The 144,179-nt window shown below is 45.3% G+C and overlaps 3 protein-coding genes across 10 annotated transcripts; 2 read left to right on the top strand and 1 right to left on the bottom strand.

Annotated features, from left to right (window-relative positions):
* Positions 1-34,842: 34,842 nt before the first annotated feature.
* SLC9A8 (solute carrier family 9 member A8) lies at positions 34,843-107,722 on the top strand. Of its 5 annotated transcripts, XR_009497743.1 has the most exons (18): positions 34,843-34,928; positions 35,369-35,523; positions 36,830-37,008; positions 42,679-42,759; positions 57,952-58,010; positions 63,296-63,379; positions 68,510-68,611; positions 69,726-69,760; positions 75,407-75,550; positions 80,900-81,038; positions 82,547-82,652; positions 89,981-90,097; positions 92,328-92,410; positions 95,184-95,295; positions 98,677-98,897; positions 101,001-101,147; positions 101,748-101,868; positions 102,457-102,546. XR_009497743.1 is itself a non-coding variant. In XM_059898517.1 (17 exons), the coding sequence occupies exons 2-17, from the start codon at positions 35,489-35,491 to the stop codon at positions 102,562-102,564; spliced, it is 1,752 nt and encodes a 583-aa protein (XP_059754500.1). In that variant the 5' UTR covers positions 34,843-34,928; positions 35,369-35,488; the 3' UTR covers positions 102,565-107,722. The 5 variants fall into 5 exon arrangements, 4 of the variants coding, with proteins under 4 accessions (XP_059754500.1, XP_059754501.1, XP_059754503.1 ...); XM_059898517.1 differs by lacking the exon at positions 101,748-101,868 and having other exon boundaries at positions 102,457-107,722; XM_059898518.1 differs by lacking the exons at positions 35,369-35,523; positions 101,748-101,868 and having other exon boundaries at positions 34,849-34,928; positions 102,457-107,722.
* Positions 107,723-121,098: 13,376 nt separating this feature from the next.
* On the top strand, positions 121,099-121,673 carry LOC132349092 (interferon lambda-1-like). Its single transcript, XM_059897224.1, is given in 2 exon segments — positions 121,099-121,522; positions 121,525-121,673. Coding segments are annotated over 2 exon segments (573 nt in total).
* Positions 121,674-124,773: 3,100 nt separating this feature from the next.
* Positions 124,774-135,657, bottom strand: SPATA2 (spermatogenesis associated 2). Of its 4 annotated transcripts, none has more exons than XM_059897703.1 (3): positions 135,492-135,657; positions 129,112-129,623; positions 124,774-128,145 (listed from the first exon to the last, which is right to left on the bottom strand). In XM_059897703.1, exons 2-3 carry the CDS (start codon positions 129,445-129,447, stop codon positions 126,919-126,921), a joined length of 1,563 nt encoding a protein of 520 aa, XP_059753686.1. In that variant the 5' UTR covers positions 129,448-129,623; positions 135,492-135,657; the 3' UTR covers positions 124,774-126,918. The 4 variants fall into 4 exon arrangements, with proteins under 4 accessions (XP_059753686.1, XP_059753687.1, XP_059753685.1 ...); XM_059897704.1 differs by having other exon boundaries at positions 129,112-129,620; XM_059897702.1 differs by having other exon boundaries at positions 129,112-129,559.
* Positions 135,658-144,179: the final 8,522 nt, after the last annotated feature.

The raw sequence follows: 144,179 nt of genomic DNA, 5'->3' as shown, positions 1-144,179 counted from the left end.
AATTAATTAATTAATTAATTTTAAAAAAAAGAAAGAAAGAAAATCAAGGGAGCATTGATACATACACAGTCCAGTGGCATAGCACACAGATGTGCCGGCGAGTTTTGCTCAACTGGAAAGAGGGAATCACATTGTAACTAGGGGTACAGCCACCTTTTATTGATTGTGTCCTGTTCTCTAGCAGCTGTCTCCTTTCCTCCTCAGAAAAACCCTATGAAGGAAATGCTTTTGCTATCCCCATTTCACAGATGAGAACTGAGGCCCAGAACTTAAGAGATTTGCCCTAAATCTCGTATGCATGATCTCTTTTTAATCCTCACAATGGTGTGTCCCCATTTCAAATATGGAAAACTGAGGCCCAGAGAATTGAAACAACTTGCCAGAGTTACACAGCAAAAGTAAGGTGGGGGAGGGGGGCTCATACATTGCTGGTGGGAATGTTAAATGGTACAGCCACTTTCAAAAAACAGTTTGGCAGTTCCTCAAAATGTTAAACATATAAAAAGAAGGAAGTAATGCCATTTGCAGCGACACGGATGGACCTAGAGATTGTCATACAGAGTGAAGTAAGTCAGAAAGAGAAAGACAAATATTGTATAATATCGCTTATATGTGGAATCTAGAAAAATGGCACAGATGAACTTATTTGCAAAGCAGAAATAGAGTCACAAATGTAGAAAACAAATTTATGGTTACCAAGGAGGGGAAGGGGGATGGGATGAGTTGGGAGATTGGGATTGACATATATACACTACCTTATGTAAAATGGATAACTAATGAGAACCTACTGTATAGCACAGGGAACTCTACTCAGTGCTCTGTGGTGACCTAAATGGGAAGGGAATCTAAAAAAGAGTGGCTATATGTACATGTATAACTGATTCTTTTTGCTGTACAGCAGAAACTAACACAACATTGTAAAGCAACTATACTCCAATAAAAACTAATAATAATAAAGGTTAAACATAGCATTACCATATCACCCAGCCATTCCACTCCCAGGAATATGCCCAAGAACGGAAAACATACACCCACACAAAAACGTGTACACATAGGTTCATAGCAGCATTATTATTATAGCCAAGAGTAGAAGCAACCCAAATGCTCAACAACTGATAAATGGATAAATAAAATGTGATATACCTTTTTCACAGAACTAGAACAAAAAATTTCACAATTTGTATGGAAACACAAAAGACCCTGAACAGCCAAAGCAATCTTGAGAAAGAAAAACGGAGCTGGAGGAATTAGGCTCCCTGGCTTCAGACTATACTACAAAGCTACAGTAATCAAGACAGTATGGTACTGGCACAAAAACAGAAATATAGATCAATGGAACAGGATAGAAAGCCCAGAGATAAACCCACGCACGTATGGTCACCTTATTTTTAGTAAAGGAGGCAAGAATATACAATGGAGAAAAGACAGCCTCTTCAATAAGTGGTGCTGGGAAAACTGGACAGCTACATGTAAAAGAATGAAATTAGAACACTCCCTAACACCATACACAAAAATAAACTCAAAATGGATTAAAGATCTAAATGTAAGGCCAGACACTATAAAACTCTTAGAGGAAAACATAGGCAGAACACTCTATGACATAAATCACAGCAAGGTCCTTTTTGACCCAGCTCCCAGAGAAATGGAAATAAGAACACAAATAAACAAATGGGACCTAATGAAACTTAAAAGCTTTTGCACAGCAAAGGAAACCATAAACAAGACGAAATGACAACCCTCAGAATGGGAGAAAATATTTGCAAATGAAGAAACTGACAAAGGATTAATCTCCAAAATTTACAAGTAGCTCATGCAACTCAATATCAAAAAAACAAACAACCCAATCCAAAAATGGGCAGAAGACCTAAATAGACATTTCTCCAAAGAAGATATACAGATTGCCAACAAACACATGAAAGAATGCTCAACATCATTAATCATTAGAGAAATGCAAATCAAAACTACAATGAGATATCACCTCACACCAGTCAGAATGGCCATCATCAAAAAAATCTACAAACAGCAAAGGCTGGAGAGGGTGTGGAGAAAAGAGAACCCTCTTGCACTGTTGGTGGGAATGTAAATTGATACAGCCACTATGGAGAACAGTATGGAGGTTCCTTAAAAAACTAAAAATAGAACTACCATACAACCCAGCAATCCCACTACTGGGCATATACCCTGAGAAAACCATAATTCAAAAAGAGTCATGTACCACAATGTTCATTGCAGCTCTATTTACAATAGCCAGGACATGGAAGCAACCTAAATGCCCATCAACAGACGAATGGATATAGAAGATGTGGCACATATATACAATGGAATATTACTCAGCCATAAAAAGAAACGAAATTGAGTTATTTGTAGTGAGGTGGATGGACCTAGAGTCTGTCATACAGAGTGAAGTAAGTCAGAAAGAGAAAAACAAATACCATATGCTAACACCTATATATGGAATCTAAAAAAAAAAAAATGGTCATGAAGAACCTAGGGGCAGGACGGGAATAAAGACACAGACCTATTAGAGAATGGACTTGAGGACACAGGGAGGGGGAAGGGTAAGCTGGGACGAAGTGAGAGAGTGGCATGGACATACCTACACTACCAAATGTAAAATAGATAGCTAGTGGGAAGTAGCCACGTAGAACAGGGAGATCAGCTCAGTGCTTTGTGACCACCTAGAGGGGTGGGATTGGGAGGATGGGAGGGAGGGAGACACAAGAGAGAAGAGATATGGGGATATATGTATATGTATAGCTGATTCACTTTGTTATACAGCAGAAACTAACACACCATTATAAAGCAATTATACTCCAATAAAGATGTTAAAAAAAAATGTGATATACCCTTACAAGGGAATCTTACTCAGCAATAAAAAGAAATGAACTAATGGCACATGCTACAGCATGGATGAACCCTGAAAATGTGCTAAGGGAAAGACCCAAAGGAGCACATAGTATATGATTTCGTTTATATGAAATGTCCAGAATAGGAAAATGTATAGAAACAGAAGTTAGATTAGTGGTTGCCTAGGTCTGGGGTGGTGTGGGGGGATTGGAGGGAAATGGGTAGTGACTAATAATGGATATGAGATTTCTTTTTAGGGTGATAAAAATATTCTAAAATTATGGAGATGGCAGCATGGCTCTGAATATATTAAAAACCATTGAATTGGACACCATAAATGGGTGAATTATGTGGTATGTGAATTATATCTCAATAAAGCTGTTAAAGAAAGTTTTAAACAAGAAGTAAGGGGATGGACCTGTGACTATGACAGCAACCACAACTGCTGTTTGAACATCTGCTCCTACTATGTGCTTAACTGAGCCAACAAAATGGGGGAGGGGGACAGAATATATTAGCTCACTTAATGGAAAAGCCCACAGGCATTTCAGGTATGGCTGGATCCAGGACTCAAGCAATGTCAGTGGGGCTTTGTCATGCTCAGATTTGCCTGTATTGCCTTCCTTCTCAAGCAGATGACAAAGAAGGTCTCAGTAGCTCTAGGCTGCTTCTCTCTTACCATCCCTGCCACCCTGGGGAGTACTTTTTTTCACCTAGTTTTTTAATTTTATTTATTTATTTATGTATTTTTGGCTGTGTTGGGTCTTCGTTTCTGTGTGAGGGCTCTCTGTAGTTGCGGCGAGTGGGGGCCATTCTTCATCGCGGTGCGCGGGCCTTTCACTATCGCGGCCTCTCTTGTTGCGGAGCACAGGCTCCAGACGTGCAGGCTCAGTAGTTGTGGCTCACGGGCCCAGCTGCTCCACGGCATGTGGGATCTTCCCAGACCAGGGCTCGAACCCGTGTCCCCTGCATTGGCAGGCAGATTCTCAACCACTGCGCCACCAGGGAAGCCCTCACCTAGTTTTAATAAAGGTTTTGAGGGAGGCTTCCCATTGACCTGGCTGGGGTCGCCTTTGAATTAATCTCCATGGCTAGCTTTGATGGGCCAGGACTGATGACATGACCTACCCCAGAGCCAAGGGGCATGGTCAGCTTCACCCAAACCACATGGTCCAAAGTGGAAGTGGGTGAATCCCCAAAGGAAAGTTGGGATTCTGGGCGGGTATGAGCCGCAGATGCCCACAGTATTGGGCAACACTACACTGCCCAAGTTTGATTCCTGTTTCCTCCACATGCCACTGTGACCTGGGCAAAGTACTTAACCTTTCCATGCCTCAATGTCTTCGTCTGTAAAATGGAGATAATAATAGTGTGTACCTCATAGGACTATTCTGAGGCTTAAATGAGATGAATTCAGTAAATTCAGACTGGGGGGTGCCTAGCAGACAAGTATTCAGTATATTATCTGATACTATCACACACGTGCTACAGAGCCATCACCAGTTACCCGTGTCACTTTTGGGACAGCAAGAAAGTAGATGATAAAAATATCAATTGCTGGTCAAACAGGAGTTTGGGGGCAACTGTGAGGAAATGGGAAGGACAGCCTGGGTACTTCTGAGTGACTGGATCAGGGCTACTTATGGTACCTCTACTTCCCCCAGCAGTGTACCTGCCACTGTGTTGTAACTGCTCAACCCCCCGAGACTGTGAGATTGCTCTTCGATTCTTAGTGGTTATGGGTTTTGAAGTTCATGCAATTTTAGAAAAAGAACACAAACTATAAATATGAAATAGGTAAGAAAGTATTTATTGACAAGGAAAAAATATAACTCACCTCAAATTATTGGATACTTGGAGAGTCAAGACCCCTTCCTCTGGAATCTCTTCAGGCAGTTTACACAGAAATACTTCCCGATTGTACCCTGGCTGCCCCTCACTCACCCCAGAACACTCTAGAACTCCTAATACCGCCCAGTACTCGTAAATCATAGTCAATCTGCCTTTGAGCCCAATAAAGATTTTTCAATAAATGTTTGTTGAATGACTAATTGGTCAAATGGCTACACCCCTTATTAATCTTCACAATGGACAATCCACACCCACACAGTAAGAGCCAGATGCTTTTTTTTTCTTCCTTTAAACAATGAAGATCCTGCCCAACTGACGCCTCTGAGATGAGACTGACCTGGGTTAACTCCTGGTTCTGAGTTCTGCCTTGGGTGAATCACCTCCCTTCTTGGAGACTAAGTTTTCTCCTCTGTGCAATGGGCATAGTTGAGAGGAATAAATGAGAATGGTCTGGAGCATGTAAGTAGTAACACAGTGCCTAGAACATGTGTCTAATAAATGAACTTTAGTTACTTTTCACTTTTTAGTTATTTATTTAACCAGGTAATACTTCCAAAAACTACGCAAGGGTGAAAAAGTGGGGCTCCTTCCTCCATGTTCCTTTTTCCACCCCAGACGCAACCACAATTACAGGTTGCAAGACAGTTTCAAATTTATAGAAATGCTGTAAGAATAATTCAGAGAATTCCAGTACGCCCTTTACCCAGATTCACCAATTTTTAATATTTTGCCACATTTGTTTTATCATCTTCTCTTTCTTCATGTGAATATATTTATGGATTACTAATATTTATTTTTTGAAACCATTTGAGAATAGAATACAAACATCATGCTCCATGTACCCCTTAATATTTCAACATATCTTTCCTAAGAACAGGATATTATTTTGTGTAACTAAGCACAGTTACCAAATTCACGAAATTTACCTTAATATAATACTTTAATCTACCATCCATATTCCAATTTTGTCAGTTGTTACAATAACATCCTTTACAGCACTTTTTTTTCCCCTCAAGTACAGGATCCAGTTCAAGACCATGTTTTGCATTTAGTTATTATGTCTCTTTAGTTTTCTTTCATTTGGAATGATTCCTTAGCTTTTCTTTGTCTTTTATGACATTAACACTTTTGAAGAAAGCAGGCCAGTTTTTGCATAGAATGTTCCTCACTTGAGATTTGTTCTCTTAACATTGTTGTGTAACAGATTACCCCAAATTCTGAAAGGACGGAAATTCAGAAAGGGGGTAGTAAAGAAGACTTACATCCGGGCCCTCAGCTGGAACACTCAAAGGTTAGGGGCTGGAATTATCTGAAGACTCATTCATTCCTATATCTGGCAGTTGATGCTGGCTGCTGGCTGGGGTTTAGCTGGGGCTGTTGGTTAGAACACCTATACCAGGCCTCTCCATGTGCCCTGAGCTTCCTCACAATATGCTGGCTGGGACAGAAGGGCAAGCATCCAAGTGAGAGACAGAGAGAATGGAGGAAGCCATATTGCCTTTTATGACCTAGGCTTGGAGGTCATGTAATGGCACCTTCACTGAATTCTATTAGTTGAAGAAGTTACAATGTTCTGCCCAGGATCAAGGCCAAGGAACCTGGACTTCACCTCTAGACAAGACATGTTGATGTCACTTCATTAGAAAAGTATTTGAGATGGGACACATATTGGTGTGACCATCTTTGGAAAATACAGTCTGGCCCAGTGTGATTTAAGTTATGCATCCCTGGCTGAAATATGGCTTAAGTGATGTTGTATCTTTCTCAGGGGATCACATTTGGAGAAACATGATATCCATCTGCCCCTCCTTGCTGATGTCGATTTTGATTTCCTGGTGAAGGTATACTAGTTCTCCTTGAAACTAATAAGGAATCTACTGGGGGGACAAGTGAAGACCAACGAAATATTTTGTTCCTCATAAATTTCTCCAAGCCCTCAGATTAGCATTCATTGATGATTTTTGCCTAAACCAATCTATGATGGTTTTAAAATACTATATATATTTTTACTCACGTAAGTATATACATTTCTGCACTTTGGATTTGTTTATTTTTTTGTAAAAATTTATCTTGGAGTGCATTCCACCTTGATACAATCTTTTCCAAGGGTAGTTATTATTTTAATAATGGTGAATCAATTTTATTTTAATGATGGTTGCTCCTGCTCAATTCCTTTGCTGGTTTTCTCCCTGTCTCTCTGACCTTGATCGTGTTGAATGTGCCCCACAGCTTAGTCCTCGGATACCTTCTCCAATCTAATCTCCTGCCTTGAAATACTATCTAAACACTGACTTCCCTGAATGGATGGCTTCAGCCCAGACCTCCGTCCTGAACATCAGGGCCAGATCTCTACCTGCCCCTTCCACATATCCACTTAGAGATCTGACAGCCATCTCAAAATGGATATGCCCCAAATCCAGCTCCTGACTTTCTCCCCACCCAAACTGCCCCATCATGTTTCTAACCATCTTAGTTAATGTCTCCTTCATCTCTCTATTTGCTCAGGCCAAAAATGTGAGCTCCATCTTGGATTCCTTTCTGCCTCTCACCGCCCCCTTCATTCAATCATCAGCAATTTTTTTGGCACTACTTTCAAAATACATCCAGCATCCATACTCCTCTGTTGATACCATCTCGGGCCAAGCTACTATCATCTCTCACCCAGATTACTGCAGCAGCCTCCTCACTGGTCTCCTTGCTTTCACCTTTTTTCTCAATAACTTACTCTCAAAACAGCAGCCAGCATTAAGGTAGAATCAGATCATGTCCCTTCTCTGCTCAAATCCCCCCATAGCTTCCTTCTCACTTAGAGTAAAAGTCAAAATCCTTACCCTGACCCCCAAGGCAGGGGATCTGGTTCCCTGCAATTTCTCTGACCTCAGCGCCCTACTCTCCTTTCTGGCTGGAACGTTCTTTCCTTACATCCTCACCTGGCCCACTCCCTCTTCTTCAAGTCTTTGCTTAAACGTCACCTTCTCAGGGAGGCATTCCCTGAACACTGTTAAAAATTGCAAACCCCGCCCCCAAACTTGTCTTACACTCTGTGTCTCCATCTCTGCTTAATTTTTCTCCATAGTGTCCATCACCATCTAACATACCATATATTTATTTGTTTATTTATTGTCTATCTCCCTCCACTAATAAGTCAGCTCCAGGAAAGCAGGGACCATGTCTGCTTTCTACGCAGAGGCATCCCCAGTACCCAGCACAGTGCCTCATAGGTGCTTAATTAATATTTATTGTATGAATGAATGAAACATCTTTGTACCAACCACAAACCTTGTCGAGAGCTGCATACACAATGTCTGGATTAATGAAATGAAGACTGAACAGCACTAATCCCAGCTGTAAGATCAATGAAATGAGGCTGCTGTTCCGGTGACTTATGGAAGTTCCCCTGTCTAAACAAGTCTCTCCCACGGTCCAGGAGCTGATAACATGGGCAGTCAGGCTGGCTGGCACCAGACTGGACCCGGATGTGGTAATCAGGCCACATCACAGGGTAAGGGGAACTTTGTGGCCAGAGGCTCCAGTGGTAGACGCCAAGCTTAGCATTTGGAGGGGAAGCTGATGCCTGTACCTCGAGCTGAAACAGAAACTGTGGTGGCTGACGAGGAAGCATGCCCCGACCTGTGCCCCTCGGCCCTCAGCCACTGCCGGCTTTCTAATAGACTACAATTATTTTTTGGAGGGAAATTTTTATTGAAGTGTAACATACATACAGAAAAGTGCACATACACAAGTGACAGCTCAATACATTTTCACAGAGGCAACACACCAGGGTAACTAGCCCCCAGACCAAGGAACAGAACTTTTCCAGTCCCCTAGAAGCCTCCTTCCAGCCTCTATTGACACCCTGAATGGTAACCATTACCCTGATTTCCAACACCAATGGTTATTTTTACCTGTTTTGAACTTCGTGTGTTGGCACAATACAGCATTAATTCTTTCATGTATGACTTCTTTGCACAACATTAAGCTTGCAGCATCAGCTTTTTGACCCTGCCTCTTCCTCCACAAGCTCAAACTGGGAAAGGGGACCTAATAATAACTCACCTTGCTGCTGGTTTCAATGTGCCAGCAATTCCTTGGAGCCTGAAACACATCTAGTGGGCTGGAGCTGTTACTGCTCCCATTTCACAGATGAGGGCACTGAGGCACAGCCAGGTTAAATAGTTTGCCCAGCTAGGAAGTAGAAGAGTCTACATTTGAACCCAGGTCTGCTTGATCTCTGAGCTCATGTTCTTACCTATCATACACATTTCTTATCAATAAAATGACCCTTTACTGAGCACCCCCTTTGGGCTGGACATTGTGCATGACCTTTACGTCCATTGATTTTCCCAGCCCCTGCATGAATAATATGCCTTTATCCCTGCTTGACTGATGAAAACAGGATTCGGAGAGATCACATAGCCTAGGAAGGCATGAAAGTAGAGACTTAAACCCTACTGTACTGATTCCAAAATCCAATGCAGGGTGGTATCAGTATCCAGTATTTATGTATATCTTTCAAATACACCTACAGAGTTTTTCAAAGAAGAGACAACAACAATAGCAGTTATCTTTTGTAGGGCCTCTCTGAGCCAGATGCTTTGGGCAAAGATTATGAATGATTCCCCCCAATATCTGTTCCTGCCCCTCTTTCCTAGTAAGAGAACACCTGATTCTTAGCTGGACACACAGCTTCCCACAGCTTTACCACATATCCCAGGCTTCTTCGCAGCAAGGTGGAGTCATGCGACTAAGTTGTAGCTAATGGAAAGCTCCTCCCCTACATATCCCCTGGACCCACTTCTGGGTCCTGGCCTTCACAAGGAATGGGCAATGTTCTTCCCCTCACTGTTCCCTTCCAGCTGGCTGAAATGACAGACATGGTGTTGGGGAGCCTTCTTGGACCATGTGGACAAGGATGCCCCTCTAGGGATGGAGGAGCAACAAGGTAGGAGCCTAGGCCCCCACTCCATGGCGCCATCCTGGCCCTGGAGCACTCATACCCCCTCAGATCCAAGGTAGATTTAAAAAAGAAATTAAAAACTGCTCTCTTCACTGAAGTATACATTTTTGAGTGGTTAAAACGTTGAATTTTGCGTTATGTGTATTTTATCTCAATTACAAAAACAACTTTTCCCTTGTTAAGCCATGGTTATTTGGGGTCTCTAGTTTGTACTTTAATATATAGTACCTTATGTTCATAATCTTTATTTCTTAGATCAGCATCAAGAGAGAGGAAGTATGGTCTCTCCTTCATGGCTGAGGGGCTGAGGCTCAGAGCCGAAGGGATTTGCTCTAAATCAGCACCAGAGTCCACCCTCTGGGACACCAAGTCTTATGTTCTTTCATTATACTGGGAATTGACAAACTGTGGCCTGTTGGCCCTTGCAGCTGAAAATGGTTTTAACATTTTTAAAGGGCTGAAGAAATGAGAAGGAATAGGTAGAGAAGAAAAAAGAGGGGGAGGAAAGGAATATGCAACAGAGGACTTAAGTGGCCTACAAAGTCTAAAAGATTTACTATTTGACCCTTTACAGAAAAAGCTTGCTAACCGCTGAATTAACACTATTTTTTAGAAATGCTCAGTTTCTCTGCCTGGGAAATGGGGGATTAAATATTTATTTAATAAAAGCAGGAAGATATGTGTTAGAGTCACACACGGCTCTCATGGATCGAGAGAAGAAGCTAGGATGGGAGGATATAAAGGGTTTGCACTGGATAAACCAACCCGATTTACTGAGAGGCCACCGGCACCTGGTGGAAAGATGCTGGGTTAAGACAGGAAGCTAGGTTGCTGTTGTCTAACTGAATTACCTTGGGCAAGTCCCTTCCCCTATCTGGGGTGCTGGTTCTCATCTACACATGGAGAGCTTGGACTACATCTGTCCTCTTGGTTTTATCTACTCGGTATCCAATTCCCCATCCTCTGGTAACAGCACCCCGATTTCCCGGGGAGCCCCCTTCCTTACTCCCTGTCCATATGAAACATATGGGGCTAATTCCATCCTTGGCTCCAAGGGAGTACAAATGCCCTGAAGCAGGCAATCAATACCTCATCCCTCTGCCCACAGGGACTGGTTCAGGGATAGGCATGGGCCCCAAGTGGACCAATGAGTCAACCCTCAGGTGTTTTCTGGAGTCATTGGGAAAGCATTGTTTACTTTCTGCTGAGCTAGACCAGTATGAAGAGAGCCTGAAGCTCAAAGGTGGCCACTATTGAGAGAGTAAGAGAGAGACTGAGTCCTGATAACTTATGAGCCCCTGAATTTAGCTGTATGTGAAGCCAGCATATCCCGGGACATGTTATTCTCCATGAGCCAAATGTTCTTTTTTTTTTTTTTTTTGGCTTAAGTCACTGTAGCAGATGATGTTGATCCTCTGCCCATACCCCCTTGGCAATCATTATTTTGATGCTCAACGACCTTATGGCTGCCAATTCCCAGCCCCTGTGCTCTCTGTCTGAGGGCTTTGTCCCCCATGAGCATTTAGTACAAACAGACTGAGAATTCCGGGGCGGGGGGGTTCACCCTCCCCAATGACTGACAGGAGTCGGTGGATAAATACCCCGACTCCCTTGCCCACTGAGTGGGCAGTTCTGAATTGTGTTCTGCTCTGTGTCCCAGAGCCCCATGATGGGGCTGAGCCTCAGTCGCCCAAAGTGACTACCTGCTCAGTGACCCCCCCTTATATTGGCTTCTTTCCCTTCCCCATCTCACTTACCACTTCCTCCACCAGCGCTTCCCAGAATCATCTCCCAAATGAACTACTTGCTCACAAATCCTTGTCTCAGATCTGCTTCTGCAGGAACCCAACCTAAGCATTTCCTAAGATCGGTTTTTCTGTCACTCACAGCCAAAAGTGCTCTGGCTGACATGCAGTTTAAGCTTCCTTAGAAAATCTTTGGCTCATAACTATATTTTTCTAACATGCTTTTCAGCTGAAAAGCAGTACATGCACTGACATATGGTGGGCCCCAATAAGAGAATCCCTGCCCCGATGGCCCCGGGACAGCTCGGTGACCCACCCTGCCCGCTCCCTCTCCCTCACACAACATCCTTTCTCCAAGCCCAGTCATTCCGAGGCCCCAGCCAGCTCCCCCGGCAGCCCTAGGAGACAGCCCCAGTTCCTCCCTAGGACTCTCTTTCATCTACAAGGCCTGCCAGTGATAAGACATTCCACGTCATCTTCCCGTCCCTGACCTTTGAAAGAAAGGTAACCGTCTAGGGCTTGTGATGTTACCACTTGGGGATAAAAGCAGTGGGAACAGGGAGGTTCCTAAGAGGTCATCATTCATTCAACCGAAATTTATTGAGTGCGTGCACAAGGCATTTTAAATTGCAAACAACAGAATCAACTAGAGCCAGCTTAAGGAACAAAGGATTTATTAAAGGTATTAGGCGGTACCACAGATGCTAAATAACCCCACTGTAGCCAGGAGCATCAAAGCCAGGAGAAATAAAAAACTTCACTGCTGAACTATTCCAACAGAAACATCTCTGCTGCCTCTGCCACCTGCTCAGGACTTAGGGAACTAGGGGCTGGCAGCTACAACACCACTACTATTCCCTAGAAGGACCAGATATCTCCACCGTTGTGCTTGCCAGAAGATTCTACCACTTGGCATCCCCACAGCTTGTTTTTGCCTCTAAGGCTTACCAGGGGAAACTGGACCACATGAATCACTCCTGCTTCAAGGAAGTCTGGGAAATCTAGTTTTTCACTTTCTAGCTGTTACAGTACAAGAAGCCACATTACAAGGGGATTGGGACAAGTGTTGAGTGAGCCAGTCTGTAATGCCTGCCACAGGCCACAAACAGTGACAAAGTCAGAGAAGTTCCCTGCTTTCCAAGAGCTCACTGTTGAGAGGGGGAGACCAACACTAAAGAGTTAATTCCAGGAGGGATAAGCATTACTTAAGGGACATTTTTTTAAAGTTATGAGAACACAGACTAGGAGGACCTGATTCCTACAGGGTCTCCTGAAAGAGGTGTCACTGTATATGACTGTGAAGGTGTTTAGAGGCTAACCAGGTAAAATAAGAGCAGGAGGAAACAGCATTTCAGGCAAGGGAAAAGATGTGCAAAGGCCCAGTGGCAGGGAAGGTGAGGGGTATGGGTGGAATTGAGAGAAGGAAAGTTGACTGGAGAATTGAGAACAGGGGGAAACAGGGGAATGAGATAGAGAGGTGGGAAGGGAAAAGGCCATGACCTTGTAGCCCATGTTGAGGAGTTCAAACTGTCTCCTAAGGGCAATGGTGAACCACTGAAGACTTTTGAGCAGGGCAGTGACATAAAAATAACTGTTAATATTTACTGAGCACTTATTCAGTGCTAAACCTTTTCCTAAGCTCTTAACATGTATTATTTACTATATATTTGCAATAATCCTATAGGTTAAGTTCTATGGACCATGACCATAAGTTTCTCTGCCTCTCTATGCCTCAGTTTCCATTTATACACAATGGGAGTAATAATAGAATTTACCACAAACAGTTACTGTGAGGATTGTAATGAGGGTTTGGCACATGGGGAACTGTGTATGTATTAGCTTTTGCAACTATTGTTCCCATGTTACAGATGAAAAAGCTGATGCCCAGAGAGATTAATCAACTTGCCTGACATCACAGAGCTAATAAGCAATAGAATGGACGGAACAGGGGTGGGGAGGCTGGGAGGTGCTAGTGAGCATGGAGAAGCCACTTCTGGACCACCCGCTGGGGTCCACATGGTCAGCCTCTGCTCTGATCGGTTGGTGCCCAGGTCATATTTCAATATCACCCCTGGTATTACTATACATATAATGTTGTTTTGTGACTTTAATATTTACATAAATGCTATCATACTAAGAGTTTACTTCTGAAAGTTTCTTTTTTCATTCGACATTATATTTTTAAGACCTCTTTAGATCTAGTTTATTCATTTTTGCTGCTCAATGATATTCCTTTATGGGGATATGTCACAGTTTATAATATCCACTCACCCGCTGACACCTATACTGTCGATACCACTTTTGGCCTATTATGGGTGAAGCTATCCATCCTTACAGGTGTGAGAGCTTCTCTACAGTGAATACCTGGAAGTGGGATTGCTGGTCACAGGGTGCATGCCTTTCAAATGCCAAACTGCTGTGTATGAAAGTTTCTGTTTCCCACTTCCTCACCAATAATAATACCACCATCACATATGGCGCTAAGTCTGTGCCAAGCACCTTTCTCAACATTTAACATGAAATAGCTCATGTAATCCTCCTAAGAAACTTTGAGTTAAAGACAATTCTCATCCCCATTCGACAGATAGAGAAATGGAGGCACAGAGAGGTGAAGTAACTAGTTCCAAATCACCCAGCTAGGAATGGCAGAGCATGGTACCAACCCGAGGAAGCTGGTTCCAGAGCCTGAGCTGTTAACCACTCCTCTACAGTTTGCTGGGTTTTGATTTTCAAATTGTTGCCAGTCCACAGCTGTGAAATGTCTCTAAATGTTTTAACCTGCATTGCCTGCTTTGGAGGGATCTTGAGGCTCTTGCCATCCATTTGTTGGCCAGTCAGTTGTCCTCTTTGGAAAAATGACTCTTTATAGACTTGGCTGCCCCTGAATTTCTGATCTTCAAAGCAAATGTTCCTGGAAGCCAGAACTCCAGGCAGGGCCTGGCACAGAGTAGACACTTGGTAAAAATGTACCGACTAACTGGTAGTGTCTCTCACCTGCCCTTCCTCTCAGAAGCCTGATGCTAATTAATAAAACTTCTGCTTGGATTACTGGCTGATCATCTGTGCTTTGGGCACATGAGCAGCTCCCTGTCCCCAAAACCATTTCCCCCTCTTGTGATCTGACTCTAGTCTACCTCCCTGACCTCATCTCCTTCGACTCCCCCTTCCCTTGTTTCTCATGAACCCCACTGGCCATCGTCCCATCCCTTCAGTCAGCCAACTTCACTCCCACCTCAGGGCCTTTGCATATGCCATTCCCTCTGCCAGGAACACTCTTCCAGTGGTGGCTCCATCTCATCCTTCCTGCCTTGGCTCAAATGCTACAACCTCAGAAAGGCTTTCCTGACTCCCCATGTAGAGGAAATAGAGGCATGAAGGGATTAAGCATAATTCTCAACAACTATACAGCTGGAGTATTGGTAAGATTTTAAAATTATGTTATCTTACTATGTGCCTATATTTCCAATTTTTTTCTAAAATGGTGATGCATTCCCTACATGAATTTTTTTAACCCAAATTTAAAATTAATTAAGAGCCAATCCTGAAAGGACAAATGAGTTTCTGGGGTTCTATTTCCCAAACCTCCTGCCTCAATACCTCAGCAGGGTTGAAATAAGACCCTAGCATTTTGCAACCTTCAGGATTTCCTTACTCCCCAATCCCACTCCTGTCCCCTTCCACTTGACTATTATCTGCCCTTGGCTCTGAATCATAAACCCGAAAGCAAAGCCTCAGATCCAAAAGCCTCTCTGCTAAACAACCTCCCCTCCCTTGTGAATGTTTCTGATCTGCAAAATGGGGATAATAGGGGCTTCCCCGGTGGTGCAGTGGTTGAGAATCTGCCTGCCAATGCAGGGGACACGGGTTCGAGCCCTGGTCTGGGAAGATCCCACATGCCGCGGAGCGACTAGGCCCGTGAGCCACAACTACTGAGCCTGCGTGTCTGGAGCCTGTGCTCCGCAACAAGAGAGGCCGCGATAGTGAGAGGCCCGCGCATCGCGATGAAGAGTGGCCCCCACTTGCCGCAACTAGAGAAAGCCCTCGCACAGAAACGAAGACCCAACACAGCCATAAATAAATAAATAAATAAATAAATAAATTAAATTAAAAAATAAAGCAAATAATTTTAAAAAAGGGGGGGGATAATAAAAGCACTTATTTCACAGGGTAGTTAGGAGGATTCAGCGTCATGGTGCTCAAAAAATATCTAGCAGAAGGACGGCTACTACTGTGGGGAAACCACACTGTGAGATGAGTCTGGAATCAGACAAACCCTGGATTAAAGCCTGGCTTGCTGTGTGACCTTGAGCAACTCACTTGATCTCTCTGAGCTTCAGTTTCCCCATCCGTGAAATAAAGATTTAAAAATCCATACTAAGTCCATTAGCATGTCTTTTGCTAGAAAAAAGGAGCCAATAAAACACAAACTGGCTTAACTAGAACAGGCTATCCTGCTTCCCTCACAGGACGTCCAGGTCAGGCCACCTGTAGGACAGAGGTAGTTCTAGCAACCTAATGATATCATCAAGGATTCAGGTTCTTTCCGTCTCTCTGTTCTTCCATCCACAGTGTCGGTTTCCGCCTAAGGCTGGTTCTCCTCGTCATCGTAGGATGACTGTCAAGAGCTATCAGGGCTACAGGCATTCTCTTTCATGTCCAACAGGAAAAGAGGGTCACTTCCAGACCCTCTCCTGAAAGTGAGGAAGAACTTTCCAAGAAGCCTCTGGCAAACGTCTCCTCACTTCTCATTGGCCAGACTTGGGTCACATGCCCATTCCCAAACCAATCTCTGGCAAGGGGATGCAATTCCCATGATTGGCTTACGTTAAATGGGTCCCAGGCCTGTGGCTGAGCTGGAATGGATATCAAGGAGTCAACTACAACTGTCCACTACACCTGCCTCAAAGGGTTGCAGGGGGAATGAAATGAGATCGTGCTTGCAAAACCTAGCACTCCGTAGGTGCTCAACTAATAGTAGTTCTTATTACAATAATTATCAACATCATGATCCTCATTTGGGGGCTTTGGTATCAGACAGACTTCGTAAACACCAGTTCCTCCACTTCTTAGCTGTGTGGTCTTATGAAAGCTGCTAAGCTTCAAATCTACTCTGTAAAATGGAAATGGTAAGTGTTCCTATCCCGCGTCATTACTGTGTGGCAAAAAGTTAATCATGCATTTTTTTTTTTTTTTTTTTTTGGCCTTCCCAGTAGCAACTTGGGTGGTCTTTTCCCCTCCTCAGTAGATGTGGTCCAGGTGAGGGAGACTCCCTTTTGGCTCCGGGAGTGGATGCATTATCCTCACCTGTATTCCTGCATCCCTCAAGCCAATGTGACTGGCTCAGGGAAAGCATGTGATCCAAAGTGAACCAATGACAGGCAGCTCTGGAACTCTGCTGGTGTTGCCAGGGGAAGGGGTGCTCTTTTCTCCCTAGGATCGCTGAGCTGGGAGGACAGAAGCTGAAGATGTCTTGGTCACCTCATGGGAAGGGCCTGCCTGAGAGTGAAGCCAACAGAAGGGAAAGCAGAGATGGGAGCTGAAGAGAGACACAGGCCTGTTGACACTGTTGAGCTCCTGAATACAGCCATGCCTGAACCAATTATATCGCTGGACTTTTCCTTATGTGAGCCAATAAATTCTCCTTTAAACTAGTTTGAGGTTCTGTTACTTGCAATGATGAGTTTGGAGTCCAGCCCAGTTCGGCTGATGTGGGGAATCAGAAAAGGAGATAGTCCTCTGAGGGCAGGACCATACCTGCCTGAATCAGCTTAGTGTCTTGAGAATTTTTCCCAGGCCAATGCATAGAACAGAACTCCAGAAATATCTGGAGTTAAAAGCAGAAATATTCTGATGAGTATCTCTCTGGACTTTTCCTCTATGCTTATAGTAAACAGGCATATACACACACATAGAGGAATATGTTTTACAAAAGTGGAATCACACTGTATGTTTTCAACTCAAACACCACCTCCTTAGAGAGGCCCTCCATGACCACCCTATCTAAGTAGCTCTGCCTACCTCCCACTCTCTTGCATTAAAACCATGGACCTCAGATTGGGACTTGAACCCACACGCTGGGACTCGAAGCCAGCCAAAACCCACGGTCTTTTAATTGAGATCACACACCTCTTTTCAGGACTTAATGAAGTTCAGGTTCTTGATGTCTCATCACAGAAAAAATTCAGTGAGAGACAAAGTGATAGATAAGAAGTGGATTTATTTAGAGAGAAACACACTCCACAGACAGAGTGTGGCCCATCTCAGAAGGCAAGAGTGGCACCAGAGTATGGGGTTGTCAGTTTTTATAGGGGTGGGTAATTTCATAGGCTAATGAGTGGGAGGATTATTCCAGCTATTTTGGGGAAGGGAGTGGAGATTCCCAGGAATTGGGTCACTGCCCACTTTTTGACCTTTATGGTCAACCTTGGAACTGTCATGGCGCCTGTGGGTGTATCATTTCGCTTGCTGATGTGTTGCAATGAGCATATACTGAGGCTCAAGGTCTAGTGGAAGTTGATTCATCTGCCATCTTGGACCTGTTTGGTTCTAATCAGTTTCTGTCCTGTCCTCAGGCTATGTTATTCTTTAAAATGTTGTGCCCTTCCCCCTTCCCTCCTGTTTCAGCATCACAGCAATTTTCATTACCTAAATTAACTTTGTTTTCTTGTGCTCTCTTTCTCTTCTTCCAGAATTTCTGCTCTACCAGGGCAGGGGTTTTTCTCCGCTCACCACTGCTGTGTCCCTAGTGCCTTGAACAGAGTGGCTAAGAATTCAATACCTACTTGTTGAATAAATATCATTCTGTAGTTGGTTTGTTTATTTTCACTGAGTGGTGTGATCACAAACATCTTTCCAGGGTAATAGATATGAATCTGTCTCGATCTTTGAGACGAACCATGGAATTCTGTTGATTGGATGGGCCATGTTTGTTTCCCAACCCTGTTGAATGACTGTGAGTGAAGTAAACGGCCAGATGAACCAGGGGTTTCGTGAGTCAGTACCTCCTCCCCTGCAACAAAGTCAGGCAGGGGGAAGGAGAGCCCCCCCAGCCTTTAACAGGCTGATTCACAGAGAGAGAAGTTAAGCAAACAAGGGTAACTTCGTGTTCTAGCAAGAATTTCCCAGGCAAAAACAGTCCTCAAACACAAAAGGCAAGGACGGGCAAATAACTCATTGATTGCCTCTGCAGTGGAGGGTGGAGTTGTTTATTAATTCCCCCACCCCCAAATGGAATTAACTTAAAATTTTTTTTTCTGGTTACAAAAGTAGTATTGGCTTATTATTATGAAAAATTGTTTTCAGACAATACAGAAAAGCATGAAGAAGAGAGTGAAAAACAGTTATAATTTTAGAGCAGTTTATAAATTATCTCAGATTTTTTTCAATGCATAGAAGTATGTTTAAATCCTAAAGTCCATTTGTGCTTTTTTTTTTTTTTAATTAAACAGTAACAGCTAAGGCTTAATGAATACTTACAATGCTTGTGCTAGTTGCTCTCGATGTATTACTTCATTTTGTCCTAACAATAGTTCTGTATGATAAGCACTATTATTAACCCTACCTTACAGATGGGGAAACTGAGACCCAGAGAGGTTAAGTATTTTAGCCAGCGTCATACAGCCATAGGTAGTCAAGCTGGGATTCAGACATAGGTGGTCTGCCTTCAAGGTCCATGACCTTAACCGCTATACTACATTGCCAAGGCAGAGCACAGGTCCTTTCCTAAGTTAATATCCATACATGTGAGTCATTTTCAGTGTCTGCATTTACTCTTCCATTAACTAATAATTGGAATGTTTCCACTTTTCTCCTCTTAGGAAACAGAGAGGAATTACCCTTTTGGTCTTTAAATGAGGTTAAAAACAAACAAACAAACAAAAAAAACAAAAAACAAAACTGTGGTTAGATGTCACAACAACCAGTATTTCCAACCCAGGAGAAGCAAAAAAAGTAGTGCAGCATCACTTGGAAGCAGTCTCCCCATTAGGCATACATATATTATCTGGGGAGGGGTTACTTTAATTTGAGAAACATCTAAATATGTACCTGGCGTCATTCTAAGACTTCATGAATATTAGTTCATTTAATCTAAAAATAATACTCTGAAATGCATACTGGGGAAACTGAGGCACGGGGAGGGTAACTTGCCCAAGGTGACAGAGGTAGTAAGTGGCGGTGCTGGGGTTTGGACTCTGGAAATTTGACTCCAGCATCTGGTTTCTTAACTCCTATTCTAATGGGCCTCTAGGTCTACCAGCTGGCCCAAGTGATCCAACCAGCCCTGGGGTCCTCAGAGCAAGCCTGCATTTAGTGGCGGACTGCAGGCAGCAAGGTGAATATCTTTTTTTTTTTTTTTTTCTTTTAAACTACATCCAGCTCAGAGTTCTTAGGTCCTAAGTCCATGCAGGCTCTGCTGTGTTCCATGCTCAGGGTCTCACAGGCTGAAGTCTAGACAGCAGTCTGTCTAAATCCTTATCTGGAGGCTCTGGGAAGAATCCACTTCCAGGCTCATTTAGGTTGTTGGCAGAATTCAGTTCCTTGTGGTTGTAGGACTGAAGTCCTGATTTCCTTGCTTGTTGGTCGTGGAGGCTATTCTCTGTGCAATTAGATGCTTCCCATATTCCTTGTCCCATGGTCCCTTCCACTTTTTATTTAAGGTGAATATCTTAACTGTCACTCAGATTTGTCTTGAATAAGAACCAAAGGGACAGGGAAACCCCTTAGTAACTGGTGCTCAGTTGGGACTTATCTTTTGTTTCAGTCTTGGTTGGGGCCTCTGTGCTGGTGTGAGGTGTCCCTTTCTGGAGAGAGCTGGATCATGTCTGCTGGGCCAAGAAGGGGGAGACTTCCCCAAACCAGCCCACTAAGCCTTGGCCCATCACCCTCCTTGGGGATGCATGAGGGGAGACTTGAAGACTACTTAGGAAAAAATAAAGATTAGAGAGAGTTTCCTTGGAGAGGATTTTTTGTGCTACTGTGTGCATAACACATGATAGGTGCTTAATCCAAATTTAATGACTTATACTGGCACTATTCTAGGTATTAGAGCTTCTGAGAGTCTAAAGGGGATGATAGATAATAAGGAAGCAAATTTTTATAAGAAACAGAATATTATGCCAAGTGAAAGAAGCTAGACACAAAAAGGCCACGTATATGATTCTATTTATATGAAATGTTCAGAATAGTTAATCCATAGAGACAGAAAGTAGGTTGGTTTCTACTGCCAGGGATGAGGGGAGGGGAGAATGACTGCTAACAGGTACAGGGTTTCTTGTTGGGGTGATGGAAACGTTTGGGAATCAGACAGTGGTGATGGTTGTACAACATAATAAATAGATTAAAAGCCACTGAATTGTATGCTTTTGAATGCTGAGTTTTATGTTAAATGAATTATATCTCAACAATAATTTTAAAACATTTTAAAAAGAGAAAACCAGGATAATTTCACATGGTGATATGTGCATTGAAGACAAGAAAGTAAAATGTTGCAAGAGATAGTAGCTGGCTGGGGTAAGTGGGCAGAGTGGTTCCTGAAGGCCCCTCTGAGGAAGTGACATTTGTGATGGAACCTGAATTATAACTAGGAGGTACTATATAAATATCTAGAGGAAGGGAGATGAAGGATCAGCATGTGCAAAGGTGCTGAGCTGGGGATGAGCTTGCCACATTCAATGAGTTGAAGCCCACTGAGTTGGGGTGCAGAGGAAAAGGTACAAGAGAAGGTCAGAGACCACTGCAGGGGCAAGAAGCAGACCAAACTGGGCACTGTAGATAACTAAGAGGACTTTGGGTTTTGTTCACAGTAAAATGAGGGGCCATGGGATGGTTTTGAGCAAAAGAGTAACGTGATCCGATGAATGCTTAAAAAGGATCACTTGGACTGCCATGTAAAGTAAACAGCAGGTGAGTAAAAGTAGAAGCATAAAATGTATTGATAAGTAACACCCTTTGACACTGTGCTGTGACTAGGAACATTCAGTCATCTTTCACAACCTAGAAATATGCCAGCTTGTCATATTTATTTAAAAACAGGAAGTCAAGGCCATGGTTATTTTGATATCTCTCTCTGTGACACTGTCTCACCTCCCTATTCTGTGAGTCACCAAGCTCTGTCAATTCTTCCTTCCCCGCCCACCCTGCTTCACCTTTGTATCCTTTTCACTGTCCCCACTTTGAGACCTGGTGACAGATGGAAACACTGGTTTCCAGGCTGCCCCTGGGCAGACCTTTTTTTCTTTCTCCCTTTAAAAAATATTCTTTTTCTCACTTTATGCCATATGTTATTTGCAGACAAAAATTACTAAAATAATGACAAGTAAGAAAAAGGGGGAAAATTATCCATGGTCCACAATGCAGAGATAGCTATTATCAAAACAACATTTTAATATATGGTATGCCTGTCCTTTTTTATTTTTTGGTTTTAGATTTTATTTTATCAAGGTTATACATGCACATGAATTGAAAAGTCAAATTTTCTAAAAGCAGAAGTCCCCACTTCACTTCTTCCTCCCATTTCCCCCTCCCCAAAGGCAACGACTTCGACTACTTTAAGCTAAATTTTTTATATTTAATTCCATGTCTCTAAATAACATGCTTCTATTGATTGCCACTTCTAAATTTTTCAGTTTTCAGAATAATCTGCTTTCCCACTCTAGGATATGAGGGTTCTGCTCTCTTTCCTTACCTACACTTGGCCCCAGCACATATGTGTATACCCTTCCCACTCGCCCATCCTCTCATGATAGGTATATGGTAATTTTGGTGAGATCAATATTTACTAATTACATAATTGTGACATTCACCACTGAGCACCATGGTAAACTATGATGTCCTTTTGCTTTTCCCCACAGCGTTTTTTTGTGTTGTTGTTTGTTTTGTTTTGCTTTTTTAGTTTATTTATTTATTTTGTTTTTGGCTGCGTTGGGTCTTTGCTGCTGCACGCAGGCTTCCTCCAGTTGCGAGCGGGGGCTACTCTTCGTTGCGGTGCGCGGGCTTCTCACTGCGGTTGCTTCTCTTGTTGAGGAGCGCAGGCTCAGTAGTTGTGGCACCCGGACTCAGTTGCTCCACGACATGTGGGATCTTCCTGGACCATGGCTCGAACCCGTGTCCCCTGCACTGGCAGGCAGATTCTTTTTTTTTTTTTTAAGGAATTCCTTTATTTTTATTATTTATTTATTTTTAGCTGTGTTGGGTCTTCGTTTCTGTGCAAGGGCTTTCTCTAGTTGCGGCAAGCGGGGGCCACTCTTCATCGCGGTGCGTGGGCCTCTCACTATCGCGGCCTCTCTTGTCATGGAGCACAGGCTCCAGATGCGCAGGCTCAGTAGTTGTGGCTCACGGGCCTAGTTGCCCCGCGGCATGTGGGATCTTCCCAGACCAGGGCTCGAACCCGTGTCCCCTGCATTGGCAGGCAGATTCTCAACCACTGCGTCACCAGGGAAGCCCCAGGCAGATTCTTAACCACTGCGCCACCAGGGAAGTCCCAGTTTTGTTTTTTTTTAAAGTTGATTATTGTCTTGTTCTCTGACACCGCTCAAGCTGACCTAATTTTCTCAGTATTTGTTATCAGTTCAACTCTAAACTCTTTGTCAGTGGTGCAAGTATCCTCTCAACTCCTTCTAATGCCTCAGAAACTCTATGTGTTCACCTTCTTAAAGAAATCTCCCTGGAGCCTTCAGACCTGCTGGAATCTAACCTGTTACCCACTCTGGTGCACAGCTGTCATCCTAGGATGTCCGTTCACCATCATCTGGGGATTCCATCCGCTTCTCCCCTGTGCTGTGTTTCTGTTTCCTGGGTCCTGTGTCTTGTTCTTCCTTGTCTCACCACAAACACACACACCCTTTTTGGTGTAGCCAAAAAGTACAGCCTCCAGTAACTCCCTGAGAAAGAGTGTGTGGGAAGTAGAAAATTTTCAACTTCCCATATCTGAAAATGGTTTTATTCTATCTGCTCCCTTGATGATTGTTTGGCTGGGTATAGAATTCTATGTTGGAAATCATTTTCCCTCAAAATTTTGAAGGCATTAATCCACTACCTTCTTATGTCTGAATTTTGGTGAAGTCCAAAGTTATTCTGCTCTTGATACTTTGAAGTGACCTATTTCTCCTTCTCTTCACAAATTTGTTCTTGGTATTTCAAAATTTCACAATGATGTGCCTTGCTATGGATCTATTTTTATCCAGCATGCTGGGCACTCAGTAAACACTTTCAATCTGGAAACACATGTCCTTTAGTTCTAGAGAATTTTTGTGAATTATTTTATTGATGATTCCCCCACCCGACCCCGTTTCTCTTCTTTCTCGATAAAATGCCTATTTTTCAGATGTGGGATTTTTTAGACCGGTCCCTGAAACAATTTATCTTTTCTCTCCTATTTTCTATCTTTGTCTTTTTGTCCTACTTTCTGAGACAAACTCTCACATTTATCTCCCATCTCTTTTATTAAATTTTTAATATCTCTGCTTTTAATTTCCAAGAAGCCCTCTTTGTTCTCAAAATATTCCTATTTTTAATAGCATCTTGCTCTTGCTTCAGGATAACTCTCTGAAAAGTTGTTTTTGATTTTTTTGTTTTTTTAGTTTTTTTTCTTTCCTTCCTGCATTGTCTGTTTTCTTTAGTTACTTTTCTCTATTTGCTTTGGTCTCAATTTTTCATTTAAGACAGTACCCTCAGATGTCTGATATTTCTTGATTTTCTGCTCATATTTAAGAGTAGGGGACCAAGAAGCTGATCATTGTATATATTGGGAAGTGGGCTGTTGACATTGAACTGGGCCATTTGTTGGGAACCCCCTGATGTTAAAACATCTTTAGGTGATTCCTCTGAGTCTAGCCAGATTTTCTGGAGAATATTCTTCCAGTCTCCTACCTGGAATGGAGTGGCCTGGGAAAGACCACTACATATAATTTGCCTGGCCCCTGGATGTGAGCAATGGGGCCAGCCCTGCAGATGTGGCAAAGGACTGGAATAGGGTATCTCAGCGTGCAGGCCCCAAAACAGCCCCCAAAAGTATACCCATGTTAAATTCCTGGAATCTGTGAATGGTATCTCATTTGTGAAAAAGGTTCTTTGCAGCTGTGATTAAGTTAAGGCTCTTGAGATGAGGAGATAGTTCTGGGTTATTCAGGTGGGCCCTAAGTGCCATCAAAAGTGTCCTTATAAAAAAAAAAAAAAAAAAAAAAAAAGTGTCCTTATAAGAGAGAGGCAGAGGGAGATGAGCTTGGAGGAGAAGACAATGTGAAAACAGAGCAGAAAGAGATATGTCCACAAGCCAAGGAATGCCAACAGACACCAAAAGCTGGAAGAGACAAGGGATGGATTCTCTCCCAGAGCCTCTGGAAGGAGGATGGCCCTGCTGACACTTTGATTTCAGCCTTCTGGCCTCCAGAACTATGAAAGAATATGCTTCTATTGTTTGAAGCCACACAGTTTGTGGTAATTTGTTACAGCAGTCCCAGGAAACTAAACACAAGATTTCACTTAATCCTCCTGTTTTCAATACAGTAGCTCTGCCTGAAAATGTGCTGGGGCCCCAAGTCCAGATACTCTGTTTTACTGTCTCCAAAGAATAAACCTCCAGCCTTTTGCATAGGTAGGTGGCCAGTTACCTAGAGTCGGGCGGGGGCTGGGAGGATCTGCAAATCTGACTGCTCCTCAAACAGACTTTTAGGGAATTTCCTTTATTTCACATTCTCCTCTCTGCTGCCCACTCCTCTCCCCAATTTTACTTTCAGGAATTGGTACCACCAATTCCCGAGCCTTTGGGAGGGATTTTGGGGGATAAATCAGGTTGGCTTTGACTTTCCCCTCTGCTGCCTGAGGATTGGGTTTTCTCGGTTCTGCCGATTAACCCATCTGCTTTCTGTTCTCCAAAATGTTCTCACTATTGTCTCCTCTCCCGTTCTCCAGTCCTTAACGGTTTATGCCTTTAAAAAAAATAATAAATCCCTTTACTGTCAACCTAGTGGAGCCAAGGGGTGTAGCAAAAGTAGAAGTGTGCATTCAGTTGGCTGTTTTCCCAAAAGTCTCAATGGGCTAATCTTAAAATGACGCTCTGTACATCTGCTGAAATCCCACTTCCTCCTTCCCCAGGGGTCCATGCCTAACTCATCTCTCCATTCCCTGTGCCAAGAATGGGGCCTGCCACATGGTAAGCATGGAGATGATTTTTTTTAACAGGATCATCCTCAGCAGTTGTTACCAAGTGTGATTACCATAAGAAATTCTTTTTTTTTTTTTTGGCCGCACCGCGTGGCATGCAGGACCTTATTTCCCTGACCAGGGATTGAACCCATGCCCCCTGTAGTGGAAGTGTGGAGTCTTAACCACTGGACCTCCAGGGAAGTCCCTACCATAAAAAAAAAAAATTTTTTTTAACATCTTTATTGGAGTATAATTGCTTTACAATGGTGTGTTAGTTTCTGCTTTATAACAAAGTGAATCAGCTATACATATACACATATCCCCATATCTCCTCCCTCTTGCGTCTCCCTCCCACTCTCCCTATCCCACCCCTCTAGGTGGTCACAAAGCACCGAGCTGATCTCCCTGTGCCATGCAGCTGCTTCCCACTAGCTATCTATTTTACATTTGGTAGTATATATTAAGTCCATGCCACTCTCTCACTTCGTCCCAGCTTACCCTTCCCCCTCCCTGTGTCCTCAAGTCCATTCTCTAATAGGTCTGTGTCTTTATTCCCATCCTGCCCCTAGGTTCTTCATGACCTTTTTTTTTTTTTAGATTCCATATATAGGTGTTAGCATATAGTATTTGTTTTTCTTTCTGACTTACTTCACTCTGCATGACAGACTCTAGGTCCATCCACCTCACTACAAATAACTCAATTTTGGGTTTTTCTATGGCTGAGTAATATTCCATTGTATATATGTGCCACATCTTCTTTATCCATTCATCTGTCAATGGACACTTAGGTTGCTTCCATGTCCTGGCTATTGTAAATAGAGCTGCAATGAACATTGTGGTACATGACTCTTTTTGAATTATGGTTTTCTCAGGGTATATGCTCAGTAGTGGGATTGCTGGGTCATATGGTAGTTCTATTTTTAGATTTATTTATTTATTTATTTATTTATTTATTTATTTATTTATGACTGTGTTGGGTCTTAGTTTCTGTGTAAGGGCTTTCTCTAGTTGTGGCAAGTGGGGACCACTCTTCATCGCGGTGCGCGGGCCTCTCACCATCGCGGCCTCTCTTGTTGCGGAGCACAGGCTCCAGACGCGCAGGCTCAGCAATTGTGGCTCACGGGCCCAGTTGCTCCGCGGCATGTGGGATCTTCCCAGACCAGGGCTCGAATCCATGTCCCCTGCATTGGCAGGCAGACTCTCAACCACTGCGCCACCAGGGAAGCCCCCTATTTTTAGTTTTTTAAGGAACCTCCATACTGTTCTCCATAGTGGCTGTATCAATTTACATTCCCACCAACAGTGCAAGAGGGTTCCCTTTTCTCCACACCCTCTCCCACCTTTATTGTTAGTAGATTTTTTGATGATAGCCATTCTAACTGGTGTGAGGTGATACCTCATTGTAGTTTTGATTTGCATTTCTCTAATGATTAGTGATGTTGAGCATTCTTTCATGTGTTTGTTGGCAATCTGTATATCTTCTTTGGAGAAATGTCTATTTAGGTCTTCTGCCCATTTTTGGATTGGGTTGTTTGTTTTTTGTTTGTTTGTTTGTTTGTTTTTTGATATTGACATAAAAACTCTTGAAGGGAGTGTCTTAGTTTGCCCAGATGCAGAAGTGGAGAATTAAGACAGGGAAGACAGAGAAGTCAGTATAGGTTATGTTGTTTGTCAATTATATCTCAATTTAAAATATATATATATATATATTTAAAGTCTATAGGGAGAACATAAACAGTCTTAATTTCAGGACTCTGAAATTAATATGATTGTAAACTTCACAGACACAGAAAACAAACTTGCGGTTACCAAAGGGGCAAGGGGGTGAGGGATATATTAGGAGTGTGGCATTAACAGATACACACCACTATATATAAAATAGATAAGCAACAAGGATTTATTGTAAAGCACAGGGAACTATATTCAATATCTTGTAATAACCTATAATGGAGAATAATCTGAAAAAAATATGAATAACTGAATCACTTTGCTGTACACCTGAAACTAACACAATATTGTATATCAACTACACGTCAATTAAAATATGATTGTAAACTTGTTCAGAGTTTCATTTATAAACTGTATTTTGAGAGTATGTATTTTTTATTAAAATACAATTAGGGGACTTCCCTGGTGGTGCAGTGGTTACGAATCCGCCTGCCAATGCAGGGGACACAGGTTCGAGCCCTGGTCTGGGAAGATCCCACATGCCACGGAGCAACTAAGCCCCTGCACCACAACTACTGAGCCTGCGCTCTAGAGCCCGTGAGCCACAACTACTGAAGACCGCACTCCTAGAGCCCATGCTCCGCAACAAGAGAAGCCACTGCAATGAGAAGCCCGTGCACCACAACAAAGGGTAGCCCCCTGCTTGCCACAACTAGAGAAAGCCCGCGCTCAGCAATGAAGACCCAACGCAGCTAAAATTAAATAAATAAATAAATAAATAAAATACAATTAGGAAGAAAGTTATTTTTGGCATTGTCTACTGTACAGAATGTTAATGTTTATCAAAGATATTCTTTCATTTCCTATGTATTCAAAGCCTTCTACAATCTAAAAAACAAATTAAATGTTTATAGAATTTAAATAATGAGTTACTAAACATCACTATTTATACTCTAAAAATAAAAAATAAACTTTTCCAATTCTCTGTGTACTTCACAAAAATTATTTATGAATTAGACAGTGAAGTAAGTCTCTGTGAAGTCAAAAAGCAGAAAATGTTTAGTATATACTACTGAGTAAAAATATAATAAAATTGGAAATGAATAACAAAAGTTACATTTAACACTCAATAAGTAGGAAATTCTAAAACACTCCCTAAGTAAATCTTGTCTCAAAGAAGAAACTACAATGAGAGTATCATGGGTGAAAACTCATGAGATATCCTCAAAGCAGATTTTCAAAACAAAGTTAAACTCCTGAATATTTATATCATCCAAGCATAAATACATAACACACACACACACACACACAGTCCTCCCTTGGTATCCTTGGGGGGATTGGTTCCAGGACCCCTCATAGATACCGAAATCCATAGAGGCTCAAGTCCCTTATATAAAATGGTGTAGCATCTGCATATAACCAAGCATATCCTCTGGTATACTTTAAATCATCTGTAGATTACTTTAATACATAACATAATGTAAATGCTATGTAAATAGTTGCCAGGGCACAGCAAATTCAAGTTTTGCTTTTTGAAACTTTCCGGGATTTTTTTTCAAATAGTTTTGATCTGCAATTTGTTGAATCCAAGGATGCAGAACCCAAGGATATGAAGGAGGGCTGGCTGTGTGTGTGTGTGTGTGTGTGTGTGTTCAAGTGGGTCACCATTGAGGGCAGCTGAAGCTTACTCCCACTGAGGGGTTCCAGGAAACTAGAATATGACCGCAGAATTGCCCCACCCAAGGGGCAAAGGATTGGGGGCGTTTATCCTCCAACTCTTTCGAGTTACTGGTTGAGGGGTGCTCTGACAGCACCAACTCCCCAGCACAGCTGGCTTGTACTGGGCTGAGAGGAAGCCCTTAGGCAGCAGTAAGACCCTCCAAGACGTTATGAGCAGGCACTAGCAGAGTATGGTAAGGGTAGGGGAGAGCCAAGAAGAAATTCAGATTCTAAGGCCCCATGCCCGCGATCCAGTAGGTCTGTGATAGGACCGGAATCTGTACTTTTTCACAAAATCTCTCAGGAGTACCTACTGCACCTGACTCCACTGAATTCTACAAGCCCAATTTTTTCATTTGTGCCTGGTAATTCTAGTGCCTATTACCTGCTAAGTGGCCAGAGCCAGATTAAAACATTAATGTCAACAGGCTTTAAAAAATTATTCCCAACTCTCCCCCATGTGTAAATGAATATGACACAATGCTAAATGGTAACAAAAAATACAGGGAAAGCCAACACAGAGCTTATTTTTCCATGGCATGGGAGGCAGAGTAATACCTCCCAAAGATGTCCACATGCTAATCCCTGGACCCTGTAAATATATTATGTCACATGACAAGGGGCAATTAAGGTTGTTAATCAGTTAACCTGGAGATGGGGAGATCCTTCTGGGTGGGTTCAACGTAATCACAATGCTTCTTATAAAGGAAAGAAGGCAGGACAGTCAGAGTCAGAAATGAAGTGATGACCAAAGCAGAGGTTGGAGTGATGCCATTGCTGGCTTTGAAGATACAGGATGGGACCAAAAGCCATGGAATGTGGGCAGCCTCTAGAAGCTGGAAAAGGCAAGGAAACACATTCTCCCCTAGAGCCTCCAAAAGAATGTAGCCCTGCTGACACCTTGAGTTTAGCCCCATGACACTTCTAACCTATAGAATTATAATAAATCTGTGTTGTTTTGGGAAAATTCTTTGCAATAAATCCCTTAATAAATATCTCCTATTGGTTCTGCTTCTCTGATTGAACCTTGACTAATAACCACTTGATGGTAACCACTTTGATTCCCGTTTTTAAAAAATATGAAATATCATATTTGTTCAAAAGTTTTCATTGGTACCTCTGTTTTGTTGACAGCTTCAGCATTTTCTAAACTCTGGGAACAACAGAATGATGATCAAGACTTCAAGTTTCCACATGTGTGAAATTGGGCTAATTGGGCTAATAACCCCATAGGGTTATTAAAAGGATTAAATAAATTACTGAGCATAATGCACTTGGAATAATGTCTGGTACAAAGTGTTCAAAAAATGTTGGAAGAGATAAAGGACAGAAGAAAGGAGAGAGAGGGAGACTAGCTCCCTGCTTTCAAGGAGATTATATCCTAGAGGGGGATATGGATGATAAACTCAGGAAGGAAGGAAAGGAAGGAGGGAGGGAAGAAGGGAAAAAATATCTGATAGTTATAAGTGTCTCAGAAACACTTACGTTTAAGACTAGACCAGGGGTTGGCAGCCCACGGCAGGCCAGATCCAGACTGCCACCTGTTTTCATATGGCCCGTGAGCTAAGAATGGTTTCTACATTTTTAAATGGTTGAAAAAATAAATAAAAAGAACACTGTGTGCCACGTGAAAATCATAAGAAATTCAAACTTCAATATCCATAGAGTTTTACTGGAACACAGCCATGCCTATTTAAATCTTCGATGGCTACTTTCCCACTGCAATGGCAGAGTTGAGTTGTTGCCACAGATCAGAATGCCCACAGAGCCTAAAATATTTACTGTCTGGCTCTTTGCAAAAAAAGTTTGCTGACCCCTGCTTTAGACTGAGTGGTCAGGGAGGGCCTCTCTGAGGAGGTGACATTTAAACTGAGACCTGAATGGCAGGAAAGAGGAAGATTAGGGGTAAGAGGGCAGAGAACAGAGAACCAAGGCAAAAGCTTTCTCTCTAATCTTACAACAGCCTTCCAAAGAGGGGCTCTGTCAAAACTATGATGGGGCCCTGAGGCTCTGAGGGTGCTGTGGTGTCCCAGGGTCAGAGCCCACAGGTCCTGAATCGGGGTAGAGAGCCAGAACTGCCTGGCACCAGAGCCTGTCCCTTCTCAGCCTGGCATGGCACATGAACCCAGGAACTGCATGTTGAAAGGCTTTATTTGCCTTGCTGGGGACAGTGACCGGGGAGTTTAGATTCGTTCCCAGGAATAGGTGAGAAGGGCTGGGATTGGCTCACAGTCCTGAGAGCAGGTGTTCTACGGCCCCCCTGTTGGCAGCAGGTCCAGGACAGGCACAAAGCCCAGATCTGGCCCTGAGCAGGATCTGTGGCATGGCAAGGAGAACGGGACAGCCCTCGATGAATTCAGGGCCCTGCTTTCATCCTGACTGGCTCACAGCTTGTGGCCCAATGCAAGGAAGCCTACCTCCAGCCCAGGGGGGCCTGACTCCAGCCAGGTGGGGTTTTCTGAGGCTGGAAGAAGAGTGACAGTCTCAAGCTCTCAGTTAATAAATGTGGCTCAGAGAGAACCCAGTTCTCAATCCTTTATGGGCCAGTTCATTCCTGCCAGGCTCTGTGCTAATGGAGGAAATGTTAGTCCCATTTTAGAGCCAGAGAAATTAAGGCAGTGAGGAGCAACAGGGGGTACTGGTTAAAACCAAAGACTCTGTACCTGAATCCCAGACTCAGTATTTGCCAGCTGTGTGACTTCAGGCAAGTGGCTTGACTTCTCTGTGCTTCAGTTTACCACTGATGATAATCTCTGCCTGAAAGAAATGTAAAGAATTAAGGAAACAATAGCCCAGCACCACACCCACAGAGCCCATTCTCTCAGTTAGCTTTGACAACAGGCTTAGAGGTCTTGGCGTGGCAGAGGACTCTGGCTTTGAGCCAGACAGAGCTCTTCTCCTCAAGGGCCAAAACTTGACATCATCCTTGACTCCTCTCTTTCTTTTACGGGCCACAGTCCATCAGCAAATCCTGCCTTCAATACCCACCCACAGTCCAACCATTCCTACCATACCCATGGTATCAGCTTAATCCAAAGTGCCGTCAGCTCTCGCCCAGATTATTGCAAAAGGCCTCTTAGCTGGTCTGAGATCTTCCATCCTTGCCTCCGCCCCCAGCTCTCCACAGCACTCCTCTTTTCAAAACCCTTCTGTTTCCTAACACTTCTGGAGTTAACTAACAACTTTTTTAAAAATTTTTATTGGAGTATAGTTGATTTACAATGTTGTGTTAGTTTCAGGTGTAAAGCAAAGTGAATCAGTTATACATATACATATATCCACTTTTTGTTTTTTAAGATTCTTTTCCCATATAAGCCATTACAGAGTATTGAGTAGAGTTCCCTGTGCTACACAGCAGGTTCTTATTAGTTATCTATTTTATATATAGTAGTGTGTATGTCAATTCCAGTCTCCCAATTTATCCCTCCCCCTCTTATCCCCTGGTCACCATAAGTTTGTCTTCTTCATCTGTGACTCTACTTCTGTTTTGTAAATAAGTACATTTGTACCCTTTTTTTAAGATTCCACGTAAAAGCGATATCGTATGATATTTGTTTTTCTGTGTCTGACTTACTTCACTCAATATGACAATCTCTAGGTCCATCATGCTGCAAATGGCATTATTTTGTTCTTTTTTTATGGCTGAGTAATATTCCATCGTGTATATGTACCACATCTTCTTTATGCATTCCTCTGTCGATGGACATTTAGGTTGCTTCCATGTCCTGGCCACTGTAAACAGTGCTTCAGTGAACATTGGGGTGCATGTATCTTTTTGAATTATGGTTTTCTCTGGGTATATACCCAGGAGTGGGATTGCTGGGTCATAGGTAGTTTTATTTTTAGTTTTTTAAGGAACCTCCATACTGTTCTCCGCAGTGGCTGTGCTAATTTACATTCCTACCAACAGTGTAGGAGAGTTCCCTTTTTTCCGCACCTTCTCCAGCATTTACTGTTTATAGATTTTTTTGATGATGGCCATTCTGACTGATGTGAGGCGATACCTCATTGCAGTTTTGATTTGCAATTCTCTAATAATTAGTGATATTGAGCATATTTTCATGTGTTTTTTGGCCATCTGCATGTCTTCTTTGGAGAAATGTCTATTTAGATCTTCTGCCCATTTTTTATTTTATTTTATTTTATTTGTTTATTTTTGGCTGCATTGGGTCTTCGTTGCTGCCCACGGGCTTTCTCCAGTTGCCGCGAGCAGGGGCTACTTTTGGTTGCGGTGCGCGGGTCTCTCATGGCGGTGGCTTCTCTTGTTGCAGAGCTTGGGCTCTAGGCGCGTGGGCCTCAGTAGTTTGTGGCACGCGGGCTTAGTTGCTCCACGGCATGTGGGATCTTCCCAGACCAGGGCTCAAACCCGTGTCCCCTGCATTGGCAGGCAGATTCTCAACCACTGCGCCACCACGGAAGCCCTTCTGCCCATTTTTTATCTGCGTTATTTGTTTTTTTGGTATTGAGCTGCATGAGCTGCATGAGATTAATCCCTTGTCGGTTGCTTCATTTGCAAATATTTTCTCCTATTCTGAGAATGAAATTAGAACACTCCCTAACACCATACACAAAAATAAACTCAAAATGGATTATTTATTCAAGGATCATTTTTTCTTGAGTACCTACTATATGCCAGATACTATTCCAGGCACTGGAGATAAAACAGAGAACAAGACTTCTGCATTCAGAAGTTTACATTCCCATGGGGAGAAGGACAATAAACGAATATATAAGTAAAACATGTACTATTAATATGTTCAGTGTTCTGGAGGGGAATAACAGAGGGAGAGGAAGAGGGCTTGGGTTTTAGACAAGGTGGTCAGAGAAGGTATAATGCACAAAAAAAGGGTAAACAAAAAGCCCGAAAGTGGGAAAGGTGGGAGCCAAGGGGCAACCTAGGAGCAGAGCATCCTTGACTAAGGGCTCAGCAAATACATGGGTGGAAGTGTTCCTGGTGTGTTTTAGGTACCCCGAGGAAGCCACTGTGACCATAGTGGAAAGTGTGCATGAGGAGAAGAGGGGATTGACCTCACGGGGGTAAGGGGACAGGGTTCAGTCTTGGAGATTCTCTAAGGTTTTTTTTCCCTCAGATTGAGATTGGAAGCCAGTGTACATTTTGAGCAGCGGCGTGACTGAAGTTCAAAAGGATCACTGAGGCCGATGTGTGGAAAAGCTTAAAGAACAATAGCAGAGTCAGAAAGAGGGTTTAAGCAGCTATCACAGCTGCTGAGATACGATGGTTTCCACTAGGAAGGGAGGTAGCAGCAGAGGTGGTGTCAAACCCAAAGGCCTCATAACAGGGTACCAGCTCTCCTGATGGGGTTCTTCCTACCCCTCCAAGCTCACCTTGTTCTTTCCTGTATCCCCAACCCCACAGACCACTGCTAAGCTCATATAGGCGTCTAATGAGTATTTGTTGAGACAATGAACAAATTAATGAATGATCTATCCCTAGATCATCATCACCTATTTTAACGATAGGCATATGGTCGGAACTCAATAAATGTTTACAGACAGAATACCGCACGATTCTGCAAAACCCAGGTGGCTAGGCCTCTTCACAGCTGGGGAAAACAGACTGAGGAAGTATACTCCTGGGGTCCCTCTGCACAGCTTACGCTAGACGCTTCCTTTCCAATTTTACCATGGCGAATTCCTGGACACTGAGAAGAAAGAGCTTGCTTTCAGGGTGAGTCACAGGGACCTCACAGGAGTTTCCCCAAAAACGTCCCTACCCTGTGGAAGGGAAAAACCGGAACCTCGTAGGGCCGTAAGGTCAAAAGACTCAGGCCAGAGCGATGCTCGGAACGTTCTCGGAGGACCTCCCACCCTCGGGCCATAGAGACGAAAGGGCAGAAGTGCCGCCCTTGCGCAGCCGAGATCTCGCCCCCCGTTCCGCGCCTCCAGCGGAAGCCGGAAGCAAAAGCGGGCCCTGCTAGCCCCGCGGCTCGGTGGTCTCGGAGGCTCCGCAGGATTGGGGAGAAGATGGCGGAAGAGGAGTGAGTGGGCTTTTCCTGGGCGGCGGAGGCGGCAGGGCTGGGCCCCATCGGGTGACTGCGAGCACCTCAGGCCGCCCTCCGGCCCCAGAAGGCGGAGCTCCTTGTGCTGGTTGGTCAGGACTGACCATGCCGGCGCCTGCGAGGAGGGCTGGAGGGACGGGCCTGGGCCGTGCAACCTCCTTGAGGTTGGACCCTCTGGCTAGGGATCGGCTGCCCAGCGTAGGTCTCGAAAGCCGTCTTGCGGAAACCGCAGGTCAAATTTCACTTTCCCGGTTTTCGCATCCGCTGATTACGCAGCGCTTCGCCGCCTCCAGAAAGTCCCCCAGCCGCACCCCTTACGTAGCCAGTCACCTCCTCCATTGTAACGACTATTTTTCACATCTGTTTCCTTCAGTGAGTTTCATTTATTCGTTAACTGGTGGCCATCTACTCTATTTCAGGCCCTGGTCACATGGTAGTGAAGGAGGCCGACCAGGAGCCGCTCTCAGGGAGCTTCCATTCTAGTGGAAAAAGAAGACCATAAATAGACGAGATGATTTCATTGCTCTGGAGGAAGCGGAATGGTGTTGGCGTGTGGGAGGCTTCTCGGGAAGAGGTGACGTGCCACATGAAACCTTAGTGACCAGAAGGAGGGATAGGAGAGGAAAGAGCAGGTGCAAAACGCCAGGAGCAAGAAAGAGCCTAGTGCCTTTTTGAGGGACAGAAAGAATGGCAGGATGGCTGGAGTGTGGAGAGCAAGGGAGCTAACTGTACAAGATGAGATAAAGTGGGTGAAGGTGTCTCTGTCCTCCTGGTGCTGCTGGGGAAGGACCACTCTTAGTCCATCTACATACCTGCCAGGCACAGTCTGTTGCGTGTTATAGGTGCCCCATCTGTGTTTGTGGAATGAGTATGTGAAAATGAACAAGGAACCAACCCCATGGTTGAAATTTGACTTCCTCACCTGACAACTTTTCATGTATGTCTTTTGGCCTGGTGGTCATTTCATTTGGTCACATTACTTATTGAGCATCTTCTCTGTCCCAGACACTAAATAGGGCCTCAGCAGTACAAAGCAAAAGAGGTGGTATGACTCAGTGATTTCAAGTTTGGACTCAAAGCTTGATTCTGCCACTGACTGATATTCGCCAAGTTATGCAACCTCTCCGAGCTTGTTATTCATGGGTAAAAAAGAGAAAGTAGTAGTGTCCACCTCAGGCTTATTATGCCTATTAAATGAGAGTTGGTATGTTACCTGGTTCCTGGATTGAAGCAGTACTCAAAAAAACATTAGCTGTTATAATCACAGTTACAATGATCATTATGTCAATATCATGCTAGTTTACAGTCCCAACACAGTGTGAGGAGATAGTGTGAGGAACACAGCAGTAGCGTGGAGGAGGGTATTACAGAGGGGATTACATTTGGGCCTTTTGAACTCAGAGAAGGTTTTTGTAAAGTAGGGTAGAGCATTCCAACCAGATCAACAACTGGGCAAATTCAGTGGCTTCTTCAACTTGCAGATACCATCCAAGGAAAAGAACGTAAACTGGAGAAATAAGGCACTTAGTAAATAATGTTGGACCTTGGAATATGATGAGACTCCAGTTTGCCTCCCTTTAAATCCCCCATTAAGTGCCAAAGAGCAGGCAGCATTTGATTCTACACCGGTCCTGATTTCCCCTTGTCCCTGTCCTCTAAGTTTTTGTGTTCAGAGTACCTGAGGCCACTGGTACCCTCGTGCTGCAGCAGGCAGGAATCTTCCTAATCAGTTTCTCTCCGAGGCCTGCCTCTTGGTTGCAAGAGTTGTGAATCCCATAAAGCTCTGTGCCAAAGTTCTCTTGTCTGGTTTGTGCGTGTGTTGATAATTCGGGGCCCTTTTTCCTTTGTCTAATTCCGCTGCTTTTTATGTTCTCCAACAGGTTCCCCAATACAACTCATGAAGGTTTCAACGTCACCCTTCACACCACCCTGGTGGTCACTACGAAACTGGTGCGCCCGACCCCTGCCAAGCCCATCCTCCCGGTGCAGACGGGGGAGCAGGCCCAGCAGGAGGAGCAGTCGAGCGGCATGACCATTTTCTTCAGCCTCCTCGTCCTAGGTGAACGCGGGTCCGCGGTGAATGCATGTGGAAACGCCGTCATCTGGCACTTTGAGTGTCTGTGTGTGCTCTCTGTATGGTTAACCCCGTGTCAGCCCCTGTTGACTTTGTCAAGTCTCCCTCCTGTTTGGTTTGCACTTCAAACGCTGAGGGTCAGCGATCAGTCGGTTCATAACATCATAACAGGGCGCTCCTTTTTCTTTATAAAATCAATGGGCTGAGCAATTCTGAAGAGCCCTTTATATATCTTAGACATCCTTTGAAAGGAAGAAGTAAAGAATTCTTGCTCTAGAGAGAACCTTGAGCATCTAGTTTAGTGTACTTCAGACTCTGCTCATGAGAGCCTGTGTGTGTGTTTGTGTGTTTCTGTGTAGGTGGTGGTGGGAGCAGGAGGTGGGTTGGGGCGTGAAATGGAAGAGCATCCAGCTTTCTGACCAGAGCAGCATTTTGTCCCTTGTACCCATTAGGCCTCCACGTAAAATTTTACTTAGTGAAGAGGTTTGCTGTGAGTAAAAGATGAGACACCCTTGCCCTAGAACCCTGTTTTCCTTAACTTCCGTCATTCCCATTTACAAATGGTCATGACTTTTGCCATATCTGTGTACCACCTGTGCTGTTATTTACCTATATAATGTTTTTCTTTAAACAGATTCACTCTCTCAAACTGAAAATCTCATTTTATTCAACTTCCTCCTTTAACAGGTGAAGAAATTTAGGCCCAGAGAGGTTACGTTATTGACAGACCTGGTTTGGGGGAGACTAGAGGCTAATATCCAGGTTGCCAGACATCGGTCAAGAAGTTTAGATAAAAGGCAATAACTTAGCTGCCTCCCAGAGACTATGGACGGTAGATACCTGTTTTAGACCAGAAGACCCAGTTGAAACTACACAACCACTTTGGATCAGCTAAGGAAGAAATAGCTTCAAATATGACCCTCCAAACTCTTGTTTGAAGAGTGAAGTTAGAAGGTTTACATTTTCTGCTTGTCTTTAATGATACTGAGTCATTTCTGATTAGATCTTTTCAGAAGAAAGGAAAGTACAAAAAAATGGAAAAGTGCAGAGTATTTCCATAGCCATAATAGATGGCTATTAGGACTGTTTTTTTGAGGAAAAGTGTAACTTCTTTCACATTTCTATTCAGACTCTGTTAATTAAATAATTTTAATAAGATACTAATTTTATTTAAAATCCCAGGACTCATCCTTGTCTTTCATAGTTTTTAAAAAACTTCTAAGTTGTATACTGAAAAAGTACACAAACCACAAGTGTACAATGTCCATTTAGATTTGATATGCCCAAATAATTTTTTACTCTTTCAGCGTAATTGAATTCTATTTCTTGGGGATTACTTTAACAATCAAGGAATCTTGTTTTCTTTTCTTTTCTCTTCCTTTTGTTACAGTAGTTGAATACAGAGAAGAAAAGCAGTTCTTTCCTTGATCAAGAAGTCTTTAGTACCTGAATCCTTAAACCTGAAAGAGTATTATTAGTCTATTTACATTGTTGTCAGCATGATATGTTAGGGAATACAAAAGCCAAGCCTTGGGGGAAAAACTTCTGTTTTGTAATCACTTTTTTCACAGGAGGGTGAAAAAGATAAGACTTTCAAAGTAACTTTCAGGGTGTGGAGCGTCTAGGATTAGCTTGTGCTTGAGATCACAAAACAGGTTTTTATAATGTGCTTTTTAATCCAGACAGAATCCTGCCCACTTTTGGCCTCTTTAAGGCCAAAAAGGGCTGAACTGTATTTAGTAGTGCTGCATATTTTTATTGGATTGTCTTCTCTTCAAACAGATCATAAACCTACACTTTAGAGTCATACTGATGTCAGATGGTTTCTGTTTTCACCTAATCAGTTGATGAGTTGGTATCTCCACTTTTTATGTGTAGGTCAGCATGCATTAGCAGAGTGGAATGCTTTCTAAGTAAATTTGAAGGCATTTTTTTCCTCTGTTCTTGTATATCAACAAATTATTAAGTATCTTGTATATTTATTTGTGATTATATGTCCAAACAATGTAAATCTGATAAAGAAAAAAAAAAAGGCTGTTAATAGGTAACTTGCCAGCTCACTAAATATTCACTAGTGAATTGAGGGAAATAGTCCATAGATTATTCTAGACTTCAGGAACTCATAACCTGGAACGGATTTAACCACTTTTGTTTACTATTTTAGTCAAGTCAAATGAAATTGTAACTTTTGTGTGGAAAGGATGCCAAAACTCTTGTTACTTTTGACTTTTAGAAGCTTGAAATCCCTTGACTTACACTTAACCCTTGCTGATCTTTGACTCCACAGAGACAATAGTGAGTCATTATTATTGACTTAGAGTTAACTATTAGCATCATTTGACACATTTTATGGGCCATTAAATTTAATGGAGTTGTTAAAATTGACATGCCTATGTTTCAATATATTTTCTGTAATTAAAACTTCAGGCATGAAAAATTGGAAACACATTAACTTGTGTTACTCATACCCTCCGTATGACACAGAAGTTTTTGTCCCTTCTTGCTCTGTTTTTTCCCAAGTGTACTTGAAAACATGCACTTGTATGTGTATATATACATGTGTACATTCGTAAGCACATACACACCAACAGGCACATATAGTTTGGAGTTTGTTTTAATATAAGTGGGGTCCTATAACTTGCCTTTTCATCTCACAGAATGTCTTGGAGCTCTTTCCATGTTAGTCTTTTTGTATCTACCTCATTCTTTTTTTAAGAAAAAGGATGTGTATGTGGTAAAATAAACATAACATAAAATTTACCATTTCAAAGTGCACAATTTAGTGGCATTTAGTACATTCACAGTACTGGGCAACCATCACCATTATCTAGTTCTAGAATATTTTCATCACCCCCAAAGGAAACCCAGTTCCTATTAAAAGCAGTCCCTCCCCATTCCGTCCCCTCAGTCTCTGGTAAACACTTTTCTGCTGTCTCTAGGAATTTGCCTACTCAGAATATCTCATACAATTGGAACCATACAATATGTGGCCTTTTATGTCTGGCTTCTTTCACTTGGCATAATGTCTTCAAGCTTCATCCATGTTGTGGCATGTGTCAGAATTCCCTTCCTTTTTTATGGCTGAATAATATTCCACATTATATTTATCCATTCATCACTTGATGGGCATTTGGGTTGTTTCCACCTTTTGGCTATTGTGAATAATGCTGCTATGAACATTTTTGTACAGGTTTTTATGTGGGCATATGTTTTTATTTCTCTTGGGTACATACTTAGGAGTGGAATTGCTGGGTTAAGTGGTTACTGTATGTGTAACTTTCTCAGGAACTGCCAAACTTTTCCACAGAGGCTGCACCATTTTACATTCCCACCAGCAATGCACAAGGGTTCCAGTTTCTCTCCATCCTTGTCAACACTTGTTACATTGATTATAGCCATCCTAGTGGGTATGAAGTTTTATCTCATTGTGGTTTTGATTTGCATTTTTCTAATGATTAATGCTGATGAGCATCTTTTCATGTGCTTATTGGCCATTTGCATCTCTTTAGAGAAATGTCAGTTTAAGTCTTTTGCCCATTTTAAAATTGTGTTGTCTTTTTGTTGTTGAGTTGTCAGAGTTCTATATATACTCAGGACACTAGACCTTTATCAGACATATGACTTAAAAATATTTTCTCCGATTCTATGGGTTGTCTTTGCAGATCTCCTTCTTTTTATAGCTGAAGACCATTCCCTGGCATTGATCATTCTTATATGTAGCTCTCTCCATTGATAGAGTTTTCTCTTTTGCTCTTAAAGCTGCAAATTGTGTGATTTATGAGAATAAACTGTAAACTTTTTTCATCCAGCTTGGTGCAAAGAAAGCAGAAACTGATTCCACTCCTTAGATCAATTTTCTGTCTACTTATGTGCTTACCTGCCTGCCTTTTTAGGCAATAGGCGTTCTCATTGTTTCCATGTACTAATGCATTGGAACTTTTTTCTTGCTCTTAGTATTTAATGTAGGATTTTTCTAACTAGGCTAAATATTTATAATAAAATAACACCACAGATTGATAGCTTAGAGCACAGAATGAAAGGATGACAAAATTTCTGTATTTACAGCTGTTTCCTTTCTCTGGCCACCTGGTGCTTCTTGGTGGGACTAAAGATAATCTAATTTGTCAGTGTGGGCTCTGAGGAGGGTGGCCAGTTCACAGCCGTGCAGATTGTTTAAACATTTCCTTTTACCAAAAAAAAAAAAAAAAAAAAGCAACACATTTATTTTTAGTACTATCAAGTTAATACTTTGATTGATGAGATGGCATACCACCTAGGTGCCTAGTTAGAGAAAAAGACATGCATACTAACATTTGGGTCTTGAAATTACATTTAGGAGTTATTTATGCAAAAGTGTGCTTTTTTTTTTTGGTTCAGAAATATGTATTCCTTTCAAATAGTTTTACATCTTTTTGTTTCTTTTCTTTCATGACAACGCCCCTGTGAGGAAAGTCAGATGTTATTCTTATTTTGCTGGTTGAGGAATGAAGGCTGCAGGGAGGGAGGTGGTGGGTGCCCAGGATTAAGGGCACAGGGTTGGAATTAAGCTCAACCCTGCGGCGCCTACCAGCGGTGGGACCTCTGTAAGCCTCGGCTTTTATCTTTAATCAAAGGAGGTAGTGGTGATAACAGTTCATTCAGAGGGGGTGTTGAGGGTCAAATGAGACAGCATTTGGGAAGTGCTCGGGGCAGTGCCTGGCTCATGGGAAGCCCTCAACCAGTGGGAGCCCCAGTACCCATCTGGGGAGCAAGCACCCCATCTTCAGGTCTCTGATGCTCTTATCACCAAACCAATATTACCTTTGTTCTGTTTTTTAAAAACACCCTCACTTCCTTCTGCCTTAAAAGAGATCGTGTGGTGGCGAGATACTTTGTGTCAACATATATTCTGTTGCAGCTCTAGTTGCATAAAAGTGATTGATTTCATTGACTTCCTCCTCACCACTGAGGATCATTTCTCAGAATCAGGGAAATTTGAATAATTTTAAATGGTTGTATAAGGTTTACAGCTTAGAATAGAGGTGGATGTCTGTTGCTCTTTCAACAACTGGAAAACAAACTAGTTCAGGCATGTAAAGAAATATGGAGAAAATGTAATGAACACCATGCATCTACCTCCAGGTTAAGAAATAAGAAATTGAAAATACAGCTGAAGTTTACTGTGTCATTGTCAGTTGTCCATTTCCCTGACAGCCTCCTAGAAATAACCCCTGCCTTGGACTTGGTGTTTATCATTCAAAGTTGGGCTGTTTTCTAGGGACAGGACAGGAATAAAGACGCAGACGTAGAGAATGGACTTGAGGACATGGGGAGGGGGAAAGGTAAGCTGGGGCGAAGTGAAAGAGTGTCATGGACTTATATATACTACCAAATGTAAAATAGATAGCTAGTGGGAAGCAGCTGCATAGCATAGGAAGATCAGCTCGGTGCTTTGTGACCACCTAGAGGGGTGGGATAGGGAGGGTGGGAGGGAGACGCACGAGGGAGGAGATATGGGGATATATGTATACATATAGCTGATTCACTTTGTTATAAAGCAGAAACTAACACACCATTGTAAAGCAATTATACTCCAACAAAGATGTTAAAAAACTAATAAATAAAATAAAAAAACAAAGTTGGGCTGTTTTAACAATGTCTTATTTTTTCCCACAGCTATCTGCATCATATTGGTGCATCTACTGATCCGATACAGATTACATTTCCTGCCAGAGAGCGTTGCTGTTGTCTCTTTAGGTAAGTGCTTATTGATGATCCTATAATAAAAGCACTAACTATACCGCTTTTTGAGTGCCTCCAAAGTGCTAGGAACCACAAGAGATGTGGTGTATACCTGAGCTCATTTCATTGTCACTGCAAGCTGCCATGAGGATGTTATGATCCCATTTTACAGATGAGGACACTGGGGGCTCAGAGAGGGGTGATGACCTCCTAAAGGTCACATAGAAGCCCCTCTATCCAACTTGAGAGCCCTTTCTACTTCTAGAACCACCCTCAGGGCACATCCAAGGCTTTTATCCGTTTATTATATTGTAGTTACTTTATTTCTAGTTTCAAGTTGCCTACCAACGATATATTTTTTTTTCTTATCACCACTGCTTTATAAGTTAATTTTATATATAAAATTATATATACTTTATAAGTTTTCTTTGCCTTGTAGATCTGATTTAGTATATTTAGAAATTCTTTCCCAATATAGCGATGGTTTAGGTTAGCTTTGTAAATGAACATTCACACTGTTCATTCTAAGGTCTCCTACTAGGCTGTGCTGTCACTCGACTAAGGCGAATAATTGACAGTTAATTCATAGAATCACTGAATTTTACAGCCGGAAGAGGCTCTTACTTTAAGGTTTAGGATGGAGGAATGGCTCACTTTAATGTCAGTCAGATCTAAGGTCTTCAGAGAGCATTCCATTCTACCTCACTTACATTTCCCTCTTTTGTTTCCTGTGGCAATTAACTGTTAAGATAATTAGCCTCTATTTAGAATGTATGAATCACTGTAATCACAGTTGACCTCACATCTAAGTTCATTGAAGTGGTTAATGAAGCAGGGACCTTACTTTTCAGTAAGTATTAAAATCCAGATCGGTGGGGAAGCTTAAGGGATAGTAAATAGGGTTTCACTAAGGTCAGCCAAAGTTTTCATCAGCTTATTATATTGTAGTTACTTTTACTAGTTTCCACTTGCCTACTGATGATATTTAATTTTCCTTATCACCACTGGTGCTTTATAAGTTAATTTTCTTTGCCTTAGATCTGGTTTAGTATAGTATTTAGTATTTTTCGCAGTATAGCAATGGTTTAGGTTAGCTTTAGAAATGAATGATCAGACTCTGTTCATTCTCCTTCCCCTACCGGTACCAGCATTCCTACTACTCTGTTTCAACCCCTCCTATATTTTCCCTGGACTTCACAGTACTACTAAGTGCCAGGTTCTGGCCTATGAGCTTTCACATTGCCATCTCATTTGAGTCCCGTAACCCCCAGGTGATGCCATATTTTAAGGAAGATGTACCACTGGATAATTTTGATCTTCAGTAAAGAGTTAGAAATCAATTTTACTCAGAGTTCCTGCTCTCTGTTGAGCAGGCTCTTCAGCTACACATCCTGGCAGAGTCTAACAAACTTAGTTAACAAGAGCCTTAGAGCTCTAAGAAGAGGAGGATCATTTGTTAACATTCCTTTCCTGATATTAGGCACCTCGAAAATAACCTATATAGCTAATACCTATTATTCTGGGGCATTCAGTAAAGACTTAAAAAGCCACTGCAAGGAAGTTACAGTTTTGTTGTCAGTTTACCTAGTTTCTTAAGAATAAGACCTATAGTTGGTGTGTATTTAGGTATTGTGCACATGGAAATTTAAGTGGTGGTTAATTTGGTTTGGAATGTCAGGTTCCTCACTATCTCTTGAATGTTTCAGTAACTGCGGGTCACAGAACACCAGTGCTTGTACAAGGACTTAGAGCGACATTGTTGTATGCATACCTAAGAGCCATTTCCCCCTCCATGAAAACAGAACCCTCGCTTTGACCCAGTGTCTTGCCACAGTGTGCTCAAGGAAGGTGGGCCCCTCCTCCAGGTCAAGATTGGTTTTCGCCATCGTGATAATTGTTTCAAAGGGGTGGAGGCAGCAGGCAGTGTGAAACCCAGGTCTGGCCAGTGAGACCACGGGGAAGTTGCTGGGGTGAGGAGTTTTGGAAACATTTTTCCTCTCTGATAAAAAGAGAAATTTCCCCTTCCTTTGATGCTGTTGTATGAGGATGTGATGCCAGGAGCACTGGTAGCCATCTTGCAATCACTGTGGCTCAAAGACAAAAGCCAGAATGCTGAGGCTTGCCAAGGGGGCAGATGGGAAGCCCAGATTCTTGACTGCACTGTTGTTTTGTAGAATTGATAGCCCTGAAACTACCTATCTCAGAGCTGCCTGTTACATGAGATAATAAACATCCATTGTTTAAGCCGTTTTTAGTCAGGTGTTCTTTTACTTGCAGAGGAAAACATCTTAACTGATATAGGACTCTTTCCATTCAATGGACAAAATCAATTCAAAATGATTCAAAGAAAACAGATATTGGTGCGGGTGGAGTTGCACACCCATTGGCTCATGGCACCAAAAAAGCTACAGGTGGTGCCAGCTTCAGACTTCGCTGGATCAAGTCTCCTGGACTCAGTTTTTCTCCATTCTCAACAGTGCTTCCCTTTGTTTTGGCTTCACTCTCAGGCGGGCTCTCTCCACATGGTAAGACTTGACAGCTTCAGGCTTGCTCTCCTTACAGTAGCAGTCACGGTGGGAAAGGTGGCCTCCTCTTCTCCCTGGTTCCACCAGAAGTTGTAGGATGAAGTCTGACCAAATGGCCACCCCAGAACTGGACATGGAGTGGAGCAGTGCTGGGCGTCAGCAAAGGCTGTCAGTCCACAAGGTTTCTTTCTTCGCTGATGTTGCACAAATAACTGTAGCCTATACAGCTAGGGCTTGGGAGTGGGTGATGGAAAGTCAGTCTTGCTTTCAGTACTTACTTGCTAACTCAGGTGATTGGAATACTAAGAGCACTTCTAGGGAGAGTACTGGGGTCCAGAATGGATTTTTTGTTATATTAGAGGACACTTGGTTAGAATTTAGAAACGCTGACAAAGCTATCAAAGTAGTTCTGTATTTCATAAAGCTATGTAAATGGAAGGAAAACTTCTTTCTCCTACTGGAGTGAAGTGTAACAAAATATTGAGATATCCACCGTTTCAAGAATTTCCAACTTTTGTGCCAAAAAAGAATCTAGATGAAGCTGCCAGAGAAAATGGGGTTTTCATTCTTTCAGGGGTAAGTTTTCCTAGCCTACTTTTTCTAACCAGAAGTTACTTTTTAGTCCACAGTCATTTAGAGATACTGTTGGCCTTTTGTGTTAAGCATTCAGAGTTCCTAAGAAATCGTAGGTATAGAAGAGCACTATCTGTACTCAAAAAGCACATTTCCGCGCTTCTGTTTTACTGTATTTTCAAATGAATCGAGACTTTTTTCCTTCTTTATAAAAACATAGTATCAACATGAAGTTCTAAAGCTATTTCCTTGGCCCTTGTTCAAAGCTTTCAGATACTTTCTATACTTAGGGAATTCTGTAGTTCGGGCCTTTTAAAAATATGTATATATATTTTTTCACACTTAGCTATAAAGAAGAAAAACCCTTTTCATTGACAACCAGCTCTTTTTTTTTTTTTTTTTTTTTTTTTTTTTAAATATTTATTTATTTATTTTGGCTGTGCTGGGTCTTAGCTGCAGCATGTGGGATCTAGTTCCCTGACCAGGGATTGAACCCAGGCCCCCTGCATTGGGAGTGTGGAGTCTTACCCACTGGACCACCAGGGAAGTCCCGACAACCAGCTCTTTTTATCATGCTTCCTTCTCTTCCAGACCATGTGTAGATGCACATATGTCCATCAGATGACTTGACTTGGTTTGAGTTTGAATCATTTTTTGTGTTCTTCACTTTTTACTGTTCTTGACACGTATTAGTAAAGTTCACATATTTATTTTTATTGGCCATATAGTGCTGATTCACTGTTCATATATTTTGGGCTGAAATTGGTAAGGAGTGAAAATGAAATAGTTGTACTGCCTACTGTCCTCTGTTGTATATAGCAAAAATAGGAATAAATTTTTTTTTCACAGTCATACTTTATCGTAGAGTGAGGAAAGGCCTGAATGGGGTTAAGAATGGAATTTGACTACAAATGCCAGGGTTTAGCCTGAATACTGCTGATAGTTAGAAAAACCGTATTTTAACTTGTAACTGGATTTGATTGAATCATTGAATAAATAGGAATACACAAATGTGCTTCCTTGTCATAACCTGCTTAACTATTTTTGTGCTTTTAGTTATATTAACTCCTTGTTTTGACTAAAGGATTGAAATTTTTTTTTTTAAGAGTAGGGCTCTTTTTGTCAATGGGGGTTTTGAGTGGAAGACAATGAAAAAAAAAATCACTCAGTTCCTGAGTTGTTGACTGAAGGTAATTCTGGAAAAAAGCATATATAGTGATTATATTCTAATTGTACTTAAGTTCTAAAAACGGTTTTTTTAGAGAAAACCTAAAGCAAGAATCCTGACTGTAACTAACAGCTTTCCTGACGTTTTAGACTGTGAGAGTCCAATTGTGATGCAGCTTGAGCTGTCCCACGGGTAACTCTCCCTGAATCTCAGGTACTTTGATTTTTATTAGAGAAGAAACAGGCATTCATTTGTTGGCGTTAGAGTAGCTGTCTCAGAGGTAGAGGCCAAAATTGGTTGTCACATTGACAAAATGATCACATTAGACTCTAAGGATTTTCCGGGCTGTCGCATTCCAAGGAAGAGTGCTAGCGCAGACTTTTAGCCTCTGTGTTTCTGGAAACATGGCTCAGAGGTGACAATTTATTCTTGGAACGTCTTGTTGCTCTTTAGCTGCCATTAGCTAAATGTGTGCTCTGTGTGTAATAGTGCATGCTTTTGCCTGGAGTCTTGCTCTGATTCTCCTTAGTTTTATGGTCATCTGCTCTTGGCTCAGCATTTTTTCATCTTAAAGTTGTATTTTATACTTAAATCTTTTAGCTATGTCAGAATAGTGAAGTAGTCTAAACTTTCAAGGAAGAAAGGTTGTTAAAGGATTGCATTTGGAAACTTGCTACATCTGGGCTGATTTCTATAAATTTCCTCTTTCGCCACATAAATGTTCTCAACAGAATAGAAAGGAATAACATTCCACTGAAAAAGTAAGCCACTTAAAAACAAAATATATAAACAACATTTCCCCAGAAAACAGACAGACAGCTCTGAGGTCCTGATTCTCATCTTCCTGACAGCTCTTCTGTCTTTCAGAATACTATCTTTGGAGTATCTATTTTAGTATAGGCAGCAGCATCAAGGACTGGAATTTCAAAATCACCTTATTATAGCATAAGTGATTCTATGATTATAGCTAACAAAACGTGCTAACAATATTTTAAAGTATTTTCAAAAAATCATTTGTGGTTAAAAACATATTACGTAAGTAATTATATTCCTTTCTGCCCTATCATGTAGTAGCAGGGCTGTCTCCTCATGGTAATCAGGGTTAGTCACCCCTGCCGACGTGGTAACCTGTTTCTAGGCCTGCTGGTCTGTTAGCACAAAGAGCCCAAAGTGACCAGGCGGCAGCCGTAGTAACTCTTACTATGTGAACTCTGGTGGAAATGTCCCCTTCTGGGAGCCAGGTTCTTTCAACCCACCGAGCCTAAAGTTTCAGGCTAAGGAAGCAGAAATCCTCCAAGCAGGAATCCCCACTCTTAAGTGAGTCCCTGAGAGTGATGGTGAGTGGTGTACCCATTGTGTGCTGTACCCATGCTTGCCTGTTGGGGATGTACCACCCTATAATGGCCACTGGTTTCAGGAGTATACCGCACCCTGGAGGAGCGCGCCGTTCCTCACAATATGTCACCTCCAAGCTGGTGCATCAGCTCCATTTTTTTTTTTTTTTTTAATTTTTATTATTTATTTATTTTTGGCTGCATTGGGTCTTCGTTGCCGCGCGTGGGCTTTCTCTAGTTGCGGCGAGCGGGGGCTGCTCTTCGTTGCGGCACGCGGGCTTCTCATTGCGGTGGCTCCTCTTGTTGCGGAGCACGGGCTCTAGGGTGCGCGGGCTCAGTTGCTCCGCAGCATGTGGGATCTTCCCGGACCAGGGCTCGAACCCGTGTCCCCTGCATTGGCAGGCGGATTCTTAACCACTGCGCCACCGGGGAAGCCCCTCAGCTCAATTTTTAAGAGGCCATTTACCACTCTGGCTGGCTGGCAGTTTCTGGATAGGACGGTGTGGTGTCCATGTCTCATGCCCACTTCTGCACCTCCTTTGCCATAAAGTGAGTCTCTTTGTTTGACATGTTGTTGACATATTGTTATGCAGTATCCCACTTTGGTGGCTCAGACACTTATGGACCCTGCCTGGGATGGTGGTGCTAGCATACGTGTCAGCCTCAGTCAGAATGAATTGCTGCCCTTTCCAGGATGGAAGGGGTCTGATGTAATCGAGTTGCCATCATGCAGCTGGCTGGTCTTCTCAAGGGATGGTACCACACCAGGTGATGAGTGTTGATCTCTGTGGCTCTCCAGTCATACATTCAGCAGTGGCCATGGCTACAGAGCAGCCTTGGTGAGAGGGAGTTCATGCCGTAGGGGCCCTGCACAGCTTCCATGTCTGCCATCATGGCTACTGTGCTCATGAGCCCATTGCATAGACACTGAAGTGGCCAATATCAGAGGCTGGCCGAGTGTTTCATGAACCACGCGTGGGTTTTTTTTTTCTCCTCTGTCCGCTGGTCTTAAAGAGCTCCCCATGAGGCCGTATGTAGGAGCTGAGCTGAGAGAGAGATGTTGCTGTAACAGCTGAAGATGACATAGAGGTCTGGGCCACAAGTAAAGCATACTTGTGCCTTTTAGATCGGCACAAGTCTGATCGCTAATGTAACACTTCCATCTTAAAATGGATTGCTCCTGGGCCCACCCAGCCTGACAGTAGGTATGGCAACCCAACTTATGAAAGATGATTCTGGCCACCTGGGCGCTTGACGTTCCATGCTCAGATGCTCTGTCTCTACCACGGCCCAATAACATGCCAGGAGCTTTTTCGTGTTTTTCCCTTGGGAGTTTTTTGAGTGGTATATGTGTCTCTTCTGCAAATGGCACGACCTTGCTCCAGAGCCCTAGGGATCTATGCTGAGCGACCCTCCTATTGGGGCTTGCCGGCCTCCCTTCCTACCAGATACTTCCAGTTCCATGGGGTCCGCCAGATCGTATGGCGAAAACAACAGAGCTGCTTGAACTGCAGCTAACTGTTTTGGGCCTCACTGAAAACCATCAGTCTCTCAAAATCCAATAAATGGGTTGAAGTGTTGAATAGTTTTCTCAAGTGTGGAATATATTGCCTCCAAAACCTGGAGAAGGCCTACCAAGCATTGTGCTTCTTTATTACGGTAGAAGGGGCAGACCTTTTCCGTTACTTGGAGGCAGTGTCTTGGTGTGCTTCAGACCACTTGACCCCTGAATACTTCCCAGATGGGCAGGCCCCTGAAACTCTATCCTCTGAAGCATACGTGTCTTACCAAGACGTCTCCTCGCCACTTCATGCTTGTCGCTATACATTAGCATGATGTCAGTAGTGGAGCAGTGTATTGTCCTGTGGAACGTCCATATGGTCTGTGTCCTTGGGGACTGTATTATGCAGGAAGCAGTAGTTAACCTAAGGCACTTGCCTCATTTGGGGCATCTGTGTAATCTTGAAATAACCTGGGAGCTCTGTATTCCAACGGGGTGGTAGGGACCACTTCTGCAGGCCTAGAAGGTCCACGGGAACCTGAGGGTTAAAGGTGCTCATGTGCATCTCCCTAGGCACCCCTATCCCATGTCTGAGCCCCACTTCTTCCTTATCAGGGCCCTGGTAGGAGAAGGCATAGGAAATTTATCATCTTGAGTTCAGCATTCTCTGAAGATCTGCCACTCGTGCGGTTAAGACCTGTGCCCAGTCTTCAGCTCTAGAGGCCCTCCAGCTGCAGGAGATGACGGTCTGTTCCATTGCTGCCAAGGAGGCCCTCTGACTCTCACCGTTTGCTTTAAGTTGGTGATTGTTCGGGCCTTTTGTTTTCTTTTTTCAGAGCATCGGTGGCACTCAGCAACAACCACAATTCCACTTTTCTTACAGTTATTATTTCCGTCATAACCTCTTTAACACCAGAGATACTGCATGAGCCCTTGCCTCCTCCACCAGTGTCCCGACCCAGTCTGCCACAAGTGAAAGTCTTAGCAGTGGCACTGCTACCCCCGGGGAGGGGCTAGCAGTATTTTACCTCCAGTGTTGGGATCCTCTTTGCCTGGAAGCTGCTGAGTGGTCCAACTCCAGAACCCCATCCTCGAGTTTGCTTCCTTTGACCACTCCACTCCTGGAACCAGTGGTCTTAGGTTGGCTCCCTAAAAGCAGAATCTGAGACAGGGGTTTGGGGACAGGCAGTGTATTGAGGGGTGCTCTTCAAGAGCAAATCTGTAACGGAGGGAGTCAACAAGACCAGGGAAGGAGAAAGCCAAACGGTGGGTGTGATCTCAGGGTAGGCCTAGCCTAGCCTCAGTAGGAGGGCTCTGGGGCAAGAACGCCAAGCAGAGTCTGTCTCTCCTTAAACCAAGGGAGTGGGACTTCTGGACCCCCATCAGTTAGTCAGTGGCTGTGAGCTGGTGTGGGGCGGGCACGGCGTCCATGATGAGGTGCCTCCCGGCGGCTGAGGGCCGTTTCCTGGAGAAGGGGGCAGCCGTGAGTGCCTAACAGCGAACACGCGCAGCAGCTCACACAGGTGGGCCCGGGGAAGGGGGGGGGGGGCGGGCCTCACAGCATCTGCCGCAGAAGGCAGCTGACGAGCTCCTTACGGGATTAAAACTGCCTGTACCCTTGACCCAGCAGCCCCTCTGTCAGGAGTTTTGTCTGTGGCTACGCGCACACGTGTGGGATGATGTATTTACTCAGATGGCAATGGCAGTGATAGCAGAAGCCTGGAGAACACCTGAGCGCTCATTACAAGAGGACATATTGGATGGCACAGTGGAATACACTGCAGCCACTAACAAAACAAAAAGTGTGAGGGAGCTCTTTATGTGTTGATACGGAATAGTTTCTAAGAGGTAGTGGTAAGTAAAAAAAAAAATTCAGAATAGTGTAAATACTGTATTACCATTTGTTTTAAAATTTATTTTATATGTACATGCATATGCATGTATATAATTTTAAACGTACAGACACTCTCAGCAGAAATGTACAGTATAACCAAGAAACTGGTAACGTTGGTGGTCTCCGGGAAGGAGGAAAAAAAACAAGAATGGGACAGAGACTTAAGTTTTCACTGCATACTCTCTTATACCTTTCAAATTTTGTACCATAGACATCTGTTACATAATCAAGTAAAAAATAAAGTAATTCATTTTTTCACTTTTTTTTTTTTTTTAATTTATTTATTTTTGGCTGTGTTGGGTCTTCGTTGCTGTGCGAGGGCTTTCTCCAGTTGCGGCGAGCGGGGGCCACTCTTCATTGCAGTGTGTGGGCCTCTCACTATCGCGGCCTCTCTTGTTGCGGAGCACAGGCTCCAGACGCTCAGGCTCAGTAGTTGTGGCTCACGGGCCTAGTTGTTCCGCGGCATGTGGGATCTTCCCAGACCAGGGCTCGAACCCGTATCCCCTGCATTGGCAGGCAGATTCTCAACCACTGCGCCACCAGGGAAGCCCGAGTAATTCATTTTTAAAACAATTCTGGATCTGCTATTTACTAGCTCAGTGATGCTTGTCCTTAGCCTCGGTTTCCTTACCTGTAAAATGCAGGCGACAAAGCCTTCACTTCATAGGAGTGCAGATATTAAACAGGGCAATGCATAGAAATCACTTAGTATAATGCCTACCTGCTAAGTAATCAATAACTGTTAGCTGCTGCTATCAATATTATTATCATTTATATTATTATGGTTTATTACCTTGTAGGGTAATCATGAGAATGAGCTTAAATAACGTATATTGTATACGGTAGCACAGTGCCTAGCACCATAGTGTGTGTGTGTGTGTTTCTTTTTAACACAATGCAAATTAATAAATGTGTGTGCATATACATATATACGTATATTTTTAAGGGAACTAGGATCATGTTCTACATACTGTTTTGTACTGATTGTTATACTTAATACATTTTAGGCACTTTCCTGTACTGTTCGTATTCAGGAATACTCGTATTTTACAGCGATAATGGTAGACCAGCAGTGCACCCTGGGAGTGGGAAGGGTGTTAGCAGTTCGTAGCAGTAGTGCAGTCTCCCTGTGTCTCCTCGTCCAGAGGTGGTAGACGGCACCCAGGAGCCAGCAGTCCACTGTCACTTGCTGGCCCTGAGCTGTCAGAAGAGGCTCTCTGAGCCTTCCTACCTGGAGCATTCTCTTGAGGAGTAAGAATGATTTAACCTGACAAATCCTGGGAGAAGGGTCTCAGCAAATAATTATGAATTACTCCTGATCCTTTGAGTGAATCCAGCGGTATCCATAATGAGGTGTGTGTACGAAGATCCATAGGAGGCAAAAGGAAATATTAGAGCTTATGTTTCTATTTAATTTGAATCTCCTTTACAATCTCTGTTTTTTGTGTTATTTATTTTATTAATTTTTGGCTGTGCCGCACAGCTTGTGGGATCTTAGTTCCCCGACCAGGGATTGAACCTGGGCCCTCGGCAGTGAAAGTGTGGAGTCCTAACCACTGGACAGCCAAATCCCTGTGTTATTTTAAAATACATTAATGTAGTAGCACTTTTTTTATAATAATAAAATAAAAATTTGTAACTTGAAGGTCAAATTCTTTTTACTGATAGGAAGATACAAAATTGTATCTAGGGTATTATTTCCAGGGTGTCTGGTTGTATGGTATAAATTAATTTCTCCTGGACACTAGGTTGATTTGACCTAACTTTGAACCTCAATCTCAAAAGGTAAAGGAGTTTGCCAATTTAATGTTGTACCATAGTTCAGTCCTAGGACATTTCAAAAGGATTCCTCATGTAATAGTAATAATAGTAATAGTAGTAATAATATCATATTGTATTTTACAAAGCTTTCTAATGCCTCATTAATAATAATATAGGAACAAGCTTAGGCAATAGAATAATCACTGATTCTCAAATGTAATTGCTGCATGTATATTAATTACAAAAGCATTGATCATAGTATTAAAGTTTTTGGTGTACATTTACAAAGGAAAAAGAAAGTTGCGGTTTAGTAGCACAGAAAAACACTAGCTTTAAAAATTAAATCTGAAATCATGAAAAAAGTTCCAGCTTCCCTAGTAATCAGGAATGATTACTGAGTGCAGATTGACTGTAAATGCAAATCGAAACCTTAAAGTACGATTTCTTGCCCCTCATACTGGCAGAAGTGTTAAAGTCTGATGATTTTCCAGGGTTGGTGAGGATGCTTTGGTGCAAGGGGTGTAAATCGGCACAGCCACTTTGGAGGACAGTTTGGCAACGTTTTCAGAGATAAAAATGCTCATGCCATTCACTGTCTCTGGATCTGCCCTAGGGAGACACTCTTACACAAAGAGGCACATACAAGCATGTTCACTGCAGCTGTTAATGGCAAACAGTTGGAGACAGCCATCATTGGGGGAACATTAAAAAGATAGTGACTTTTAAAAAAATTAAAATGGAGGGGAGGGATAAATTAGGAGGTTGGGATTAACACATACACACTACTATATATAAAATAGGTAACCAACGAGGACCTACTGTATAGCATAGGGAACTATACTCAATATTTTATAATCTGTAAGGGAAAATAATCTGAAAAAAAAAAAAAAAAAATATATATATATATATATATATATATGTTTACCTGAAACTAACATGACAGCGAAAATCAACTATACTTCAATAAAATTTTTTTTTTTTTTAATTTATTTTTTTAGCTGTGTTGGGTCTTCGTTTCTGTGCGAGGGCTTTCTCCAGCTGCGGCGAGCGGGGGCCACTCTTCCTCGCGGTGCGCGGGCCTCCCACCGTCACGGCCTCTCTCGTTGCGGAGCACAGGCTCCAGACGTGCAGGCTCAGTAGTTGTGGCTTACGGGCCTAGTTGCTCCGCGGCATGTGGGATCTTCCCAGACCAGGGCTCGAACCCGCGTCCCCTGCATTGGCAGGCAGATTCTCAACCACTGCACCACCAGGGAAGACCCCTCAATAAAATTTTTTAAACAGTAAAGCAGAATTTACATAACATAAACTTTATAATTTTAAAGTGTAGAATTCAGTGCTTTTTAGTATATTTACAGGGTTGTGCAACTATCACCACTGTCTTAATTCCAGAACATTTTTATCACCTCAAAAAGATACTCTCTGCACATTAGCAGTCACTGCACATTTTCCCCCTCCCCTTTCCGCTGGCAACCACTAACCTACCTCCTGTCTCTAGATTTGTCTGTTCTGGACATTTCATATGAATGGAACCATACGATCTGGCCTTTCGGGGGCGGGGGTGGGGTGACCGTTTTATTGTGATATAATTCACATACAATGCAAGTTACTCATTTTAAACGTACAGTTCAGGGTTATAGTATATTCACAGTTGTGCAACCATGACAACAATTTTAGAACATTTCATCACCCCGAAAAGAAGCCGCATACCCTTTAGCTATCATCCCTGAAACTCTCCTCCCCAGCCCCGGGAAACCATTTCTGTCTCTATAGAGACAAAGGCAATCTATAGATTTGCCAGTTCTGAATATTTCATATCAATGGATCATAAAAGATGTCTTTTGTGTCTGGCTTCTTTTACGTAGCATGTTTTCAAGATTCATCCACATTGCAATATGTATAAGTACTCCATTCTTTTTTACTGCCGGATAACATTCCATTGTGTGGATATACCACATTTTGTTGATCCATTCATCAGTTGGTGGACATTTGCGTTGTTTCCACCTTTGGGCTAATAATGCTGTTATGAACATCCATGTACAAGTTTCTGTACGAACATAGGTTTTCTATTCTCCTGTGTAGAATTGCTGGGTCATATGGTAACTCTGTTTTACTTTTTGAGGAATTGCCAAACTTTTCTACAGCAGTTGCGCCATTTTACTTTTCCATCATCGATGTATTAAGGGTTCCAGTTTCTCTATATCCTTGCCAACACTTATTTTCCATTTTAAAAAAGTTATAGCTATCCTAGTGGGTATGAACTGGTGTCTCATTGTGGTTTTGATTTCCATTTCCCTAATGACTAATGATGTGGAGCGTCTTTTCTTGTGCTTATTGGCCATTTGTATATCTTTGGAGAAATGTCTATTCAGTCTGTGGCATCTTTATGCTGTGCTGTAGAGCTGTTAAAAAGGAATGAGGCAGATCTATATGTAGTCACCCCTGATCATAACACTGAGCAAAATAGCAGGTAGTAGAAACTACCTGCTATAGGACTTCTCTGGAGGTACCGTGTGCTTCCATTGCAGGGGGCACGGGTTCGATCCCAGGTCTGGGAACTAAGATCCCGCGTGCCAGGCAGCCAAGAAAAAGAAAAAAAAGATACATTATAGTACCATAAACTTTATATAAATACACACAGGTGTGCCATGTGTTACATACACACGCACCCTAGTACTGTATGGTAAATATAAATATGTAAGGGCATAGAGAAGGGTCTGGTAGAATATTCCCCAGACTTATCAAGATGGTTGGTTACCTTGGGGCAGGGAGGGAGAGAACTAGTGGGGGTGGGATTTCATCAAAAGGGACTTTTGTCTTATTTATAACATTTTACAAAGTATTCATGAACTATTTGGTTAATAAAAAATTGTATGAAAACTCCTTAAAATATATACACAATTTAAAAATATAAGAAAAAGGAAGCAACTGGGGAACTCTAGAGAGGGGTTAGAATCAGTGCTTTCATGCCACGTGGAAGTGAATGTACAATTACTGTTCTGAAAATGTCATTGATTCCCTTTATAGCTCAGACCTATTTCGTCTTATGTCCTTTTTATCAAAACAGTTTTGTTGGTCTTTTACTAATATATAACAATACAAATAGTACAGAGGTTTATAAAGTTAAAATCAACTGATCCTCTCTTCACCTCAAACCCCTCCTTCCCCATGACAATTAGTGTTAGTGCACCTTCTTTTCCTAATAAACCTCTGTGTTCTTGTATTTTCTCCTCACCCCACCCAATAAGGTGTGTTTCTTCAGCTTTCTGTTGTTGATGGGAAAAAGCTCCTTCCCCTCTAGGGGAAAGGGAAGTCTTTTTTTTGGCTGCGTTGGGTCTTCATTGCTGCGTGCGGGCTTTTCTCTAGTTGCAGCAAGCGGGGGCTACTCTTCGTTGCGGTGCACGGACTTGTCATTGCAGTGGCTTCTCTTGTTGCGGAGCACGGGCTCTAGGCACGTGGGCTTCAGTAGTTGTGGCTCGTGGGCTCTAGAGCACAGGCTCAGTAGTTACGGCACATGGGCTTAGTTGCTCCGTGGCATGTGGGATCTTCCCGGACCAAGGATCGAACCCGTGTCCCCTGCATTGGCAGGCGGATTCTTAAGCACTGTGCCACCAGGGAAGTCCGAAAGGGAAGTCTTTATGTTTAAGCATCTGTAACAGTGGTCTTCAGCCTTGCTTTGTATCACCCCCTACCAGAGATTGTTATTTTGCAGATCCCAAGTTCTGCTCAGGCGTCTATTTCATAAAAAGCTCCCATGATGATTCTGATGAGCCCACAGGGTTAAGAATCATTAATCTAGTGAGTAACAGAGCAATCATAAATTGTACCCATGATGCTTCTTTGAGAATTATTTTTGGTAGGTTCTTTATGAGATAATAATGAGCCTGTCAGCTTTGTGGAAACATGCCTGAACTTAGATGGTCTGTTTTGTTCCAGGAATTTCACAGAATTTTCACTTTAGATTATTTTCAGCATTGGGGCTTTAACTCTAACTAAATACTCTACATAGAGCTACCATCTGAGCCTGAGAAAGTGATCTTGGATTCCTTTTTGAAAACGGTAGGAATAAGTAGTACAGGGCAAACTTAGCTTTCTGCCATTTCAAATCGAAAATGGGTGGATATAGCAAGAATGACAGATGCTTAAATCTTCCATGCCAGGCAAACTATCCCTAGGTCTTGTTTTGTAAAGCTTTTTCACCCTTCCCCCCACCCCCCACCCCCAGATTTTTGTAGACTTTGTTATAGTATGTTTGCCTGAGATGCAAGTGAGAAACTCATGTGATTCATAAAACTCCACACTAATTTCCATTTTTATGTTTTCAGACGTAAAACTTGCAGAAATTCACAGATGCCATTTAGAGACGTAATAATAATCAGTTTCTTTAGAATAATAAACCTGAGTAATCTTTCTTATATCTTAATTTTTGTTAAACTTTATATTTTCTCTTCTAGGTATTCTCATGGGAGCAGTTATAAAAATTATAGAGTTTAAAAAACTGGCAAATTGGAAGGTAGGTTTCCCCAACTGTTCTTTTTTTTAACATAATTATAATTTTTATTGGTTCTTAGGTTTAGTAACACTGATTATGGTGGCTTTCTTATCATTCCTCGACTGTCAGTGAAGTTTATATTGTCCCATTAATTTTTTAACATTCTGGTAGATTAGGGTTGATATCTTTACATCTGAGTTTTTTGAAAAAGCATAAATCTCACACTGTTTCAAATTAACATAGGAGCATTCAATGCCATGTTTTGTTATTTATTTTCATTTTTATAATCTTAGACTAACTTGCTGCATACAAGGCTCTAATTAGCATTTAATGTTAAACAATGTTTATTGCTCCTAATTCCATTCTGACAGCTGAGCCCAATAAGACATATCTATCTGCCCAGCACTGTAGACCTTACAGAATGCTTTATATACTGTAGCTTCTGTCATCCTCATGACAACCATGGAGGTAGATTGACCACATATTATCCCCATTTTTACAGATGAAGAAAGTGACCTCTGAGAGGTTGGGACATGTCTAACATCACAGAGCTAGAGAGCGGTTGAGTTGGCTCTTGTGTCCAGACCATCTAGTCCTATGTGTTCTATATTTTCTCCGCCACACCATGCTGTCCTCACTTGTGGATGTTCCCACCCTTACGTTCACACAATGGTCATTAGACCGTGAGGTCCAAGGACTAATTGAAACTCAAGTTTCAGCTTGAACTTTGAGCATCTATATCGAGTAGGGAGTTTAACAAGTGTGTAACAAAACTGATTTTGTGGAGGGAAATAAGGTCCATTTCAAAATATTAAAAAAATTGTATGGTTAAAATGTGTCACATTTGAGCCCTTCCTACTTTGACGCAGCTCCTAGGTGTGAGGATTAATTTACCTGTGGAACTGTAGCGTATAAATTTGCAAAACAGGGCTTCCCTGGTGGCGCAGTGGTTAAGAACCCGCCTGCCAGTGCAGGGGACACGGGTTCGAGCCCTGGTCCGGGAAGATCCCACATGCCGTGGAGCAACTAAGCCCGTGTGCCACAACTACTGAGCCTACGCTCTAGAGCCTGCGAGCCACAATTACTGAAGCCTGTGCACCTAGAGCCTGTGCTCGCAACAAGAGAAGCCCACCACAATGAGAAGCCCGCGCACAGCAATGAAGAGTAGCCCCGGCTCACCGCAACTAGAGAAAGCCCACACACGGCAATGAAGACCCAATGCAGCCAAACATAAAGAAATAAGTAAATTAAAAAAAAAAAAAAATTTGCAAAACAAGCCTCATGGTCTGACGTAAAACACAATTTGAAGCTGTTATAAATAATATTCAGGATATATTGTATGTATTAAATGAATTCTCAAAATGTACATTGAGCTTGGAATATTTCTAGAGCTACCCTCAGCTGAGGAAGGGGCTAGGCAGACCCCACTGGAGCATGCTGTGTATGAAGCTCAACTGGTTCAGTTTAACCCCCCTCTCAGTGGCTCATTCTAGGGCAGGAGCAACTGACCGTACACCCTTTCTCAACTCTTAGACTAGATAGAGCCTGATGTGTAAATACCGCCCACTAACACATTTTGTTTGATTTAAAATCAATTGATCAAAATTGGAATCGATTTTAAAACAATTAAAAAATCATTAAATTTTTTGTTTTGTTTTATTTTGTTTTTCATGGAGGAGAAAGAAGGAGTGGCTTTATTTCTTTGCCAGGCAAAGGGGGAACACAGTAGGCTAGCACCTCAAGAACTGTGCCCCCAGTTTTATTTTAAATGTTATTAATCTATACAAAATTATAGAAATTTCACATAGATTTTTAAAAATATTTTAAACTGCTTAATTTGTAATCTTTTTTTAAAATTAATTAATGTATTTATTTTTGGCTGCATTGGGTCTTCGTTGCTGCGTGTGGGCTTTCTCAAGTTGCGAGTGGGGGCTACTCTTCGATGTCGTGAGCAGGCTTCTCTTGTTGTGGAGCACGGGCTCTAGGCACGCAGGCTTCAGTAGCTGTGGCATGCGGGCTCAGTAGTTGTGGCTCACGGGGTTAGTTGCCACAAGGCATTTGGGATCTTCCCGGACCAGGGCTCAAGCCTGTGTCCCCTGCATTGGCAGGCGGATTCTTAACCACTGCGCCACCAGGGAAGTCCTCACATAAAAATTTGAACTTCTAGCTTCTCTCAAAGAAGCAGAAGCTCTCTCAACACCAAGCCCACATTCCCCACAGCAGAGATCCGAGGCACTGAGTGCAGCTGCTCCCCTGGGGAATGCTGTATGATCCCTGCTCCGAGCAGGAGGAGGAAAGGTTATCTTTTACTTTCAGTTTTATATGCTTCGGTATTATTAAATTTATTTTTCAACAGATGTTAGTTTTCAAGTTAAATAATAATAATATATTGAGTAGTATAGATGAGTGAACCACAGTTGGGTGGTGACTGTAATTAAGTGCCCTGAAGAGCCATCTAGACAACCAGTGCTTGACCTCAGAATAGGGTGAGGTTTTTAGGCTAAGACAGCTGGGCAGGCTTTCTGGAGGAGCAGGTGTTTGTGGAAGCCAAAGCAGGAAGCAGGATCTGTTTGGAAACTGGGTGCTGCAGGGAACAGGGGAGGTAAGAAAAAAAGTGAAGTTGCTGGGTGTTTTCTTTCCATGTAGGTCTGTTTCCAAACTGTCCTGCTGGGCCTGCCTTCTACCTATATTGTCTTATGCTTAATATGTTTCTTTAAGTCAACTTGCTTTTTTATGTATATGTCTTTGTAACAGTTTTTTAAAAGCTTTTATTATGGTAAAATATACGTAACATAAAATTTAGCATTTTAGCCATTTTTAAGTGTACAATTCAGTGGCATTAAATACATTTACAATGTTGTTTAATCATCACCACTATCTATTTCCAGAATTTTTTCATCATCCCAGACAGAAACTCTACCCATTATACAATTCCCTATTCCTCTCTCCCTACTTTCTTTTCCACTTTCTATTTTTCTTAGTATTTTCTATTTTTTTAGTAGCCCCTATTTTACTTTCTGTGTTTATGAATTTACCTATTCTAGGTACCTCAAATGGGTGGAATCATACAATAGTTGTCCTTTTTTATCTGGCTTATTTTATCAATACTTAGCATGATGTTTTTAAGGTTCATCCACTTTGTAGCCTGTGTCATAACTTCTTTCCTTTTTATGGCTGAATATTATTCCATGGTCGGTGTATACCACACTTTGTTTATCCATTCATCTGTTGATGGGCCCTGGGGTTGTTTCCACCTTTTGACTGTCGTGAATAATGCTGCTATGAACGTTGGTGTACTATATACATTTATTTTAAAGGAAACATTATAATACTGTTTTAAGTGGGAAACCAATATTGTTTTTATAAATAAATACGATAAAAACAAAGTGGTACATTTGCTTGCTGAAGCCTCTGAGGTCAAGCCTGTCCTCTTTGTCAAAAAGGGGGATCAGCATATTGGAGAGAGGCTTAACACGGTAGCACCAAACTGACGCGTCTGACTTAATCGGGATTGAAAAAGAATCAAAAAGGGCTGACTTTCTCAATCCGTGGGGTCGGTGGTATTCGACACACATTGCTCAAGTACCACCTAAAACCACATCAGACCACTTTAGGGGAGATACTGCCCAAAGGAACCTGGGATCTTTCTGTAACACTATTCACTGTAAGGTGGTGTGTGCATTTCCTGTGGCTTCTGTAACGAATTACCACAAATTGGGTGGCTTAAAACAGCAGAGATTTGTTCTCTCATCGTTCTAGAGGCCAGAAGTCTGAAATCAAGGTGTTGGCAGGGCCACGCTCCCTCAGGGGAGCGAATCCAGGCCCTAAGGGAGAATCCTTCTCTGCCTCTTCTGGTTTCGGGTGGTCCCAGGCATTCCTTGGTGATGGCAGCCTAACTCCTGTCTCTGCTTCAGTCTGTCCTCATGTGCCTTCATCTCTGTGTCTGTGTGTCCCTTTCTGTCTCTTTTAAGGACACTGTCATTGGGTTTAGGGCCCACCCTAATCCAGTATGATCTCAGCTGGATTCTTCCCTTAATTCCATCTGCAAAGACCCTATTTTCAAATCAGGTCGCATTCTGAGGTTCCAGGTGGACATGAATTGGGAATAGAGGACGCTGTGAACCCACTGCAGGTGGGTTCTCCTTTTTCCCAGGGGAGGTTTTGTTTCTGAAACTCCCAGAGTCTCTGCAGTGGCCCAGCTGCACAGATCCTGCGAATAGGTTGCCCCACAAAGCACAGGGATCGGCCCATTTCTTTTCACATGGCCCCAGTCTGAGTCATGAGCTTGTGATACAGGCAGTTATTTTAAGACTTAATAAGGCATTTTCAGAAGTCATCATTTGCTTCTATTTTGAGCCTTTTTTGAATGTTATTTTAGTCTTTATGGTAACAGCCGTACATTTGTAAGGATACATTTATCATTCTTTTGAATAGGGATTTTGACAAGAACTCAGACTGTCAAGATTGTGACATAGAAGTTTTCATATGAAAAGGGCCTGATTTTGCAGTATTAAATAAACTGCGTATTACCTGTAGTCATTTTGGGTTTGAGAACCAGTATGTATTTTCCCCCAATCCACCAACAACTAGAGAGCTGTATTACCTTAGAAGATGAAATTATTATTCCATTCCCCCCAAAGGTGGCCATATTCTAAAAACACCTTTCATAATGGTACTTAATATTTGAATCTGAAAGCATGGCAAGGGACTCGCTTTATAGCCATGTCCCAGGTTGCAAGGGCATCAGGTGAGGACTGTTTCATCACATCAGATTTAGGAAAATAGCATAGTTGTCTATGACATGCAGAGAAAAGGCAGGGCTGTTTTAAACATGAGTAGGGTTTACTCTTCCTCTAAGTGGATTGTTTTAGGGCTTACCGTTAACCTTTTTCCTGGAGGAATCCAATTTGTGGACTTGTTTTTGAAAGTGTTCTATTTGAATTGAAATGTCTTCTATATTAAAATTAGCTTTCTTTCCTTAGTAAAGAATAAAAAGCATACCGCTTTATGTTTGGAAGTGGTTCATTCTGCTATTTATTTTGCTGGTCACCTTTTAAAATCATTTGTCCTACATTTTTAAATGCAGGTTTTGAGGTTTTTGTATATTTGTTTGTTTTTGTCTCCTTTTGTTTGTTTGTTTTTGTCGCTCCTTTTGTTTGGTTTTATTATCAGGTTGTGGTTTAAGCATTGTATTTTTCCACTGGGCCAGGTTCTGAGAGAACAGTTACTTTGGCTCATAATTGATGGATTTATTTCTTAATTACACAGATTTCATGCCTCTGAAAATATCCATTTTATATTTACAGGAGGAAGAAATGTTTCGTCCAAATATGTTTTTCCTCCTTTTGCTTCCACCTATTATATTTGAGTCAGGATATTCATTACACAAGGTAAGACTCAGGCACACATTAGTGCTTTTGGTCTGGGTGGCTCCGTGTGTTTGTAGGGCAAGTTCCTTAAAAGCTCGGGTGTTAATTTAGCAGTGGTGGCTCTGTGTGAACACCCTGGCGTGTGTGGTAGAAGCTGGACTGTCATGCCTGACTTGCAGAGGGAGCAAACATGGTCAGTGGGCTGCTTTCATGGTTTCAGGCAGTGTGGCTTACTAGTGTTTTCCATAGAGGGGTACCTTGCCTAGAAAGAAATAGCCAAAGTGATTTTGATGGTACACAGGTGTTACATTGACTCCTCTTGGACACAGACTGACCCATGTTAAGAGGACAGACTGTGTCCTGGGATGACAGGGACAGGTGCCCCAGGCCTACTGGTTCTCATGTCACCATATCGGGCCTTTCTCCTGCCTTGCACCCATCCATCCTTCAGTGTCTCCCCTCTCAGGGCACTGCCCTGGGCCTCAACTCCCAGCCATTATGCCCTTTAAGCCCCAGTCTCCATTCCTTCCCACCCTCTCCCTGGCCCTGCTTTTCCTCACCAAACTGGAGCCCCATCCTTCCCCCTAGTCTTCCACCTCCTTCTGGCCCATTCACCTACTCCCACAGTTGCTCCGCTCATTCTTGGCTCCCTGACCCTGGAGAGCAGCGTCACTGGCCCCTGCTCAGTTCTCTGCTTTGCTCTGGCATTTCTGGTCTCTGTCTTCAGCTTCCACTGGGGCTCTTTCTGCCTGGGCAGGAGCTTCTCACTTTTTTTTTTTTTTTTTTTTTTTTTTTTTGCTTCTCACTTTTAAGCCAGTTTGTGTGTGTACCTGAGTCTTTTCCTTGTCTATGAGTTCCTTTTTTTTTTTTTTTTTAATTTGTATAGCAAACTCTTTTTTTTCATAAACTTATTTATGTATTTATTTATTTTTGAAATTTTTTTTTTGAGGAATTCCTTTATTTTTATTTTATATTTATTTATTTATTTTTGGCTGTGTTGGGTCTTCGTTTCCGTGTGAGGGCTTTCTCTAGTTGCGGCGAGTGGGGGCCACTCTTCATCGCAGTGCACGGGCCTCTCACTATCACGGCTTCTCTTGTTGCGGAGCACAAGCTCCAGACGCGCAGGCTCAGTAGTTGTGGCTCACGGGCCCAGTTACCCCGCGGCATGTGGGATCTTCCCAGACCAGGGCTCGAACCTGTGTCCCCTGCATTGGCAGGCAGATTCTCAACCACTGTGCCACCAGGGAAGCCCTATGTATTTATTTTTGGCTGCGTTGGGTCTTCGTTGCTGCCTGCGGGCTTTCTCTAGTTGCATCGAGCGGGGGCTACTCTTCATTGCGGTGCGCTGGCTTCTCATTGTGGTGGCTTCTCTTGTTGCAGAGCATGGGCTCTAGGTGCGCGGGCTTCAGTAGTTGTGGCACGTGGGCTCAGTAGTTGTGGCTCACGGGCTCTAGAGCGCAGGCTCAGTAGTTGTGGCACATGGGCTTAGTTGCTCCATGGCATGTGGGATCTTCCCGGACCAGGGCTCGAACCCGTGTCCCCTGTATTGGCAGGCAGATTCTAAACCACTGCGCCACTAGGGAAGTCCATATGAGTTCTTTTTAAATATAAGTGTATTTAAGTTTTAAAATAAAAAGGTGATTCAACTTAAAATACTAGTAATACAACAGTTATTTTGTAAATGTGATTTTAAAAAACTGTGAAGGTTGGAAGGACTAAGGTTCGGCCTGTCTTTGGAGAGAGGAAAGAGCCTGGACTTTAGAGCCAGAGAGACCTAGGCCTAATCATGCGCTGCCCCCTATAGGTTCCTTTTGAGTAGAGTAGAAATTAAAAACAGAGAACAAAAAGATCCCCAAAACCCTACCTCCTAGGTTGCTTTGAGATTTACATTAGATGAAAGAATGTATGCAAAGCACCACTCACCACATTAAATAATTGGTAGTGCTTCTTGTCATTATCTATTATAACATGACTAGTGTTATTATTAATAATAATGTAATAAACTTGAGTTAAATTTATTATGAGAGTTTTGGTAAAAACATACAAATTAAATTTTTAATTTTCCTCCTGGATATTGAAGCAAAATTATTCTAAGATGTTCAGGCCAGATTGTTTTTTAAGTTATTATTTTATTGTGCATTAATCAAAAGAAAAAGTGAAAAGGAAGTTTAATATAAAAAAAAATCCCATATCTTATAAACCATTACTGACATCAGATAATTGTTAAAAAGAAAACAAGCAAGAAGGATTTGAAGGTCAGTATCTCTTACTCTTTAATTTTGTGAACAAATCTTGAAAGAACTGAGAGCAGATTATGAAAGTATTTCAAAATAGTGCTGAAGAAAATGGATTGATTTTTTTTTTTTTTCCCCCCTTTGGCTGCCACTCGGCTTGTGAGATCTTAGTTCCTTGACCAGGGATTGAACCTGGGCCCTCGGCAGTGAGAGCACAGAGTCCTAACCACTGGACTGCCAGGGAACTCCCAAAAAATGATTCGATTTTGACTTAAAAACATAAGACTGGTTATTATATTAGCACATGTAAAGTTTTTATTTTCTAATTTTTTGGAGGGAGGGGAAATAAACTCATTCAAAATTTGAGGAAAATAGTAGTTTCTTAAGAGAACATATTTTTGAAGATGGCTTTATAGCAGAAACTGTGACGATTTATGTGGGACTAGTGTGAGTTGGAATGGGAATTCAGAGATTTCTGTCCACTGCCTACCCACCCCCAAAGAAGATAGGAAGTTGACTTTATTTTAATATTGCTGTATTTGCTGATGTAAATTTGGACTTGGAATAAAAATTTCAGTACAGTTATCATCAGTTGGTATGCATTAGGTAGGCAGCTATTTGGTTCTTTAAATTATTAATATCATATAAAGAATAGAACTTTTTTTAAAAATAAATTTATTTATTTATTTATTTATTTTTGGCTGCGTTGGGTCTTCATTGCTGCGCACAGGCTTTCTCTAGTTGCGGCGAGCGGGGGCTACTCTTCATTCCGGTGCGCGGGCTTCTCATTGCGGTGGCTTCTGTTGTTGCAGAGCACGGGCTCTAGGCACATGGGCCTCAGTAGCTGTGGCTCACGGGCTCTAGAGTGCAGGCTCAGTAGTAGTGGTGCGCGGGCTTAGTTGCTCCGCAGCATGTGGGATCTTCCCGGACCAGGGCTTGAACCCGTGTTCCCTGTATTGGCAGGCGGATTCTTAACCGCTGCACCACCAGGGAAGCCCAAGAATAGAACATTTTTTAAATTATGTCTGAGAGAAGCAGATAAATTTGCTTTATGTAGCAAAGGGAAGTTCTTACAGTGGGGCAACTTGAATGTGGGTAACTTTTCAACATCCAGATTAATATTAGCCAACTACGTAAGTTATATCAGAATTAGATCCCTATAAACAGACCAAGACTTAGTGTAATCTATTTTTAAATAACAAAATTAAGCAGCTCTCTGCAAAGAAAAACTCATAGATGAAAAGCCTTTTGTTTAGGAAAAAACCAAATCATTGTGTTTGCCTTGAGCTATTTTAAAGTTCTTTGTGTGCTAAAGATTGATATGCCGAACAAAGTAATTGAATGTCGGATTATGGTCAGCCAAATCAAAATTGCAAAAAATGAAGCAAAGAAACTTCCTGAAGGAGATAGGCTTAGTGGGTTGTCAGTGCTGAGCTGAGGGCAGTCTTCTGAAGTGAGCTTTAAAGTATCAGTTCCTGGGAATTCCCTCGTGGTCCAGTGGTTAGGACCTCAGCACTTTTACTGCCGAGGGCCCAGGTTTCAGTCCCTGGTCAGGGAACTAAGATCCCACAAGCCGCGTGACGTGGCCAAAAAATAAAAAAGTATCAGTTCCTGTTGTCTATGGCTCGACAGTTTCTGAGCGAAAAAATGGTTTTCCTTGTCCAGACCCACAATCACAGACCATCAAGTTTCCCTGCCCTTATTCCTAAACAGAGTCCACAGGATTCTAATAAATAGCTTAATTTTTAAAATTTTATGGAAATTTGAAAGATGTTACCATACTGCTTGGACTCAAATATTTTCTCTTAAATGCTGTATAGATGGGAATATATTTTATCTGTCATATTTGATGATACTAATAGAGTGAAATAAAATTGCTTAAAAGATGTGGACTACAAACAGGAGCTTCTGATAGTATAACCTATTATCCTGACATTCTTTGTAGTAATGTACCTTTTCTTAATTAATTGAAAAATTATAATTATATAAACTTTGGACTTTAATCAGACATGAAACACAGTTAATTCCTTCAGTACCTATTCATGGGGCATCTTGTATCTGACAGGCAGTATGCCAGTGACTGTGTTGTACAAAAGCAGATGTGGTCATTGCCCCCATTGAGCCTGCAGCCTAGTGGGAAAGACAGATACCAAATAATTACATAAATAAATGTAACGTTTCAGCTATGTCAAGTGCTACCAGGGGAGAGTCGCTGTGCATTGAGAGCATAGACTGGGATCTGACTTGGGTAAGGGATCAGGGAAGGCTTCCCTCAGGAAGAGTCCAAATGTCCTGAGATCTTGGGACGATTAAAGTTCACTAAGCGAAGGGGAAGGAAGAGTGGTCCAAGCCCAGGGAGCATGATGTGTTTGAAAAACAAAAAGCTACCAGTGTGACTGGAACCCAGAGAACAAAGGGGAGGTTAGAGGCCTTCGAGGGGTCAAACCATCGAGGCTTTGGTTGGGTTTTAACTGCGTTTTGAGTGGAAGTGGGGGTCAGAGTGTAGGCAGCACAGTCAGATTTATCTTTTGCAGAGATCATTCTGGAAGCACTAGGAGAGCAGAGGGCAAGGGCCAGGGATGGTTGAGACTTGTTAGAAGCTATTGCAGTGGTCCAGGGGAGAGATGATGGCAGTTGGGCAAGGGCGGTGGGGATGGTGATGGAGCGAAGCAGGGAGATGTGAGAAGCAGGGAGATGTGTTCCCCGCGTCGGGGAACGCAAAAGCCACAGGACTTGGCTCTGCATTGCATGTGGGGGTGAGGGAAGATGCCCAGGTTTCCAGCTTGCCAACCAAGGTGGGTGATGGTGCCCTTTACAGAGAATCAAGCGTGTGAGGAGGGCCAGCTGTGGGGTCCTTGTCTTCACTGAGCAGACCAGCCTTTCTAATCATTCCTCTCATTTCTGTTCTCTCAAACAGGGTAACTTCTTTCAAAATATTGGTTCCATCACCCTATTTGCTGTTTTTGGTACGGCAATTTCCGCTTTTGTAGTAGGTGGAGGAATTTACTTTCTGGGTCAGGTAAGGAAAACATCTTTGAGAAACTTTGAAAAGCTTACATTCTTAGAGCTCATGCAGGGAAGTGGGGTAGAGACACCTCATGGGGCCTGGGTTTTACAGTCAAGGTAAATGCTCTCCTGCAAAGAAATCCAGACTCAAGCAAGGCACAGTAAAGGCATGCTGAAGTTGTCTCTCAGTGTCCTCGAGAAGCTTTAGTGTCTGGAATTGAGTGAATCTTTTCCATAATCCCCAAAAGTATTTGATCTTATTTGCAAACCAATATTGTCTTAAGTTGGAATACCTAAAAATAAAGCAGAATATATACATCAAGATCTTCAAATTATAACAGTATCAATTCTATTATCAGACTGAATCAAGGTTAAACACTGTTTCTTTAATAAAAATTTGCATTTTAAAAATCAAAGATGATTCTGAATGTCTTCACTCAATTCTAAGCTGTCCTCCTGCAGAATTATTTTCCCTGGATTTTCCACCATTGCTAAACCAATTCCCGGTGTCATCAATTGAGTGTTTTGTACTTTGAATTCAAATTAATTTGAATTAATTTAAACCAGACCTACCTAGGAAGGTAGTATCTGTAGCTTTGCATTATGCACGTCTATGCATGTCACAGTTCTTTTCCAGTATGGTCAGTTGCAGAAAGTTTGTCCGCCCTAGTTCTGCAAACGCAGTTTGAGATTCAGGCCTTGGGGTGACTGGCAGATTTCTCTTACATGTGTCAGATGTGTTTGCTTCTTTTGATGGCTATCGGTAAAAGCCCATTCCATCTGATTTTCACCTTTACTGCTGCCTCGATGGCACCAGAATAAATCTGTCTGTCATGCAACCTTCATGGCTCAGCTTCCAGCATCAAATGGGAATAAACTTCAGAGAAGAAAACTAGTTAATTTGGCTTGCAAGTATTAGTGTTCATTTTCATACTTCCTATGTATGATGATTGAATGCATGCCTAAACTAAAACTTAGGAGTTTTCTGTATTTTTCAAGTGGTTTGGGGACTGAAGATTAATGTCCTTATTAGTTTGTAATAAAGCACTAATGGACATTTTAATCTTCTTGGCTGTTCTCCAGGGGGTTTTTTTTGTGTCTGTGTGTTTGTGTGTTTTATTTTACAGGCTGATGTAATCTCTAAACTCAACATGACAGACAGGTAAACCTTTCATACTCTAACACCCATGTGGCTACTTTTCAGACTGGGGCCAAGTTTTCTCCACATTGATTCCTGGCTGTGGTACTTCTTTATTCTGTCTTTTCGTTTTGCTGACTATTTCTGCTGTAGAATCTACTCTGAATTAATTTGTGTCTCTGAAATGAATCAAAACTATATTGAGGAATTTTGAAGATCTCCAGTCAGAGGGTTGCTGATGGAAATGATTTAGTTTCAGCTTTGAAGGGAATAATTCTTGGTTAGTTAACTGCCACCTCACACACACCGCACGCTGCACCATTGTCCTTTTATTATTAAGAATCATCTTCAACTCATTTCTAAGGCTTTGCAATGGCCATAATGAAAAGTTGTCTTCTTGATAGATTGGGGATGGAGTCGGGGGTGAGGTGTGAATCTTCACTCTGGGATTCCCACCAAGGCGGTGGGGATGGGGAGGGGGAAGCAGGTGCTCTGTTGTGGGCATCCTTCTCAGGCTGCAGCTACTCCATCGGGCCCTCAGAGCTGCTGTCTAGGAGCCCAATCCAGAAATTTCCATAATTGGCCGTAGCAAGAAGCAACCTAGGAAGCCTAGTGCTAAAAAAGTGCCCACACACAGCGTGACCTGGTTTCCCCTCTCTGAGAAGCACAGTGAGTATGCAGCCTCGCTCTGTGTTTCTCCCCCCCGAGCACTGGGCTCTGTCTTGTGGCTTCGCTGGGGAGCTCAGAAGTGGGGCCCAGTGCTCGGCCCCGGGGTCCCTTTCACGGGGCCAGCCAGAGCTTACAGCCTTCAGCAGCAACTTGGAGATTAGAATCTTGGAGCCCTTTTCGTGAGAAATGTGCCTTTGATAGCATCAAGTCCAATCTCATTTTCTCTCCAGGGACATAAATTTCAAAGCCTTTGTTGTAAGATAGTCTTGCTATACAAACAAGTAGCGAAAGTCACATTCCTGTTCCATAAGGAGCATGAAGCCGAGCAGAACTGATGCCCTGCATTTTGTAGGTATTTTGCAACTGAAAAGAAATGCTCAAAACCCAGTGGATGTAAAAGGAAGATGTCACAGCATTCGTTCCTTCAACCTGTTTGGGGGCAACTGCTTAGAGATACAAAAAACGCTTGATAAATCCTTGTGAAATTGAATTGAACCGGAGGTTGGGATGTTCAGGAGGAGAGGAATAAAAGAACTGGCCCTTAGACAAGCAGAGTAAGAACCAGGTGGAGTTTCTCTCTGTGGGGCAGACGCTTCCTTTCCTGTTAGAAAGTGACTGTCCCACAGATGGGGGGTGCTCTGGGGGAAATTAGCCAGCGGTCGCAAACCCACACAGCTGCAGGGCCTGGCAGAACCCTTCACAGAGGGGAGCTGGCCAGGTGTGTGTCTGGAGGTGGTGACAGTGGTGAGCCAGAGAGCCCGTCGTCTGAAGGGGACAGCCACCTCTTAGCTCCACCTGCTAATTACCACGTGGGAACATGGGCCCAGGATTGCCAGATACTTAATTGTTTTTTTTCCAAAAGAGGCCAAGTTTCTGGATTTTAATAGGGAATTTTCCTGTTTTAAACGTTGCCAACTTAATCCATTTTTCAAAACACCATGCAGGTCAAACATGAGGCCCATGGACCTCTGCACAGTAGGAAACATAAAAATAACTTTTTTGCACAGAAGGTTTTACTTCATTGGTGTTTCCTCTGGAGAGCTAATCCACTCATAGATACACCCTAAATTATTTCACCATCCCAGTCCATTTTCTTTTTCTTTTTTTTTTTTTTAATTTTCAAATTTTATTTATTTTTGGCTGCGTTGGGTCTTCGTTGCTGCACACAGGCTTTCTCTAGTTGCGGCGAGCGGGGCTTCTCATTGTGGTGGCTTCTTTTGTTGCAGAGCACGGGCTCTAGGTGCATGGGCTTCAGTAGTTGTGGCACGTGCGCTCAGTAGTTGTGGCTCATGGGCTCTAGAGCGCAGGCTCAGTAGTTGTGGTGCAGGGGCTTAGTTGCTCCACGGCCTGTGGGATCTTCCCAGATCAGGGCTCAAACCCGTGTCCCCTGCATTGGCAGGCAGATTCTTAACCACTGCGCCACCAGGGAAGTCCCCCAGTCCGTTTTCTTTTTGTTTTGTTGACGTTGCTGTCTTTTGAGATGATGGAATAAAGAAAACACATTGTTCAGTTGAACTTCTGGCTTCTGGCCTTTTAAAAGACTGGGTCATAAGGTGTGAAGTGGAACAGCTGCGGGCAAGATTCAATGACTGCTTATATTCAGACCTCTCCATGATTCAGGCAGTTCATATTTCAGACTTTCCATGTTCACTGTCAGAAACACTGTGCCCCAATTTAGAGTCTCAGCCAAAGCTAAATGTGTTATATAATTTATGCAAAGCACTTCTCCCCCAACTTTTTATTGTGGAAATTTCAAACACACAGAAAAGGTGAAGCACTGTACAGTGGACACGCACATGACCACCTAGATTCTACAATCACTGTTTTCACTGGATTTGCTTTAACCACAGATCTTTCCATCTCTCCATCCCTCTGTCCATTCATCACTCCATCTTCTAGTTCCTGCTGTTTGATTTTCAGTTCAGGATGCCACAGGAACTATGACAAAGAACATCAGTCAGGCCTCTTTCAGTGCAACTGAAACCCAACACGAACTCGTTTTAGCAAAAAAGAAGTTTGCTGACTCGTAGAACAGAAGTGTCCCCGGAGTGATGGCTTCCTGCATGGCAGCCTCTGGGGGCCTGTGATGTCAGGAACCTCTCCTCTCTCTGTCTTAGCTATTCCCTGGTCGACGTCATCCTCCGGCGCGCTCACCCCACGTGGCAGCACCAATGGCTTTTGGCTCACCATCACCCTCGCCGTCCCCGCCAAAAGGGCCAACCTAATTCCTGGTGTCCTGGTGAAATGCCTGGCGATGGACCTCTGACCAGGCCTGGGTCCCCTGCCTACCCCTAGAGCCCCACGCAATACAGGGATGGAGAGTGGAGGAGGCCTGGCTCCACAAGGGGAGATTGGAGTGCTGTTACCAGAGCTGGTAACACCCACTGGGGCCGTGGGTGCTGTCCACCCTGCGCTTGCTGAGGGATGGAGGGAGGGGCCCGCGAGCCACGCAGAGTCGTCGCCCAGCACACAACCCGCTGCACACTCCCAGGCTCCCACCCTGCTTTGGGATGTACTTCTTTTTTTTTTTTTTTTTTTTTACTTACTTAGGCCTTGCCGCACAGCTTGCGGGATCTCAGTTCCCTGACCAGGGATCGAACCAAGGCCTTGGCAGTGAAAGCGCAGAGTCCTAGCCAATGGACCACCAGGGAAGTCCCCAAGATGTACTTTTTAGACGTTCTTCTTCCTTTGAGGCCTCTGTTATGTCGCTGTGGGTGATGAGAGTGGGAGTAAAAGAAGGAAAGGAGAGAGAGGAATCTCTGTGGGTTGCAGAGCAAGGACCTCAAGGCCAGCTGCCAACAAATCGTGGCCTCCCGGGCTGGCAGCTGTTCGGTGGAGTTACCTTTTCTTCCCTCCCCGATCCCTCCCTCCTGCCTGCCTTCCCCAGGTATCTCTGGGCACTCACAGTGAGGTGAGAGACAGGTGAAGTCACAGCTCATAATGCACGCAACAAGCTCTGTGAGGACAGGGCAAGTCCGGGAACTGAAGTCTGAGCTGAGGCCATCTTTGAAGTGAGCAGGCTCTCCTGCAGGAATTCACATTAAGCGAACTCAGGGTGCCACCACGGAAACCAGTATGCCAGATTATCGATTTATGAAGAGAACTGGAACTGGCAGGGCAGCCACGCGTCCCTTGCCACCAGCACTCCCCTCCCTGAGCCCGGAGCCAGATGCTCGTGGAAGGCTGCTGGTGACATACGGTGGACAGAGCACGCTCCAGTCCCCAGGCCAGCTAGCGCCTCACCCCTCCCAGACCGCAGGCTTGGTGAGGGCGGGAAGCAGGTGGCTCACGTCTCTACCCGAGGCTGTCCCGTCGTGGCTCCTTGTGTTGCGGAAGGGGGCAGACCTAACCATTCTGCTGAGCTGGAAGGAAAGCAGTGCCAGGCGAGGCCTTCTGAGGGAACCAACAAGGGCTTGCAAGAACTCTAAGGGGAAGAAGACAAATGGGCTGCGAGAATAATCGTCCTGACTCCTTAGGCGGCCCCCAAGGCCCCGCGGGGTGACCTGGCCCTGCCTCCCTCCCAGACGCCAACATTTCCAGCCACTCGCCCTCCCTGCGCTGCTGCCAGGCTCACTGTTTTGTTTCTCAGGCAGCCAAGCTTGCTCCACCTCAGAGGTAGCTTGCTCTGGTCGCTGCCCCCAGGTCTTGGCTTGTCTACCTGCTTCTTGTCAGGTAGGCCCTCGTTTAAATAAGCCTCATTTCTTCAGAGAGAAGACCCCCCCCTTTCCTGACCCCCCGATCTAAGTGGGCCCCACCCCCATGCCTCCACACCACCCCGCCATGTTACTCTTTCTCTCATCACCCTGACTTCCTGTGTAACACTCGCCTTTTCTAAATTGGCCTTGGCCTCCGGGTTTTGCTGTATCCAGTGTAGCGGCTAAGAGCACCCACCCTGAGCCAGAAGGCCTGTGTTTGGATCCGGGCTCTGCCACCCCTTAGCTGTCTGACCTTGGGCAAGTTCCTTAACCTCATTGTCCCTCAGGTTTCTCCTGTGTAATCAGAGCAATACTAGTACCATTTAATACGGTTGCTTTGTGGATTATTGAGTTACTATATGTAAAGTGCTCAGAGCAGTGCCTGGCACGTGGTAAGTGCCACATAAATATTTGCTATTATTATAAGCCTTGGGACTTCCCTGGTGGTCCAGTGGTTAAGAATCCACCTTCCAACGCAGGGGACGCAGGTTCGATCCCTGGTCAGGGAACGAAGATCCCACACTCCGTGGGGCAGCTCAGCCCTCACCGCAACTACTGAGCCCGCACGCTCTGGAACCTGCGCGCTGCAGCGAAGATCCTGCATGCCGCAGCTAAGACCCGACGCAGCCAAATAAATAAATGTTTTTTAAAAAAAAAACCTTAGTGCTTGAAACATATTAGGCAGTTAATGGCCACTTGTCGGAGGTAGTTAGACCCTCGTGGGTACTGGGGCGAGAGCTGCCGGCCTGGCGGTAGGCAGCACTGGTGTCGCTGTCTGCCTCCCAGGCTGCGCAGCTCCTGAAGCAGGCTGGAGTTGCTGCTGACTTTTGGCACTTTCCTCGATGTTGCAGATCTGAGTGGAGGCTGGCGTCGATCACAGATGGCACTCCGGTGGCCTGGTGGCAAGGGGCAAAGCAGAGGTCAGACCCAGGAGCACATGGGCCGTTTAGGGGAGGCCCTCTGGGCCACCATGGTTCCAGCTGCTCTGACCAAGAAGGCTGGGATGGCTGTCATGTTTTTAAGCAAAAGTCTTCCCTCTGACATTGGTCAAAATAAAATCTTGGTATTCTCAGTGGAAAACCAGGCCATTCATAACAACAACTTGTAGAGTGGGACTTTCACTTCTCCACCCACAATGTCAATTAGCAGGTATTTTAAGTGGAGAAAAAACACCATCTTCTGTGGTTCCTTCAGCTACAGTGTGTACTGTTATGTTATACTACATACAGTCTTTGACTTTAATGTTTTCCTGTGTGGACCAGGGGTTAAGCATTACAGAATTACCCCTTCCTTTTCTCTTTGACAGTTTTGCATTTGGCTCCCTAATTTCTGCTGTTGATCCAGTGGCTACTATTGCTATTTTCAATGCACTTCATGTGGACCCGGTGCTCAACATGCTGGTTTTTGGAGAGAGCATCCTCAACGATGCAGTCTCCATTGTCCTGACCAAGTAAGTGTGCTTTCTTCAAGTGACGGAACTAAAGGGCCTTGTATCAGAGGGGCAGATATTTCCATGCAGCTGCGTGTACAGTTGCTTATCCTCTGGGTGATTGGTTCACTGCTTCTCCATCTTTCTGGCCTGACAAGCCTTGATGTGCCCCAGGAATATTGTCAAGGCCCAGGGTGATTAGAGGAGAATCTGCCTTTTAGGATCTACCTTTTAGCAGTGCTTTTAAACTAAACCCAGCTTGGACTTCATTGGCGGTCCAGTGGTTAAGACTCCATCCACTCTTCCAATGCAGGGGGTGTGGGTTCGATCCCTGGTCGGGGAACTACGATCCCCCATGCCATGGGGTGTGGCCTAAATAAATAAATAAAGCCCAGCTTCTCATCAGCATCACCGGGGGTGCTTATTAAATGCAGCATTCCCAGGCGCCACCCTGAGAGCTTCCGATTCAGTAGGTCTAGGGTGAGTCCCCAGATGATGATGGAGCAGCCAGTTGAGGGATCAGTACTTGGGCAGCATTGTTCCAGATGAAAGCATGTGACAGAGGCCCTATTCTCCCACTTGTGAGCTGGTGCACGTCACCTTCCTTTTCGCAGCTGTAAGGTACGGTAGTGATATTCACAGGCATCCTGCCTTAAGATGCTATTATGTGAAAGCTACTTTGGAAATTGCAGCTCTTTTTCAGTTGTTCATTGGTATACTGCCCTTGTTGACAGGATCTGAGAAGTTAAAGATGAGCCATAAAATGTCAAGAAGTCATTGGGAAAAGCAAATGAGTCTAAGTTCATCTCAAATCCATTTGTCGGATGCGGGGCTATTTCCTTGCTATTTTCTTGGCCAGGTTTGTGGTGTTCATGTATGGGCAGGAGACCCAGACAGTTTTACCAAAAAACAAGAAGGTACAGACAGTCAAAGCAGTTGGAGAAAAGAGCCCTGGACAATGTATCAGAGATGAGCTAAGAGAATTTTAGGGGCCATTATGTGTTCTGTTAAAGAATAGTTTTTCCATTTTGATTTTGGACTTGTTTCCTTTGTTGTGGGATTCCTTGCAAAGCATAACCACTCTGTGGTTTTCTTAAAAGCCTTACTATGGACTATATTCAGCATTCTTATGTTGGAATAAAAGAACATTTTATCATGGAAAGAGCCCAGGTCTTGGGGTCAGGCTGACCTGGGTTCAAGTCCCAGTGATGGCCACTCATAGCTGTGTGACACCCTGGGTCAGCTCCTTAACCTCTCTGAGCCACAGGTGTCTCAACAGTAAAGTGAGGGTGATAATGCCTCAGCCTAGAATTGGATTTGAGGATTGAGTAGTTAAATATACTATGTGAAAAGCATCTGCCATCGGTTAACGTGAGATCCTTTCCTTTTCTGCTCCTGTCCCCCAGCTATTGTTTGTCCTGTTTTTGTCCTGCTTTTGCAGGAAGAACTTACCAAATGTTGCTTAATTGAAAGAGGTGCTCAGCAGACCCTTAAACAAAACAAAAACATATGTATATATTCTAAAATAATACATATATTCTGCATATAAAATTTAGAAAACTCAACAAAGAAAGAAAGAAAAGAAAAAAAAATACGAGCATTGTAACTCCCAAGAGATAATTACAGTTAACAATTTGGTAGAAGGTACATGTAATTTATTTAGATGGGTATATACTGTATTGTAACTTTTCCATTGAATGGAGTTGATAAACATCATTTATATTCATAACATCATTTAACTAGTTGCAGAGTATTCTTTCTATGGATTTACTGTGATCTATTTATGGATTTACTGTGATCTATTTGACCAGTTCCCTATTGCTGGCTTTTTCATGTTTCTCTTAGCAAAAATTTCTATAGCTTTATTAGGAAATTATCATATATCATGCTGTAAGAGCTTTTAAAAAATCTGATATTTTTTCTTAAGATCTACTTTGAAAGCGTCTCAGTTTTCTGGTTTTTACCTTTATCTTGTGTCCTGGTTGTGCATTTGAACATTTGTGATAAGGAATTGTGCCTAAATTGGAGGTGACATCATGAGTTATTCTTATACATGAGGAGCTAAACTCAACTGCCTTGTCTCTAATTTATTTTTTTCTTAAATCTGTCAGAAGTAGGATCTTTTCTGAGCTTTCCCAGGTCTCCTTTGCCACAAAAAGGCCAAAGGTTAGGAGATACTTTCTTTTTAAAATGAGAAAGGATGGAGTCATTGTAACTAGCCATACATTCTTCCTGGAATACTGCTTTTGAAGGCCAAGTTCACCTATGATGACAGTTTCCAAAATTGAATCAGTGGGCCACATGCATATATGGTTTCCAGCCTTCACCTCCACTACTTACCGGTACACAGGCTGGGGTAGGAGTCACTGACCTAAGTCTCTGACTCAGATGGGTTGTCCTGTGAGTCCATAGGCATTTTCAGGTAAAAGCGGGAGATGGGGGAGAAAGGGGATGTGGTAGGACTGCCTTGTTTTTGCAGTGTAGGGGGAGGTGTTGTCAGCTTTCCTTGGTTACAGGGAAGAATCATATCTTGTTTTTCAAAGTGATCTGATGATGGTACATTTATCTTTGTAACTGAATATGTGAATGAATTACCCCTTTTTTAATGTTTTCACTTTCATAAGTGCCAGAAAGCTGAGTATCTTCTGTTTCTTCATTAACCTTAATTAAATTATTTTTAGCTTTGATTTGTTACTGTGACAATCTATTCTTACAATAATTGTGGTAGAGGAAACCTTTTGTTCTCTGCAGCTGCAGCTAAAGCTCATGAAATGGATCCTGAAGCATCATTGTCTTTTATTCTTTAAGGTGTGAGAAACATGACCTGAAAAAATAAAATGCACAACATTTCCAGGCTAGAAAGAGTCCGAAATCTACCTTCATTTATCTTGAGTTCAGAAACCACTGGCCTCGCCCCTGGGTCTGCTGTTAACCATTGGTGTGACCTCACCCAGTTAGCCAGTTTCTTTAGGCCTCAGTCTCCTTTGCATGAAAAGAAAGCAGTGACACCAGCCAGTGTCCCAGCTGTGGTAATGAAATGAGGTGGGGGCTGGATGCTATGCTTGTGGCCCACGGATCCCTTTGGGACCTAGAGGTGATCTTAGCCTTCAAAAGTACTTTCCCAGTAAGAACCTTGTTGGTTCCCAGCTTTCCCCAAGCTGGGATGTTAACATGGGATCTGCTGGGAAAGAAAGGGAATGGGGCTATTGGGGTGAGTTTAGAAAACTTTTATGTGAAAAAAGTTGGTTTTCTTTTTTTGCAGGACTTCTCAGAACCTTTATTATGTTATATTATGCTGTAAATCACCAGAAAAGGCTGAGGTTATCTGACCAAGCCACCCTTTTATCACAAATTATCCTGCTTTAAAATTATACCAGTTCATGAAACGCAGATTAATGAAGCTGAACATTACTATTGACAATTCTTTGTTTTGTTTACTGATTCAGCAAAAATTTGTTGAGTATCTTCTGTGTGCTGGGCTCTGCTTAGGCTCTGGACATATGGCAGTGAACAAGGTGGACACAGGCATGGTCCTCATGGAATGATTCACTAGTTCCACATGCTGTGGAGAAGTCAGGCACCAGGAGAGCCTGTAAATGGGCTGGCCTATGTGAAGGCAGGTGTCCCTGAGGGAGTGTCACTGACCCTGGGTTCTGAGAACAAGCCAGAGTCAGCTGGAGCCCAGGAAGAGTGACCTACGACCTACCTACGGGGAGGTGTCGGTGACAGTGGAGGCCGGGCCCGAATGAGGAGGAGGTGGGGTGGGAGGTGTGGTGGGAGGAGTCGGTCAGGCTCAGAAGGCTGAGCTTCCCCCAGGAAGCAGCAGGAGACTGACGGGGGGTTTTGAACAGGCCAATAACTCGATCAGATGTGCATTTTCAAGGGGTCGTTCAGGCCCCTGAGTAGAGAATGGGTTCTCCTAGGAAGAGCAGGATGTATATAGAGAGAGATCCGCGAGGCAGAAGCCCTGAGCTGGAGGATAGTAGGGGAGGGAGGGAGAGAAGTGGATGGATTTGAGAGAAGGTGGAATCAGCAGGAGGAGGATATTGAATGAGAATAACTATTTTAATGGTGTAATGGTTTTACCTTTGGGGATAAAACCAACAGTTGAATTTAATGGCTGCTGACATTTTTCTTTGCTCTGTAGCAGTGAAAGGAAAGTCCTTTCAATTCTTCCTCTTGATGTCTCCTCCCAAATCCCCACTCTGGGCCTTACCCACTGATATTCCTTCTTTAGGAGGCTCCATTCTAGTCTGACTTCATGCCACAGCCTCAGTTTCGGGTTTTATCCCACAGGATCCCCACTCCCCCACGCCCACCCTGCACTGAAAACACTCCCTGTGACTCCCCAGGGCCGTCAGGATGAAACACCAACTCCTTAGCTTGGTTCATCGAAAGCCTTTCACGGGGCCTGGCCCTGCCTGCTGCTCTTGCCTTACTCTACCACTGTCCTCCCCACCAGCCCCCTCCCCCCACAGCCAGTTCCTGTGTTCTGTCCACAGTCATCTGTGTGATCTCCTGCTCCTAGATATGCTGCTAGTATTTTGGGGCTCCCTACCTCCCCACATGCTCTTCCCTCTGCCTTGGGTGCATTCCCTCATTTCTTCACCTGGTTAACTCTTCTCTATCCTAAATTGAAACCCAGCCCATGTGTCATAAAGAACCTTCCTTGACCCCCACCAGTCTGAGTTAGATGCCCACCGTGTATTTCCTACAGCTCTTTGCTCTTTCCTGAGATGGTCCTAGTTTCCATCTTGTTTTTTTTTTTTTTCTTTTTTTTTTCTTTTTCTTTTTGGCTGTGTTGGGTCTTCGTTGCTGCGTGTGGGCTTTCTGTAGTTGCGGTGAGCGGGGGCTACTCTTCGTTGTGGTGCATGGGCTTCTCATTGCAGTGGCTTCTGTTGTTGCAGAGCACGGGCTCTAGGCGCGTGGGCTTCAGTAGTTGCGGCAGGCGGGCTCAGTAGTTGTGACTCACAGGCTCTAGAGCACAGGCTCAGTAGTTGTAGCGCACGGGCTTAGTTGCTCCGCGGCATGTGGGATCTTCCCGGACCAGGGCTGGAACCCGTGTCCCCTGCATTGGCAGGTGGATTCTCAACCACTGCGCCACCAGGAAAGCCCTCCATCTTGTTTTTCTCCCTCATTAGACTATAGAGTTCCCTAAGGGCAGGCACCTGCTCTCATCTCTAAACCCCCAGAAACTAACACAGTGCCTGGAACAAAGTAGGTGAACAAATAAGTGTTTGACTAACGGGTTGAATGATGAGTGAATGAACGAGAGAATAAGCCAGAAATAAGTTTTGAGTTCTAAGTTAATTTCTGATAACTTTGTCTATAACATTTTAACTTCTTTCTTTTTTTTCTTTTATTTCCTAGCACAGCTGAAGGTTTAACAAGAAAAAATATGTCAGATGTCAGTGGGTGGCAAACATTTTTACAAGCCCTTGGCTACTTCCTCAAAATGTTCTTTGGCTCAGCAGCACTCGGCACTCTCACTGGCTTAATCTCTGCATTAATATCCTTTTAATATGATGAACACACATGGCTGAGAAGATTATTCCTAATTACATCCATCTCTCGTCATTTTCTCCAGTTCCTTAAGGGGACCAATTTTAGTCTAAAGTCGTATTTAAGGAGGATTTTTATGCTTAGTTCTGGTTCGAAGAACACTTTAATTTAAACTCAAGGATTTTAAAATTTAACATGTGAAATTTAGGATATCACTTTTCAAAGCTTAAAAAACATGTACACTGTTGAATATCAGATCTGACGTTGGGGTCTTCTCAGTTCCCAGAGTGTGATAACTGCATTCAGATGAATTTCATTTTCTGCTGTCTCACTTTTCACATTAAGAAAATCGGAAATTAATTTCCTTAGAAAATGTCAAATTGAGAAAATCTCTACGCCACTGAAAGTATTTATCTGGAAGAACCAGAAAAGGGACTTTCAAAGTGAGCTCCATCTAAGTTATTCACACTGATTTTGTGGCTTAACAACCCATAAGCTTTTCCAGCCACAGAAGCCAAGAGACTTGTTAAGGCCGCCGACACCTTTATTGCTGTAGGAAATTTGTCACGTTTAAAACAGGAACAGGCACCAGACCATTTCTGTGTGAGCGTAAGCCTGCGTGCATCTTGGGGAGATGGCCACCTGGCCCTCCTCCGCCAGCAGTTTGTTTCACAGATGGCCGGCCAGGAAAGCCTCTTCTGCCTGAGACAGGCGTGTTTGTCTGCCATCCTGTTGAATTTTCCCTTCAGTCCCTAGGTCCAGAAGTCTCAAGGCGCTATTGAGTCAGCTGACAGCTTCTCATATTGTATCAATAAACGGAATGGAAAAGAAAACTTTTTCTAGTTCAGTATTTTCCTCTTTATTTATCTCTTTCTTTAAAAGAGCGGAGGGGCGGGGAGAGCATCTTCTTTAATGAAGCCCCAGTAAATGGGTGCTGTGGGCTCCAGCACAGGCATGTGAACAACATTTGAATACGTGGAAGATTCTCCTTTCACAGGAACATGAGTTTATAAATGTCCAGGAATAGGAGAGAAGGTCCTTCAATGGGGCATTGATCCCCAGGATTCTGGAAACCCCGTTAGTGACCTCAGCTGATGTCGTCAGAGGAGTGGAAGAGGGACACAGCCCTGGAAGGGGCCTGGCAGTGTGGGCTGTCCTCAGTCTGTCTGCAGCCCCAGCTCCCCACAGCCCGCCCGCCCCCCGCACCCCATGGCTCCCAGCCCTCCAAGTCAGCATTTCCAAATGAAATGACTTAGGGTGACTTTAGTTTTCCCCTACCGTTTGTCTCAGGAATTTACATCTCTTAGTATTTTGTCAGATTCCCTTCCTTAAAACAAGAGTCTCCCAGCAAAGAAAAAAATCCATCATGACAAATTTTCACCTGTTACCTTGAGATGTTCCCAAATCTTTGTATCCATTGTTTACCTTCTCTATTTGGAAGGCAGCAGTTTTGTGACTTCTCTAGATCATCCGTAAGTGTCCTTTGATTCTTTTTCCTTGACAATTGTCATTTACGTGCTAAAGCATATTGACTTGAGGAAAACGCCTTCCTTGGAGTTTGGCATGATGATCATTTTCGCTTATCTTCCATATGGGCTCGCAGAAGGAATCTCACTCTCAGGTAAGTGACGGAGAGTGTTGAAATGCTGGGGCTGATGGTCTGTTGTCCTGCCTGGTGAAAGGTTATGTCGATTGGGTCACTTTCAATCATAAGAGACAGTCACAACTCAGAAGAGCTTAAGCAATAAAGGGGACTAACTGGCTCTCTAGGGATACATCTGAATTCAGACCTGCCTGGATCCAGGAACTCAGTGTTGTCACGGTCGCCTTTTCTCTTTACCCGCCATCCTGTAGCAGAGATCAAAACATCTCTTCCAATGTTGCCTGTCTCTCAAAACAAGCCCCCTGAAGGGCCTTCAGTCAAAGGATGGGGTCAGACTGCCAAGGGCAGTCAATGCCTTAGCCCGTCCCTGGGCCCCGGCACCCACTGACCTGCATTCTTCCACTATAGTTTTGCCTTTTCCAGAATATAAATGTCATATAAAGGGAATCATGTAGTTTTTAGTCTTTTGTGACTTGTTTCTTTCAGTTTTCATAATGTTCTTGAGAGACACCACATTTTTGCTGTATCAGTAGTTTTACGTTCTTATTGAGCCGGTTTTTCCATTCACCCTTTGAAGGACATTTGGACTTTCCCAGATTTTGGCTATTAATATGCGTATTTTCATTTATCTTGGATAAATACCTAGGAGTAAGTAAGGTTGCTGGGTCTTAACGGTAGGTGTATATTTTGCTTAATCAGAAACTGCCGAGTGTTTTACAGAGTGACTGGGCCATTTGCGTTCCCACCAGAATGTATGAGAGAGTTTCAGCTGCTTCACATCCTCATCAACACTTATTTTAATTTTAAAAACTAGCCATTTTGACAGGCCTGTGGCAGTTTGATTTTGATGTGCCTTGGTGTGGTTCTCTTTATATTCCTCTTGGGATTTGTTGAACTTCGTGGGTTTATACTTTAAGTTTATGGCTTTTATCAAATGTAGTACGTTTTTATCAGTTTCTTGCAATATTTTTTTCTGTTCCTCCTCTGCTGCTGAGCAGAATTCTCCTTCCCTCAGGTCACTGTCTGGCGTCACACATGGGTTCTCTGTGAGCAGGTCTTGCCAAGGAGGAGGCAGAGAGGACTCTGGCCATTTTCTCTGGAGAACTTTGTAAACCTCAGGGTCTCGTTTGTTTTTAATCCCAAGCCAGTTCTCTTGGATATTTTCATCCCAGTATCTGCCATCCTGTTCCCTCTCTTATCTTTCCTGAATTTTGGCACTTACCACTACCTGTGAGTCATTTGGCTCTAGCCTAGCTATTTTTACGTCTGTTTTTCTAGATCATTCCCCACCCCTTTGAGATGAACACTGAGTACCTGGTGGCAAAGATATATTTCATGCATCCATTTGAAATTTGTGATTAAAACCAGGGAGTGTTTTTCTTGTCTTTTCTTCAGAGAGGCAGTGTTTTCTATTTGTAGGGGTTTCGTTTCCTTAGGGACCTCTGCCGTGCACGCTAATGGGGCCAAAAAGAGCACATGCAAGCCAAGAACACACGCGTCCACCTCTCGGTGACGGGCTGGCTCTGCCCACACTCTGCCGGTGGGATGTTTGTCACGCAAGGTTTTCAGAGAAGGGGAGGCTCACCCTGTTACTGTAAGGGTACAAACAGAAAAGGTGACTTTGGCGCTGTCCCCTCCTTCCTCTTTGTGCTCTGCTTTTCCTGACTGTCACAAAGGACTAAGTGGTTACCAGGACCACCAAACAGGACGCTCTCCCTAAGAATCATTTACCTAAATCTGTGTGTCTAGAACACAGCGGTTAAGGGCACCGGACAGACTCGGTTTGAATCCCAACTCCACCTCTCATTAGCTGTGTAACCTCTGAGAGCAGACTTAACCACTCTGAGCCTCCACTTCTTCATATGAAGTAGACATAATAAAAGTGCCACTCTGGGGCTTCCCTAGTGGCGCGGTGGTTGGGAATCTGCCTGCCAATGCAGGGGACATGGGTTCGATCCCTGATCCGGGAAGGTCCCACATGCCGCGGAGCAACTAAGCCCGTGCGCCACAACTACTGAGCCTGTGCTCTAGAGCCCGCGAGCCACAACTACTGAGCCCACGTGCCACAACTACTGAAGCCCACACACCTAGAGCCCGTGCTCCGCAAAAAGAGAAGCCACCACAATGAGAAACCTGCGCACTGCAATGAAGAGTAGCCCCCGCTCGCCGCAACTAGAGGAAGCCCGCGTGCAGCAACGAAGACCCAAAGCAGACAAAAATTAATTAATTAATTAAATTTAAAAAAGAAAAAGAAAAACCTCCTTTCACTCATCCATTCAGTAAATATTTATTTAATGCCTACCCTGTGCCGAGAACACTCCTTGGTTTCAGAGGTACAGTAATAAACAAGACAAGATCAGGTTTCTGCCTGCAGAAGCGAGATAATAAGCAAGTAAGCAAACACATAGGGTAATTTCAGGTAGTAAGAAGTGATGTGAGGGCTTCCCTGGTGGCGCAGTGGTTGAAAATCTGCCTGCCAATGCAGGGGACACGGGTTCGAGCCCTGGTCTGAGAAGATCCCACATGCCGCGGAGCAACTGGGCCCGTGAGCCACGGCTACTGAGCCTGCGCGTCTGGAGCCTGTGCCCCGCAACAAGAGAGGCCGTGACAGTGAGAGGCCTGCACACCGCGATGAAGAGTGGCCCCCGCTCGCCGCAACTAGAGAAAGCCCTCGCACAGAAGCGAAGACCCAACACAGCCAAAAATAAATAAATAATTAATTTTTTTTAAAAAAAGTGACGTGAAAAAAAGAAATCAGAGTAATGTGATGGAGTGTCACGGGGGCAGGAACATTATGAGGTAGCGAGTCAGGAAGGTGTCCTCAAAGGGGTGGCACTGGGGCTAAGACCTGTGTGGTGAACAGGAGCCAGCGTTGGAGGCTCTGGGGAGGGAGCGATTGGCAGCGGGAGCAGCAGGTGCCGAGAGTCCCAGATAGACCTGAGGGAGCTTGGCTTGCTCCAGGAAGAGCAGGAAGATGGCGTGGCTGACACAGGGGCGAGGACCCCGTCCCGCAGGGCTCTGTAGGCCTGGGAAGGAGTTGGCGTTCTGTTACACATGCAAAGCCAAGTGTTGGAGGACTTTTTAAAAATCACTGTGCCAGTAATACGTGTCATATCTGTAATATGATACCATTTATCACTTTTTAAAAATAAATTTATTAGTTATTTCTTTTTTTGGCTGCGTTGGGTCTTCGCTGCTGCGCGCGGCTTTCTCTACTTGCGGCAAGCGGGGGCTACCCTTCGCCGCGGTGTGCGGGCCCCTCATTGCGGTGGCCTCCCTTGCTGCGGAGCTTGGGCTCTAGGCGCGCGGGCCTCAGCAGTTGTGGCTCTCGGGCTCTAGAGCGCAGGCTCCGTAGTTGTGGCGCACGGGCCCAGTCATTCTGCGGCATCCCGGACCAGGGCTCGAACCCGTGTCCCCTGCACTGCGCCAGAAGGGAAGACCCTGTTTATTACTTTTTTAAAGACAGATAAACTTTATAATGGCATAGTAAAAGAGCTGGCAATCTACATGTTGAACTGTTAATAGTAGTCACCTCTGGGCAGGCGGTGTGAATGGAGAGTCTTGTTTTACTCTTTACCTCTGAGTTCAGATGTTTTATAGCAAAATATGTTCCTTATTGGGTAATTAACAAAGAAAACTGACTATGGCCTGACTCAGCCTTCAAGAAGTACATCGTGTTTTACCCACAGTAAAGTTCAGTGCAATAGAAATTGTACACAATACCCTTTCAACTCCTGCCTTTTGGATTTGAATCCCTTTATTCCTTAATTACATTTGAAACAATGGATTTAACTGAGACTAGAAATGGATTTCCTCCCTCCTCCCTCCCTCTCTTCTCTTCCTGCCTTCCTTCTAAGAGGCTGACCGTTTGCTGCACTGCTGTCTACTTCCTTAAATGATTTTGCCTTCTGAAAGAAGTAAATATATCAGGATTCTTCATTCCAGGGCATGTTTTAAATCCCCAGGCCTTTTATCTCCAGGAGCGAGCCTGCTGGACCGGTTTCCCCTTCAGTGTCTTTGCAGCCTATGCCGGGGGCAGCTGCAGTGGGTGAGGGTCGTCTGGGTGGTAAAGTCACCTGGGCTTAGGGAGGGCACGTAGGGCAAACACTTAAGCTGTCCCTGCGGCTTTTGTACCCACTGCTGACCCTGACTCTTTCCTTTAGCCCCCGGGATTTGAGAGTTCCCCCGACCCCAGACTAGACTGGCATGAGGGTCGTGGCTGGCTGGTCACTCTTTTGTTGGCCAGAGGGCCCGTTTCTATATGGTCCAAATTCAGCCCCCAAATGGGATTTGTTTATCTCTACAGAAAATGTTTAAACATTTGAATTAGTTGCTGTCATTAAAAGTCAGAAGATTTCTGGGAATTCCCTGGCGGTCCAGTGGTTAGGACTCGCTGCTTTCACTGCCAGGGGCCCGGGGTTCGATCCCTGGTCAGCGAACTAAAATCCAGCGAGCTGTGTGGCACGGCCAAAAAAAAACAAAAAGTTGGAAGATTTCCCATAAGAAACAGATTTCTGGAGTTTCTCAAAAACCAGAAGGAAGACTGGTCAGCACTAGGCCCCCATCCACAGGGCTGCCATCAGCCCTTTATAGATGGGCTTGTGCCTTCTTTGCCCATGTGCCACTCACCCACTTATTGTTTTTAATCTTTATTTTTATTGTCTGTCCCCTGAGGAGTTTGGGTTTCCAACCCCTGGCCTGTAGTGCACCAGACTAAAGCGGCCAGCCAGACCCCTTCTGCCTTGAGCCTGTCTCCTTGTTTCCTGTGGAGGAAGGCTTGCTGGCGCTCTGGCAGTGGCCTCTCCTGACGCTCAGTCCCACGAGAAGTTCCACGTTTCACTGTCAGAGCTGACTTCCCAGAACCTTTGGCTTTCTGGAGTGGCTGTTCAATGCCAGGACTCCCGTGAGCTATGACGACCTCGTTCTGTGGGCAGAATGATGACATGGGCGGAAGGCCACTCCTGTCACAACTTAAGCGGTTGTGATTCACAGCTTAAGTGGTTCAGGCTCCTCTGGGGTTGACTTTCCCTTCAGGGTAGGAACTCTAAAGCCTCAGCTTTGCAGTGAATTGATAACCCTTCTTGAAGCAGGCTGGTGAAACAAAGCCCTTTGAGAGCCCAGAAGCCAGAGCCGTCTCTAGCACTGGACTGCACAGAAGGCAGAGAGGGGCTGAGGAGCAAGTCCGTAGAAACTGAAGTGTGCTGTGCCGCGTGCTCCTCCCCCGACCTCCACGGTTCTGGTCTCTCCCTCTGTTTCCCCTCACGTTCCCTGTGGCGTCTGTGGTCTAGGTGCAGAGTCAGGAAGGAGAAGCTCTCGGGTGGTCGCCTGCAGGAACTTACTGAGAAGAGCAGATGAATTGAGGGGACAGCGGAGGTGTTGTTATCGTGTGTTTTATCTAGCGGAGCAGAGGCTCAGAACGACTCGTGACTTCCAGAGTCTTCTCACTGCTCTAAAGTAGCAAGTAAAGAAGTCTCCTGCCCTGTCCTTTCCCTTCTCCAGGCTCGTCAGGTGTGGCTCGTGGGCAGCGTTGCTGGAATTTCCCTGTCTGGCCTCCTTTTTGGGAAAAATGAAAGAGCAAAGGAATTTGCTGTTTCCCAAGAGGGCTAGGAGATAACACGTTCCAGCTACTGCTATCTCTCCGGCCAGCCAATACCTGTTGGGCACCACAAAGAGCAGGGTTTTCCTCTGTTTTGTAAGGTATTGTTTACGCAGCAGGCTTAGCAGTTGAAATGTCTCCAACGCAATTCTGCGTTTTTCAGTCATTTTGTTTTGTGCCAAAACAAACTTTATTGCACCAAAAAGAAAAAAAAAATTTCATTTATGTACAGTCAGATATAAAGACATCTCTTTGACTCCTGTGCATATATTTCCTCAACTCAAGATTAGGGTGTAAAAGTCAGGCTAGTACGCCAGACATGCTCTGCCCATGGCAGGACCAAGGAGAGGATTGTCACTTGAAAGTGGGAACACTTAAATGGATGGCAGGTAACACTGGACCAACAGACCAAGGGCGTTCTTCCAAGCCTTGTACCAGCTCTGGGAATGGAAGAGGGAAATTGGAAGCAGGGCCCCCTTTTGAGTCTCCTTGTGCAGAGACCCAGCCTTCAGGTATCAAAGTGCACTTCCTGTCTAGTTCCTTTGCTTCTGCCCTCCCAAGTAGGACATTCTCCTTTGCTTCACTCTTTTTTTTTTTTTTTTTAATTTATTTATTTATGGCTGTGTTGGGTCTTCGTTTCTGTGCGAGGGCTTTCTCTAGTTGTGGCAAGCGGGGGCCACTCTTCATCGCGGTGCGCGGGCCTCTCACTATCGCGGCCTCTCTTGTTGCGGAGCACAGGCTCCAGACGCGCAGGCTCAGTAATTATGGCTCACGGGCCCAGTTGCTCCGCGGCACGTGGGATCCTTCCAGACCAGGGCCCGAACCCATGTCCCCTGCATTGGCAGGCAGACTCTCAACCACTGCGCCACCAGGGAAGCCCTGCTTCACTCATTTTTAAATGGAAAGTTAGCCAGTAATCTGTTTCTACAAAATGGCAGAAGTGAGTTAAATTTTTGCTTATAAAGTTTGACTTGGAATTCATGTATCTTGGCAGCTTGTTTAATGGCTTTGTAAAAATCTCAGCTTCTGCCTCGCCAGGGAGACACTGAGAGGAAACCCATGGAAGTGGCTTCAGCAGTGATTAGGGGCAGTGGACGAAAGTTGAAACTCAAATCCTGAGTACACAACAAAAGTTGTAGACTCTCTCATGGTGACCTTTAAAGAAAAGACATCACTTTTTTTTTTTAATAACACATCTCTCTTTTCATATTATAAGGTTAATTCATGGCGATTAGGGGAAAATTCAAAATTAAAGTATGACAAAGTAAATAAAAACCCACCCATTCTCCATACCCAGATTCTTATGTTCCCTTTCTGCCCCAAGAGTGGTTCACCTGCCCCTCTTATATCCATGAATGACATGGATATAGTGACGGCTCACACCTGTTCTGCCCTGGTCTTGTGAAGGGCACTTTACATGGCTTCTCTGCATTACCCTCCTAACATTTCCATGAGCATGGGTACTATTAGTCCCACTGTACAGTTGAGAAAACTGAGGCTTGGTGAGGGGAAGAAACTTGGCCCAAAGTCACCCAGCCGGTAATGAAGCTACCAGAGAGACGGGCCCTTAGCAGTTCTCTGCAGCCTCTGGGAGGCCTCAGGTGTTATTTTCCCGTCCTTTTTCTTAAAACACCTAATACTGTAGGCTCCAGGGACTTGTAGGAGGTGTGGGGCATTATTGCCTATCACATGGAAGGTGCTTTTCCGCTCTCCTCATGCCTGTGCACTTTGCCCCTTTGTCCCTCTCTAGGCATTATGGCCATCCTGTTCTCAGGCATCGTGATGTCTCACTACACACACCATAACCTGTCCCCAGTCACCCAGATCCTCATGCAGCAAACCCTCCGGACTGTGGCCTTCTTGTGCGGTGAGTTCTGCCTCTGTGTGGTCCCACGTGGGCCTACCCAGAGCTACTTGTTCTTCCTCAGCCTGTTCCAGGAGTCCGTTGAGGTTTTCCCTGACAGAGGAGGCCGCAGAATTCCTCAGAGCCAGATACTACACTCCCTTAGCTTTTGTTTGTTACTCTGGCTTTCACATTCCATAAAGTAAGCCTAATACCTAACAAATGGAACTTTCGATGCCTATAATTTTAAGACCAAGAAATAATGAGAACTGCTAATAACGAACATTTGAGACTCATGTATTTGCAATATATGAAAGTGACATTTCTAAAAAAATGTGTTCCTTGGAACTGATATTGATGAGAATTAAGTGAAAAAAGACTCCATAGTCAAAAAACAGTTTGGGAAATCCTGGGGTAAATAAAGTTTAACAAGTTTCTGAACTTGTGAGACTTTTCTGCCAACGTGCATTGGGAATTTCTAAGAAAGAGACAGAGTGACAGCATTTCCCAAACTTGTCCACAGGATCCTTTGTTCACAAGAGCATCTTGAAGGACGTGTCTCAGGCAAATCCTGAATTAGAGGTGTCATCGTTGGCCTGGGTCACACCGTGAGGACTGTTTCTCTTAAGCAGTTTCAGTTATGCATCACAGTCTGATGAACCCGTCATGTACCTGCCCCTAGTTTACACCTGGGAGTGAAGGAACCACTCCCACACTGTCCCTTCACGCCGGCCCCCAAGTGGCTGTGCTCTGCCTGTCATCATCAGCACCTCCCCTGGCATTTCTGTGGGCTGTCTCATTTCGAAGCACCAGTTCCACACTGTCACGTGCTGGGAGTCGGGGGCAAGCTGTGCAGAGACTTCATTCCACAAACAGGGAGTCTCAGGTCACATGACCCGAGCACCGTCTCATGGCTAAGAAGTGCGTCTGGAAGCGGTCTGTCTCTTCCTGGCCCAGTGGGTATTGTTTCCACAGCACCCTTCTCAGAAAGTCATGGCGGAAGACTCTCTCACCATAAGGAAATGTAAAGCAAAACATCCATCAAATTCTATTTTGTACCCATCAGATTTTAAGTTTGGTGATTCCCCACTTCTGGCACAGACGTATAGAAAATAGGCCCTGTTGATGGGCATATACATTGATGCCATCTTTTTTGGAGAGTCATTTGCAGCATCAGTCTGAATTTAAAAGGCACATACTCTTTGACCCAGCGATTCTACCATCAGGAATTTAGTCTGTGCACAGGGATGTTTGTTGTTGCTTTTTCAATATCAGAAATAGAAACAGTCTAAATACCCATCAAGGATTCATTAAATTAACCATGACGTATCCACATAATAGTATTCATGCCGCCAGGGAAAAGCATTCCGTAGATCTGAATGTGTTCTAAATAAGCTGATTTCGAAAGATGACAAAAATATTTGATAAAAACATTCAAGGAGTAGAAGGGTAAGTATACTGTCCAGCTTGTGGACTTATTCTAAAAGGATACACATTTGAAGAAAAAAAACATTGCTGAAATGTTTTAAAACAGCCTTGATGTTTTATGATGCTCAACTTTTAAAATAGTGTCTTTGTCTCCCTGGCTGTACGGTTATTCTGGAGGATGTCACAGTCTAAGCAGGGAGCCTAGTGCTAGGAATTTCTAAGGTGCTTTTTCTTAGGATACACAAGTGACTGCTTGTACAGCAAGAGTAAATGTCAGACTCTCTTTGACTTGTGGAGTGGAGCCAAGAGTTGAAATGTATTTCTTCCTGCAAATCCTGCAGGGTGTAAGCCTTCTTCTAAACTTTGTGGCAACATTAAATATGTGAAGTCAGTCATTTGGCTTTGTCCGCTCTGGCAAGGAAGTTAACAAAGGGCCCTTTCACATTAGTCACATGGTGTCTGCAGTCATTTGCTCTGAATTTTTGCCACTTTGCCGCAGTTGGGATCCTTGCTAATCGCAGTGTTCAGCAAATGGACAGATTCATATATTTATCATCGTCCCCAGGCGGGAGAGTATTTATTTGACAGCTGGCTTATTAAATTAGGAGATTCTGAATAGCAAGCACTTGTTGCTTATGTGATAGAAAAGAATGAGAGAATCAAAGGACAAGTTTGCCAAGGTACTGGTTGCAGGATTTTCCAGAAAATAAGCAAAGTGGTATACTGGATTCTGATTAACTTCTGAATGTTTGCTTGCATAACAATCCCGTGCTGTATTGGAAGAAAATAGTTGAGGCTGAATAATCCATTCTTTGGTTTGTTTCAGAAACATGTGTGTTTGCATTTCTTGGCCTGTCCATTTTTAGTTTCCCTCACAAGTTTGAAATTTCCTTTGTCATCTGGTGCATAGTAAGTATTTTCCTTGTTTTTTATTTAACTACTTATTTGTAGGTCGATAACCATGTATTCTGGATTCACTTATGTAACTGTTAACTGGTCAAAGTCAACAGCTACATAGACAACCTTCTGTTTAAAGTTTCTTTTTGTTAAAAATTCATGAACATACAATAAATGGGAAGGTATGGAATTAAGTAAATAAATATCCCTAGAAAAGAATTTTTGCTTGGTTTTAATTTTAAGTGGCCTTGAATTGTTATAGTCTTCTTTAAAAATTACCATTTTTTTCAGGACTTCCCTGGCAGTCCAGTGGTTAAGACTTCCGAGCTTCCACTGCAGGGGGCACAGGTTTGATCCCTGGTCAGCAGGGAACTAAGATCCTGCAGGCTGCACGGCGCAGCCATAAAAAAAAAAAAAAATTTACCAGTTTTTAACGTTAGGTAGTAAAAGCAGATTTCAGAATTGAATGTGTACTTGATCATAACCATGTAAAAACAGCATGCATAGAAAAAAGAAAATATGTAAGAAAATGCAGCCAAATGTTCACTGGTTGTAGAACTGGGGATGATTTCTTTTTCTTTTCTACTTTTTCTGGATGATTATAATGAATATACCTAATTCTTGCTGTGGTTTCCTTCAAATGTGTCCATTTATAAGCATGACCTTGGACACTTGTTCAAGGTAAAGATTACAAGGCCCTTACCTCCTTTGGAGATTCATCTGGAGGAATCATCATCCCAGGTGATTCTTACCATTGAGAAGATTTGGGAAACAGTGTTGTAATTGGACGAGAGAGGGGTGGTGGCAGTAGGAGACAAATTAAAATGTACCTTTAAAAAAGGAAAATAGAAGTTTAATCATTTGCATTCAAATCAGATCTTGGGAATGGAATAGGAAAAAAACAAATGTTTAAGCATTTAAAAGAAAGGTCCAACTCCCTCAGGCATCTGATCAAAGTGCCGGGAAAGGCTAACATTTGGGCATTAGCCTGGTGTTGCCAGGTCCCTCGTCTGTGTCCCTCCTGTGTCTCTGTCCTGTCAGTGTGAACCCATCTCCCATAGGTCCTCCTGCTGATTTATACTCCTGTCCCTAATTTGATCTGTTTGTTGTCTTTTTAGATCCTCTATTAATTTAAGGCACTTACAAAGCACACCTTGTTGAGTTACCATAATTCATCTTGAGTTAACTTTTATTACCAGCTCCACTAAACAAAACACAGCTATTGAGAGGCAGTCTTTTTCTTTTAAATCACTGTCACCTACCATGTGCAAACCAGTGAGGCCTACCTATTTGGCATATGGGGAACCTGAGGCAGAGAAGATAAGGAACCCTAAAGAAAAAGATGTTTCTCCTTGCAATCTGGGTGCTTCTACCTTAGTCGGCACAAGCTCATTGCTTTTGTCACTGTTATGTGTCCTCCAAACTCAGGTTTTAGGACAAGAAAACAGCTGCAAAAGTCTTTTATAGAAAGTATAGTAGCCTTTAGTGTGGTCACTGGGTGAAAGGGGCCACATTTGGTCAACCCTGAAACACACATGTGGGAATGGAGGATTAGATTTCAGTGGGTGAAACAGGGAGGTGGCGATCTCAGCCATGAGCTGGGAGGGAAAGAAAAATGAGGCGATGCCTGGGGTGGTGACTCACTTTCCGCTGAGCAACTGGTCAGTCTGGCCCTGGCACTCCTAGGGACGGCCTGTGCCGTTCAGATGGATTACCTTAGACTCACTCAGTGGTCAAGGGCATGGGCTCTGGGGACTGAGCCAGGTTTGGGACTTGGCTCCACCACTTCCTGCCTGGGTCAGCTTAGACCAGTTACTTAATACTTAACCTCTCGCTGTCTCAGTTTACTTGTCTCTAAAATAGAGACAGTAATACCTACCTCATAAGACCTTTGGAAGGATGTAAATTGAACAAGATAATGCATATAAAATGATTAGAGCATTGTCTGGCATATAAATGTTAGATGATTGTGGGTAATTATTAACTTGACCTTCCAAGGCACAACAGTCCAAAGCACACTCAATTCATGCTGGTTAAAAGAATAAACTTAGAGCCTTAGAATGTCTATATATATATTATTCTGTTCAAGTTAGTTATGGTGAGAACCAAGATGAAGAAAATGGAAGTAAATTAATAAGTAGTTCTAAGAAGCCACTTAGATAAGATTTAGACTTTACATAAAGCTATATTTTGTTAAAATCGACATGCCTTTGGAGATGGCTAGGAACCAAAAGCCATGAAGCAACTGGCTAGACAGGGTGTGTGTGACCTCCTGTTAGAACCCACCTGTGCATTCCTCTTGCTCAGGGAGCAGCATTTACAGACATAGGTAGGCGCTTCTCAGTCTTCGCTCCTTTCCCTGAGGAGTGGGGCCCCCATGGGAGAGGCAGGAATACCTTGTCTGTTCCTCCAGAGCTAGCCCATTGGGAATGATTAGTGCAGGCCCGTCCCACAGTGGAGCACATTTGGAGGAGCCAGATTACCCTTAAATTAATCTCTGGGTACTTCTGCGCGGCCTCTTGGCATTACTAAAGCTGTCATCGATACCTTGTTAGTCCTCTCTTTCTGACAGTGGAAACGTAACCTACAAAGCTTTAATCCTTTCCCAGACAAATAGAAACTGGCATCTCCTGGGTCTCTGCCTAGCACTGAGTTCATGTCTTTGATGACAAGGGGATGCTGCCTTTATAATGGGTGTGTTACCAGGTCTGTGTTAGCCTCAACAAGCTTCAACTTGAAGAACCAGAGGTTTCCATGTTAAGACTTAGTTTGTTGCTGTTAACAGGTGCTTGTGCTGTTTGGCAGAGCGGTGAACATTTTCCCTCTCTCCTACCTCCTGAATTTCTTCCGTGATCATAAAATCACACCAAAGATGATGTTCATCATGTGGTTCAGCGGTAAGCCCAATCTTGAATGAATGGTGGAGGGAAAGTGCGTGTTATAAAGGCACAGGCCCTGCGGAGAATGCACGTGCGTGTCCCCGGAGCCCTTGCAAAACGAGCCTGCCTCATCAGCCCCAAGTTGCACGTGCTCCCATTTAGGGGCGCCTGCTATAACACGGGCCCTGAGCGAGGCCCTTCGCAGGCGGCGCCCCTCCCCACAGCGCAGGAAGTGGGTGGTGCGTGTCTGCTCTACAGGTGAGGAAGCTCAGGCTCAAGGGTAAAGGACTTGCTCGGGACGAGGGGCCCCGGGAAGCAGAGCCAGGATTTGCCCTCCTTCCCTCCACTCTTTCCTGGACAGACGGGCAGCCCAGGGCAAGGTGTGCACGGCGCCGCTCCCACCTGAGCGCTTTCTAGGCTGAAGTAACAAGGGGCTCAGAATAAAAAGGTTAAAGTTTAAACTTTTTTGTACTACAGGCTAGATTTGGATTTTTTTTTTCATTCAGTTACTAAGTTCTGATAGTTTATTTGGCCATTTCAGTTGCTGTTCAATCCCATATTCCTCTACTTTTTATAGATTTTTTTTTAAGTATTTATTTATTTATTTACGGCTGTGTTGGGTCTTCGTTTCTGTGCGAGGGCTTTCTCTAGTTGCGGCAAGCGGGGGCCACTCTTCATCGCAGTGTGCGGGCCTCTCACTGTCGCGGCCTCTCTTGTTGCGGAGCACAGGCTCCAGACACGCAGGCTCAGTAATTGTGGCTCACGGGCCCAGCTGCTCCGCGGCACATGGGATCCTCCCAGACCAGGGCTCGAACCCGTGTCCCCTGCATTGGCAGGCGGACTCTCAACCACTGCGCCACCAGGGAAGCCCTCCTCTACTTTTTAAAGTATGGAAATGATTCCATAAATCTTTGACTCCTAAAGAACTGGATCCGTAGACATCTTTAAATTTACTTAGAAGCAATACATCCAGTTCTTTGTGCTTTCTTGTTTAAATATTATAATTAAAATATTTCTGTGTGGGTCAGGGTATAGCAACATGCTTTGTAAGCTGTTTTCTCTCCAACAGCATATCTGTAAATTTCTCGCAGATTTCTCTTCTTTTTCAAAAGACCTGGTTTAAAATACATACATAGGTGTGTGTGTGACAGATATAGGTAGGTAGGTGTGTATATATGTGTGTACAGTGAGAGAAACTTTTTTCTTAATCTTTTTTGCCAGTGAGGGAAAAAAATCGTAAAGTAGTTGATCCAAGGTCTTGAAAATCTGGAAGAAAATCTAAGAAATGTATCGGGCATTTTACAAAGTATGTGAGCTCTTTGGGGGTTGGGGGGTGTCGTGAGAGACTCTACAGGGAAGTGGTTGGTGGTTTTAAACAGGGAGGGCTCTTGGTTCCGGGTGTCCTCAGGCTGTCCAGGCCTCCCTCCGTCCATTCCCGCCCTCTTTCCTGGACCCTCACCCTGTCTCACTGGCCCCTCCATCATTCAACAGTGGAAGATTCTCCTTTTCCCCGCAGAAAACCAACAACTTCAGCCAAAACCCCTGCTCCTCATCCCCTCCAGCTGCTTCCCCATCTCTTCCTATCGTGGCCAGACCTCTTGAGCGAGCTTTTCTTGCCCATTTTCTCCACTTCCTCACCTCCTGTCCTCAGGGCTGGACTTGGCCTCGCCTGGGTCACCAGCAGCCTCCCGCAGGCAGGCCTGGCGGGCACCGGTTAGCCCTCATCCCCCCCGCCGCCTCGGCTTGGGGCTCCTTCCTCCCACCGACCTGCCCTTTGACTGGGAGGATACCCTCTTCTCCTCTTCCCTTGGCCTCCAGGCCATGCTCTGGTTCCCCTCCTTTCCCTTGGGATCTCCTCAGGCTCCTGTCCAGGTCCCCATCTGCCTTTACCGGCACCTCAGTAAATGTTGGCTTCCTCAGGACTCAGCCTCAGACCTGCTTCATCTCTTGCGCTCTCACAAGCTCACCTGTCCTGTGGCCTCAACTTCCATCTGGTTCCCACCCTCCCAAAGCTGTTTCCTCTGACCAGGCCTTCCCTCTGAGATCCAGATTCCAGCGTCTGAATCCTCCTTGGATGTTGTGGAGCTACTGCAATCTCATTGTCTAGGACGGAACTTACCTTCCTGCCCAACCTGCTTGTTTGCCAGCATCCCCCTTCCTTCCACAGGAAACAATAACACGTGGCTGCCTCTTACGAAGTGTTTACTGTGTGCACATGCTGTCCTATGCCAAGGCGTTTCATCCTCGGGCCACCGTCATGGCAGGCCCTGTGTCTAGTTCCTCGTGCCAGCCTGGGAGGCCCCAGGGAAAGCAGGGGGCCAGGGGGTGGACCCAGGAGCCAGACTCCTGACCCCGTGCCCAGACCATCGCGCAGCAAGCCTCCTAGGACCCGGGCATCCTCCAGGCCCTTCCCTTCCCTGGTCACCCCACCTTCCCCTCGCTCCTGTGACCTGTTACTTCTGCTCCCTGTGTCTCTTTTAATTCCACCCCCTTCCCTCCGCTCCGCTGTGTCCCCATGTAGGGTCTGGGCTGCAGCAGCCAGCCCCTCATCATGCTGTGATGTGCTGGCCTCCACGTCTGGGTCAGATCCTGTCACTGTGTGCTCGGCCCGCCCTCCCTTCTCCTTCAGGCCTTCACCCTCACGAGTCCTCGTTTGACGTCTCTCCTCCCTGCTGCTCTGGGAGGTCCTGTCCCCCCTGTATGGCACCAGGCAAGCCAGGAAGTTTTTTAGAGAGAAAGTGCCATTTCCCAGCTCAGTCCACACCCCTCAGTCCAGCCAGCAGCCTCCCAGGGAACCAAAACAGGAAGTAAGGGAGAGGCCGTGATGCGGTCCCCTGAGCCGCTGGCCACCGCGGGGCTGGCATCCTCCACTACAGTGGGCATTGGGCAAATGGCATTCTGTGCCGTTGCCAGTAAAGCGTGTGGCCCTGGGAGGACACCTCATTCTCAGTCTCGGCGCCTCATCTGTGCGCTGTGAGAATAACAGGACCAGCTCTACAGGGCTTCCTGTGACAATCGGATGAGGTCGTGCCCGCGGAGCACGTAGCACAGGGCCGGGCACGCACAGGGAGGGCTCGTCTGCATCAGCTGTCGTGTTTCTAAAACGTAAGCGCTGGGCTTGATAAATCCTTAACACGCACACGCCCGGCGCGTCACAGCCCGGGCAGGTCACCTCACCCGATCCGCTCTGCCGCCCTGAGAAGTGGGAACGGGGGTGAGCCTCCGTTCCTTGCGCCTGCTTTTCTCACACCCCAGAGCCTCACAGGCTGAGTTCGCACTCTCCAGTGGGTGCATTAGAATGTCGAGCAGCCGTGGTGCCGGCCTGGGCCCAGATCCCCCGAGAACCGCTGCCCCCTCCCGCCTGCCTCCCTCCCTCTTACTCCCTTCACTGTCGCCCAGGCCTGCGGGGGGCCATCCCCTACGCCCTGAGCCTGCACCTGGACCTGGAGCCCATGGAGAAGCGGCAGCTCATCGGCACCACCACCATCAGCATCGTGCTCTTCACCATCCTGCTGCTGGGCGGCAGCACCATGCCCCTCATCCGCTTCGCGGACATCGAGGACGCCAGGGCGCGCCGCAGGAACAAGAAGGACGTCAACCTCAGCAAGACCGAGAAGATGGTGAGTGCCGGCCGGGCGGGCAGGCAGGCGGGTGGGCAGGGGCAGAGGGTGGGTCCCCACTTGCCGCCAGAAAATGGGGAAACGAGACACGATCTGAGGATGATCCGTCCCTGGGCACGCACGCATGGGCGCACGGCACGTGCACACACGTACGCACCAGCTTCCCAAAGTGACAAGGAGGTTGGACTCAGGGTCTGAAGCGTGGCTCTTTGGGGTGGGTTGTCTGCCGGCCTCGTGAAGCCACGGAGGCAGTGGCGTAGGAACATAGACCCCTAGCAGACTCTTCCAGTAACGCTCCTCCCCTGCCAGTAACCACACCACCCCATCAGGCCGGGACTGGAAGGAGGGTTTCAAAATCACAAAATGACAAAATCATATCATTCCCTAGCATCTACTAAAAGCCTCCTGTTGGGGCTGGAGAAGGAGAAAGTGCTCACAGAGGCTTGGAGGGTCACGGGAGAGGGCCCTCCACTGAGGACAGGCGAGGGCATGATTTGGGGGTGGAGGTGCCCAGGGCCAGCTGCTGCGAGCCTGAGGCCCCCGGACCCCTGCCCACCTCTGCCTCCTCCAAGCCACCCTCCTGCCCTGAGTCACTGTGATTGTGCCTTTCCTACCCTGTGTTCCCTTGGGCCCTGGCTGTGGAGCCCTGGCCTCTTGTCCTGCCTTCCTGCACCACCCCCTGCTCCATGCACACACGTTTGCAGAAATGCATCTTTTTCTAGTTCCCTTTTTCAAGGCCATCAGTAACTTTACTCAGCCATGGAAGGCACAGAAATCCTCAACCAGAGGTGGGGAAAGGGGATGTGGCCCACTTCTCACTCTGGAAAGTCCAGTCTGGGTGGATCTTGGCCTCCAGTCTCTGCCCGCGGCCTCTCCAGCCAGAGTTGTGCTGCTGGGAGAACCTTCAGATGACCTCAGGGAGGGCTGGCTCACAGAACTTTCCTCACTCTCTGTAGCCCTTCTCCCCCCACCCCCATCCACCAGCCTTCTTGTCTGTTTTTAACCAAAGCTCAAGTATAGGTTCTCAAAGCTTTTAGTGGGTGTCAGGATTGGTGGAGGGCTCCAGGGTCTTACAGGTCTGGGGTGGGCGCCCAGAGAATTTGCATTTCTGATGAATTGCCGGGAGGTGCAGCCACACTTAGCCAAGCACAGCTCTGGTAGAACCAGGATGTGTGCTCAGCGGGGAGCAGCTGCTGTTTAGGGCATGTTTTCTGTGGTGCCTGTGCTCTCCTTGGACTGTCCCTGATAACCTGCAGGAAGCAGATGGTCTCATGATCCCCATTTTGCAGATGAGAGCACTGAGGCACAGAGAGACCAAATCACACAGCTGTGGTCACACAGACTCTTAACCACCCCACTTTCCATCACTTGTTGTCAAGGTGGGGTTCCTGGACCAGCAGCATCGGTGGGCGCTGGTTAGAAATGCACATTCTTGGGCCCCCTCCCAGACCTGCTGAATCAGGAACTGCAGGTGGGCCTAGTGGGCCCAGCATTTTGTGGCTCCCCAAGCTCCAGATGATTCCGATGCCGGCCAGAGTTTGAGAAGCACTGCTCCATGGCAGGGAAATGCTCTCCCTGCCCCTCCCTCTCTCCCACCTCCTACACCCGGGGTACACCTGCGCTTGGGGGCGGCAATGCAAAACTGCCTTTGGTCACCCCTGCAGAGGGTGGGTGGTCCTTCCCTCCCTCCCTCTCCACATCCCTCCCCGCTGCATCCACATGACCAGCAAATGCACCCAGAGTGGGCCTCTGCAGGCAAAAAACGACAAGAGCGGCCTCCCTCGTTCAGTTCACTGGTAAAGAGACAGCCTAGAACAGCTCCCAGTCCTGGCCGCACAGCCAGCCACCTGGAGCACTTACAGACCAAGCCCCAGCCCTGAGCTTCCAACTTACTCACAATTCTGATTTTCCTGGGTGTCCATCGTGTTCTTACACACCTTCCCGCCTCCCTACAGGCTCCCAGGAGGCCTCTTGCTGCCACCGTTAGGGTTGGGGACACGGGGGGCGGGGTGAAGAGCTGCGAGGAGGTAGGCTGGGTGGTGTGAGGGCTTCCAGGCAGGTGTCAGCTGACGAGCCTTCGGCTGCCTTCCCCACCCGCCGCAGGGCAACACCATCGAGTCGGAGCACTTGTCGGAGCTCACCGAGGAGGAGTACGAAGCCCACTACATCAGGCGGCAGGACCTCAAAGGCTTCCTGTGGCTGGACGCCAAGTACCTGAACCCCTTCTTCACGCGGCGGCTGACCCAGGAGGTGGGACGCAGGCCAGGGGTCCCTTGCCTTCCTCCCTCAGGGCCTGCAGTGGCCAAGAGCAGGGTGGGCAGGGAAGACCCACATGCCGGGTTGGGTGGGGGCCTCTCCCCACTCAGCTTTCTCTCCTTCCCAGCCTCGCGGGCTGGATATGCTTGCGGCACTCTGCATCTGCTGTTTTTCCTTCCTGCCGTATTTAATGCGGGTTTGTTTGTTTGTTTGTTTTTGGCTGCGTTGGGTCTTCATTGCTCCGCGCGGGCTTTCTCTAGTTGCGGCGAGCGGGGGCTACTCTTTGTTGCGGTGCGTGGGCTTCTCATCGCGGTGGCTTCTCTTGTTGTGGAGCACGGGCTCTAGGTGTGCGGGCTTCAGTAGTTGTGACACGTGGGCTAAGGAGTTGTGGCTTGCGGGCTCTAGAGCGCAGGCTCAGTAGTTGTGGCGCATGGGCTTAGTTGCTCCGCGGCATGTGGGATCTTCCTGGACCAGGGCTCGAACCGTGTCCCCTGCATTGACAGGTGGATTCTTAACCACTGCGCCACCAGGGAAGTCTCTAGTGCTAGTTTAATAATAGACTTGTTAACCCAGTTTGGTTTTCCTGGATGATAGACTTGGGACATTGATCGGCTACTGAATCTGAGCTGAGGAATTTCAGACCTGCCAGGGCCTCGGACAGTGGCCCAAGGCTCAGGGCTCTCGCTCCACCCCTCCAGGCACCACTGGCCTGACAGTGAGTGACACACTCAGGGACCAGCTTGGGCCTGCTTTGCTGATACCGTCATCCTGCACCGCGCAGGGTGGGGGAGGGGTTCTCCTGGCTGCTGCCCCGCTTTGGTTCTGAGCCCCGTTTTCCCTCCTTCAGCAGTCAGGATCGCTGTCAGCACGTGAGTTCTTACTGTGAGCCAGGCGCTGCACCAGACGTTTTTCATGATTGCTTCGTTTCATTCTCCCAGCAACCCATGCAGTAGATGCAGCGGGTTGTCTCACTTGATAGCCGGGGAGACTGAGGCCCAGAGAGGTGAAGTAACCCCCCGAGGTCACACAGCCAGTACGTGGCAAAGCTGGAAGCAGAGCCCAAGTGTGTCTGATTCCAGAGGCCAGGTTTTTTAACATCATGCCATCCTGCCTCCTACTCCTGTTCCAGGGTGACACCTCCCGTTATCTCCTCCCCCACAAAGAATGATCCCAGCTTGCGGTTAGTCAGTTAACACTTTGAAATTGCTTGTGGCCGTGCACCCTGCCTCCCGTCTCCTCCCTTCCTCAACCCTGACCCTGAGCCAGACCCACTGACAAGGGCTTGCTGTGTCTCCCGCCCCAGGACCTCCACCACGGGCGCATCCAGATGAAAACCCTCACCAACAAGTGGTACGAAGAGGTGCGCCAAGGCCCCTCAGGCTCCGAGGACGACGAGCAGGAGCTGCTGTGACCGAGTGGGACGCCGTGGCTCCCGGGCAACCGGGGCCGCAGCAGCGCCATCCAGCCTCCCCACGGCTCCCAGGACGAACACCCAGCAAGGGCCCCCGAGGCGTGTGCATTTGGCAGTTCTTTAGGGTGGATGGAAGCAGGGTGACGCACAGGCCACTGTCGTCTTAACCCAGGACCTCCCAGGCCTTTGGAGCCAGCCGGCTGCCCTGAAGCACCCTCTCCCCGCTCCTCACTGGGCTGGACCTCTCCCTCAGGGTGGTTTCCCAGCCCGCGGATTGGAGGGACCACCTTTGCAGGTAAATGTTTCCTTCTGCTTCTGTAGCCGGGGAATAGTCATCTGTCACGCCGAGGTGCCTGAGAGGAGAAATCCTGCTGTGGACCCACTGTGCAGGGCGTCCCGGGAGCGTGGTGTGCCGTTGCCGCCATCCCTGGCCACTGCCTTCATTACAGGGGCCCTTCCCTGCTGGACGGGTGTCGGTACCAGCAGGGCGAGGAGCCGGCCGCCGCTTCCCTGTGCGTCATCAAGGCGCCTCCACCCTCAGCAGCAGCGGTTCTCACCTAAGCGGCAGGCTCAGAAACCTTGAAAACCTCACACTCCCCTTCGTGATGTCGCTTGCACTCCCTGAGAAAGAGAAACTGAGTGACCTTTTTCTCTTTACCTCTGATTGGCACCTCACAGGCTGTCTCCCTGGGCAGCAGGCAGCTACTGCCCTTCTCTGGGAATACTGTGAATGTTTACACTGGAACCGAGCACGAGGGCACAGGCACCTCTCTAGAGCCCCAATGGAAGCCGTATCCCTGGGTTTTTTAGGGGGTGAGCGACCCTATTCTGTGGGGTCAGAGCACTCTCTAGAGGGAAAGTCTACAGGGTTTATGCTGGCCAGCAGCTGCTGTCTTAGAATTCAGTTTAAATTCATGCACTTTTATAAAGTGGTGAGAGCCTAGCAGTCCCTTCCCTGACCTCGATTCCTTACTTAGTGGTCCTTGTTTGTTCAGAGGCCCCTTTTCCTGGGCTCTGCCCACCGTTTACCTGCTGCACCTTCAGTGCTCATCGGCATCTTTTTTTTTTCCCTCTCCCAGTTCTCTACCATCTTGGGTCCCATTTGTCCCCATGCTCCTCCTCTGCCACCCCTCCCCAGGACTCCAGTGGCCTGCAGCCAGATGCACGTGAGTCTCACCTGCAATCCCTGAGCAGCCACTGCTACCTCAGGACTCGCTCACAGAGTGCTTGTGCGCGCGCGCACACACACACCACACACGCACACCCCTGCCCCGGCCACACACGCACACACACACACACACACCATACACACACACACACCCCTGCCCCGGCCACACACGCACACACACACACACACACCATACACACACGCGCACACCCCTGCCCTGGCCACACACGCACACACACACACACACACACACACACCCCTGCCCCGGCCACACACGCACACACACACACACACCATACACACAGGCACACACCCCTGCCCCGGCCACACACACACACACGCACACACACAGGCACACACCCCTGCCCCGGCCACACACGCACACACACACACACACACACACCCCTGCCCCGGCCACACACGCACACACACACACACACACACACACCCCTGCCCCGGCCACACATGCACACGCGCGCGCGCGCGCGCACACACACACACACACACACACACCCCTGCCCCGGCCACATGCGCACGCACACACACACACCTGCCCCGGCCACACACGCACACGCGCGTGCACACACACATACACACCTGCCCCGGCCCCATGGTCGGGGCCCCCGGGCCATCTCAAGGTGAGGAGCTGCCAGTCATGTCCAGAGGACATGGGGTTTCTGACTTCCCCGCATCCACCCCCTTCACCGGCCCTTTAACAAGTCTTTACCTGCTTGCTTGTGCCCATCTACAGGCCTCTGGCAGTTTCCATATGTGGCTCAGCGTCTCAGCTGGAGCCTCGGGACTCAGCACCCTCTGGCGTGGTTTAATTCATCATGTGCATGTCCTTGGTTCTGTTTCGAACACAGTGGGCCAGCGTGGACCTTGGGCTGGCGGCAAATATGTTTCCATCTTCTCAGCCTCAGGCAGCGTGGCTCTGGATGTGAGGAAGGACTGACCTTGGGACCCTCCAGGACCCATGTACCCAGCCCACGAGGCCAGGCCCCTGCCCTAACCCCTTCCCTTGCCCCAGAAGTGTAAGCGTAAAGCCAGTCAGGCAGGAGGGCACATGGCTTCCTTTTTATGCATGAACAGTAAATTTGTACTTGATAGAGCTAAAATATGATCATTTCTTTTTGTAATCTCCCACCTTAACCCCATAATTTGAGCCAAATAGGATTACTTTACTTCACCTAATATCCCCACTGGAAGATTAATGCCATGCATAATTCCAGGCTCCATCATTTCCTGTTTCTTTTTAGTGGAAAAGAGAAGAGGTCAAAGGGAGGGGACCTTTGTCCATAAGGGGATGGGGGAGGGGGCAGGGATCAGAGGCCAGATTGTTCTCTCATTCTCCAATTCATAAGTCACTGACTTTTCCCCCTGAAATTCAGAGTCTGATCTCCGAGGTGTAAGTTGCATTGTAAACTCAATAGCTTGCCGGAAAAAAATTTTTTTGGCTGTGAGTTCACAGATTAAATAATGAAAACAGGATCTTCTCAGTTCAGACTGCCCTTTGTCACCAGGTCCCACCTGTCCTCCCACTTTTAGCTGAGACCTGAGAGTGACACTAAGTAGAGAAGCACGCGGGGGCGGGGCGAGGTCTCCAAGGCTTGGCTGTGTGCAGGTGGCTGGGGGAGTCTTGCCCGGCCTGGAGCAGCGCCAACCTGGGTGTCCCGTGAGCTGCTCCTGCCCTCTGCTGGCCAAGTAATGGCTTAGCAGCGTGGGAGGGCATTCCCCCGTCGAGGAGGGCGCCCCGTGTGCCTCAGCCATCTGTCTGTTCACCTCTGGTGGACTTTTTTCAGATGTCTTTGCCTGAGAATCAAAAATTGCTGCTGTCTACCTTTAGCATTCCTAATAATTCTATTGTTTGGGGCAATATATGCCTAGAAGATTAAAAAAATCCAGCATAACTATAACTTCACACACGTTTTCTTTTAGGTCTAGGCCATGGGACAGGAGAAGTATAGCACAGAGAGAAGGTAATACTTTAGGAGGAGGTGAAGGCTGTAAGGTCAGTGCGTGCCTCTGGGGAAGCTGGTTGGCTAGCCAGTGAACTCTGAAGACGTGCCGTCTTGGGGAGCTGGGGTGTTCTGTAGCACTAAGGCCCCACCCCAAGGCTCCCCCAGCAGCCCCTCCGCAGCAGGCCCTACGATTGGGGACTTGGAATATATCACGTGTTCTGCAGCCCTGTGGTTGTAGGACCTCTGGGAGTAACCATGCTCAGAGGCTTGGCGTGTGAGGCCTCCCAGGAGAAGAAGCTGGCTTTTCCTAGGTACCCGGAGACCAAGTTCGGGCTGAGCTGGAACAGAGCCAGGTGGAAGGTGGCTCAGTTCCATCGTCTGGTGCTCACTCAGCCCAGGGGCAGACCCTCTCCCCCAGGCCACACACTGGGAATGCTGGCTGGGCCCCGGCTGACGTGAGGCTGGGGGCCCAGAATGTTGGCAGCCCCTGAGTACCCCAAGTCAGCCTAGGGAGGCCCTGACTTGCCTGCAGATTCCTCTGTGCGCAGTGGCGTGTGGAAAGGCTGGTGAGTGGGGAGCCTTCTCCTTCAAGCCCTTGCCTAAGGTGGCCTTCCGGGGTCTCAGGTCTGCACTCCCACGGGGGTCCACACATGTGGCAAAGTCCCCAGCGGGGAGGCCACAGCCAGAATCCCTCTTCTGCTTCGGTGGGGAGAGTGAGGGTGGGGCCGGGCGGAGACTGGCTTCTCCTCAGCCAGGTCCGGGCCACCAAAGGTGCGGGAAGGTGCAGGCGTGGCTTAGGGGGGCTCTGGCCTTAGAACTGACCCCTGATTCTAGTGGGAGGAGGAATCTCTCTCAACAGCAATGACTGACTGTCAGTTAGGACTTCAAATGCCAAAAAAAGAGGAAAGATCCTTTGCTCCTTCCCCATTCCCTCCAGAATGCAGGCATGTGATTCTCCTGCTGGGTGGTGGGTAGGAAATTATCTGAAACGTTCCCAGTAGAGCAGCCAGAATCATTAAGAAGTTGTTCTACCAGGAACGCAGTCTCCAAAGCCCCAGGCAGGCGATATGTTTTAAATGAAAACACCACAGTCAGAGTGACGGCTTCGGATAAGCAGCCACACTCCCGTCCACTTAGTCTCCTGCCGTTTCTCACACAAATGGAGTTGGATGTTCAGGGACTTCACCATCATCGCCCATGTTACGAAAGAAGACTTTCTAATTTCCCCCACCCCGTTTCACCCTTTCTCACCCCAGCCGACACAGTCCCTAATCCTAGAGGGAAAAAAAATGTGTGGCTTTTCCTACCCAGGAGCTGGTCTTTGCCCAGCTGCTCTGCGTGAGCGTCCTGGCTTCAGGGCAAGAGAGCTGAGCGCTCGGAGCGCAGCCGTGGGCCCCGTAGCCATGGGATCGATGGGGATTGTGCAGTGCGGTGGTCAAGAGAGAAAGGTCACCCGTCAGCGCTATGGGACCCTGTCCAAGGAGCTGGTCAGCCACGCGGAAGAGCCACTTCTCCAGGCCCCAGCGCTGCTCTAAGGAGCCGTGGAGGCCCATGGGCCAGAGAAGGCTCCTCACTCGCTTGGCTGACTACCGAAGGTTAGGTTCGTGGCTACCAAAGGCTTTAACATTTTCTCCAGTACAGCTCCTGCAAAGCTTGATTTGTTCTCAAGATTAATCAGAATCTTGTATTCTTTTGAGTAATTTTCTTTGTAAAAATGAAGGATTTTTTAAGTACAGCTTTTTGATATAAGGACTATTGGGAAGGTCAGGCTTGTTCTTTTGCCCTCCCCCAAGTAAGATGTGAGAGGCAGTTGTTAGGTCCTGGTTCCTGAGAAATGATTTGCTGCTCTTCTTGGTGGGGCTGCGGGTTGCGGAGGGGAAGGTGGGTCGGAGGTGGAGGGACCTGCAGCTGCTCTGCTGGAGCCTCTACCTCGTCTCACTGGACTCTTTAAAGAATTCAGAAATGGATGGAAAACAGTAATGTCACTGGATTCTTATTTAGAAATAAAAATGAATGCTGCTGAATCAGACCCACTTTCTGTGTTTGTGTTCCGTGGCTTTGCAGAGGCCTGGGTCTCGCCCCCCTAGACTCGGCTCTGTCCACGCCTGCCCGGCTCTTGCGGCCAGAAGCCTGGCACAACGCAGTGGTTAGTGGGCAGGAGTGCAGGCTTTGGGGCCCAATTCCTGCCCCTGTCCCTGTTGGGCTGGACCCCACGGGCCCACAAGCCTTGTAGTTGCCCAGCCTTGAGACCAGAGAAAGAGCCTAGAGACAGCAACAGAGACGTGAACGGTTTGCTGGATAGAGGGATCTTAACAAACGGTCCTGGAGCAAAACCCCACGGCGTGCAGCAGCCATCGGACGGGACACCAGGACACGGCAGCAGTCCTCACCACATCGGGAGAAGTGAGGCTGCCATTTACAGGGGGGATTGATGTCAGGTGGGCTCGGTTACCAGGAACTAATTGAGCCCTATGATTAAGAGGACTGGATAGTCACGTGAGGGAAGCAGGGGCTGCTCGAGCAGGGGATGTGCAGAGAGCAGGAGACAGCCATCTTAAATGGCCTAAGCACACAGTCCCTCAGTGAGGAGGACGTGAGGCCAAGCAGGAGGGCTCAGCTCGGGCCCAGCCTCCAGCCTCCAGCCACAGCTGCTTCCTCACAGGTGTGAGGGACTTGTCCTCCCTGGGGTTCGCTGGGCTAGCCGCCCTCCTCCCTGCTGGGGTTGCAGACTGGCCTCTGATAGGCCTTTGACTGAAACCAGGCTCTGAACCCACACAGCCGTGCGAGTCAGATGGAAGCTGGTGGCGGTATCTATGGGGAGTCTGGAGGCTCCATTTGTTTATACTCTCTCATGCTTCCAGAAGGCAGCTGAAGCTACTTACGGTAACAGGTGCAAACAAAACATACACGTGACATAAACGAAACCAGGCAGAAGAACCTGTCCTGACCCCAGGCACGAGCCTCCTGACAGGGAGGCCAGAACCGGAACTCTAGTTCCTCTCCACCCTGCAATGCATCCCCACCCCCTACCCCCACCCCCAGGCCAAAGGAGGAAGGGTGGGGGGAGAATAAATCATATGCTGGACCCTTCCTCTACCTGGACTGCCAACTGCACGCCCAAACCAATGCCTGCTGGCGTCAGGCAGGGAACCCGGTCAGGGAGCAGGGCTGGTAGGAGGCGCACGTGGCCCTCAGCTCCCTTCCCCCTGTGACAGAGACCTGGGTTCAGAGAAGGATTCCTCCACCCTAATGAAACCGTGCAGATGTGATAACAGGCGGCACTGGAGTGATGGGCCTCTGGCACATATAAAGCAGAATCTTCCCAGGCCACTGATGGCTGCAGGGGAGGCTGGGAAACGAGCAGAGTGTCAGCCTGGACGAAATGGAACCCTGGTAGTAAAGGTGAGCAGAGCCTGAGTGGGACTGGGTATTTTCATTCACATTTCAACCTTCTCAATGTCTAGAAAAAGCACTCAGGGTGAAGGGGAGCAAACCAGGGAAGAAGTATTTTCCTTAGAGGCCAGAAAGCTGCAGGGGAGGGTCACACACAAAGTTGAGGGCCCCATGACCTCCACTTGACCCCCAGGGGAGCTGAGGGGAGATGAAGCCATTTATGGTCATTCCACTCCCCTCGCCTGAGAATGCTGAGGAATGGGCCTCTGACCAAATTCCGGCAGGAGAATGAAGCAACATCTTAGGGAATTTCCAGGACCGTTTCCTCACACTCAAACAGTCACTGAAAGAAGGGAAGCACCCTCTTCCCACAGTCTGGCCTTTGCCTCCCATTATGTGAGGATGCAGTGCTCGGACCTGCTGCAGCAATTCGGAGACAAGGGAAGGCCTCACCAACCTGCTGTGCAGAAAGACAGAGGCCCTGAGTTGTTAACAACCCTGTCGGACCAGTGAATTAACCAGTCCTGGAACCGACCTCCCTCCAGAGCTCACTGCGGGAGACAATACGTGTTCTTGCTGCTGATGCTATTCGGGTTGGGTTTTATATTACAACAAAAATAATCCTAACTGAAAGAACTTCATGAAGTCAGATGAGCAGATTCTAAAACAACATATATAGCATCAGCCTCCAAAAATTAAAGTGATGTGTGTGTATATAGGAAAAAATGTGCAAGGATAGGTACGAAGTTTGAGAGAACTTTGCTCCTCTCTGAGTGGAAGGATAATGGGTAACTTTTAAGATCTCGTCTGAAGATATTTTCTATTTCTTTCACAAAGAACTTTTATTCAGACCAGAGGGCAGACAGCAGAAGCAAGAAGAACTACAGTTCTGCAGCCTGTGGAAGGAAAACCACATTCACAGAAAGGTAGACAAAACGAAAAGGCAGAGGACTGTGTACCAGATGAAGGAACAAGAGAAAACCCCAGAAAACAACTAAATGAAGTGGAGATAGGCAACCTTCCAGAAAAAGAATTCAGAATAATGATAGTGAAGATGATCCGGGACCTTGGAAAAAGAATGGAGGCAAAGATCAAGAAGATGCAAGAAATGTTTAACAAAGACCTAGAAGAACTAAAGAACAACAAACACAGATGAACAATACAATAACTGAAATGAAAAATACACTAGAAGGAATCAACAGCAGAATAACTGAGGCAGAAGAACAGATAAGTGACCTGGAAGACAGAATAGTGGAATTCACTGCCGTGGAACAGAATAAAGAAAAAAGAATGAAAGGAAATGAAGACAGCCTAAGAGACCTCTGGGACAACATTAAATGCAACAACATTTGCATTATAGGGGTCCCAGAAGGAGAAGAGAGAGAAAGGACCCAAGAAAATATCTGAAGAGATTATAGTCAAAAACTTCCCTAACATGGGAAAGGAAATAGCCACCCAAGTCCAGGAAGTGCAGAGAGTCCCAGGTAGGATAAACCCAAGGAGAAACACGCCGAGACACATAGTAATCAAATTGGCAAAAATGAAAGACAAAGAAAAATTATTGAAAGCAGCAAGGGAAAAACGACAAATAACATACAAGGGAACTCCCATAAGGTTAACAGCTGATTTCTCAGCAGAAACTCTACAAGCCAAAAGGGATTGGCACGCTATATTTAAAGTGATGAAAGGGAAGAAACTACAACCAAGATTTTTCTACCTAGCAAGGATCTCATTCAGATTCGACAGAGAAATCAAAAGCTTTACAGACAAGCAAAAGCTAAGAGAATTCAGCACCACCAAACCAGCTCTACAACAAATGCTAAAGGAACTTCTCTAAGTGGGAAACGCAAGAGAAGAAAAGGACCTACGAAAACAAACCCATAACAATTAAGAAAATGGTAATAGGAACATACATATCGATAATTACCTTAAACATGAATGGATTAAATGCTCCAACCAAAGGACACAGGTTCGCTAAATGGATACAAAAACAAGACCCATATATATGCTGTCTACAAGAGACCCACATCAGACCTAGGGACACTTACAGACTGAAAGTGAGAGGATGGAAAAAGATATTCCATGCAGATGGAAATCAAAAGAAAGCTGGAGTAGCAATACTCATATCAGATAAAATACACTTTAAAATAAAGAATGTTACAAGAGACAAGGACACTACATAATGATCAAGGGATCAATCCAAGAAAATATAATAATTATAAATATATATGCACCCAACATAGGAGCACCTCAATACATAAGGCAACTGCTAACAGCTATAAAAGAGGAAATCGACAGTAATACAATAATAGTGGGGGACTTTAACACCTCACTTACACCAATGGACAGATCATCCAGACAGATAATTAATAAGGAAACACAAGCTTTAAATGACACAATAGACCAGATAGATTTAATTGATATTTATAGGATGTTCCATCCAAAAACAGCAGATTACACTTTCTTCTCAAGTGCACACAGAACATTCTCCAGGACAGATCACATCTTGGGTCACAAATCAAGCCTCAGTAAATTTAAGAAACATTGAAATCATATCAAGCATCTTTTCTGACCACAACACTATGAGATTAGAAATCAATCACAGGGGAAAAAAACCATAAAAAACACAAACACATGGAAGCTAAACAATACGTTACTAAATAACCAAGAGATCACTGAAGAAATCAAAGAGGAAATCAAAAAATACCTAGAGACAAATTACAATGAAAACATGACAATCTAAAACCTATGGGATGCAGCAAAAGCAGTTCTAAGAGGGAAGTTTATAGCAATACAATCCTACCTCAAGAAACAAGAAAAATCTCAAATAAACAATCTAACCTTACACCTAAAGGAACTAGAGAAAGAAGAACAAACAAAACCCAAAGTTAGTAGAAGGAAAGAAATCATAAAGATCAGAGCAGAAATAAATGAAATAGAAACTAAGAAAACAATAGCAAAGATCAATAAAACTAAAAGCTGGTTCTTTGAGAAGATAAACAAATTGATAAACCTTTAGCCAGACTCATCAAGAAAAAGAGGGAGAGGACTCAAATCAATAAAATTAGAAATGAAAAAGGAGAAGTTACAATGGACACCACAGAAATACAAAGCATCCTAAGAGACTACTACAAGCAACTCTATGCCAATAAAATGGACAACCTGGAAGAAATGGACAAATTCTTAGGAAGGTATAACCTTCCAAGACTGAACCAGGAAGAAACAGAAAATATGAACAGACCAATCACAAGTAATGAAATTGAAACTGTGATTTAAAATCTTCCAACAGGGCTTCCCTGGTGGCGCAGTGGTTGAGAGTCTGCCTGCCAATGCAGGGGACACGGGTTCGAGCCCTGGTCTGGGAAGATCCCACATGCTGCGGAGCAACTAGGCCCGTGAGCCACAACTGCTGAGCCTGCGCGTCTGGAGCCTGTGCTCCGCAACAAGAGAGGCCGTGATAATGAGAGGCCCGCGCACCGCGATGAAGAGTGGCCCCCACTTGCCGCAACTAGAGAAAGCCCTCGCACAGAAACGAAGACCCAACACAGCCATAAATAAATAAATAAATAAATAAAAATTAAAAAATAAAAAAAATAAAAAAAATAAAATAAAATCTTCCAACAAACAAAAGTCCAGGACCAGATGGCTTCACAGGTGAATTCTATCAAACATTTACAGAAGAGTTAACACCCATCCTTCTCAAACTCTTCCAAAAAATTGCAGAGGAAGGAACACTCCCAAACTCATTCTACGAGGCCATCACCCTGATACCAAAACCAGACAGAGATACTACAGAAAAAGAAAATTACAGACCAATATCACTGATGAATATAGATGAAAAAATCCTGAACAAAATACTAGCAAACAGAATCCAACAACACATTAAAAGGATCATACACCATGATCAAGTGGGATTTATCCCAGGGATGCAAGGATTCTTCAATATATGCAAATCAATCAATGTGATACACCACATTAACAAATTGAAGAATAAAAACCATATGATCATCTCAATAGATGCAGAAAAAGCTTTTGACAAAATTCAACACCAATTTATGATAAAAACTCTCCAGAAAGTGGGCATAGAGGGGAACTACCTCAACATAATAAAGGCCATATATGACAAACCCACAGCAAACATCATTCTCAATGGTGAAAAACAAACCATTTCCTCTAAGATCAGGAACAAGACAAGGAGGTCCACTCTCGCCACTATTATTCAACATAGTTTTGAAAGTCCTAGCCATGGCAATCAGAGAAGAAAAAGAAATAAAAGGAATACAAATTGGAAAAGAAGAAGTAAAACTGTCACTGTTTGCAGATGACATGATACTATACATAGAGAGTCCTAAAGATGCCACCAGAAAACTACTAGAGCTAATCAATGAATTTGGTAAAGTTGCAGGATACAAAATTAATGCACAGAAATCTCTTGCATTCCTATACATTAACAACAAAAGACCAGAAAGATAAATTAAGGGAACAATCCCATTCACCATTGCAACAAAAAGAATAAAACACCTAGGAATAAACCTACCTAAGGAGGTAAAAGACCTGTACTTAGAAAACTATAAGACACTGATGAAAGAAATCAAAGATGACACAAACAGATGGAGAGATACACCATGTTGTTGGATTGGAAGAATCGATATTGTGAAAATGACTATACCACCCAAAGCAATCTACAGATTCAATGCAATCCCTATCAAATTACCAATGGCATTTTTTACAGAACTAGAACAAAAAAAAATCTTAAAATTTGTATGGAGACACAAAAGACCCCAAATAGCCAAAGCGATCTTAGGGGAAAAAACGGAGCTGGAAGAATCAGACTCCCTGACTTCAGACTATACTACGAAGCTACAGTAATCAAGACAATATGGTACTGGCACAAAAACAGAAATATAGATCAATGGAACAGGATAGAAAGCCCAGAGATAAACCCACGCACCTATGGTCAACTAATCTTTGACAAAGGAGGCAAGGATATACAATGGAGAAAAGACAAATCTCTTCAGTAAGTGGTGCTGGAAAACTGGACAGCTACATGTAAAAGAATGAAATTAGAACACTCCCTAACACCACACACAAAAATAAACTCAAAATGGATTAAAGACCTAAATGTAAGACCGGACACTATAAAACTCTTAGAGGAAAACATAGGAAGAACACTCTTTGACATAAATCATAGCAAGATCTTTTTTGATCCACCTCCTAGAGTAATGGAAATAAAAACAAAAATAAACAAATGGGACCTAATGAAACTTAAAGCTTTTGCACAGCAAAGGAAACTACAAACAAGACAAAAAGGCAACTCTCAGAATGGGAGAAAATATTTGCAAATGAATCAATGGCAAAGGATTAATCTCCAAAATATATAAACAGCTCATGCAGCTCAATATTAGAAAAACAAACAACCCAATCAAAAAATGGGCAGAAGAACTAAATAGACATCTCTCCAAAGAAGACATACAGATGGCCAGGAAGCACATGAAAAGCTGCTCAATGTCACTAATTATTAGAGAAATGCAAATCCAAACTGCAATGAGGTATCACCTCACACCTGTTATAATGGGCATCATCAGAAAATCTACAAACAACAGATGCTGGAGAGGGTGTGGAGAAAAGGGAACCCTCTTGCACTGTTGGTGGGAATGTAAATTGATACAGCCACTATGGAGAACAGTATGGAGGTTCCTTAAAAAACTAAAAATAGAATTACCATATGACCCAGCAATCCCACTACTGGGCATATACCGAGAGAAAGCCATAATTCAAAAAGACACACGCACCGTAATGTTCACTGCAGCACTATTTACAATAGCCAGGTCATGGAAGCAACCTAAATGCCCATCGACAGATGAATGGATAAAGAAGATGTGGTACATATATACAATGGAATATTAGCCAGAAAAAGGAACGAAACTGGGTCGTTTGTAGAGACGTGGATGGATCTAGAGACTGTCATACAGAGTGAAGTAAGTCAGAAAGAGAAAAACAAACATCGTATATTAACACAGATATGTGGAATCCAGAAAAATGGTACAGATGAACCGGTTTGCAAGGCAGAAATAGAGACACAGATGTAGAGAACAAACGTATGGACACCAAGGGGGGAAAGTGGCAGGGGGTTGGTAGTGGTGAGATGAATTGGGAGATTGGGATTGACATATATACACTAATATGTATAAAATGGATAACTAATAAGAACCTGCTGTATAAAAAGTAAATAAAATTCAAAAAAAAAAAGAACTTTCATTCAATAATAAGGAACATACAGCATGCTATCTTCACTTTTCAAAATGTGATTATAAATGAAACCAGAACTAGAGGAGCAATGCATTAAATGGAGAGATCTGATGTGATTTCAAGAGGGCTAGGGATGATACAAATGAACTTATTTACAAAACAGACTCACAGGGCTTCCCTGGTGGCGCAGTGGTTGAGAATCTGCCTGCCAATGCAGGGGACGCGGGTTCGGGCCCTGGTCTGGGAAGATCCCACATGCCGTGGAGCGACTAGGCCCGTGAGCCACAACTACTGAGCCTGCGCGTCTGGAGCCTGTGCTCCGCAACGAGAGAGGCCACGATAGTGAGAGGCCCGCGCACCGCGATGAAGAGTGGCCCCCGCTTGCCGCAACTAGAGAAAGCCCTCGCACAGAAACGAAGACCCAACAAAGCCAAAAATAAGTAATAAATAAATAAAGGAGTTCCTTAAAAAAATAAATAAAATTAAAAAAAAAAACAAAAACAGACTCACAGACATAGAAAACAAACTTATGGTTACCAAAAAGGGGAAAGGGGGTGATAAATTAGGAGTTTGGGAGTAAAATATACACGCTACTATATATAAAATAGATAACCAACAAAATCCTACTGTATAAGCACACAGAACTATACTCAATATCTTCAGTATACCTATAATGGAAAAGAATCTAAAATATATATATATGTACAACTGAATCACTTTGCTGGACACCTCAAACTAACACAACATTGTAAATCGACTATATTTCAATAAAATTTTTAAGAATTTAAAAATAAATTTTAAAAAGATTTTTAAAAAGTGAAAAAAAAAAAAGAGCGCTAAGGAAATAGGAAGTCTCATCATGCTCTGGTGAGGGTCTAAATTGATAGAATCACTTTGAAGAGCACCTGGCAGTGCCTAGTAAAGTTAAAGACGCCTGGGACCCTTCAATCCAGCGAGTCCTCTCCTCGGTTTAAGCCCTAGAGAGCGAGGAGAGGCAAACTACTGCCTGAGGCCCAAGCCCAGCCTGTCTCCTGTTCTGTACCACCAGCGAGCTGAGCCTGGGATTTTAACGTGTTCAAATGGTTGAAAAAAAAATTCAAAAGAACAGTACTTCATGGTGTGAAAATTATATGAAATTCGAAGTTTAATGTCCATAAAGTTTTGAATGTTTTAATAAAAAATCCGTGGAAGTTTGTTTTCTCTCTTTGTTCTATATTATCTATATAATAATATATAAATAAATATATATATAGTATATATATATATATATATATATATATATATATACATATTTTTTTTTTGCCTCTTGTCTCCCAAAGCCAAAAATATTCACTATCACCATTTACAGAAAAAGTTTGCCCACGCTGCCCTATAGAAATTCTTACATAGTCATGCATACTCAGGAGACACCTACAAGAATATTTGTAATAGCAAATTATTGGAAACGAGCTGTTTCCCACTAGGAGAATGGATAAACAGTGGCGCGGTCATGTAAGGAACAGTATACAGCAGCAAGAATGGATGGATGGATGAATGAATGAAACTAGAATAACATATCAACATGGATAAATCTCAAAATATTGAAAGGAGGGGAGAAAGAAAGCTGCAGATGAATAAGTACATATAAAACCAGGCAAAATGATGTTGTGAAACAGTAGTGCTTAGGGATGCAGCCAAGTGTAGCGGAGTGTGAAGAAAGGCTGGAAAAGTTAACCCCAGGATCCAGGGCTCCTCTGGGGTAGGGGAAGGAAGGTGAGGAACTGTATTTGAACCACATGACACCTACCCTGGCTTCACTTGTATCCCTGATGTTTCATTTCCTAACAGAGCCATGGGCAACCAGGAGTTAATCATATGTGCAAACTTGCAAAGGCTCCTCATGCTCTCTGAGCCTTAGTCCTTCTCCCCGCTCTGTGGTGAGTAACTGAGATGCTCTCCAAGGGTTGTCCCAGGTGACTCCCTCCTTTCAGGATCAGGTGTAGCTATGGCGACAAAATCAAAACTAGTAGTGGCTTCCCTGGACCCCTTGAGAACCAGGATCCTCAGCATGGGAATAAAAGAGAAATGAGGTTGAGCAAAAATCCTGTGGTCCTGAATTTTTATTTAAGTATAAGTATGAACTTACAACGTGGTTTGTATTTTTAGAGATATAAACCTATTGCTAGCTCTGCTCACTGAAAAGACCTGGAAACAATGACCAACCCAGTGGCAGTGAGCACCCTTAGCTCTCAGACTTTGGTATCCAAATGTCATTTCACAGCAAAAGGACCCAGGGCTCTTTGGAGAAACGTCTGAGTCCAGGAGTTGGGCAGGAGATGTACAAAGATGAACATGGAACCCCTTGTCATACCAAACAGAGAGGAAGCAATCAGAGGTTTCAGGGTCAGGTCAGGACTCAGGAGCCAGCTTGAAGACGTTCTGACTGAATAAAGACGGGAATTTGAGCATCAATAACAGTAATAATGTAATGGATTGAAATACTTAAAATATACTGAAATCAATGAGTTCATAATAATATGCTTTTAAAAAATCAGTCACTGCTGGGGAATTCTAAGGCACCAATTCATTATTCTAAGTAAAAATAAAGGCAAAGAGGGCTTCCCTGGTGGCACAGTGGTTAAGAATGCACCTGCCAACTCAGGGGACATGGGTTCGAGCCCTGGTCCGGGAAGATCCAACATGCCGCAAAGCAAATAAGCCCGTGCGCCGCAACTACTGAGCCTGCGCTCTAGAGCCCGTGAGCCACAACTACTGAGCCCGTGTGCCTAGAGCCCATGCTCCACAACGAGAAGCCACCACAATGAGAAGCCCATGCACCACAACAAAGAGTAGACCCCGCTCCCCGCAACTAGAGAAAGCCCGCACACAGCAACGAAGACCCAATGCAGCCAAAAATAAATAAATAAATAAAATAAATTTTAAAAATAAAGGCAGGGCTTCCCTGGTGGCGCAGTGGTTGAGAATCCGCCTGCCAATGCAGGAGACATGGGTTCGATCCCTGGTCTGGGAAGATCCCACACGCCGCAGAGCAACTAAGCCCGTGCACCACAACTACTGAGCCTGTGCTCTACATCCCGTGAGCCACAACTAGTGAGCCCACGTGCCGCAACTACTGAAGCCCATGTGCCTAGAGCCCATGCTCTGCAATGAGAAGCCACCGCAATGTGAAGCCCACGCACTCCAACGAAGAGTAGCCCACGCTCGCCACAACTAGAGAAAGCCCGTGCATGCAGCAGCGAAGACCCAACACAGCCAAAAATAAATAAATAAATAAATAAATAAATAAATAAATAAATAAATAAATAAAGGCAAAGAAGTAAGCATCTATCCCCCCCATCTTTTTTTTGGCCGTGTGGCATGCGGGATCTTAGTTCCCCGATCAGGGATCGGACCTGTGCCCCCTGCAGTGGAAGCACGGAGTCTTAACCACTGGACCACCAGGGAAGTCCCTATCCTGCTTTTCTTAAACTATATCACTGGTAGTCAAATAGTAGATAAGGGAAGTTTCTTTGTCTTTAACTTTTTTTTTAATTCATAGATTTATAGGAAGTTGCAAAAATAGGACAGAAAGGTCCCATGTACCCATGTTTCTCCCAGGGGTAACATTTTGCACAACTGTAAAGCAGTATCACAACCAGGAAACTGACATTGGTACAATCCATAGACCTTGTTCAGATTACACCAGTTTTACATGCTGTCCTCTGTGTGTGTGTGTATGTCTGTGTGTTTAGTTCCATGCAGTTTTGTCCCAGGTATAGAGTCACACCACCACAGAAAAGTTTCTTTTTATAGAAGTATTCCAGTTGCCAAACAAGGAAGACTAGAATTGGAATATCTCCATTTTGCATGCTCTGATGAAATAATGGTTCTAAGTACTGAGTAACAGCCTTAACGGCTATTAATATCCCAAAGGGAGAGAACTCGACATCATGTGCCTCCTAATGAAAGAAGATAACATCTATGAAGTATTCTTACAACAACAAAAAAAATCATACCCACATCTGAGCAAGCCTCAAAAGTCAACTACCATGTGATATAGCACATTAATAGGATGAAGAACAAAGACTACAAGATCATCTCAATTAATGCATGAAAAGCATTTGACAAAATTCAACATACTTTCATGATAAAAACACTCAACAAACTAGGAATAGAAAGGAAACTATCTCAACATAATAAAAGCCACATATGAAAACACATACACCACAGCTAACTTCATACTCAGTGATGAAAGACTGAGTTTTTCCTTTAGAAGAGGCCACAATGCCCACTCTTGCCTCTTCTATTAAACATAGTACTAGTAGTCTTAACCAGAGCAATTAAACAAAAATAAATAAATAAATAAATAGCATCCAAACTGGAAAGAAGTGAAATCATATCTGTTCTCAGATGACATGATCTTATGTAGAAAACCCTAAAGATTACACAAATACACACACCTGTTAGAACTAAGAAATGAATTCAGCCAAGTTGCAGGATACAAAATCAACACACAAAAATCAGTTGCATTTCTATACACAAATAATGAACAATCTGAAGAGAAAATTACAAAAACAATTCCACTTACAACAGCATCAAAAAGAATAAAATATTTAGGAGTAAACTTAACCAAGGAGGTGAAGGACTTGTACACCAAAAACTACAAAACATTGCTGAAAGAAGTTAAAGAGACAAATTAATGGAAAGACATCCTGTACTCATGAGTTAGAAGACTGAATAGCATTAAAATGTCCACACTACCCAAAGCAGTCTACTGATTCAATGTAATCCCTATCAAAATCCCAATGGCATATTTGCACAGATGGGAAAAAAATCCTAAAATTTATATGGGATCTCAAGGGACCCTGAATAGCCAGAACAATCTTGAAAAAGAAGAACAACGTTGGAGGCCTCACACTTCCTGATTTCAAAACACATTACATACAAAGCTACAGTAATCAAAATAGTGTGGTACTGGCATAAAGATAGACATATGGTCCAATGGAACAGAACAGAGAGGCCAGAAATAAACCCTCACGTATGTAGTCAAAAGATCTTCAACAAGGATGCCAAGACCACTCAATGGGGAAAGGACAGTCTCCTCAAATGGTACTGGGAAAACTGGATATCCAAATGCAAAAGAACGAAGTTAGACCCCTACCTTACGTCATACACAAAACTGAAAACAGATTAAAGGTTCAAATGTAAGACCTAAAACTAAAAAACTCCTAGAAGAAAACAGAGAGAAGTTTCATGACATTGGATTTGGCAACAATTTCTTGGATATAACACCAAAAGCATAGGTAACAAAAGCAAAAGTAGAAAAGGGGACCACAGCAAACTTTAAAACTTCTGCACATTCAAGGGATGCCCCTTCTCTGCCGCTCAGGCAGCCTCACCCACACCCGCCAGGTCCCTACCCCACTGTGAGAGTCCTCGAGCCGGTTTCCCATCCCTCCACCTGCCTCAGCCTCATTCGGAGGCTCCCCAAAGTCAGCGAGCTAAGGGCTGCCCCCAGGAGTCCTAACCTGGAGATTCTCCACGCACAGGGACTTCTCAGAAGCAAAGTTCTCTCCTGTGACTGAATTTCAGTATCTCTTTCCTTCCTGGCAAAGTCCGGGCTCACCTGGTTCGGCGACTGGCCCCCCGACTCGTGCCTTTGCCATCAAAGTGGAGATTCCTATTTCCATTTGCCTTTTCACGTTATACACATCGGCTGGGATTGCCCAGTGAACCTGGCTAAAAGCAGAGCCATGGGGCCAAACAAGCAGTTGGGATTTAGCCATGGCTGCAGCTTGGGTCCTGGTGTTGGTGACTGTGATGCTGGACTTGGCCAGAGCAGGCCCTGTCCCCACGTCCAAGCCCACCACAACTGGGAAGGGCTGCCACATGGGCCGGTTCCAATCTCTGTCACCACGGGAGCTGGAGGGCTTCAAGAAAGCCAAGGATGCCTTAGAAGAGTCGCTCTCGCTGAAGAACTGGAGCTGCAGCTCTCACCACTTCCCCAGGACCCGGGACCTGAGGCAGCCGCAGGTGTGGGAGCGCCCTGTGGCCTTGGAGGCGGAGTTAGACCTGACGCTGAAGGTCCTGGGTGCTGTGGCAGACTCGTCCTCGGGGGTCATCCTGGACCAGCCGCTGCACACGCTGCGCCACATCCACTCCGAGCTTCAGGCTTGCATCCCGGCTCGGCCCACAGCAGAGTCCCAGCCCCAGGCCGCCTCCACCACTGGCTGTGCCAGCTCCAGGAGGCCACACAGGAGGAATCCCAAGGCTGTCTCGAGGCCTCTGTCACATTCAACCTCTTCCGCCTCCTCATAAGGGACCTGAGAATTGTTGCCAGTGGAGACCTGCATATCTGAAAACCTGGACCCAGCCCCACCCCGTCTGGGACCCAGACCTTACTTATGCACTAAGCCCCAACCCTGCCTTAAGTTATTTCCTCTCACCCTTTATTTATGGAGCTGCAGAAGAAATGTTTATTTTTCTACTTTTGTACAACGTATTCAAACAAACAGTAAGAAACTGGAAAAAAAAGAAGAGCCAGCTGCCAATTTTCAGGAGGTTGAGAGAACAGAGGAACTTGATAAACAACAGCAGGGGCTGCAATCAGCAAAATTTAGACTCGGGCAAACTAAAGGACAAACAATCCGATTTCTTCAACAAATACATTTCAAGGGAAAAAAAGAGAAAGAGAAAAGTGTCCTTTTCTATAGGGACAGCCTTTAGGATAAATGTGATTTAAAGATCTATCCATTGCAACAACGTGAGACCTTATTTGGGCCCCAATGCAAACACACAGTTTTAAAAGTATGCACTTATAAGACAACTGGACCTGCGAACAGTGACTGGATATTTGTTACAATTAAGAAACTGTTATAAAAATTTAGATGTGATCATGGTATTGTTTTAAAAGTCCTTGTCTTTTAGATACAGGTACTGAAATGTTCACAAATGAAACAGATGTCTGGAATTTGCTTCTAAGGAACTTAGGAGTGGGGGAAGTGGATGGACAGGTACAGAAAAAAGTCAGATTGGCCAGAAGTTGTTAACCGTTGAACTGTTGAAGTCCTGCGTTCGATGTACATGAGGCATCATTAGAGTAGTCTCACTTCTTTTGTAAATAAAAAGTTTTCTAAAATGAGCAAATGGAAAAAATGTGGTTTAAGCTAGATAGAAGTTTACTTCTCGCATATAAAACTCTGAAGGTAGGTTGGGCAGGCCAGGTATGATGGTGGCTTCCTAAGCATCAGGGACCCAGCCTCTTCCAGCTACTAACTGCACCCCCCTTCACTTGGCCTCTGCCTCAGTGTCTCACATGGCTGCTCCATTCCAGCCAGCACAGCCAGGGTGGGAAGAACAAGCTTCTTTCTTTGAAGGGCATGTCTTAGAAGCCACACACAGCATCTTTCCATCCTAGGGACCAGACATAACCGTATGACCATGCCCAGCTGCAGGAGAGGCTGGGAAAGGCGGTCTTTATTCTGGATGGCTAGATGTCTAAAACTCAAGGCTTCTATTACCAAGGGAGAAAGGGTGAGCAGAGATTGGGGTTCAATTGGCAATGTCGTGTGGTGTACAGAGCTGGCAGCAAGGCTAATGTTAATGTTGTACAGCTGGTGGGCCTGAGGATGTTTAAATATGCTTGTCATTTACATATACAAATTAAGCAATCTGCTCAGAGTCTCTGCTCCGCTTTAGATACAGGAGTGAGTGTCTGGCTTCCTTTGCTCTCCTAGGCTGGGTGTTCAGCTCTAGGAAGCTGCTGTTCCCGGGAGCCACGATGGCAGTGCCATTTCCTATGCTGTCACTAAAACCAAACCCAGCACCTGGGCCTTGGTCTGGTCCAAGGCCTGGATATTTGCTCAGCCAGTGAATGAGATGGAGAAAACCGTTCAGTCTCTTCCCCGACAGCTGAGTGGCTTCGTGGGGTCCAACCCTGCAGAGTGGTCAGCATGGTGGCACAGACACCCTACCAGTGCATAAAGACAGGATGTCCCAAACCACAGCTGCTCTTATACCACCCTTAAGATTTTTATAAGACATTTTGCTTTTAAGTCAACCTTCATTATTTATTTATTATTTATTTTTATTGAAGTAGAGTTGATTTACAATGTTATATTAGTTTCAGGAAACTTCATTTTTAAAAACACCTTGAATTGATTTTTAAAGTAATCCCCAATCATTGGAAAAGTCGTATGGCCTGCCCTAAATAGAAGGTAACTGAAAACCTAAGATTCTGCCAGAGGTTCTCAGCCTGACTCCTGCTTTCTCTTTGTTAAAGACAAACTCGCATTACACTGACCAGGATCCTCCTTAGGGAATTTAAACGGATCAAAAAAATTTTAAACGGGATTAATTTTTTCACAACGCCCTTCAATGTTATTTAATTCCTGTCAGTCACCACCAACAATCACTTCTCCTGGAGTCTGCAGTCTCACTCCTAGGAAACATGGCTGAACTCTGAACACCTTGGTTTCCCCATTGGTAAGATGGGGATCAGAGCAGGATTTATGTTATCTTCTAGGAGGATTGAGACAATTATATGAGATCATGAATGTAAAGTCTCAGCGTATAAAATGCCTGGCTCACAGTATAAGCACTCAAATGCTGGCTGTTATTTGTCAGTTTCATGGAGGAGAAAATGTGAGTCCTGTCACTAAAGAACATGGCTTGAGCAAAAACAAACAAACAAACAAAAAACCAAAAAAAAACCACCAAAACACCCAAGCAACTGGAATTCCCTGGTGGCGCAGTGGTTAAGAATCCACCTGCCTGGTTAAGAATGCAGGGGACACGGGTTCAAGCCCTGGTCCAGGAAGATCCCACATGCCACGGAGCAGCTAGGCCCGTGTGCCACAACTACTGAGCCTGTGCTCTAGAGCCCACACTCCGCAACAAAAAAAGCCACCGCAACGAGAAGCCTGCGCACTAAAACGAAGAGTAGCCCTCACTCACCGCAACTAAAGAAAGCCCGCGCGCAGCAACGAAGACCCAACACAGCCATAAATAAATAAATAAATAAATAAATAAATAAAATTTTCTTGAAGTTAAATTTAAAAAAAAACAAAAAACCCTTTTGGCTTCCCTGGTGGCGCAGTGGTTGAGAATCTGCCTGCCAATGCAGGGGACACGGGTTCGAGCCCTGGTCTGGGAAGATCCCACATGCCGCGGAGCAAGTAGGCCCATGAGCCACAACTACTGAGCCTGCGCGTCTGGAGCCTGTGCTCCGCAACTGGAGAGGCCGCGATAGTGAGAGGCCCGCTCACCGCGATGAAGAGTGGCCCCCACTTGCCGCAACTGGAGAAAGCCCTCGCACAGAAACGAAGACCCAACACAGCCATAAATAAATTAATTAATTAATTAATTAAAAAAAAAACAAAAAAACAAAAAACAAAAAACCCCAAGCAACCCAAACTTCAAAGCAGCAGGGAGGAGGAACATAAAACCCCAAACACTTCATTTAACAATGGAAGACACTTTATTTTTTTTTTAAATCATCTCTCAACATTTCAACTCTTGGTAGAAATCAAATGCAAAACATCTGCTTTTTTAAATTAGCGTGTATTTATCTCGGTCACAGCAACCTCATACAATAAGATACACAACGAGGAGGAGCATGGTCATAGCATTTCCTATTCCAGTCCACGAACACAGTATTTCCGTGATGATACACACACTGGCCTTTCTCTTCCAGGACAAGTTAGTTATTCCTACTTTTGTCTGCTGTGTAAGTTACGTGGCATCACGGTTGGTTAAAAGAGTTAGTGTAGTGCTAGAGCAGTCTGGAAATGGAAAACTAGAAAACTCAGGACTGGGACAGGCACGGACACTTCTGAAACATGAAAAGGAAGAACATCAGCGATGAATGCCCCAGAATGGGTGGGTCTTAGTAATGAAGTTGGGTGAAATTCAGCTTTATATACACATTGAATATCTGCACGTGATCTACTAGATATATAGAAAAAGAGCCATAGAAGATTTTGAAAACCTTAAAATCACGCAACTGAGTTGGAAGAACATCAGCAAATTCACAGTGGCCTCAGGATTCAGCCAGATTTAAATTTGCTCAAGAGCTGAATACCTCCTTCTATCAGAAAACCCACTGCATGTAAATTCCTACAACATTCTGTACATCACAAACACTTATGGCTAAAATATACTGTTAGTTCACAAGGAAGCAGTTTTATTTTCAAATTCTTGCCCCACTCCTGCTCTGCACCCCAAAAGGAAATCCGGGGTCAGCAATTCACATGAGGAGTTTAAGAGGCCTTCGGGTTTAGAAGCGCTGAGGCTCAGCTAAGAATCTCAGGACACATCTGTCTGATGGGTGCACGCCGGCTCCTGCCCCCTTTTAGTGCAAAAAGGTCACAAATGTTGCAGAGGAATCCTGGAAGCAGGTGAAGAGAAGAGGACTGAGATGGAGGGGTGGTGGGAATCCCAAACGATTTTCCTTCTGAATTGAGACTCAAGAAGTTTGGAGTGCGAGGTTCACGCTCAGCAAGCGGCAAAGACCAGGCTGGAGATCCACAGGGTGAGGTTCCTGAATTGTCACTAGGTTGTCACAGTCTGCAGGCGCACAGACCTCTCGGTCCGGACTAACCCCCTAAGTGCACACTGGAGGTAGGTGTTAGAAATTTATTGTAGGGAAGACAGTGGCCCTCCACCAACTCAGGGGACATCGTCTCTGTTCCTCCTCTGCCCCTACAATCTCCACTCTACCCTCGGGCTGTGGCAAGTGGAGGATACAAGGTGGAAGGGCATGAGCCCCTCCCTTGGAAGACTAAAGAACCCGGGGCATTTTTATAAATAGCTACATCGTTAATGTTTTAACCACTTTGAAACACACAGCAAGTTGAATATTTATTTAAAAATAAATCTCAAAAATATCTATTTACAGTAGAGTAAGAGAGGCACGTGCAAACAACAGAAAGGGGGGAAAAGTCAGTCCCAGTGTGGAAGGTCCACCCTTCAGAGCGCTAGAGCCAACTTCACAAACCCCAAGGCTGAACTGAGCTGTGGAGGCAACAGGATGACATTAAGCGAATCCTGGACTCGGGTCACCTTCGATACGTGGAGAGGCAGGGAAGTTGGGTGGGGGGCTGCCGCCGGGGATCCTCGTGTTTGGGAAAGGGTGGTGGAGGGATGAGCCAGTGGATGAGGCCCGGTGTGGCAGGAGGGCTCATTTCACAAGCCAACAGGCCTCTAGCTCACCACTCCAGGTGGGCGTTTGGAGGGGACCTGGAGGGCCCTTCCCAGTCCAAGTTGGCTTTGCCGTGGGAGCGGTCGGCATGGCAAGAGTCCCAGAGATAGAAATCCTCTTTGAGAGACAAAAACAAAAGAACGGAACAGGGAGTGATTAGCAAAAATGAATCTGAATGCAAGTGCCACCGTCTCTCTTGCCAGGTGGCAAAGCAGCGATCAGCTGACATATCTGAGTCGATAGGGGAACTCCCAGGTGAGGCAGCCGGCCGCATGATCCCCCCGCCACAACCACGTGGTCAAGTGCAGGCCTCTGCTTCTGAGATCAACGCGTTAACATTTCTTCCCCAGGAAACCAGAAAGGTCAGTGGTGTAGCCCTTGTAGCAGGGAGGTGCAAGGCGAGTCTATCTGTACACGAGATGGGAGAACTGGGCGGACTTGTAGTTCAGCTGGTTGTTGGGCATGAACTTGTGCAGCTCGCTCTTTTTGCAGCAGGGGTCGTAATGGTAGGTGCTGAGGCAGGCGTCGCAGGAGGCTTTTGAACACTGGGTGCAGGTGTTGGCGGCCCCCGGGCGGTCACAGAAGCCACAGCGGGAGGCGGCCGCAGGGGAGGGCTTGGATTTCGAGTGGAGGTGCGGCGGCCGGTCGAGGCCCTGCGTCTGGCCTGCATACTTCTCCCGCAGAGATGACCCGTGGGCCAGGCTGTCGTGGGCGGAGGCCTTGCTGGGGAAGCCGCCGGGCTTGGAGGCCGGGGAGCAGACGAGCAGGCTGTCGCAGCGCTGGCAGAGGGAGGAGCTGCAGGACAGACCGCAGTTTTGGCACTTGGAGAGGGCGGACTCTTTGGCGGGGGGCGAGCGCTTGTGGTAGATGGGGTGGGCGTCACTTCTGACCAGCCAGACGTCTGGCCGCAGGGCATCCTGCCTCCGGTACGTGGCCCTGGGCTCCGAGTCTGTGTACAGATCCACATCCTCCTGAGTGGAGAAGTACGTGCCACGCAGCAAGCCAAGGCCATTGTTGGGGGAGGGGGACGGCAGGTCATCCGGGCTGCCGTGGGGGGAGCTGGACATGGCCAGGAGCGAGGGGGACGGGCGGATGATCTCGTCCTTGAGGTCGTCCCCCAAGTCTGCTGCCACAGGCTCCTTCCGCAGGCTCAACGAGGCCTTCAGGGGCGGCTTCCGGCTCTCCCAGTAATTGTCGTAGGTGTCCACCGACCTTGAGGGCTTGGTCACACGGGGCTTGTAGTAGTCCTTGGCTGCCCGCTCGCTGGCCGACTTCTGGAGCACCACGCGGGCCATGGAGGTCGTCAGGTGCTCCCGGCCCTCGGCCCGCCGCCGCAGGGCGTCTGAGCAGCCACGCACGTCCTCCGCGCTGCTCCTGCGCTCGCTCACCACGTCCAGCTCAGAGTAGCCTTTGTCCTTGACTTGGGAGTGGATTTCCAGCATCTGTTCACACTCCACCTTGGCCAGAAAGAGCTCAAAGGAGACCATCTTCACTTGGAGGGTCTCTACCAGCTCTCTGAGCTTGTACGCAGTCCCCAACTCGGGCACGTAGCCCATGTAATTCAGGATGGCTCGGATGTCCTCTTCCAGTAATGTGGACTTGACATAATAAACAAAGGGGCCCGTGTAGGTCTAGGGGAAGGAAGGGGGGTAGAAAAAGAGAGGCGGGTTTTTCTCTCTGAGGCACACAACGCACGGAGCCTGCATCAGAGCGTATCCCATCAAGTCTGAACCGGAACACGCAGGGAGAGGAAGGGGGAGTGATCTCCAGGGCAGCGTCTCACTGCGCGAGGCAGAGGCTAATGCCTCCCAACAGCTCAGCGCGCGGGTCTGAGGGAAATGACACAGCGCTCCTTTCTTCAGCGTAGGGAACAAAGCCACTAGCTTTCTACATGGGGTGCAGTGGCTCTGCTCCTTGAGGAAGAGCAGGGCAAACGTGGGTGAAGAAAGGGGATCGGATTAGAGGCACAACAGCCATGAGCAATGAGAATACTCCTTTCTGGCATTTCTACAAAGGTGTGAAGCATACATTAGGCTTAGCCTGACTTGGTGGAAACTCTCCTGAGCCATCGCTGCCTTTGGAATGATTCAGAATTCTCTGTCTCGAATTCATCCTCCTCCCTCCTCTCTGTTTTCCTCAGCTTGCGCGGACACCTTCAGCAGCCTCCTAATGGTCTCCCCCGCCGACTCTTGCCCCTCTACAATCCATCTCCCGTACAGCAAGCAGGAGTATTCTTTTCCAATGTAAACCTGATCCCGGCACTGCCTGCTTCCCAGCCCCCTTAGGATAAATTCCAGCCCTCTGCCCTGGGCTCCAAAGCCCTGCACAACCGGGTACTGCCCACCTTTCCAACCTCAGTTTCAGATGTGAGCTGCCAGGGGTGGGGAGCCAGTTAAGAGATGACACCAGGCAGAGGGGCCAGGTGGGGAGCCATGGGGGCAGTTCTGGTTGCTATCTCAAAGGCAGTGGGGAAGCCGGGGGGGCCCGCGAGCAGAGGAAGGATGTGATTAGATGGGCACAAAACCTCTCAAGATGGACTGGAAGGGGCGAGAAGGGAGAAGGGAGACCAGCGTGGCGAGCCCGTCCCGAGACCTTACCTTGATGCTTCTGAATTCCTTCTTCCACGGGTAGAGGAAAAGGTTGACACCCACCGTTTCGAGCACACTGAAGGCACAGTGCAGAGCCCGCAGACTGGAGGAGCTCAGCGAGCGCAGGGAGCTCTCCACCACCTCATAGAACTGGATCAGCCGGAATCGATAAAAGGGATCCACCTTGTGCAGGCTGAGCAGGGTCGAGGCTGCCACCCGCAGGGACTCATCACTGCCAGGCCGCTGCTTGCTGGGGGTGGTGTCCACTTTGCCTTCATGGAACTGCACGTACTTCCGAAATAAGTCATCCTTATATTTTGCATCCATTGAACTGGGCTTCCCCATCCGATCCGATCCAGGGACGGGGGCTACCTTATTTCCTCCATGGCTTCTGAGTTAGAGGCAGGGACATTGCTAAAAGCATTGACGTGTCGCCTGCCTGGACCAGCAGAATGCTCTGGAAGAGGAAGAATAAGCAGCACATCATTCCTTGAGATGGTCCACGTCCCAGCTTGCAGCTGCTGAGGCCAAACAAAAAACAGAGCTGTCCTGAGCTACACCGGGCACCACCAGCCCCTGGCCCTTTCTGCTCATTCAACACATTTAGTGAATAGGTGCACCACGTTGAAGTGGAAACAAGACAGATAAGGTCCTTGACTTTGCTGAGCTCACAAATGAAAAATACGATTGGGGCACCTAACCTGGTTTCATGGGGATGGGGGATGGTTAAAAAGCCCCTGAGAAAGTGACGGTTAGACCCAAAGGATGAGGCGTTGGCAGGGAGGAAGGCCCTGAGCTAACACTTTCAGCACTTACTACATGCCAGGTGCTTACATGGACTAACTCATTCCGTCTTCTTAAACAACTCCAGGAGATAGGCACTATTGTTATCCCCATTTTACAAATGTGAAAACTGAGACATGGAGACATCAAGAAACTTGCCCGAAGTTACAGGACTATTAAGAAGCAGAGCTGAGATCAGAGCCCAGGCAGGCTGGCTCCCAAGTCCGTCCCCTTAACCACCACACCCCGCTTTCCTGAGGCGGGAAGGAGCCTGGCATGTGAACACAAAGAAGGCTAGTGTGGCTGAAGCAGAGAGAGGAGGGGAGTCACAGGAGATGAAGCTGCCGGCATAAGCGGGATCCTGATCCCCAAGGTCTCAAAGAGTCGTACATTTTATTCAAAGAGCCAAGTGAAGCCCCTGAACAGTTCAAAGCAAGGGGGAGAGGGACACGATCATATCTGCAATTTTTTAAAAGAGACCACTTTGACTGCTGAGTCCTGGAGAGTGCCTTTATCCGTCTTTGGTTTTTTTGTTCGTCTGTTTTTTTGGGCCGCGCTACATGTGGGATCTTAATTCCCAGACCAGGGATCGAACCCATGCCCCCTGCAGTGGAAGCGTGGAATCCTAACCATGGACCACCAGGGAATTCCATATCCGACTTTTTTTACAGTCCGCTGTTGGGAGAGCAAAGGACATTCTGAGCTGGGACACACAGGATTTATACACTCTTGCTGTCTCCTTGGCCACTTGTTAGAAGAACATGCACAAATCCATCAGTATTCTTGGTGTTACGATGCTGGGAGCAAATCTGGATTCATGGAGGGACCTGCCAGGCCAGGGGAGGCAACACAGCATCAGGGTTACAAACAGATTGCAAAGCTGGACTGCCTGGGTGTGAACCCTGGATCTGCTTTTCTAGGTTACTTGGGCAAACTACTCAACCTGGGCCTCAGTTTTCTCATCTGAAAAAGGGGGTTAATAATAGCACTTATAGTCCAGAGCTGGTGGAAGGATTATATGCAATCAGTATAGAAAGCTCTTCAGACTGCCAGCTCAAAGTAAGCCCTTGATACACACAAGCAGACATTTCTGGTGTGTGAAGGTGCTAGACCCTCCAAGCATCCTCAAGGAGGTCAGATCAGAGTGATGCAAATGACTCCGACTCGGGGGTGGACATGCATTTTCACACTCGCCTGTCCTGCCTTTCCTGACCACAAGCTCATGGGTGCAGGGATTGCGACCAAATGACTCAATAAAGGTCACAATGCCAGAGCAGGTTACGTGCTTCATAAAGACCTGCTGCCTGAGTGAAGGGTGGGGTCCTGCTGGCTGTGGGAAATGATGAGGGATCAAAAAGAAGCCGCAGTGGGATGGGACGGACCTGTGGAGTCCTTTAGCAGATCTGAGTTCAGCTCAGAAGTTCTAAGGGCCTACGAGCCTGGCAACTACCAGGAAGTCAATAAAATCACCCATGTCTCAATGAGCCACTCCTCTGGCTTCTCCACAGTTTTGGGGAGACACCCAGGGGTCTTAACTGTGGGGTGAGGGGTAAGACATGCAGGAGAATTAGGGACACAGAGAGGTCACCTTCTCCCACCCACTGCCCTGCCAAGGAAGCCCAAAGCTTCAGGAACAAATAGAACAAATAGGCCTGAGGAGCACACAAGGCAAACAAATCCACTTGGGATCAAATTTTACCTCCTGACCATCTCTGTGGTCCTCAGAGCAGTCTTTCCCTTCCCTCTTAAGGTCCACCCACAAGGACCCTTCTGTCTGCTCCTCAAACACATCAAGCCCATTTCTACCTCAAGACCTTTTTTTTTTTTTTTTTTAAAGGCCAGGTAGCCTTTCTTTTTTTTTTTTTAATTCACTTATTTTTGGCTGCGTTGGGTCTTCATTGCTGCGCGCGAGCTTCCTTTAGTTGCAGCGAGCAGGGGCTACTCTTCGTTGCAGTGCACGGGTTTCTCATCGCGGTGGCTTCTCTTGTTGCAGAGCTCGGGCTCTAGGCACGCGGGCTTCAGTAGTTGTGGCTCGCTGGCTCTAGAGCGCAGGCTCAGTAGTTGTGGCGCACAGGCTTAGTTGCTCCGCGGCATGTGGGATCTTCCCAGACCAGGGCTCGAACCCGTGTCCCCTGCATTGGCAGGTGGATTCTCAACCACTGCACCACCAGGGAAGTCCCTACCTCGGGACCTCTGCACATGTTGTTCCTTCTGCATGTTCTTCCTTTGATTCCTCCCGTCGCTGGCTCACTCCCATCATTCAGGTCTCAGCTCAAATGTCATCCCTCCGAGGCTCTCCCTGACAACCTCAGCTCAGTAAATCCCACTTGCCCTGGCCCTCGTTATTGCGTTACCCTGGGGTAATCACCATTTGAAATCATCAACTTTATTCATTTACTAGCTTCCTCTCTTTGTCTCCCGCCAATACCCAGTAAGCTCCACAAAGGCAAGGACAGTGTCTGTTTTGTTCACCAAGATGCCTAACACAGCTCCTGACACATAGTAGGTGTTTGATAAAACAGGCGAAATGATGCTTCAGTTTCTCATTTAGCTCTCCCCAGAATTCTGGGAGACCAGCGGGAGCGAGAAGAAGCCGAGGCTCCATGACACGACATGCTGTCTATAGCTCAGTGTTAGGAAAAGGTGGATCCCAGATTCCACTGGCCTTATGACTTGAAACCTGTGTACCTCCCACCACCCCATGATTCCTGAGCTCAACAAGTATGCAGCACCTACCCTATGCCGGGCCCTAGGCTGGGTGCAGTGGGGGGAATGTGGGGTGGGTAGGGGACAGTAGGGAACAGAAGTTGAGAAGATATAGCTCTGCCCTGAATTCTACTTGAAAGGGCTTACTGCCCAGGAACAAAGTATGTATGTTCTCTTAAAAAATAAAATTGTATTGCAACCTGAGAGACGACATCACTGTCCTTGCTAAAAAAAACCCATATACATATACCATTTTTTTTTTTAATCCAAAAGAAGCTTTCATCCAGCCTCTGGCCCCAGGGACTGTTTTTTAGTACACCTGAGAACAATTTAAACAGAGGGACATCAAGTCTTCTAAACACTGCTGTGATTTTTCTCCAAGGACGTCAGCCTTCAGCTAATAGAGACTGATTTTTTTTTTAAACAAAGTCAGCCGCCCTCAAGCTCAGCGTCTGCTGCTCTGTAATCACACCACAGTCCACACTCTTGTTTATGGCTGACAGATAAACAAGGAAAAGGGATCCAAATAGCCCAGTTGGTATTCAAAGTCCCAAAGTCAAGGATAGGAAACCCATCTAAGAAAAATCTTGAACCAACCTAGGTAGATGAGGAAACAGGTGAAAGAAAATGAATGCTAAAAGATAATTAAGGCAAGGAGAGAAGGAAACTAACAATTATTGAAGTCCTACTACGTGCTAAGCATTGGGCTTTCCACTTTAACTGCATCACCCAGTTTAATCCTCACAATTCTACGAGGAAACAAACCAAGGCTCAGCCATTAAACAACCTGCCCAACACAGCTTGAATGGGTCAGAGCTGGAATCTGAACTTGGGTTGACCGGCCCTGCAGCCTGTGCTTTTTCTCATTTATCTCACTCATTTATTGTTACCATTAGTACCATTCACCAAGGGATTAGTACATAAGGGCCCTTTGCTAAGTGCTCCGTGAAAATCAACGAAATCCACACGACAACCCCAGGGTTAAAAAAGAAAAAACTGAGGCTCAGAGGGGCCAAGTCGCTTGCCCTACGTCACAAGGCTAGGAAGAAGTGCCTCGGAGATCTGAACCTAGGTCTGAGGCCAAAACCCTGACTCAAGCTCTGAGCTGTGCTGCTTTTAAGCAAAGCTGTCCTGCTGCTGGACAGCTCTTCTTGAAAGGGCTCAACTAAGTCAGAATGCCCTATGGCAGGGCCAGCAGAGTTGAGTTCTAAAAATTCCTGTAGTAGCAAAATTCACATCTTCTCACACAGAATGGGGCTGGAAGAGCCACAAATCTATTTATGACGTAAGCTCAAGGGCCAAGAGGAGAGGCTGACCAGAGCCGGGCCAGTGGTAGAGCAGCTGACATCATCCCTCCTGAATTCATTCCTGAGAATACAGGCTGCATTGTAGCTGGTGTCTCTTCTGAGCATAGAGCCAGCAATTTATTCCTAGCACTCTGCAAAAACAACAAAAAACACACTCTCTGCAAAAACAGCGTGGTTACAGGAGACCAAGACAGCCCGGTGACAGAAGCCGTTAATTTCTCCAAGCAACCCAAGGATTGGAACGCCAAGACGTGCCAGTGTGGCGGAAAGAAAAAAAAAAAAAAAATGGCACCGTGAACATCCCTAACAGAATCAGACGGGTGCCCAGAGCCAACAGGCCTGGTCAGCACTTCCTGCACTCACAATCTGGGCCCCCTTTGAAAAGCAAAGCAATGAAGAGAGAGATATTGCAGTCAGGGAGGCGGTGGCTTTTTAATTATTATTTTTTAAACATCTCAAAGGAAAGCTATATCTGTTTAAAACCTCACTAAACGGAACTGAAATGATTCTGGATAGCAAAGCATGAGCTTGGCTTTACCTCAGCTGGCCCATTCAAGCAGAAACATTCCCCAAGCAGCATTTGAAGGCGCCCCCTCCCTGCACAGACAGAAGCTATTTTGGGCCCGGCATCGCCCCAGTCCACAAGTTTATGTATCCCTGGTCTAGCTTCAAGCGGCTCAGAGTTCCCCTGGCCTCCAAACAGCAGCAAGGGGAGCGCAGATCAACCCCCTCCACCTCCGCGCCCCACTCCTCTGCATTCATCCCCAGCCCGAGGCCCCTGAGACACATCCTAGGCAACCTTCCACTGGCTGTGAAGCGCCAGAGGGTCCCCACACCCCAACCCAGTTCCAGAGAAATTCAGAGAGAGGGTTTCCAAACCTCTGAAAATAACCTCAGCGATGCTGAAATTGGGCTTCCCCAGTGGCAGCTGCGACTCGCAGAGGGGCTCTGAAACAAGGAGGTTCCCCTCCCTGCAGAGGACAGAAGCTGGCGACTGCTATTCCCAGCCTGATAATTCCAACAGCCTCTGAGTGCGACATCAGTTGTGAAAAACACCCTAGTCCCAAACTCGGGCCCTCCCACGGGTCCGTGAATGAATTAACAACAGCTATCATTTATTGGACGCCTGCTGTATGCCAGAGACTGTGCTTCGCATGCGTCTCACTTCATCCCCACCACGGCCCTAGTAGGCAGGTTCACTCCCCATTTAACTAATCAGGCAACTGAGGCTCAGAGACGAAGTGACTTGCCCAAGGTCACACAGTGAGTACAAACCCCAGTATGCCGCCAGAGCGTGAGCTGGGGACCACTGCGCGGTAACTGCCTCACGGTGGAATCGGGGTGTCCTCCTGCCGTGTTACTCGCTGTAGAGGGGGTGTTCCTCCTGAGCTGCCCTGAGCCACCCTGAGGGAGTGGGGATCCTGAGAATTAAATGGGCCCCCGGAGCGCCGAAAAGACGGGCCCGCCCGTCGCCCCCGCAGGCCGCGAAGGGACCCCGCTCCCGGGCCGGCCGAGCCCCGCCGAACCGGGGGCTCCCCCTCCGCCGGGGAAAGCCCCAGAGGCCTTTTCCGCCCGCGGCCGCCCCGCACTCACCCCGGCACTGCCGCCGAGGACGCCCGGCCGAGGGGAGCAAGAAGGAGCCGCGGCCGCCGCCGGAGCCAGGCCCCGCTGGGCTCTCGCAGCTCCGGCCGGCAGCAGGAGACAGAGTCCAGTAGCCCGGGGCCGCGGCGACCCGGAAACACTCAACCAGGAAGTGACGTCTCTCGGAGGCGGGTGCAAAGGGAGGCCGGGCCGTGGCTACGCCCTGGGTTGGGGAGAGGCCTTTGCTCGCCGGCGGCGGAGGAAGAAGCGGGAGGCAGAAGAGTGAGCAGAGAGGCCGCGGAGTCCCGCTTTGGGGCCTGAAGGCCCACTGCCACTGCTGGGGCTGGGACCCGGAAATAAATGGGCCGGAAGTGACGCACGCCCTCGGTCACAGGATGGCGGCTGGCCGGGTTGTCATGGGAACCGGTCTGTAGTCTGGAGATCGTAGCTCGGAGCTGCGATCTCAGACTGAGCGACCCGCGGCCTCCTCTTCCCCTTGTCGAGATGATCTGCGGGCTGAGCTCCCGACCGCGCCTGACCAGAAGCTGACAGTTGGCTCCCTCACCCCCATTTTACAGGTGGAAATACCAGAGGCTTAAAAAGAGCAAGTGAGGTGCCCAGTATCACGTGAGCCTGGATCCAGACTTGAGAGGACTGTTGATGTTACAGGCTATGTTTAGTAAGGGTTCCAGCTTTGCCTTTGCCACTTACCAGCTGCATGACCTTAGGCTAGTTACTTAACTTCTCTGAGCCTCAGCTTTTTCACCCGTAAAATGCAATAATAATATACCGCCTCCTGAGAGTCATGTGAGAATGAAGTGAGTATGGAAACAGCTTATTACAGTAGTTGGCTTATAGTAATAATCTAAATACACTTTGTTTTTAAAATCTGGTTAAGTTGGGAATTACCTGGCGGTCTAGTGGTTAGGACTCGGCGCTTTCACTGCCGTCGGCCGGGGTTCAATCCCTGGTGGAGGAACTAAGATCCTGCAAGCACTGCCGCGGGGCCAGAAATAAATACATAAATAAATAAATAATAAAATAAAATCTGGTTAAGTTAAAGGAAATGACTTCTCTCAGCCCTCAACTTCCTTGAATGGAAACCAGGGTTGGGGAAGACCAAACCAAATATTGCCTCCTTGCTTTGTGACCTCACCAGACACCTGCAGTGTAAACTACACTGGCATAAATTCTGGTGGCTTGTCACTTCACTTCATAGATTTGCCTCCCACCCACCACATTGACCTTGAACTCCGCTTTTGTGATTCACCACTCATTGAATCCCTAGTGCTTGCAAAGTGCCTAGCACATACTCAAGACTTTGTTGAACATATTTACCATTGAACCACTCATTCTCTCTATCTTACCCCCAGACATTTATTGAAGACTCAGAGCCCACTCCATGCCAAGTTCTCTTTCTCCAACATGGTCTTGGCTCTCTGTACCTACCATACTCTTCTTCCCCTCTGGCCTCTATGCCTCTATATGCTGTTCCCTGGGTTTGAATGTTCTTCCTTTCGCCTCTTCCCTTCCTTGTTTTCTTGGCTTCCAGCCCCAGCTCAGTCCTCACATCCTTTCTGAAGCTTTCTCTGATTTCTCCAGGCAAAGACCCACCTTCCTCTGTTTTCCCACCCCATAACACTGTCTTTCATAATTTTATCTCAGCTCTTACCATAAATAAGTTATATATATATATATATATATATATATATATATATATATATATATATATATATACTTAAACCTGACACCCCCCACAAGACCTGGAGCTTCTTATTTATCTCTGTTTCCTGTGAGCTCTGCACATGAACAGGAGGTACCCAACAGATGTTGCTTGATTGCAGGATTCTCTCACAGCCTTGGAGTCCCCAGCTAAAGTCAGTGGGTCTTGTCTCAGGAGTCAATGACATAATACATGGGAGAGCATTTGGAGAACCAGCAACCAGCTATTCAAACAGCAGCAATTACTATATTTAGCTGTTGCTGTCTGAGCATCACTTAAGGTCTTTGTATACTTCAGCTGTTATCAGCTCATGTTTAAGCTCCTCTCTTAATCACCTGTAAGGTGATGGTGTTTACAGGAATTCCAGCTGAGAAAAACTGTCCTACCCAAACCCTCTGCCTTTGCAACAACTCAAAACTGTCCTTTGGAAACTGTTACAAGACTGCATGAGGCTGCTAATAAGTCCCTTCCAGCTCTGTGGTTCTGTGACAGCAAAAAAGAAAACAGATTTTTAAGAAGGTTTTACCGGTAGGAAACCCTGGCCATTGATTCTCGGTGACATTTCATATCAGAAAAATACCAAAGTCTCTGAAGGGAGACATGTTTCGCATCTTTTAGACAGGGCTGGAGGGCTGAGAGTTCTCTGCTTGGTGACATGGAATCACGGGTGCACCCTTTTCAGCTTTTATTACATAATGATTAGCAGATTATGTAACAGTCATGTAACAATGATTAGGCACCTCTACTTTCTAAAAGCCAGCAACATGAACCATCTTCTTTCTATTTTTTAGTGTTTTTTTTTAAATCACAAAAGTAATGCATGAATTCTAATGACACAGACATGTAGAGCAAAAAATGAAAAAAAAAAAGCAAGCCTATGACCCATCAATTTGATTTCTTGGAATCTACCAGAGAAAAAGCATAAGTGCACAAAGAGACCTGTTGCATCATTGTTTGTAATGCAAAAACAAAACCCAGAAACATTCTAAATGTCCATCAATAAGGGAATGGTGTAGCCATACTAATGACTACTATGTATCACTTAAAAAGGATAATGTAAACCTACATAACTCTGCAAGACATATTTTGGAAGGAAAAAAGAGACATACCCTGAAATGGAAAACAAAACATCAACTGATACTATATATTTTCTAAGGGTGCGTATGTATGTATGCACATGTATGAAGCCAACTGTGGACAATAATGCAAATACAGATCATGTTTTTTACATCATTCTACAAATACGTATTATATGATTTTTATTAATATCTTTCTCCCCTAGAAGTCAGCTCTGTGAGGGCAAAACTAGTATACCTGTTTTGCTCACAATTATATTACTACTACCTGCCATACTACACTACTACTAGTAGCACACCCATTAGAGAGCTCAACAGCATTTGTTTCCAACTGAAATTTTCATTGAATGCCTACAATGTGCCAGGATTGATGTTCGATTTAAGGGGCAGAGACAGACACAAGCAAGACAGATACAGCCCTTGCCCTCAAGGAGCATGCAGCCTCCTTATCAGAAAGAGAATATTAAGGGACTTCCCTGCTGGCACAGTGGTTAAGACTCCACACTCCCAATGCAGGGGGCCCGGGTTCGATCCCTGGTCAGGGAACTAGATCCCACATGCATGTCGCAACTAAGAGTTCACATGCCACAACTAAGGAGCCCGCCTGCCGCAACTAAGACCTGGCACAGCCAAATAAATAAAATAAATAACTATTTTTAAAAAGAGAGAATATTGGGCTTCCCTGGTGGCGCAGTGGTTGAGAATCTGCCTGCCAATGCAGGGGACACGGGTTCGAGCCCTGGTCTGGGAAGATCCCACGTGCTGCGGAGCAGCTGGGCCCGTGAGCCACAATTATTGAGCCTGCGCGTCTGGAGCCTGTGCTCCTCAACACGAGAGGCCGCGACAGTAAGAGGCCCGCGCACCGCGATGAAGAGTGGCCCCGCTTGCCACAACTAGAGAAAGCCCTTGCACAGAAACGAAGACCCAACACAGCCATAAATAAATAAATAAATACTTTAAAAAAAAAGAGAGAGAATATTAATAAATTAGGAGTAGGATGAACTAAAAACCAGTGATTCAGGATAGAAGGTGGCGAACGTTATGAGAGGGATAGAGAGCTTAGAGAATGGAGAAGTGACATCTGAGATGGCAAATTGGGGACAGCCTCAAGGAGGAGGTGGCATTTGCACTGGGCTTTGAGTGACTTGGACATGTAAGCATGTCCAGCTTTCCTTCCAGCTAGAGGGAAGAAAGCAATAAAAAGTAAGGACTGGAAATTAAAACTCAGCTGCCTACAAACATATAAGGTAGGCATAACTTGTACTAGAGTACTATCATCTCATACTATATAGTACCAGAAATTAGTAGTAATGTAATACAACATAGTACCTGGCTCACAGTAGGCATTCAATAAATACTTTAGTGAGAAAACAAAAATTATTGAACCCCTACCATCCTCCAGCTGATTGTTGCCAATTTCCCAGATGATCATGATCAGATATTCAGGTTTCTGAAGAGGAGCTGAAAGTCCAGATTTTTAAGTGAAATTTTGCAATTATAAACACTATATGTAGATATACTTCCTAGTTCTGTCTACTGAGGGAGCCTATGAGAAATGACACCGCTGTTAGAAAAAAAAAGGGGGGGGAGGGGGGAATTCCCTGGCGGTCCAGGGATTAGGACTCCCTGGTCCCACTGCAGGGGGCACAGGTTCCATCCCTGGTTGGGGAGCTAAGATCCCACAAGCCATGCAGTATGGCAAAAAAAAAAAAAAAGAAAGAAAGAAAAAAATGACACCGCTGTGGCAATAAGCACTGAGCACCCATATCTTGCTTTCTAAATACCATTCTCCACTAAAATGAACCAGGCCTTGGAGAAACAACTGATTGTCAGAGCTGGGGCAGGGAAATTACAATGTGAGGCTGGCACATTTTATTGAGCCGGAAAGTAAGGAAGTGCCAAAAGAATGATGGGACTTGTGAAAAGAAGCCAAAAGGCCTGAGTTCAGATCCCAGTTCTGCCACTTTCCAGCTATATGTGACTTTGGACAAGCTAGTTACCTCGCTGGGCCTCAGTTTCCTTATCAGCAAAATGGGGTTAATAGAACTAACTACCCCCAAGGATTGAATGAGCTAATACAGGTGCCCGTGCGGAGTGATAGTTCAACACAAGCTAGCTAGGATTATTTTTGACTCAGACTCATGGGGCTTGCTAGGCTGGGGTGTACAGTAGGCCTCAGATGTTTGGGCAACATGGTTGTGCTTGATGTCTTTCTGCTCAATCCTGGGCACCTTGCATTTATGCTGCTCAGAAGAGTAGAATTTATAATATCCAGAATATATAAAGAACCCCTAAAAAAAAAAAAGAACTCCTACAATTCAACAACAAAATGACAACTCAATTTAGGGACTTCCCTGGCGGTCCAGTGGTTAAGACTCTGAGCTTCCACTGCAGGGGGCACAGGTTTGATCCCTGGTTGGGGAACTAAGATCCCACATGGTGCAGGGCGTGGACAAAAAAAAAAAAGACAACCCAATTTAAAAATGGACAAAAGACTGGAATATATTTTTGGAATAGATATTTCTCCAAAGAAGACAGACAAATGGCCAATAAGCACATGAAAAGACACTCAACATCATTAGCCATTAGGGAATGCAAATCAAAACCACAATGAGATACAACTTCACACCTACTAGGATGGCTATAATTAAAAAGAAAAGAAAAGAAAAGAAAAATAACAAATGTTGGCAAGGATGTGGAGAAACTGGAAAACTTGTACATTGCTGGTTGGAATAAAAAATGGTGCAGCTGCTGTGGAAAACAGTTTGGTAGTTCTTGAAAAGTTAAAAAGAATTACCATGTGACCTAGCAATTCTAGTCCTAGGTATATACCCAAAATAATTGAAAACATGGACTTGAGCAGAATATTGTACAACAATATTCATAGCAGTATTATTCACAATAACCAAAAGGTGAAAACAACCCATGTCCATCAACAGATGAGTGGATATACAAAATATGGTATAGCCACACAATGGAATATTATTCAGCCGTAAAAAGGAATGAAGTTTAGACGCATGCTATACCATGGATTAACCTTGAAAACATTATGCTAAGTGAAAGAACCCAGTCACAAAAGGACAAATATTATGTGATTGCACTTACATGAAATGCCTATTATAGGCAAATTCAAAGAGACAGGGACTTCCCTGGTGGCGCAGTGGTTGAGAGTCTGCCTGCCAATGCAGGGGACATGGGTTCAATCCCTTGTCTGGGAAGATCCCACATGCCACAGAGCAACTAAGCCCGTGCACCACAGCTACTGAGCCCACGCTCTAGAGTCCGCGTGCCGCAACTACTGAGGCCATGTGCTGCAATTACTGAAGCCCGTGTGCCTAGAGCCCGTGCTCCGCAACAAGAGAAGCCACCGCAATAAGCCTGCGTACCACAATGAAGAGTAACCCCTGCTCGCCGCAACTACAGAAAGCCCGTGCACAGCAACGAAGACCCAACGCAGCCAAAAAAAAAAAAACAAAACAAAACAACTAAAGGACAGAAAGTAGATTAGACATCACCAGGAGCAACCATAATATCCATTTTTCAGTTTTAGTTCTTATCGGATCTTGCTGACCCTTGATATAATACAAATTGTAAAATGCTGTGCAAAAGCAATGAGCTGGTGGAGTAACTGATGAACTGCAATTTTCTGGAAGCAGCCTTTTTACGTGGTCATCCCCTGCGTCTTTCCTGTTTATATCCAAATCATTCTCTGCCATAATTTCAGCACCCATCAGGATACCTGACACCTAGAAGTTATTGGTTAAATAGACATTTATTTATTTATTATTAATTTACTTATTTATTTTTGGCTGCGTTGGGTCTTCGTCGCTGTGCACGGGCTTTCTCTAGTTGTGGCGAGCGGGGGCTACTCTTCGTTGTGGTGCGCGGGCTTCTCACTGCAGTGGCTTCTTTTGTTGCGGAGCATGGGTTCTAGGCGCACAGGCTTCAGTAGTTGTGGCACGCGGGCTCTAGAGCGCAGGCTCAGTAGTTGTGGCTCACGGGCTTAGTTGCTCCGCGGCATGTGGGATCTTCCCGGACCAAGGCTCGAACCCCTGTCCCCTGCATTGGCATGCGGATTCTTAACCACCGTGCTACCAGGGAAGTCCCTAAATAGACATTTACATGTCAGTGTCACTCATGTTAAAACTCCTTGCAAAAAAAAATAAAATAAAAATAAAAACCCCTTGCAATCCGAGACTATGTCCTTTTTTTTCGCCCAGTCTTTTTCTTTTTCTTTTTGGTTTTTACTTCCATGCTAAGTACAGTAAGCCATAGAGGTAGGGGCAGTAAACATTTAAGGAACTGTAAAGAGCAAGGGAAGCCATGATCACCTAGTTGAGCCAGGCCAGGTGAGCCTGTGAGATACTCCTACGCCCCCTAGTGGTGCAGATGGGAATTCCTCCTGGCTCTCTTACCAGTTTGGCAATCTTTTTTTTTTTTTTAAAGATTTAATTTTATTTATTTTTGGGCCTTCGTCGCTGCACACGGGCTTTCTCTAGTTGCGGTGAGAGGGGGCTACTCTTCATTGCGGTGCAGGGGCTTCTCATTGCAGTGGCTTCTCTTGTTGCGGAGCACAGGCTCTAGGGTTCACGGGCTTCAGTAGTTGCGGCACATGGGCTCAGTAGTTGTGGCTCGCGGGCTCTAGAGCGCAGGCTCAGTAGCTGTGGCGCACGGGCTTAGTTGCTCCGCGGCATGTGGCATCTTCCTGGACCAGGGATCGAACCTGTGTCCCCTGCATTGGCAGGTGGATTCTTAACCACTGCGCCACCTGGGAAGTCCCCAGTTTGGCAATCCTGAAGAACTGGATGAAATTATCTACCCATAAATTAATAAATGTAGAAATGCATAATGGTGTAAATTCTTCCTACTTTAGATAAGCATAGTAATAAATTTTAAATGTGACCTGAGGCTGAGAGGACTCTGAGGGTTTCTTGATTTGAGGGCTGGTGTCATGTCTAATTCATCTCAACTATTCTCCCACAGGGCCTAATGCACCATTGTTTATTTTTTTACTTAAAAAGTAATGCATGAACTTGATAGAAAAGTTTAGACAATACAATAGGGAAGAGAATGACAAGTAAGTCTTGCTCCAGGCCCAGAACCTAGGCCCCAGGCCCTCAGTTTCACTTCCTGATAATAGCCACTTGTACTGGATTCTCTGGAATCCTTCCAGTAGGGTAATCAACTCATCCTGCTCTGCCTGGGACTTTCCCAGCTTTAGCACTGAAAGCCTCACATCCTGGGAAACCCCTCAGCCCCAGGCAAATTGGGATAGTTGGTCACCCTACCTCCCAGAGACATCTATTCATCATACACAAACATATACACATATTAGTTGCATTACTCAGCATCCTGGTGTTATTTTAATCAAAACTATATTTCAAACATCATTCCTTATCAGCTGTATATTCATTTAACAAATACTTATGGAGTTACCTACCATGCTCTAGGTACTGTTTCAGAAGCTGAATATACAGTAGTAAACAAAATGGGCAAAAATCCCTTTCCTCATGGAGTTAACATACCAGTAATTGTATCTGTTGTATTAATCACTTTGCTATTATGACCAATGCTGTCCTGGGCATTTGTGTGTATGTATCTTTCCTACATGTCAGTGTGAGTTGGTCTATAGCAGCACCATCCACAGAACTTTCTGTGATGACGGAAATGTCCTCTATCTGCTGTGTCCAGTATGTAACCACTAGCTACGTGGGCTATTGAGCTCTAAAAATATGACTAGTGAGCCTGAAGAATTGAATATTTAATTTTGTTTTTTAATTTAAATTTTTAAATGTAAATAGCCACAGTTTTGGATGATGCAGGTCTGTGGGAGAAAGTCCTAAAAATAGAAAAGATAAATCAAAAGATGTGTGCTCTTGTAAATTGGATAATTATAGGCAA

This window comes from Balaenoptera ricei, chromosome 15 (genome assembly GCF_028023285.1).
Source record: "Balaenoptera ricei isolate mBalRic1 chromosome 15, mBalRic1.hap2, whole genome shotgun sequence".
Lineage (NCBI taxonomy): Eukaryota > Metazoa > Chordata > Mammalia > Artiodactyla > Balaenopteridae > Balaenoptera > Balaenoptera ricei.
Note: the sequence above shows the minus strand (reverse complement) of the source record. Positions and strands in the feature narration are given on the sequence as shown.

Bases quoted from the DNA above. Each gene is read 5' to 3' on its own strand.
- SLC9A8 (XM_059898517.1), top strand. From the start codon at position 35,489: ATGGTGTTGGCGTGTGGGAGGCTTCTCGGGAAGAG. The intron at 35,524-36,829 runs GTGACGTGCCAC...GTTCTCCAACAG, and splicing joins GGGAGGCTTCTCGGGAAGAG to GTTCCCCAATACAACTCATG. The intron at 69,761-75,406 runs GTAAACCTTTCA...TCTCTTTGACAG, and splicing joins AAACTCAACATGACAGACAG to TTTTGCATTTGGCTCCCTAA.
- SPATA2 (XM_059897703.1), bottom strand. From the start codon at position 129,447: ATGGGGAAGCCCAGTTCAATGGATGCAAAATATAAGGATGACTTATTT. The intron at 128,146-129,111 runs GTAAGGTCTCGG...TCCTTCCCCTAG, and splicing joins AGGAATTCAGAAGCATCAAG to ACCTACACGGGCCCCTTTGT.